The sequence below is a fragment of the Sciurus vulgaris genome, assembly GCF_902686455.1.
Source record: "Sciurus vulgaris genome assembly, chromosome: 2".
NCBI classification, from domain to species: domain Eukaryota; kingdom Metazoa; phylum Chordata; class Mammalia; order Rodentia; family Sciuridae; genus Sciurus; species Sciurus vulgaris.
Genome location: NC_136462.1, coordinates 178,007,219 through 178,151,397, shown reverse-complemented (window position 1 = coordinate 178,151,397; position 144,179 = coordinate 178,007,219). Strand labels below are relative to the sequence as shown.

The 144,179-nt window shown below is 44.5% G+C and overlaps 3 protein-coding genes, 1 long non-coding RNA gene and 1 pseudogene across 9 annotated transcripts; 3 read left to right on the top strand and 2 right to left on the bottom strand.

Annotated features, from left to right (window-relative positions):
- Positions 1–15,434: 15,434 nt before the first annotated feature.
- On the bottom strand, positions 15,435–19,502 carry LOC306654864. The gene is made up of 3 exons (XR_013762108.1): positions 18,762–19,502; positions 17,136–17,216; positions 15,435–16,473 (listed from the first exon to the last, which is right to left on the bottom strand). It is a non-coding gene; the product is annotated as an uncharacterized lncRNA (long non-coding RNA).
- A 16,277-nt stretch (positions 19,503–35,779) lies between these two features.
- DEFB129 (defensin beta 129) lies at positions 35,780–38,854 on the top strand. Its single transcript, XM_079128818.1, has 2 exons — positions 35,780–35,928; positions 38,309–38,854. The coding sequence occupies exons 1-2, from the start codon at positions 35,871–35,873 to the stop codon at positions 38,722–38,724; spliced, it is 474 nt and encodes a 157-aa protein (XP_078984944.1). The 5' UTR covers positions 35,780–35,870; the 3' UTR covers positions 38,725–38,854.
- A 25,414-nt stretch (positions 38,855–64,268) lies between these two features.
- LOC306655265 (large ribosomal subunit protein uL30-like 1) lies at positions 64,269–65,261 on the top strand (annotated as a pseudogene). The gene has a single exon. The product of its transcript is annotated as a large ribosomal subunit protein uL30-like 1 (transcript).
- Positions 65,262–84,953: 19,692 nt separating this feature from the next.
- LOC306654554 (uncharacterized protein C20orf96) lies at positions 84,954–137,439 on the bottom strand. Of its 5 annotated transcripts, none has more exons than XM_079128319.1 (11): positions 137,289–137,439; positions 103,863–104,237; positions 103,526–103,571; positions 102,840–102,939; positions 97,753–97,868; positions 93,705–93,863; positions 91,101–91,200; positions 89,888–90,045; positions 89,707–89,808; positions 89,474–89,560; positions 84,954–85,225 (listed from the first exon to the last, which is right to left on the bottom strand). In XM_079128319.1, the coding sequence occupies exons 2-11, from the start codon at positions 103,880–103,882 to the stop codon at positions 84,977–84,979; spliced, it is 1,137 nt and encodes a 378-aa protein (XP_078984445.1). In that variant the 5' UTR covers positions 103,883–104,237; positions 137,289–137,439; the 3' UTR covers positions 84,954–84,976. The 5 variants fall into 5 exon arrangements, with proteins under 5 accessions (XP_078984445.1, XP_078984444.1, XP_078984447.1 ...); XM_079128321.1 differs by lacking the exon at positions 137,289–137,439 and adding an exon at positions 88,674–88,792 and having other exon boundaries at positions 85,043–85,225; positions 103,863–104,540; XM_079128320.1 differs by lacking the exons at positions 84,954–85,225; positions 137,289–137,439 and adding exons at positions 87,119–88,160; positions 88,674–88,792 and having other exon boundaries at positions 103,863–104,555.
- Positions 137,440–137,619: 180 nt separating this feature from the next.
- SOX12 (SRY-box transcription factor 12) lies at positions 137,620–140,911 on the top strand. Its single transcript, XM_079128341.1, has one exon. The coding sequence runs from the start codon at positions 138,076–138,078 to the stop codon at positions 139,018–139,020; it is 945 nt and encodes a 314-aa protein (XP_078984467.1). The 5' UTR covers positions 137,620–138,075; the 3' UTR covers positions 139,021–140,911.
- The last annotated feature ends 3,268 nt before the right edge of the window (positions 140,912–144,179 follow it).

Sequence of the window (144,179 nt, the reverse complement as noted above, 5' to 3'; positions counted from 1 at the left end):
CATACCGGAAGGAGAAAAGCCACATGCTGAGGGCACAGAAAACATATTCAACCAGGCTCTGCAACAAAAGCAGTACTGAGGGGAAATGAACAGCAGCGAGTGTGCACATCAAAACAAACAACAACAACAAAAGGAAACAGAGCAAGCTGAAACACAGAACCCGACCATGCACCCCAGGGTCTTAGAAACACAAGAACAAACCAAACCCAAAGTCAGTCAAGGGGAAGAAATAAAGAAATAATAAAGATCTGAACAGAAATAAATAGAGACCAAAAGAACAATACCAAGGAACAGTTTTTTTAAAAGAGAAGATTCTTAGAAAAGAAGCAAATTGAGAAAATCTTCCCTAAACTAACCCAAAGGGAGAAAGGCTCAAATAAATAAAATAAAGGTTGACAAAAGAAGCATTGTATCACATAGCACTGAAATTCAAAGAATCAGTAGGGACTATGTTGAAAAATGACCTGCAAATAAATTGGAAAATCTAGAAAAACTGGACACAATTCTGGAAATATGTGACTTACCAAAAATGAACCAAGAGTTCATTAAAAAAAAAAAAAAAAAAAAACTAGAGATCAATACCAAGCAACGAGGTTGAAGCAGAAATAAAGTCTCCCAATAAAGACAAGATAAGAACCAGATGAATTCACTGCTTAACGTTATTAGACTTTTAAAGAACTAACACCAATGCTCCTTGAACTATTCCACAAAATAGGCAGGGGAGGAGCTTTTCCAAGTTCATTCCATAGAGCCAGTCTCACCTCGCTACCAAAACCTGAAAAGGGCACAAGCAAAAAAGAAAATTACATCCCAATATCCTTGATGAACATAGATGGAAAATCCTCAACAAAGCACAAATAAAAATTAAAATTTAGCAAAAAGAAAAGAAAGATGGAAAAATACTTTCAATGAATTAAACATCATATACCACTGGGAAAAGTGGCACATGCCTGTAATAACAGCTACTCAGGAGGCTGAGGCAGGAGGATCACAAGTTTGAGGCCAGCCTGGGCAACCTTAGCAAGAAATAGGCAGGAGATGTAGCTCAGTCTGTTTATAATCAAATTGCTTTCATTCCAAAGAGGCAATGATGATACAACATATACAAATCATTACATGTAGTATAGCACATGAATAGAATCAAGGATAAAAATCACATGAGCAACTCAATAGATGCAGAAAAAAAAATCCTTTGATACATTTCAACATTGCTTTATGATAAAAGTCCTGAATAAATTAGGCATAGAAGGATCATGCCTCAACATAATAAAAGCTATCTATGACAGACTCACAGGTAACATCACACTGAGTGGGAAGGGATGAAAACATTTTCTCCAAGATCAGAACGACACAAAGGCATCCACTTTCACCACTCTTATTCAATACAGTACTGGAAATTTTAGCAAGAATAATTAGGCAAGAGAGAGAAACAAAAGGATACAAATAGGAAATTAAAAGGATACAAATAGGAAAGGAGGAAGTCAAATTATTCCTGTTTGCTAATGATGTGATTCTACACTTAGAAAAACCTAAAGACTACACCAGAAGACTCTTATAGCTGCTAAGCAAATTTAGCAAAGTAGCAGGATACAAAAATCAACATACAAAAATCAATAACTCATCTATATGCCAATAATTGTTGAGGGCCGTCTTGGACAAGATGGCGCCTGGTTGTGAGCCAAAGGGCACTGGCTACCAAAATAAGGAAGTACCCAAAAAGGTTGCTTGCTTACTAGTTCCTTGAAGACTTATGACATGTTAACGCCAGGCTCTAGGATTGGCTGTCTAATATCATGCTGCGCGTGGACAGCTCGTGATTCATATAGTGCTATGCTGACATTCCTCTGCATGCTCTCCTGCGTGAGAGAAAGCTTTGCTATAATTGGCTGATAAGCTAGGAGCCTGGGGGAGGAGAGAGGGAGAGGGAAGAAGAAGAGAGATAGTGAGAGAACAAAGGAGGCAGAAAAACAGGGAGGACGCAATAAATCTTGTCAACTAAAGATTGGTGGTGTCTCCTTTCTCCGCACTGGTTCCGCTGGACGGAACAAATAATGAACTTGCTGAGAAAGAAATCAGGAAAGCAATCCCATTTGCAATAGCTTCAAAGAAAAACAAAACAAAATATCTCAGAATAAACCTAACCAAGAAGGTAAAATACCTATAAAATAAAAATTACAAAATATCAAAGAAAGTAATTGAAGAACACAATAATAGATGGAAAGACTTCCCATGTTCATGGATTGGGAGAATTAATATTGTTAACATGGCCATACTACCAAAACCAAGCTACAGATTCAATGCAATCCCCATCAAAATACCAATGACATTCTTCACAAAACAAGGAAAAAAATCTAAAAATCCACACAGAAGCACAAAAGACCCTGAATAACCAAAACAATTCATGTAGGCATAAAAACAGGCATGTAGTCCAATGGAAGAAAAGATTCAAAAATAAACCCATACATCTACAGTCAAGTGATTCTCCACAAAGGTGTCAACAAGAAACGTTGGAGAAAAGATGACCTCTTCAACAAATGGTGCTGAGAGGACTGGATATCCACGTGAAGAATTTTAAACTCCACCCCATCACTCACGCTGTTCAATGATCGACTCAAAATGGGTCATAGATCTTAACGTAAGACCCGAAGCTCTGAAACTACAAGGGGAAAACACTCCCAAGACATTGACACAGGCCATGATTTTCTGAATAGAACTCAAATAGCTCAGGAAACAAAAGCGAGAATTGACAAATGGGATTTCACCAAATTAAAAAGAAGCTGTGCAGCAAAGGAAATAACCAAGAGAATGAAGAGAAAAACCTACAGAATGAGAGAAAATCATTGCCAGATGTTCATCTGACAGATGATTAATACCCGGAACACAAAGAACCTTAAAATGCACCAACAAAAGAACAAGTAGTCCAATCCAATAAATGGGCAAATGATACACACAGATATCCTACAATATGTACAATCAGAAAAATGAGAAATTACACCCCATTCCTGTATGATTTATCAAAACGTATAAATGCATTCTACTGTCATGTACAACTAATTAGAACAAATGAAAAAATTTCAAAAAATATGATGTCCAAATGGCCAATGCATATATGAAACAAGGTTCAACATTATCAACCCTCAAAGAAATGCAAATCAAAACCTCGCTGAGATTATATCTCACCCCAATCAGAATGGCTATCCTCAGAAAGACAAAGGAACAGGTGTTAAGTAGGATGTAAAGAAAAGGGAACTCGAACCCTGGGCAGTGGCGCATGCCTATCATGCCAGCAGATTGGGAGGCTGAGGCAGAAGGATGGCAAATTGAAAGCCAGCCTCAGCAATGACGAGGCGCTTAGCAACCCAGTGAGACCCTGTCTCTAAATAAAAGGAGGGCTGGGGATGTGGCTCAGTGGTTGTGTGCCCCTGAATTCAATCCCTGGTACCCCCCCCCCAAAAAAAAGAAAGTAAAGGGAACTCTTTACACTGTTAGTAGGAATGTAAATTAATGTAGTCATTATGGAAAATAGTACAGAGGTTCCTCAAACAACTAAAAATAGAACTACCATATGATCCAGCTAGACCACTCCTGGGTCTATGCTCAAAAGAAATGAAGTCAGCATGCAAAAGAGTTACCTGCACCACTCTGGAAAGCAGTGTGGAGATTCCTTAGAAAACTTGGAATGGACCCACCATTTGACCCAGCTATCCCACTCCTCAGCCTATACCCAAAGGACTTAAAATCAGCACACTACAGAGATACAGCCACATCAATGTTCATAGCTGCTCAATTCACAATAGCCAGACTGTGGAACCAACCTAGATGTCCTTCAATTGATGAATGGATAAAGAAACTGTGGTATATACAATGGAATATTACTCAGTTATAAAGAATAATAAAATTATGGCATTTGCAGGCAAATGGATGAGAATTGGAGAATATCATGCTAAGTGAGAAAAGCCAATCTCAAAAATCCAAAAGACGAATGATCTCGCTGATAAGCGGATGATGACACATAATGGGGTGTGGGAGGGGGGCAAGAATGGAGGAAGAAGGGAGGGACTGTATAGAGGGAAAAGAGGGGTGGGAAGGGTTGGGGGAAAGAAAAAATAATGGAACGAATCAAACATCATTACCCTATGTAAATGTATGATTACACAAATGGTATGCTGTTACTCCATGTACAAACAGAAACAACATGTATCCCATTTGTTTACAATAAAAATAAATTAAAAAAAAAAGAGCTACCTGCAAACTCATGTTGATTGAGGCACTATTTAACATAGTTGGGATATGGCATCTGTCTAGGTGCCATCAACAGTAGAATGAAAATACAGTATACACACACAGGGAGTATTATCCAGCCATCAAGAAGAATAAAATCCTGACATTTGTAGGAAAATGGATGAAACTGAAAGACATCACATTACGTGAAATAACAGGGTCATGTGTTTTCTCATATGTGGGGAAAAAAAGTGACATGAAAGTAGAAGAGGGATTTTCAGGAAAGGGGAAGAGGCCTGTGGGGAAAGGGGGATGTGAGGGGGAAAAGGGGGCAGAACGGAGCTGGACCCAGTCAAGGAGCAAGATACGCATGAGTGTAAATGTTACAGTGAAACCCATTTATTTATGCCATTAATGTGTGTTGACAATTATAATAAGAAAGAATACTTTTTTATTTTCCTCCTTCAGATTGGTTAACTTTATTTTAATATAGCTGTGTACCATGAGTCAATTTCATTCTTATAAGTTGTAATAATTGCTCCCTCCCCCCGATTCTTACCATGTTGAATTCTTACACAGCAAGAATGCCAAAGGATCACAATCATGTCACTTTCCTGTTTCCACTTTGACATAGTATAGGGATATCAGATGTGCCTATGTGATTTGATTCCTGGACTGAGAAGACAATATTTAATAGGACCTGAGCTGTTGATATTTGTCTGACAATGTGCTATTTGGTTAGGGAATAACAGTTACATTTGAATTTCTATTGCTTTTCATTATTTTTTACTAATTTAGCCATGTTTGTCTGACATTACGCATTGAGTTTTGGGGGGAAAATTTGAAAAGTACCAAACTGGGCTAATGAATATTTACATATTCCCAATGACTGCTGATTCACTAAAGTTAAATTAGAATCTATTCATGAAAGCACATCATCATCATATAATGGCTTTCCATGTGGCTTGTCTTCAGTATTTTATTATCTCTAAAACCAATCATTTAAATGGACCTCACCTGTAGACACTCATTATTCTGGCCTTTGCTAATTAAGTCTCACTAAGAGCAAACCCATTATTTCTACCCCTGTGACTATGAACTTTCCCTGTACACAATTTGTCATGTCTAAGAATATTTGAGCTCCGACTGGCAGCTTGATGAGCAACACAAAATGAGGAGGGATATGACAGCTTGCAGCCACAAACCTGGTGCACAGTCCCTCCTCAGGAAGAAACAGACAGGCAGGCAACAAACATACATTCTCCTTGACAATTTTGACCACCACGATGGAAACAATTCCTTAATTTTTCATCAAGAACTTTTTTTCTTTTCCTTTTTCTTTTTATGATTGTTTATGTGCTCAGTGGTTCATGGACTTTTGTACATATACATATTTGCCTCTTCTCATTTCTAACATTTTTTTGAAGGTAGTTACTCTTCATGACTGTCTTTTGAAATTTTTGATTAGAATATTTTGGTTCTGTTTATTGGTTTTCATTTATCTGTTCTCTAGATCCTCTTTCTCTCTCTTCTTTTGCATTCTCTTTCACTCTTCCTTTAATTTTTTACTTCTATTTTTCTCTCCTCCTCCCTCATAATCATAACATTCTACGTCTCTTCTGAATTCTGTTCACCTTTTGAGATTGCAAACCCTTTTGCAAACTTACAGTTTTTACTTGTGCCAATCTTATATGATTTCTGTTCATTGTGCTAGTTAACACTGTAGCTGTCAAAATAGAAACTAAGTATTAATGCTGTATATTGTTTGCACTGATGGTTGTTATTATTTGTCTCCCCCTAAACTATGAGGTTCTGGAAACTTCCAGGGACACTATAAGTTCATAGGGTAGAAACTCTGCTGCCCCAGATTCATATAGATGGGTAGACCCACAAACAATATGAAAAGGCAAAGAAACGAACCATTCCAATCAAACCAAAATACCTCAATAACAGAATTCATTAACAACACAGTGGAGGAAATGTCAGAGAAGGAATTTAGAAAGTTGATAGTTAAATTGATAAACGAGATAAAAGACAATGTCAGGAGTGAAATCAAAGAGAAAATACAAGAAGTGAAAGATCACTTCTTGTATAGAGAAGGAAATAGAGATTCTGAAGAAGAATCAATCAGAAATCCTCAAAACGAGGTAATCAATAAACCAAATTGAAAATTCAGTGGAAAGTATCCCTAACAGACTTGACCACCTGCAAGATAGTTTCAGACAATGAAGACAAAACAAATAATCTTGAAAATAAAGTTGGGCATGGAGAAAAGATGTTGAGAGACCATGAACAGAATTTTCAAGAAATATGGGATAGCATGAAAAGAGAAAATTTGAGATTCATTGGGATGAGGGATCTGAAATACAAACTAAAGGAATGTACAATGTTTTAAATGAAATAATATCATAAAATCTCCCAAACCTTAAGAATAAAGTGGAAAATTAAATACAGGACTCCAAATATACAAAATTACAATAGACCCACACCAAAGCACATTATTATGAAAATTCCTGGAGAATAAGGATAGAATTTTAAAAGATGATAGAGAAAAAGGACAGGTCACATGTAGAGGTAAACTAATCTGGATTTTAACTGATTTCTCAACCCAAATCATAAAAGCTAGGAGGTCTTGGAATGACATATACCACACTGACAGAAAATGGATGTGAACCAAGAATTCTATACTCAGCAAAATTAAGTTTCATAATTGAAGATTAAATAAACACCATCCATAATAAACAAAAGTTAAAAGAATTAACATCTAGAAAGCCTTAACTACAAAACATGCTCAATAAAAATATTTCACAGAAAAAAATCAATGTAATTCCAGCAGCTTGGGAGGCTGAGGCAGGAGGATTGCTAGTTCAAAGCCAGCCTCAGCAAAAGCAAGGCTCTAAGCAACTCAGTGAGACCCTGTCTCAAAATAAAAAACAAAATAGGGCTGGGGATGTGGCTTAGGGTAGAGAACCCCAGATTCAATCCCCTAGTACCAAAAAAAAAAAAAAAGAAAAAGAAAAAATTAAATCCAGCAGAGGGAACAACTACACTAAAATAATAGTCAATTAAAGAAGAAACTAATTCAAATTAAAGACTAGACATAAATCAAAATGGGAGGGAATAAAAATCATCACTCAATAATAACATTGAGTGTAAATGGCCTAAACTCATCAATCAAAAGACATAGATTAGAAGATTGGATTAAAATCAAGACCGAGAAATATGCTTTCTCCATGAGACTAACCTCATAGGCAGGCACATTCACACACTGGAAGGTGAAAGGATGGGGAACAACTTATTAATCATATGGATCTTGTAAACAAGCAGGGATTTCTATTCTCATATCAGATAAAGTAGACTTCAAACCAAAGTTAATCAAAAGGAACAAAGAAGGTCATTGCATACAGCTTAAGAGAATCATAGAACAAGAAATAACAATAGTAAATTTTTATGCTCCAAACAATGGAGCGTCTATGTACATCCAACAAATACTTTTCAATATCAAGAATCAAATAGACCACAACATCATAATATTTGTGACTTTAACACACTTCTCTTATCACTAGATAGATCTTTCAGATAAAAACTAAATACAGAAATTATAGAACTAAAAAATACAACTAATGATTTAGACTTAACAGACATAGACTATTTCATCCATCAATGACTGAAGATGCTTTCTTCTCAGCAGCACATGGATCATTTTCTAATAGAGACCATAACCTAGGTCAAAAGACAACTCTTAGCAAATACAAAAAAAAAAAAAGGATGATACCTTGCATTCTATCAGATCATAATGGAAAGAAATCATAAATCCTCTATAAGATAAAAATGAAGCTATTGGACTGGGGTTGTAGCTCAGTACTGCACATTAAAAAAAAAAGCTTGGGGATATAGCTCAAGTGGCAGAGTGCTTGCCTCACATATGTAAGGCACTTGGTTCGAGTCTAAGCACTGCATATTAAAATAAGGTCAGACTGGGGATATAGCTCGATTGGCAGAGTGCTTGCCTTGCATGCACAGGTCCTGGGTTCAATTCCCAGCACCATAAAAACAAAAAACAAATAAAAAGTTCTATTGACAACTAAAAAAAGATTTTTTTAAATGAAGCTTCTCTTATACCTGAAGACTAAATAATATGCTATTGAATGATAAATGGATAGCAGAAAAAATCAAGAATGAAATTTTAAAAATAGAAGTAAATGAGAATAGTGATACAACATATCAAAATCTCTAGGACACTATGAAGACAATTCAAAAGAGGAAAACTCATAATTAAGCTATGGAACCAACCTAGGTGTCCTTCAACAGATGAATGTATAAACAAAATGTGATATGTACACACACACACACACACACACACACACACACACACACAATGGAATATTACTCAGCCAGAAAGAAGAATGAAATTATGGCATTTGCTGGTAAATGGATGAAAATGGAGACTATCATGCTAAGTGAAATAAACCAATCCCAAAAAAACAAAGGCTGAATGTTCTCTCTGATATGCAGATGCTGACTCACAATAGGCTGGGGGGAGTGAGGGGGGAGGTTCACCAGGTTGGATGGGGGAGAGGAAGGAAGTGGGTATGGGAAAGAGTAGAATGAATCATACATAACCTTCCTATATTCATATATGAATACACGACCAGTGTAACTCCATTTCATGTATGACCACAAAAATGGGAAGTTATACTCATGTATATATGATGTGTCAAAATGCATTCTACTGAGAGGAGACCCAAGATGGTGGACTAGAGGGAGGCTGTGTTCCTTGTTGCTCCATAACTCAGATTTCAAGCAGAGGATGTTTCTCAGTGAGGCAGTTTTTGCTGCTTATCAATCCCCTACTTTTTACCCCATTTGTCTACTGGGTCACCTGCAGTCTGCCAGCATATTGACTAATTTTTGAGTGCAAATTGCTCACTGACTGGCATCTATCATCCACCATTTGCCTGCCTCTTGCCTGCCCATTGCCTGCCTTTCATCTACCCATCACCCACCACCCGAGGTCCACCTGCCAATTGTCCACTGGTAGCCATCAGACCGCCAGTGGATTGCCAGCTGCCTGCTGTTGCCTGGAAGTCCATTGTCACAGTACCTGCAGGCTTGGTAACACGTGGCTGACACCATTTTGAGACAACAACCAGAACCTGTAGGACCTCTGACCAGACTGATGGAGCCCCATCTCCAGGACCCCTCAGCTCAACCAACAATTCCCTGCCTCCAGGACCCCCAGACCAATTGACCTCCAGGACCCCTGGCTGACCACACCCACACTCCAGCTGCAGCTCCCCATTTGCCAACACATTTAGAAGCCAGAGCAGCCATCTTGGATTATCCTGGAGGCAGTAGCTCCCATCTTTAGGTGGGGCAAATCCCATTCTGAGATGCCTGCTGGAGACTGGAAGTTCACTGTTAGGTACCTCTCATACATCAGGCTGCTGAAGACTGGGAGGTTTGAATACTATATGACTGTTATAGTGTAGTTTTTTTTTTTCTTTTTTCTTTTTTCTCCTTTTTGAAAATTTTTAAGTTTATATTTCTTTACTTTTCTTGCTCTATTTTCCTTTTGTTTCCCTGTTTCCTCAGAGTCTCTTTCTCCCTTTTCTCATGCTAACAACCAACTTCTTTTGATTACACTTTCACTCTTTCTACAATCTAGAACTTCTATGTACTCTTTTCTTTTCCCACTAACAGCTACATCCTACACCCCTCCCCATCCTCTTTGTCCTTCATTAGAAACTGCAGATCTTATTGCAAATCTATTTGTTATACTGTAGATAATAATTGAACTCATTCTGTTTATTATGACAATATTGTTAACATCTTCATAGGGACTATTTGGTTTAGGGCTGCATATTGTCTGTACTGGGGACTGCTACCATTGATCTCCCCCTTAAAGAAAAGATTTTGGAAACGTATAGACTAACTATAAGCCTATAGGGGGAAACTGCAATACTCCAGATCTGCACTTCTAGGGGTAAGATACATGAACAACATGAAAAAACAAGGGAAGAAAATGAACCAAACAAACCTAGATTCTATATTAATAGAATCCAGTGACAGCATGTAGAAAAAATTTCAGAAAAGGAGTTCAGAAAATGCATAATTAAAATGATTCATGAAGCAAAGAATGAGATAAGAGAGCAAATGCAGGCAATGAATGATAACTCCAATAAGCAGCTGAAAGAGCAACTGCAGGAAGTAAAAGATCATTTCAACAAAGAGATAGAGTTCAAATCCCCAGACCCTCAGGCTGGGCGGGGACAAAAAAACTCTCTTGAATATGTCAACAAAGAGATAGAGATTCTAAAAACAAAAACAAAAACAGAAATCCTTGAAATGAAAGGAAACAATAAACAAAATTAAAAAACTCAATGGAAAGCATCACCAACAGACTAGACCACTTGGAAGACAGAACCTCAGACAATGAAGACAAAATATTTAATCTTGAAAATAAAGTTGCCCAAACAGAAAATATGGTAAGAAATCATGAACAAAAACTCCAAGAACTATGGGACATCATGAAAAGATCAAATTTAAGAATTATCAGGATTGAAGAAGGCGCAGAGATACAAACCAAAGAAAAGAACAACCTATTCAATGAAATAATATCAGAAAAATTTCCAAACCTGAAGAATGAAATGGGAAATCAAATACAAGAGGCTTACAGAACATCAAATGCACAAAATCACAATAGATCCACACCAAGGCACAGTATAATGAATATGACTAACATACAAAATAAAGATAGGATTTTGAAGACTGAGAGAAAATCATCAGATTACATATAGGGGGAAACCAATACAGATATCAGCAGATTTCTCAGCCCAGACCCTAAAAGTTAGAAGGACCTAGAATGACATATTTCAAGCTCTGAAAGAACATTGTTGCCAACCAAGAATCCTATACCCAGCAAAACTAACCTTCAGATTTGAAGATGAAATAAAATCCTTCCATGATAAACAAAAGTTAAAAGAATTTACAAATAGAAAACCTGCGCTACAGAATGTTCTCAACAAAACATTCCATGAGGAGGAAATGAAAAACAACAATGGAGGTCAGCAAAGAAAGGAACTACCTTAAAGGAAAAACCAATTAAAGGAGAAACCAAAAATAAGCCCAAATTACTGGAAATACAAATCATACCTTAATAATAACCTTGAATGTTAATGACCTGAACTCATCAATCAAAAGACATAGACTGGCAGATTGGATTAAAAAGAAAGACCCAACAATATGCTGCCTTCAAAAGACTCATCTCATAGATAAGGACATCCACACACACTTCAGACAGAGCACTCATCTCCAAAGTTTATAAAGATAAAAAACTTTACACCCAAAATACAAAGAACCCAATCAATAAATGGGCTAAGGAACTGGAAAGACTCTTCACAGAAGAAGATATAGAGGTGAACAACAAATATATGAAAGAGTGCTCATCATCCCTAGTAATCAGAGAAATGCAAATTAAAACTACCCTAAGATTTCATCTAATTCCAATTAGAATGGCTATTACCAAGAACACAAGCAATAATAAGTGTTGGCATGGATGTGGGGAAAAAACACACTCATACATTGGTGGTGGAGTTGCAAATTGGTGCAGCCACTCTGGAAAGCAATGTGGAGATTACTAAGAAAGCTTGGAATGGACCCACCATTTGACCCAGCTATCCCACTCCTCAGTTTATACCCAAAGGACTTAAAATCAGCACACTACAGAGATACAGCCACATCAATGTTCATAGCAGCTCAATTCACAACAGCTAGATTGTGGAACCAACCTAGATGCCCTTCAAGTGATGAATGGATAAAGAAACTATGGTATATATACACAATGGAATATTACTCAACCATAAAGAAGAATAAAATTATGGCATTTGCTGGTAAATGGATGAAGCTGGAAAATATTATGCTAAGTGAAATAGGCCAAGCCCCAAAAAACAAAGGCCAAATGTTTTCTTTGATAAGTGGATGGTGGTGTATAACCAGGTGGGGTGGCAGGGGGAAAAGAATGATGATGTATATAAAAATGGATGATGTAGAGGAAAATGGGGTGGGAGAGGGTGGGGGATGGAAAGATAGTAGAATGAAACAGTATTACCCTATGTATCTGTATGATTACATGAATGCTGTGAATCTACATTGTGTACAACTATAGAAATGAAAAGTTGTACCCCATTTGTGTACAATGAATCAAAATGCAGTCTGTAAAAATAAAAAAAGAACAAATAAAAAACAAAAAAATGTATTATTAAAAAATGTATTCTACTGTCATGTATAACTAATTAGAACAAATAAAAATATACATTTTATTGTCACATATAACTAAAAAAAATAAATAAATAAAATTTAGCAGTGAAAAAAAAAAAGTCATGAAATTCACTTGGAAAAATAAGAAGCCCAGATTGTCAAAGTAATCGTTATTAAGAAAAGGAAACCAGGAGGCATCACAATACTAGATCTTAAATTATACTACAGAGATATAGTAACAAAAACAGCATGGTATTGGCACCAAAACAGGCATGAAGACCAATGGAATAGAACAGAAGACACAGAAACAAACCCACACAAATATAGTTATCTTATACTAGACAAAGGCACCAAAAACATACACTGAAGAAAAGACAGCCTCTTCAACAAATGGTGCTGGAAAAACTGGAAATCCATATGCAGCAAAATGAAATTTAACCTCTATCTCTCACCCTGCACAAAACTCAACTCAAAGTGGACTGTAGACCTAAGTGTTAGACCAGAAACCCTGCAGCTACTAGAAGAAAATGTAGGCCCATACTACAACATGTCAACCCAGGAGTCAACTTCCTTAACAAGACTCTTAAAACACAAGCGGTAGAATCAAAAATCAATAAGTGGGATGGTATCACACTAAAAGCTTCTCAGGCTGGGGATATAGCTTGTTGGTAGAGTGCTTGCCTCACAAGCACAAGGCCCTGGGTTCAATCCCCAGCACTGCAAAAAACAAAACAAACAAAAAAACCTAAAATCTTCTTCACAGCAAAGGAAACAATCAAGAGCGTGAAGAGAGAACCTATAGAATGGGAGAAAATCTTTGCCACCTGCACCTGGGATAAAGTGTTAACGTCCAAGACAGATAAAGAACCACAAAGCTTAACACCAAAAAAATCCCAAATAACCCAATTAATAAATGGGCAAAGGAACTAAACAGATTTCTCAAAAGAAGAAAAATGAACAGTTAACAAATATATGAAAAAATGTTCAACATCTCTAGCAGTTAGAGAAATGCAAATTAAAACTACACTTGAGATTTCACCTCACTCCAACCCGAATGAAAATGATCAAGAATACAAGCCACAATAATTGTTGGTGAGGATGTAGGGGAAAAAGTATTCTCATCCATTGTTGGTGGGACTATAAATTAGTGCAACAACTCTGAAAAGCAGTGTGAAGATTCCTCAAAAAAATTAGGAATGGAACCACCATTTGACCCAGCTATCCCACTCCGGGGTGTGTACCCCAAAATTAAAATCAGCATACTACAGAGATGCAGCCACATTGATCTTTACAGCAGCACAATTCACAATAGCTAAGCTACGGAGCCAACCAAGATGCCCATCAATAGATGAATGGATAAAGAAACTGTGGTATACATACACAATGGAATATTACTCTGCCATTAAAAAAGAACAACTTTATGACATTCACTGGTAAATGAATGGCTCTGGAAATTGTCATGAAATAAGCCAAGTCCCCAAAACCAACATCAAAAGTTCTCTCTGATACGTGGATGCCAACCACAGCAAGGGGAGAGGGGAAGAATAGAAGTTCACTGGATTAGACAAAGGGAAATGAAGGGAAGGCAGGGCGTGGGAATGGGAAAGGAAGTGGACTGAATCTGACGTAACTTTCCCACACACACCTGTAAGTATAGCGCAGCGAATCTCACCATCACGTTCGTCCAATAAGGTACAAAATACTACCTGCTCCTAAAGGGTGAATGGGAAAATATAGGCTTTCGATTTAATTTTGCATGTAAACATAAGGGAAGCAAATAAACCTGCACCTAACAATACTGACCACACCCACTTCTATGAGTGCGGAGGAGACAGAGGACATAGGGGGAAAGCCACAGCAAAGATCGATGCGCCCAGTCACAGTCAGAATTCAAGGCTTAGTTTTTCTGTTTGGTTAGAGGCACTTCCCTGGTTGATCTGACACTGACTCAGCCAATGGATTCTTGTATCTAATTTATTGGTGGCTCACACAGAGAAGAAGACACACGCAGATTGAAGACAACAGACCAGCTCCCTCTGTGTCGTGGTGATGGAGTGGAAGTCCCCCTAAAAAGCAATGGTCCCGTGACACTGTGGTGAAACACTGAAGAAAGAAAATGCTACCATACAGGATATCCTGTGAACCTTATTTTTAAAACCTTCTCCAAATTAGGTTGAACATAGGCATCTGTTAGCTTCCATGCTGCTGAAATTGCAAAAAAAAAAAAAAAAAAAAAAAAAAAAAAAAAAAAAAAAAAAAAAATCAAAAATTCTGCCATCAAGTTCAGTCATTGTTTCTTGTGCACTTCTCCAGAATTCTCAAAAACCACAGCTACCAGAAGGAAAGTCCGCCTGCTCCTGAAACTTTGACATCTCCATCTAAATATTTGTCTGTCTATCCTCTCATTGAAACCAGATGGTGAGCTACTCGAGGAGGAATAAGGCCTGTTGATTTCTTTATCCGAGATGAGTAATTGTTAGCTCATCAGTTATGTATGATGAATGCTTTAAACGAAGAAATATCCATCGATGTCACCACAGATGTTTCTAGTTTTTCATCTGGAGAGAGTACATCACCATGACTTAATGCAATCTTACCTAATTCATGAGGTGTGGGGAGCCATCCATGACTAGCAGGATCAGACTTGGCTAACCCATGGGATACAGAGGTCTGACTCCCAAGACCTAGATGTCACACGAGATGGTTCCGCTGCCTGTGGCTCACCAGCTGAGGATAGTGCTAATTCCCTAAGCAAATGGCTTTCCTGACTCCACCCCATCCTGTTCTTCACAGAAGAAGTCCTTTCTGGTCCGGGCCCTTTACCTGTGTGACTATAAATAAAGGTGAAGGTAGGGTTCTCCATCTTATTGGAGGCCAGATCTGGTATGGCCCGATCTGCCACACTCTCTTCCATTTGAAAAGAGTACTGACTCTTGTGTGTTTATTGATTAGATACATTTATTAGTAATTAATTGATTGCCATTGTGTCCTCCAACAGAAACTCTTCCCCTCATCCATGTGGGACGTGAACCCCCCCACACACAATGAGGTGCTTCTTAGGTTTTGCTCCCTCCTGTACAAAACTTTCAATTTCACCCTATTGCAACAAACAGAATATGCAAGGCTTGCAAAGTCTTAAGAGTAACATTTGTCTAAAACTCAGGTCAACCAGATGTTCAAATTGCTACTGAAAAAGGGGATAGAGGATGCATAGTAAATGAAGTCCAAATGATATATTGAAATTATCACTAGCTGTTTTTACTGACTGTCAAATCTCTCCCAATAAATGTTACAGAAATGTTCAAATATTATTCTTCCCTTTAATGAATTTTTGGTTGTTAGCAAAATCCATTGTATTCATCCATATATCACCACCACCACCACCACACACACACTTGGGGGAATCCAGATCTCAAATATATGTAGGAAATTTAATTTTTTAGAAAAGAGGAGAAATGCCTGAAATTCTGTGAACTGTTCCAACAGTCTTGCATAGAAAGTGGAGCTCATCCTTATACCCCCCACTTCACGAGTGTGCCACCTTGACCATGGCAGTGATCTGTGCCTGGAGTGTCCGGAATCTGAGAGTGGGCAGCAGTAAATAAAACCAAGCCGAAGCACAGGACTTTATTAGGTGGAGAAGCAAGTTCACAGAAGGAAACAGGTCTCCTGCTGGAGCCTGCTGGGTTAGACAGCACTTGGGACTCAGGACCAGTGGAGACGGAGAAGACCAGCGTTGGGCCTACAGGTCGAAGGTGGCGACAGTGATGGTGGGCATGACCACATAGTCCTTCAGATGCTCCTCCTCGGTCTGCTTAACAGGAGGCTTGACTGGCTCATGGGCTTGCTGATATTTCTTATTTTCCTCTACGTTAACACAGCAGTGTTTCCCACGCAGACACCCAACATCAGATGTCTCCCCTAATTTGCATCTCTTCCTGCAGAAGCCTGTTACGTTATTAAAGCATTTTTTGGGCTGGATCGCGTCTGTGCCTAGGAAGCAACATTGAACCAAGGTTAGTTTCTGAGGGAAGGCAGAAAACGCATATGGTTCCTCACAAGTCACGGCCTCCTGCGATCCCAAAGTGAACCTAAGGTTGATAAGAGAAAACTCAAGAGCCCCCTCCTTGGAAAAAAGCGTTCCAAGTCAAGGACGTTCAAACCCCAGCCTCCTGGCCAATGCCCAGGAGTCCATTAGCCCATGTGTGACGGCAGAGCAGAGCTTGAGTCCTGGTTATGACTTGGAGCTGCATCCCACCTGTAGGACCCTGGCAAAGCTGCTCCATGCTCCAAGTCAGCACTCCCTCAGCCTTACCACCGTCCCCTGTCCCCAGAGAGCACTAACTTGTCATCGCAGGCACAATTCAGAGCCTAATTAACTTTCAAAAGAACATCACAGGCAACAGTTTTAAAGTACCTGCGTGGTTGTGTTTCACACTCACTGATGTGGACAGAAGAAATCCCCCTTCGCCAAGAGCTCATGGGCCTCACGCTGGTGAGAACCCCTTCACCTTTCCAGAATGTAGGGCTTCTCCAGAACCTGACTCCTCCTCCCTCTCCCTCTCCACACTCCTCTTGATCTCAGGTGAATGTGCTGTCCAGGGGTTAAGCTCAACTTCATAAATATCAGGCCCCTTAGAGGTCCAAAGCTTCACCTGTTCAGAGTAATGTGTTGACGGTCCTCAGTCTCTTGCTTCCAATCTTTATTTGTCCCTCAACATGAAATATGGGCAAGGCTGTGGAATAAAGGTGGAGAAGGGACATGTGTTCTCTGCATCCTAAGCTTCAGGATCAGGGAACTTCCTTGAGGATTAGAGAGATGTTTTGAGGGCCACAAAGAGACAACCTGTCTTCTTTCTGGCACTGGAGAAGGGAGCTCTCACTGTCGGGGCTGCTGGTGTCAACCCCATGCTTCACATCTGTAAACTCATGTAATCCCCACATGAAACAGAGTCGCCAGCCAGGGGCAATGACATCCGCCTATAATCCCAGCATCTTGGGAGGCTAAGGCAGGAGGATGGCAAGTTCAAAGCCAGCCTCTGCAACTTAGCAAGACCCTGTCTCAAGATAAAAAATAAATAGAATTGTCAGTGGTTAAGCGCCCCTGGGTTCAATTCCTGCTACAAAAAAAGGAAAAAGGAAAAGAAAAGAAAATAGAAATAGAGTCACTACACTCACTTGACAAATGAGAAAACTGAGATCCAAAGGGAATGATTTACCCAATATGTAGACTAGTCAATGCGAAAGACATATCTTAGCCTCATGTTGACATGACTTGAACTGTGTCCTGTTCCTATTAAGGTTGTGGCTGAAGCTGAAAATGAATTTGAGTGGAAAAGTGGATGTCCAGGGGAAAAGGTACACTCATACATTGCTGGTGGGGCTGCAAATTAGTGCAGCCACTCTGGAAAGCAGTGTGGAGATTCCTCAGAAAGCTTGGAATGGAACCACCATTTGACCCAGCTATCCCACTCCTCGGCCTATACCCAAAGGACTTAAAATCAGCATACTACAGAGATACAGCCACATCAATGTTCATAGCTGCTCAATTCACAATAGCCAGACTGTGGAACCAACCTAGATGCCCTTCAAATGATGAACGTATAAAGAAACTGTGGAATATTACTCTGCCATAAAGAATGATAAAATTATGGCATTTGCAGGCAAATGGATGAAATTGGAGAATATCATGCTAAGTGAGATAAGCCAATCTCAAAAAACCAAAGGACGAATGATCTCGCTGATAAGTGGATGATGACACATAATGGGGTGTGTGAGGGGTTAGTGGTAGTGTTAGGGTTAAGGTTAGGGAGTGGGGCAAGACTGGAGGAAGGAAAGACTGTATAGAGGACATAGAGGGGTGGGATGGGTTGGGGGAAGGGAAAAATAACAGAAAGAATCAAACAACATTGCCCTATGTAAATTTATGATTACACTAATGGTATGCCTTAACTCCATGTGCAAACAGAGAAACAACATGTATCCCATGTGTTTAATAAAAAAAAAAAAAAGTGGATGTCCAGATTCTTGGGTGAAAACTGTGCTCAACATTATAAAGATGATTCTAGATGATGGGCTCACTGCTACCTTTGGAAAAGCTCCTGAGAGTTATAGTTCTGACCTCTGACCTCCCTGGTTGCTCTCTCCTGACTTGAGTCAGGCACCCAGGAGAATGGGAGCTGCCGATGATAGCGATCAGAGATCAACCGTCTCAAAGGTCCTGTCCCCACGCTTATGACAGTAACGGCTCCTACCACTTATGGTATGTCTGGACAAGTTACCTTTGAGTGACTCACATAGCAGAATAATGAGAACCAGAAACAGCTTCATGTTTACAGATATCCCAGAAGGAAGACGAAGCACATGCGTGGTCCAGTGGTCGGTGTTGCACCTCTTTCCGGAGGAGACAGAGCTCTGGGTGTTATCAGCAGCCTGAGCTCTGATTTTAATCCACAAGGACAGACAGGAAATCCAAGTCCACCCCCACCTACGTCTCCAAATATGGAGCTCACGGGCACAGAATGTACTGTCCTCGCAAGCCTACTCTTCCTTCCTCCATACGTGAACTCCTAGACGGCAGGAACTGATTTCTCCACCCTGGTCAGCAGAAGTCTTCAGGAATCTCCAGGTAGAAACCTTAGCCACTGTGCTAAGCCGCCACTCCAGCTGCCTCCTGCAGGGCCGTCTTGGGGAGACCAAAGACAAAATGCTCAAATACAAGGTGTTGCCTTGATTGCAAAATGAACTGGCACTTCACTGGGCCCTCAGCCAGTCCTTTATAGTCCCATCTCTTAGGAAGCAACCTGTACTGAGATCATTCATATTCCTAATTTTCTAAAGATGACCTGACTACCTCTTGGAAGTCAAATGGACTGCCTGCTTCAACTTATTCCTCTATTTTCAATACCAACGTCAGAGAAGCTCTGTGCGATCTTGCATGACAAACATGCAGGCTCATTTTCAAAATTCTCCGTGGCTAAGCAATAGAGTTCCTCTTTAGTCAGCTGGCAAAGATGGTGAAATGTTGCTTTTTAGATGTGGTCAGTTAAAAAAGAATTGCCTATCACCATTTATTACTTTACCTCCCACTGGGATTCGTAGTAATACTAATTGCTTTTAATACTTTACTTATAAAAAGAATTTAGGAGTGTTCCACTTCTGAGAAATATTCTCTGATTTCTACTTAAGATACTATCTTTCCAAAGTGAGTCCAAGTAAGAAATTAGATTACTAATTTCCTTGTACAAAGACAAGGTAAGTCATGGCAAGATTCTTTTGGTGTTCTTTTTTTGTAAGGGGAATTACCATTTCGTGCTGGAAAAATCAGACACACATTTATTAAAAAAAGGAGAAAATAGAAACCACCCACAATCTCTTCTCTCTGTGTTGATGTTTCAGCCTTTAGACTTCTAAATACACTGCCCCAGACTGATTCATCTTGGTAACTGAATAACAGAGAAACTAAAACAAAGTGATTTTGCTTGCTTTTCAGCCATATGGTTTAAAGTGAAGTGTGTCTCTTGACACTCTCTGAATGCATACACATTCATGCACAAACTCTATACTCATTCCTCCAGCTAAAAAAAACTACCTGTCGACAAAAGCAAATGTATACGAATGCAGAAGAAGCCATATCAGCTGTCCCTGTTAATTCACCTTCATGTCTAACTAACCACATGTCAACTGAAGTTTCCAGGAAAATAAACATTAAAAAGAAGAACTTCAGTGAACAATAAGAATAAAGGCCCTTAAAGGAAATAACGTTAATAGTAAGGATAGAAGAGAATTATTTTAAATAATAAAGTAACAGATTTGACTACATAAAATGCATAACATCTTCATAATAAAAGGCATTAAGGAAAAGGTATAAGCTAATATAAGATTAACAAACAATCAGATAAGTCAGGTGCAGTGGTGCACACCTTTCATCTCAGGTACTTGGGAGCTGAGGCAGAAGGATCACACATTCAAGGCCATCCTGGACAACTTCACAAGATCCTGTTCCGAAATAAAAAATTTTTTAAAGGACTGGGAATATAACACAGTGCTTGTCTAGTACATACAAGGCCCTGGGTTCAATTTTTAATACCAAAATTGTATTGACAATCAGAGTAGAATAAAATTTGTATGTGCGTTATCTACCATAAAAGGATTAATAACCATAATACATAAAGAACATCTACAAATCAATAAATGACAAATGACCTAGCACAAAACAGGCAAACAATATTATACTAATGGGAACACGTAAGCACCTCTTTCACAAGATTAATATAAATTCAGAAATCTGATATTCCCTTTAAGAGAAGTGCTTTTAGAGGAAAGTGATTTTTATATTTTTAAGCCACAAATTGTCTTGCAAACTGGGTTTAAGGACCCAACTGGAGTTGCAATTTTCAATGCATTGCTGTTCCTTCTCTGCACATGTGAGCCCCTATTTTTGCATTTGGTCAACAATTGCAAAATGCAACAGCTAGGGTGAGAATTAATATTGAGTCATAAAATTGTATGTGGCCAAATACTAAAGACTTAAGTGAATTAGCTTTAAGTGTGCCATTTGACTATTCCCCTTCCCTTTTATCCAGAACCATTAAAAGTTTAAAGTATTTGAGTCAGACATGGTGACACACACCTATAATCCCTGCAACTGGCTGAGGCAGGAGGACTCTGTCTCAAAATGAAGAATACCATAAGGGCTGAGCTCAGTGGTAGAGCATCCCTGGGTTCGATTCCCAGTACTCCCTCAAAATTGAAGTATTTGAAACAAACAGTGTTGTGGGTTTATCCATCTGCTTCAGTGAGTTTCCAGTCATCTCCTAAAATAAAACTGAATCCCAGTTTTGTTTGTTTTTGTTAGGCAAATCATACTATGATAGTATCTAAATTAAAGGGGGCAATTACTATGACCTCTATGCAGAATGCAATCGCATATAAAATGCAATAACATGTCCAAAGTGTGTGTGTGCGTGTGCATGTGTATGTGTGTAGTGCTGCCTGGTCTGCCTGGTACTTCCAGTCTTTCATTTATGAAAATTGCAAGAGATCACTATTACATAAAGTAAAGAAGAAAGATCTTATGTTAGTCATAAGAACTAAACAGTCAATTTATTACAGTGAATATGGTTTCAGCAGATTGAACCTAGAGGTGATTAAAGCAGGTCTCTAGTAGAAAGCAAGCATTGGAAAGACTTAGAAAATTATTTCTTAACCAACATTAAGCTCAAAGACTCTTGAGTAAATCAGATTGAATCTGTTCTGGCATAACTTGAATAGAAAATTACATCGAGGTCTTCGATGAGTGGGCTGTGTCCAGGACTAATTAGTCTAAATGTCCTTCTGTTTTGGACCAGAGTTAAAACCATCTTTGTCTCTATAGATAGACCAGACCTGTCAACCAACAAATGATATGCCAGATATTTCTGTATATCTAAACCCAAGTTGATTCCAGCAAATTATTTCCTTCTTCTCTCAACTATAAAAATTTTTTTGTATGTATTATAGCTATACATAATATAATAGTGAAAACAAATATGTGTAAATTTTGAGCCAGTTTTAAAATAGAAAAAAACAACCTACATCAGTAAAATTTGCCATATACAGCAAGAATATTGGTCCCCCAAGGATGTCCACAGGGTTACCACCTAGGTATGTTTTACATTCCATGACAAGAGATTCAAAGTTATGAATGGAAATTAAGTTGCTAATTAACAGACCATAAAATGAGATAATCTCAGATTATCTGAGCGGGCCTAATGTAGTACCAAGGATCATTTAAAGGTGGGAGGGGGAGGCAGGAGAGTCAGCATCAGAGAAAGATGGGATGATACTATGTGCTCAGCTTTCAAGATGGAGGAAGAGACCACGAGGCAAAGAACTCAATCCTCTAAAATTTGAAAAAGACAAGGAATTCTCCACTGGAGCCTGCAGAAGGAACATGGACCTATCAACACTTTGATTTTAGCCCAGTGAGACCCATTGTGAACTTCAGATCTATAAATCCAAATCACCTGCGGAATTCCAGGGTGGTAAATTGGTGTGGTTTTAAGACATCAAGTGTGTGGTAATGTGCGGCAGCAATATGACACTAATGAAACATTCAGTCTCATGTCAAGAAGCCAGCTTCCTTACAGTGATCTAGAATAAGTCCATGGATCCTGTGATCATAACGAACTTCAGAAAGGACATACTGGGTCAACTCGCTTCCACTTCGGCCCTGAGACTTCATTCACACAAGACAACTGGTATCTCAAGTCCAGAAAGTAAACCCTATGAAATTTAGTTGCAGAGATTTTTCTCTGAAAAGTCCTCAAATTTTTAAAATCTAAACCATAGACACATTCCGTTCTTGGATAGGATGCCCCACACAGATCAGAGGTATTTCTCGACCAATTCACAGCCAGTTAGTTACCAACTGGCAGAAGCTGATGCTTTTGGACGAAGGTCTCCAGATGTTCTGGAAAATGAAGAAAAGTATTTGTTTCTGTCAAAACTACTTGAGTTTTAAAATAGTATTTTGAAAACTCGTTGATCAAGGTAAAACTGCACATGGTGGCCAAAACAATAGTTACAATAAGCTGTGGATTATCTAGAGCAATAAATCAAATAGTTCAGAAAATATGAATAAACTTTCAAGTTAGCCAAAATTGTGCTCTTAATCCATTCCCTTTACAGCAAACCCAGAGGCAACAGAAAATATAAGGCTTATTTTTCCTAGTTGAAATACTCCATTCCAGGATCCTGCAAACCTTACAAAACCTGCTGCTCACTGGTGTCATGCAGCATTGGCTATTTTTCGATCATAAACCCCTTGCATGGCTAACCCCAGTTCTGTCTCCTATTCAAAAGCCAAATTCAGGGGCTGGGAAGATAGCTCAGTCGGTAGAGTGCTTGCCTTGTAAGCACAAGGCCCTGGGTTCGATCCCCAGCACCCAAAAAAGAAAAAAAAAAAAAAAAAGAAATTGCATTTAAAAAAAAAAAAAAAACTAAAAAAAAAAGCCAAATTCAGGTATTCTGGATTTCAAGTGCCACCTACCGGCTGAAGCAAATCTTCCTTCCTAGGTGTCCCAGAATTCCAAATTTCAAGACTTCAAGATAACTCCTCGGAAATGGTAAGGAAGCTTCTTTAATTCATTCCACGGACATCTGAAGACCTCGGTGTTCACAAGAGAATGTGTAACAGAAGGGGAGTCGTTAACATTTCAAAAATGTCTGGTGACTGTCATTGTTTTGACCCTATGTTAGCAAATTGGTGTACACGATGATTCCATCTGAAATTTAAAATAATTTCATGAAGAAGCAGGGGTTCCCAACCACACCCCGAGCACACCCTCGCCCTGATGATGTTGTGTCAAGACAAAGATCTCAGTTTGCTCCTCCTCCAGTGAATCTTAGTTTGAACAAAGCAAGTCGTCAACCACACTTGGGGACAACTGGGGACATCTGAAAATAAACCAGGTAGTAAATGCTGTTAAGATATTTTTATTAATTTCACCAGATGTAATGATATTATCTTGGCTATGTTAACAAAATATTCTTATTCATCTAAGATGATTGCTGGGATTTGTAGAAATATAAGGTCACCATTTACAATTTACCATAAAAAAGTCTGGGGAAAATATGATATACTTTCAAAAAAGAAGGGGAACATAAAGAAAATGTTCCAAACAGCTGAACCTTTTTTGAAATTTGGGTCATTTATTTTTATATCAGTGTTATATATTTAATATTGGAATTTATTAGACATCATGTATGTACTGCAAGCTATTTTAGAGACTTTTTTTTTTTATGTTGTCACTGGGGATTGAACCCAAGCAGTGGTGCTTTACCTCTGAGCCACATCCCAACCTTTCTGATTTTTTTTTTTTTTTTTAATTTTGAGACACGGTCTCAGTAAATTACTGAGGTCTTTGCTAAGTTGCTGACGCTGGCCTTGAACTTGCAATCCTCCTGCCTCAGCCTCCAGAGTCACTGGGATTACAGGTGTGCTTCACCACGTCCAGCTGGAGACATCTTACTTGAATATAAGAAATACATATCTGAGGTCAAATAATGTTACCTAGAATTAACAATAACAACCAAAAAAGAACAGGCACTAACAGGACCAGTTAGGAAAAATCAATAAATGAAAACAAAATACAGGAGAAACGGGAGTTGAGTGCAACGTACAATAATGTCGTCTAGAAAAATCCTAATGCAGTAAGTTTTATCTTCTTGTTGCCAGCAAGATCTATCTTAAGTATCATGTATCATGATATCATATATGTATTTCTATGTATATTTATTATATAGATTATGTCTTACCTGTTGTAAATAGTGCAGCAATAAACATGGGTGTGCATATGTCTCTTCAACATACTGCTTTTATTTCCTTTGGAATATACACTCAAGAGTAGGGTTGCTGAGGCCCATGGTAGTTCCATTTTAAACTTGTTGAGGTACCTCCATGCTATTTGCCACAGAGGCTGTTTAAATTTATGTGCCCACCAACGTGTGGCAGGGTTCTGGATTCTCCCATCCTAGCCAACACCTGTTTTTTGTTTTTTGTTTTTTTTGTTTGTTTGTTTGTTTTTTGTCTTTGTAGTAATAGCCACTCTAACAGGTATGAAGTGATAGCTCATGAGGTTTTGATTTGCACTCCTCTGATGGTGATTAGTAACATCGAGAGTGTTTTGTTTTGTCGGTACTGAAGATCGAACGCAGGGGTGCTTTATTTTGAGGCAGGGTCTCATGAAGTTACCCAGGCGAACCATGAATTTGTGATCCTCCTGCCTCAGCAGCCCGAGTACTGGGATCACAGGTGTGGGTCACCACGTCCTGCTGGACATCTTTGTATACACCTGTCGATCATCTGTATATCATCTTTTGAGAAATGTCTGCCATGTCCTTTGTCCGTTTTTTAATCAGTTATTTGATGTTTTGCTATTGAGTTGTGCGTGCTCCCTTACATAGTCAATATATCAGCCCTTTTTCTGAGAGTTTGTATTTCTCCCATTCCATACTTCGTATCTTCACTATATTGATTGTTTCCTTTGCCGTGCGAAGCTCTTTAGTTTGATGGGATCCCATTTGTCTGTGTCTGCTTTTTGCCTGTGCTTTGGGTGTTATATGCAAAAAACCCTTACCAAGACCAATGACGGGAAACTCGTCCTCCATGTTTTCTTCTAGTAGTTTCATGATTTCAGGTCTTATGTTTAAGTCTTTTTTTTATTTTAAGTTTTTAGTCCATTTTGAGTAGATTTCTATTTATCATGCAAAACAAGGATCCAGTTTCATCCTTCTGCATATTTTCTCAACACTGTTTACTGAGGCAGTCTTGGCGCCCTTTTGAAAGATCTACTAACACTTCTCTGACAGGGGATTAATATCCAGAATACAGTAAAGAAATAAAGCTTAACACAAAAAAATCCAATCAATAAACAGGCAAAAGAACTAAAAAGACATGTCTCAAGAGAAGAAATACAGATAGCCAACAACTATATTAAAAAAAAAAAAAAAAAGTGTTCAGCTGGGTATGGTGGCCCAGGGTAATCCCAGAGGCTCAGGAGGCTGAAGCAGGAGGATCGAGAGTTCAAAGCCAGCCTCAGCCACTTAGTGAGGCCCTAAGCAATTCAGCGAGACCCTGTCTCTAAATAAAATATAAAAAAGAGTTGGGGATGTGGCTCAGTGGTTAAGTGCCCCTGGATTTAATCCCTGGTACCAATAAATAAATTAATAAATTAAATAAAATTCAACTCACTAGCAGTCAGGAGAATGCCAATCAAAACTACATTGACATTTCCTCTCACTGCAGTCCAAATGGCAAAGATCAAGAATACAAATTAATCATAAGTGCTGGTGAGGATGTGGGGGGAAAGTGCACTCATACATTGTTAGTGGGATTGCAAATTAGTACAACCTTTCCATTCTGGAAAGAAGTGTGGGGATTTCTCAAAAAATTAGTAATGGAACCACCATATGACCCAACTATCCCACTCCAGGGTATCTAACCAAAGAACAGCCACCGCAGTGCACACAGCCATGCGACTCACAAGAGCCAAGATGTGGAACCCAGCCATGTGCCTGTCTACAGAGGAAGGGGTAGAGAAGATGTGGTGTATGTACACGGTGGAGTTTTACTCAGCTGTAAACATGGATGAATCTCAAAACTTCATTCTAAGTTTAAAAGTCAAGCAGAAAAGACTAGAAACCATAAGCTTCCTCTCACATGATACAAAAAAGGCAAAACTACTGAGAACAATCAGTGACTGGCTGGGGCTGGGACAACTTTTTAGGGAGAAAAATTGTTCCATATCTTAATTGTGGTGGCATTCACAGCGTTGTATGCATTTACCACATTGTTCAAACTATATGCCTAGAAACTGGCAATTCTATTGTACATAAATGGTATTGTAACAATTGCTAAATGTACTGTTTGGTTGGGTTTGGGGGTTTTTTGTTTGCTTTGTGCTACTGGGGATTGAACCCAGATGTAATCTACCACTGAGCCACATCCCCAGCCTTTTTTATTTCTTGTTTTGAGACAGGGTCTTGCTAAGTGGCTGAGGCTGGTCGCAAACTTGCAATCCTCCCGCCTCAGCCTCTCAAGTAACGAGGATTACAGGCATGTGTCACCAAGCCCAGCTGTACTATAATTTTTCTAAAGGCTTCCAAGGATGTACAGAAGTCTAGTCAACAAACTCATGACCCAGTTCCTCCTGGAGAGGGGACCCAGGTTCCGTGAGTCAATGAGGATTCAAATTCACTGCCTTGCTAGGTGACCCTTTGATAAGTTCTTTTCCTTTCTTCGGCTTCAATTTTCCCATCTGTGGCATTTAAGTGCTGGGTTAGATGTCCACCAACATCCCTGCGTTCAGACCTACGAGTTCATCTCACCCCCAGGGATGCACATTCCCCCGTTGTCCTTCAAGAGAAGCCCACCCCATAATGTTGGGTACAAGAGATGATTGTGGAGTGTGCCGCGTCTCCTCCCGGCCCCTGGAGTTTCACCCTCAGTGCCTTCCCCTCCTGGGGACCCCACGCTGTTCTCCATCTCTACTGTCTCCTGGGGGTCACCTTCCATCACCTCCTACCTGGGCCTCCTTGCCACCAGGATTGTACTCGGACCACCAGAGGGCTTCTTTTTTTTTTTTTTTAACAGTGTAATACATAATTTATTTTGTTTTAAATGTAGTACACAATTTTATATAAAAAATCAAACTTAACTAAGGAGCAACCAGGTATTCAACTAGAAATATGAAGGCCAAGCACACTGTCCATAACACTTGGGAAAATGAGATCTTTGGTAGGTAGGAGATGGAGACTCAAGAGCTGGGCCCTGTGACACACACCTGTAATGCCACTACTCGGGAGGCTGAGGCAGGAGGAGCTCAAGTTCGAGGCCAGCCTCAGCAACTTAGAAAGACCCTGTCTCGAATTTTTAAATTAAAGGGCTGGGGATGAGCTCAATCCCCAGTACCTAAAAATTTTTTTAAAAAAAAACTTTAAAAAGGCCTTTATGATGTTGGGGTAAATTCCTTCAATACGTAGCTTCTCCAGCATTTTTAACACGAACGGGTGCTGGATTTTATCAAAGTCCTCTTCTGCCTCTGTGAGACAATCATGTGATTTTTGTCCAATAAAGGCATTTTCAGATGAAAGAAAATTAGCAGAACTGTTCTAAATGAAATGCTAAAGAAATTTCTTCAGACAAAAAAGAAATGCACCAGAGGTAAATAGAACTTCAAGAATAAAGAAATGTCTGAGTGCAGTGGTTCACACCTGTAATCCCAGCAATTTAGAAGGCTGAGGCAGTAGGATCACAAGTTTGAGGCCAGCCTCACCAATAAAGGCTGGGCCGGGGATATGGCTTGTGGTTAAGTGCCTCTGGGTAAAATTCCTGGTACCAAAAAATAAAATAAAATGAAATAAAAAATAAAGAAATGATAAATATCTGAATAAATCTAACAGACTAGTTGTTCCTCTCATGTACTTTAAAATATGTATTATGATGATTATAAATCACACTGATGAGGTTTTACTGTATGTAGATAAATACAGCATAAAGAGTAAGATAAAGGGACTCCTACAGTGGTAAGGCTTCTACATTCCACTTGAAGTGATAAAATACTAATTCTATGTTAGCTCTGAAGAGGTGATACATATACTGTAATCACTAGAGCAATCACCAAAAAACTATGTACAGAGGTAATAGAGTCAAAATGTGGTAAAAATGCCTTCAAATGATGCTAAAAAAAAAGAAAAGAAAAGAATCCAAAAGAAGACAGAAAAGGCGAAATGGAGATTAAAAACAGAGAAATCAAATTTTAAAAATTGTAGACCAAAACCCAAATACATCAGCTATCACAGTAAATGTAAATGAACTAAACACACAAATTAAAAGATAATGATTAGGCTAGGATTGTAGCTCAGTGCTAAAGTACTTGCCTAGCACATGTGAGGCCCTGGATTTGATCCTTGGCACCACATAAAAAGTAAATAAATAAAATAAAGGTATTGTGTTTTTATGAAACTAAAAAAATTTTAAAAATAAAATGAAAAACATAATGACTATATGAATGCCCCCACACAGGACAATGGTTCACAAAACAGTTATGGCTTATTTTAATAATTTCAGTTGTGGTAATATACACATGAAATTCATCATCTTAACAATTTTAAGGGTATAATTTAATAGTAAGCATGTTCACATTATTGGGCAAACCAATCTCCAGGGCTCTTTTCACCTTGAAATTCTGAAGCTCTATCCATCAAAAACAGTTCTGCACTCTCTCCTTACCCTATTCCATGGCAAATATCCTTCAACTTTCTGTCTCTATCAATTTGATTACTCTGAGTGCCTCGTATAAGTAGAATCATACAGTATTTGTCTTTTTTTGACTGACTTATTTCACTTAGCATAACGTCCTTAATGTTCATCCATGTTGCGTGTCAGAATTTACCCCTTTTGGAGGCTGAATAAATATTATTTTTTATGTATATATCACATTTTGTTTCTCCTTTCATCTGTTAATAACACTTGGGTTCCTTCCACTTTTAACAATTTTCATACTGCTAAGTAACGGATGTACACATAGTTCATCGAGACCCTGCTTTCATTCTTTTGGGTGTATATTCAGAATTGTTAGATCATATGATAATTCTACTTTTAATTTTTTGAGGAATCTGCATACTGTTCTTCACCATTGTACACTAAAGCTGCACCATTTTACATTCCCACCGACACTAAAGGTTTCAATTTCTCCATATCCATACCAACATTTGTTATTTTCTTTCTTTCTTTTTTTGGATAGTAACCATTCTAATAGGTATGAAGTAGTATCTCATTGCAGTTTTGATTTGTTTTGCATTTTTCCTAATGAATAGGATTTGTTTTTCATTTTTCCCAATGATTAGGGATGTTGGGAATGAATGAACTCTTTAAAGTCCCAACTATACACTATACATACTATTTATAACTATGTGTGTGTGTGTGTGTGTATGCACCTATATATACTTTATATGGTAATATAAATAGACTTAAAATAAAGGGATAGTAAAAGATATACCATGCAAACATCAATCAAAAGAAAGCTGGAGTGGCTCTGTAAATATCAGATAAAGTTGACCTTAAATCATGGAACTCAGAAAGAAAGACTAACTTATAAAGCAATAATAATATTAATAGTTTTATCTATAAATGATACAGCCATAATACAAAAATAATTATGAATAAGCCAGGAGAGGTGGCTTGTTCTAAGTCTTTGTAAGGAACATAAAGATACTAATAAGCTTTAGATTTTGATAGGTGCATATTATGATAAAATTTCTAGGTTAATGACTAAATGAAAAGAAATGGAGTGAATAACTTCCAAATCACTTATGGGGGAAAATCTTTTTATTGTGTTTTTTGTTTGTTTTGCTTTCTTTTGTTTGTTTTTTTGTCTTTGCTTATTAGAGCTCTATAGTTATACATATGAGTTGGGTTCATCCTGACAAACTCATACATGTGTGGAATTTTATTTCAGTTCATGATCCTCCCCTTTCCCTCCCTAGAGGGGAAATTTTGAAGAAAGAACATTCAACCAATCAAAAAGAAGTCAAGAGAAGAGAAAAAAGTAAATATTAAAAATGGAATAAATGGAAAAAACAAAGTAAATGAGTAATTAATGGAGATAACTTCATGTATGGAAGTTATAAATACAAAGAGACTCATACAATTAAAATATTAAAACTGTTGAAATATTATATTCTAAAACCTGGCTATGTACTTTTTAACATAGACATATTGAAAACAAGGATACAGAAGATTGAAAGTAAAGAAATGAAAATGTATTTTAAGGCAGGTAATAACTAAAAGTTCTTCCAGTTATATTGATATTTTGGTCAAAAAAACAGATATAAAGAAAATTTTTATACATTGTAAACACTTCAATTGACAAGAAAAATGTAATAATTCTAAAATGCATAATTGAATTACACTACTTTAAACTATATAGAACAAAAAATGACAGAACTATAAGGAAAAATGGACCAGATCACAGTTACATAGGAAGTTCTAACACAATTGGCTCCATTACTGATATATCAGGCAGGCGAACGTTAATAAGGTAGAAAATATTTGAACAACTTCATGCTAACAGTCCAGTTGAAACAATGCTCCTCACGACATCAGAACACACATTCAAGTAATGTGGAATATTTGTAAAAACATATCAATACAAGGTAGACGAACCCAGAAAATATCACATTGAGTGACGTGAGTCAGACACAGAAAAAGAAGTGCCAAATTATCTCACATATATGTGGAATCTAAAAATGTTGAAATTCACAGAAGCAGAGAGGAGAGCAGTGATTACCAGGGGCTGGGGTAACAGCAAGGGAAGATGTTGATGAAGGTTTCAAAATTTCAGCTATTTGGGAGGAATAAGTTCAAAAGACCTATTGTACAACATGGTGACATAGTTGATAACAACATAATATATTCTTTAAAATCACTTTTTTTGTGTTCTCACCACAAAAACTGATAAATATGTGAGGGAATGCATGTTAATTTGCTCAATTTAGCCATTTCATAATGCAGACTTTTTAGAGTTTTGGTACTGGTAATTGAAATTGGAAAACTATCCCATTCACAATAGTCACACAAAAAAAAAAAAAAAAAAAAAAAAAAAAAAAAAAAAACCAATACCTAGGAATAAATCTAACCAAGGAGGTGAAAGACCTCTACAATGAAAACTATAGAACATTGAAGAATTCAGAAGATGAAACAACCTCCCACGTTCATGAATAGGTAGAACTGATATTGTTAATGTCCATGCTACCAAAAGTAACATACAGATTCAATGCAATCCCCATCCAAATACCAATGACATTCTTCACAGAACTAGAAAATGCAGTCCTAAAATTCATTTGTAATAATAAAAGACCCATAATAGCCAAAGCCTTTTTTTTTTTTTTTTTTTTTTTGTAGTGCTGGGGATCAAACCCAGGGCCTTGTGCTTGCAAGGCAAGCACTCTACCGACTGAGCTATCTCCTCAGCCCTGGCTAAAGCAATTCTAAGCCCAAAAAGCAATGTTGGAGGCATCACAATACCTGACTTCAAGTTATACTACAGAGCTATCATAACAAAAACTGCATGGTAGTACATAAAAACAGACACGCCGACCAATGGTACAGAATAGAAGACACGAAGATAAACCCACACATCTACAGCCATCTGATCCTTGACAAAGGGGCCAAAAATATATACATCGGAGAAAAGACAGCCTTTTTAATAATGGTGCCAGGAAAATCACATATAGAAGACTGAAACTAGACCCTTATCTCTCACCCTGCACAAAAAGAAACTCAAAATGGATCAAAAACCTAAGAATTAGACCAGAAACTATGCAACTCCTACAAAAGAACGTAGGGTCAACACTCCAGCATATAAGTACAAGGAACAACTTTCTCAATAGGACCCCTAATGCTCAGGAAATAATGCCAAGAGTTTATAAATGGGATGCCTTCAAATGAAAAAAGCTTCTGCCCAGCAAAGGAAGCAATCAGGAATGTGAAGACAGAACCCACAATCGGAGATCATGGCTAGCTGCTTCTCAGACAGAGGATTAATATTTGGAATGTATAAAGAATTCAAAGAACTTTACACCAAAAAATCAAATAACCCAATTAATAAATGGGAAAATGAATTACACAGATACTTCTCAAAAGAAGGAACACAAATGGCCAACAAATATACGGAAAAAATGTTCAACTGCATTAGCAATTAGGGAAATGCAAATCAAAAACCCCCTGGGACTTCATCTCACACTAGTCCGAATGGCAGCCATCAAGAACACAAATAATAAGAAATGCTAGAGAAGATGTGGAGAAAAAGCAACACTTTCACACTATGGTGGGATCATGAATTAGTACAACCACTACAGAAATCGGAATGGAGTTTCCTCCCACAATCATACCCCAGTGACACGTGCATACCATGTTTACAGCAGTACCACTGCCAAATGATGGAACCAGCCTAGGTGTCCATCAGTGGATGAATGGATAAAGAAAACATGGTCTATAAACACAAAGGAGTTTTATCCAGCCATAAAGAAAAACGGAAGTATGTAAGTTGCAGAAAAATAGGTGGAACTAGAGACCATTATGCTAAGTGAAATAAGTCAAGCTTAAGGTCAAGGGTGGTAGATTTTCTCTCATATGTGAAAACTAGAGAGGAAAAGAAGAAGATGGAAGCATTTCTCATGAAAATCAGAGGGAGATCAGCAGAGGAAGGGACCAAGGGGCAGGAGGCGGGGAGGAGGGAGGAGTGCTGGGGAGGGACATTGGCTAAATTATATTGTTATATTGTGTGCATATGTAATAACAAATTCCACTAGTGTGTACAATTATAATGCACCAATTAAAAAAAGAGTATTACCTGCAAAAGAAAAGCATTAATTTCTTTAAAGAAAGGAAGATAAAAACTGACAGCAGAAAATGATTACATAAAAATCAAATATATAATAAAGAGAGCCAACAAAACCCAAAGTTGGTTCTTAGAAAGAACCACTTCATCAATAAAATGACCAAGAAAATAATAGAAAACACATTATCCAAATGAGGTATAAAACAGGCGGGTCATCTCTCCAACTCTGCAAATCTCAAAAAAGATCAAAGAAAATGTCGTGAGTAACTTTATGGCAAAAAATAGATGCAGAAGAAATAAACAATTTCTTAAACAATCCACAAAGAACTTGAAAAACCAAGAAATTAAATCCTTAAGTTGAATGGAGGTTTTCTGTTACAACATTCCAATAACTGATTACTAGCTCTATGGGTTTCAAGACACAGTTATAGTAGGGACAGCAAAATGCTCTTAGCTTTGTGTGTGTTGAGGCGGGGGTACAGGGGACTGAACCTATCACTAAGTTGCTGAGACTGGCATTAAACTTGCTGTCCTCCTGCCTCAGCCTCCTGAATAGCTAGGATTACAGCCATGCACCACGTGTCCAGCATATTATTCTTATATTATAACTACAGTGGTGTGTTCTTGAAGTTAATAGGACAGCGCATGGTAAATCCCCTTCCTTCCTGATTTTGGAAAGAAGTAGCAGATTCTACTTTGGGCCAGCGTGTTGAAATTGTTTGGGGGAAATCATCCTGGCACACCAATCCTTGAGTCAGCTTCTTGGAGTATTCTAAGCACCTAATTCTGGGTATTAAAAATGTGTCCAAAGCCAGGTACAATGGAGCATGCCTATAATCCTAGCAGCTTGGGAGGCTGAGGCAGGAGGATCACAAATTCAAAGCCAGCCTCAGCAACTTATCAAGGCCCTAAGCAACTTAGTGAGACCCTGTCTCTAAGTAAAATATAAAAAGGGCTGGGATGTGGCTCAGTGGTTCAGAATCCCAGTACCAAAAAAATTTTTTAAATTTCTGTTTAAAATAGCTAGTGTTTTTGGTTTCCTGCAATTACATCCCATTACATACAGGAACACCTTGCACATGTGCATAATTTATCTGTTTATGGAATTATTCTATACGGTTGATAAAATCATCCCACATACATATGAAACATATCTAATTTTTCATAATTTCACAATTTGATGGGGGGCTACCAGGGATTGAACTCAGGGGCACTCAACCACTGAGCCACATCCCCAGCCCTAGTTTGTATTTTATTTAGAGACAGGGTCTCGCTGAGTTGCTGAGGGCCTCGCTAAGTTGCTGAGGCTGGCTTTGAACTCGCAATCCTCCTGCCTCAGCCTCCTGAGCCACTGGGATTATAGGTGTGCGCAGCCGGGCTTGGCCACATTTTTATTAATTCGATCTTCTGTTCCACGACTGAGCTTCTTTTCTTGCTGGCAATCTCAATAGTCGTATTTCTTGTGGACTGGCAAGACATGCTGGGGTAATTAATGTCACGTTGATGTGTCTTAAGACACCAGGGACCAATGAAAATGTGACATTCAGGACTGATCCCACAGGACTGCTGATTCCATCTATTGGTGCCAAGGTAAGAACATATGTCATAGCTCAATTGTTTTGTTTCATTCACAGGAAAAAAATAGAGATTTCATAATTTGAAAGTTCATCAGAGGAACTGTTTTTAACTTGTATAAAAAAAAAAACAGCATAGCTTAAACAAAAGGAAAAGAATTTTTGGAAAGATGACGAAAGAAATCCTAGGGAGATAAGAACTCTAGAAAGGTGAAGAACCAACTTAGGACTTGGGACTGGAACTCTTGGGACTTGAGCAATTAATGGCGTTCAGAGTTAATCTTCGTTAACTGAATTTCACAGGGAAAAAAAAAGTTAAAAATTAACAGAGAAGGCATCTGATTGGTAGGCTTGATTCTACTGTTACCCTTAGATCATTCGACCCATGAATCAGGGCAGCACCCTATAAAATTGCTGCTTCCTGAGGATGTGGAAATCAGTGTATTCTCAAAGGCTGACATTATGCCCAGGGCTGCCTCCCCAAAACTTATTCAACAAACTTGCACTGACTTTGTGTGTTGACCCGGCACCCATACTGGCCACTGCAGATAACAGAGCCAACGGGTCTCTGGCCTCTTCCGGCTCTTAGGATCTCCATCCCCGACATGCCTTAGCCATAACTGGGTTGAATCAAACAGATCTCTTGTCCAGTTCCAACATTAAGAAGGAGAAGGACGAAGAACTTGTTCTTTTTTTCCTTTCTTAGATATCTTGTGTTTCCTCCCCGCACCCAGGATGATGCACAGGGATGCAGAGAGATGTTCAGGAACAATTTATCAGAGTCCAGACAAAACACAGCTGCCACCAGCAGCACGCACGCCTGCTTTGGCCACGCGTCAGTGCTCATGGCCCAAGGCCACGCAGAGGCCCATAAAGGCTGGAGCTCGGGAACACCAACCCAGATCTGAGGCTTCCTCTCTGGCATCCAGCCATGAAGCTCCTTTTTCCTATCTTTGCCAGCCTCATGCTACAGTACCAGGTGAATACAGGTAATGTGGGCCCCTAGGTTTAAGACAAGTGGGTGAGCAGAAGCCGGGACTTGGCTGCTTCCGAAGGCAGAACCCAGAGATGCTGAACGTCGCGATGCCCAAAGAGGTGGCTGAAGAGCTGACCTGCTGCCTCTGCCGTGCCCCAACCCCCAACCCTTAGGTTGGGTCTGATGGGGACACCAGGGAGCTACAGGGTGTTCTCCGTTTGTTTGGAAACTGCAATACATAATGCTGCCTTCTTGCCCTCCCCAGACCCATCGCCCACAGACTCAGTCCAGTCTACCTCGTTTTAGCTCCATTTCTAATTTAAACCCTCTCAAAGCAAAGTTTCCAATCAGTTTGTACCTTGGTGCCGGAAGGAAGAAGACCTTACCTTTGTGCTCCAAGATATCTCCTTCAGATTTAGAAAAGGGTCTATGTTCTCCATCACAACTCGTCCAGATTTTTAGAGTCTTGTCCCTTCTCTCAGTCTTTGGAAGCACCCCAAGTATCACCAGGACATCTAGACTGAAGCAGAAGATTGAACATTGTTTTTGAAAAAGCAGAGCGACTTGTTTCAGAAGACAGCTCACAGAGAGTCAGGGAAGGAGAGTGTTGGAGCCAAAGATGTTCCCAGTGTTTGTATTTGGGGACCAGCAGGGAAGGACAGCACCATAGACAAATATGGCTGAGTCATCCTGGGTGAAGTTACTTAGCCACTTTGAGCTTCAAAATCCCTGTGAGTATAATGGGTTCATCGATGCACTGGTTTCCAATCCAAGAACTGTTTTGGTTTTACACTTGGTGAGAGAACAGGAGGAAATGGGTGAGAACAGCCTTTGAACTTATTTGATGCTCCGGGAACTGTTTCCAATTTCTGTTGGAAATTAGTTGGATTGGCAAGGTGAGTGAAGGAAGAAAGGAAAGTTTTCTTGATGAGAAATTGGGATGCGACAATCATCCATCAGACGAAGATGCATTAGTAAGCTTAGTGGGGACTTTAAACTATAGATAGCAATACAGGAGTCTCCTTGATGGAGATGAGGGCAAGGCTGTCGTAATGAGCAAGACCTCTGAGGGACAGTGTTCAGAGAGGCTCAAAGTGAGAGAACACCATGCCCCAAGAACCGCAGATCTAGTGATTGACAGAGGGGTCAAGAACCCCTGAGTTTGGCAAGAAGACAGCATTTCTTGAGCCACATTCCCAGGCCTTTTTATTTTTTTGTGTTGCCACAGGGTTTCACTAAGTTGGTTAGGACCTCATTAATTTGGTTAGGGCCTCCTTAAGTTGCTGAGGCTGGCCTTGAACTTTCCATCCTCCTGTCTCAGTCTCCCCTGAACCTCTGGGATTACACGTGTGTACCACCTCGCTAGAAGACAGCATTTCTGAAAATCCTACGGATTGTCTTTTTAAATTCTTTTCTTGGTTCAGTTCATCTGACCTAACATCTTCCAGTTTCCATCCATTTTACTGCAAATGACAGGATTTCATTCTTATGGATGGCCACACAGAAAGACAGGTACCACATGTTCTCTCTTGCATGTGGAATTAAAAAATAAAAAGTCCACCTGAATATTGAACAGCGATGACCAGAGACTGGGAATAAAGGGAGGCTGGACTTGACCCGAGCACACTGCATATACGCAAATATCACACGGAATCCTTTCATATGTACAATTAATGCATGTTAATCAAAACTAATATTTTTAAACTTTAAAAATCCTTTCTTGGATTAGTTTTATGACAGATTTTACTCTCATTGATATTTCCGAGGGTCATAGGGATGGGACAGAGCTGCCATACAGTGTTGAAGACGCTAAGCTGTACGTCAAAACTGCTGTTGTAAAAGCAAATACTCAGGCCCGTCTTCTTCTCTTTTTTAAAGTTACTCAAGGGCTAGGGTGCAGTGGCGCATGCCTGTAATCCCAGCAGTTCAGGAGGCTGAGGCAGGAGGAGCGCAAGTTCAAAGCCAGCCTCAGCAACTTAGCGAGGTGTTAAGGAGCTTAGCAAGACCCTGTCTCAAAATAAAAACTAAAAAGGCAGGAGGAGGGGGCCATGTGGCTGAGTGGTTAGGCGCCCTTCCATTTAATCCCTGGTACAGAAAAAATAAAATAAAAAATAAAAATAAAGTTACTCAAGGAAGAGAGACTAAACCAGGGATTTATTTTGGATTCCAGAGGTATCCAGAGAGTCTCTTGGCCTGCCCCAGTGACCCCACCAACATCCCCGAACACTACACTTAAAGCTACCAAACTCCCTCTTCCTCCATTCTCTCCTTTAGCAGCCTGAATACCTGGGCAGGAGAAGGATGCCCAGGAAAAAACCAGTCCTTCAGTGGTTACTTACAGAGCCGGGTCTGGCCTATGACTCTCAGCTTATGCTTTTCTCTTCCTTGTGCAGAACTTTGGAACTTGCCAAAATGCTTAATGGGTTTTGGAAAATGCAAGAACTCCTGCAGCGGAGATGAAAAAGAAATTCAGAAATGCAAGAAGAGAAAATGTTGTATCGGACCCAAAGTGATCAAACTGATAACCATGTACCTGCGACACGAAATCCCCCACATACCGGAGCTAGAAAACGAAACCATGCTGATCGGCTACGTAGATTCCAATGTCAAACAGAGGAAATACATCTTATCCGACCCCTTCAATATGGAAAGCACCAGCCTTCCCCCCAGTAACAACTCTGTCGTCCTCTCCAGTGCCACCCCTGTGAACGCCACAGGACACATCACACACGCCGCTTCTGCTACCGAGAGAGACACTAAGCAAAGCCGAGAGCCTGCCCACGTCTCTGCACCGCCCGCGCCTCCGTAGACCCTGCCAGCACCGCGGAGCTGGAGGAAGCAGATCCCTTCACACGTCAAGCCCCGTCTCCCTCCACGATCTACAAAACAACACATGTAACTGTTTCCTGTCATCAGTCACTCAATAAATACTGTATAAGCACCAATCGCTTAAGGAGTGGTGTCAGTCTCATCTCGGAGGGGAGGGAGAGCAGGAAACGGATGCCCAGGACCAACCCAGTCCTGCAGGGGTTTCTTACAGAACCGGGTTTGGCCCCCCAATGACCCAGGTCAGACCTGCTGTAACTATGACTGACTCTCAGATTATGTTTTTCCTCCGGGGACAGGAGGGAAAATATCAGAAGACACATTTTCCTTTATCACAGATTTTGGGGGAAGGAGCCATCCACAAAATAGAATGTGGACAAAACAAACAACGAAATTAATTTTAATAATCTTTCATGTAAAGCAACATATCCAAAACACTCTCATACCACCATGAAATACGATACCACACAAAACTTCTTTGTCATATTTTGCATTTTTTCGTGTACAATATCTTTGGAATCTCGTGCTTATCTGACTGTGACGGCTCACTTCAATTTGTCCCAGCCACATTTCAAGTGCTCAGTAGCCACATGCGGCTACAGGAATCTATTCTGTTGCCCAGCAGAGGATAAAGAGCTGTGAGCCCGTCGCTGTGACACATGCCTGTCATCCCAGCGGCTTGGAACGCTGAGGCAGGAGGGTCGTGAGTTCAAAGCCAGCCTCAGCAAAAGTGAGGTGCTCAGCAACTCAGTGAGACCCCGTCTCTAAATAAAATACAAAATAGGGCTGGGGATGTGGCTCAGTGGTCAAGCACCCCTGAGTTCAATCCCTGGTACAAAAAAAAAAAAAAAAAAAAAAAGAAAAAAGATAAAAAGAAAAAAAGTGCTGAAGGACCACTAGGCAAAGGAGAGGATTCTAAGCTAGAGAAAACGGCCATATTTATGAGGTCGTATAGAATTTGAGTGTAAAAATCCAGGTCTGACCCTCCTTGGCTGGCATCTTGATTTTGATATGTTTTAATTGTGTTACCTTGAGCCAGTCATTTATCCACACAGCACCATCGATTTATTCATTCATAAAAGGGAGATGTCGACATCACATTGTATTCCAGAGTACAGCTATCTCAGATCACACTGCCTTTAACTGCCAAAGTCACAGTGGCATGGACCCCTTTTTCAGTTTTTTAAACAGCTTTATTGAGGTATAACTGATGTACTAAGAACTGCACATATTTCTTTAAATATTTTTTAATCGTAGATGGCCACTGTGCCTTTATTGTATTTATTTGTGTTTATGAGGAGCTGAGGATCAAACCCAGTGCCTCACACATGCTAGGCAAGCGCTCTGCCACTGAGCCCCAGCCCCAGCCCACCTTGTATGGGATTTACTGGGGGGTTTGCTTGTGTGTTTGTTTTTGTCATTGCCACAGCTGCCAGTGCCCCAGTGTGCTGTAATGACCCAAAGAAAGACCTAGACAGAGTCGACAGAGGCTCTAGACATTTAATTCCTCACTCACTCCTTGGCAGCAGCTGTCCAGCCACAGAGGGCCACCCACACTGACGGCAGGACCATTACGCAGCAGGTTTGCGTGTCCTGCACAGATGGAGCTCCTCAGATGTCTTGTGAGCACGTTCCCTTACTTTACAACCAGAGTGGCTTGTTTAGTTCCTCTCCAAAGACTGGAGATAAGCATCTGGGTGTGTTGGTGCACACCAGTAATCTCACAGCTTGAGAGGCTCAGGCAAGAGGATCACAAGTTCAAAGCCAGCCTCGGCAGCTTAGTGAGACCCTGTCTCAAAACAAAAAATAAAAAATGGGCTGGGGATGAGGCTCAGTGATTGAGCGCCCCTGGACTCACCTCTGGTACCAAAAAAAGAAAGAAAGAAAACAACTGAATATAGAGGAAGCCACCAGCTCCCCTTCTCTGATATTTTTCATTCTTTTTATATTTTTCAGTACCAGGGATTAGGGCACTTAACCACTGGGTCACATCCCCAGTCCTCGTTAGTATTTTATTTAGAGACAGGGTCTCACTGAGTTGCTTAGGGCCTTGCTAAGTTGCTGAGGCTGGCTTTGAACTCGCGATCCTCCTACCTCAGCCCCCCAAACCACTGGGATGATAGGTGTGTGCCACCGCGCCCAGCTTCATTATCACATTCTTTAGAGTCCTCTTCTCTCACTGGCTTTCCTAGGAACTGGTCAGTGTTTTAACCCAAGAGTAGTAATCGTTCAACCTGAGATCTACCCTCTTCACAAATATGGAATCACACAATACCCTATTGTTAACTACAGGCTCTCTGTTGTACTAAATACAATAAAATAACTTTTAGATCACTAGAGGTTATTCATCGGACATACTGAAACCTTAGAGCCATTGAAAAAACCCCTCATTTCCTCTACTCCCCAACCCAGGCAATCATGAATGTACTCTGTTTCTGAGTTTTGACTAGGTAGCCCATGTAGGCAGAACCATGCACTATTTACCCTTCTGTGACTGGCCTATTTCACTTACAAAATGTCCTCAAGGTTCTTTTATGTTTTTACAACTAGCAAGATTTTCCTCTTTTTTTTAAGGCAGAACATTGGCCATGGTATGTATATGCCACATTTCCTTTATCCATTCATCTGTCAATGACTATTCGGGTTATCTCCATATTTTGACTAGTATGAACAATGCTGTAATAAACAGGGGACACAAATGTTTCTTTGAGATTCTGGCTTAACTTCCTTTGTATGTATACCCAGAAGTGAAATTGCTGGATAATATCATATAATAATAATCTTTTTAACTCTAGTACTGTTTTATATTCTCACTAGGAAGGTATTAGAGTCTCAGTTATTTCACATCCTCACCAATATTTGAGGGTTTTTTTTAAACAGGGTTTTTTTTTTTCTCTTTCCATATTTTTATTGGTGCATTAGAGTTATACATAATGATGGGATTTATTGTTACATATTCATACATACAATGGAGATTCCTTAGAAAACTTGGAATGGAACCATCATTTAACCCAGCTATCCCACTCCTCAGCATATACTCAAAGGACTTGAATTCAGCATACTACAGTGATGCAGCCACATCCCTGTTTATAGCAGTTTAACTCACAATAGCCAAGCTATGGAAACAACCTAGGTGTCCTTCAAAGGATGAATGGATAAAGAAAATGTGGTACACATACACAATGGAATATTACTCAGCCATAAAGAAGAATTAAATTATGGCATTTGGCAGTAAATGGATGGAACTGGAGAATATCATGCTAAGTGAAATAAGTCAATCCCCAAAAACCAAAGACCTAATGTTCTCTCTGATGTGTGTATGCTAACTCAAAACAAGGGAGGTCGGGAAGGGGAATAATAGCAATCCATTGGATTAGACAAAGGGAAATGAAGGGAAGGGGAGAGGGAAAGGAAGAGAAAAGACAGTAGAATTAATCAGTCCTGACTTTCCAGCCTTGTATTTGCATACAAAACCAAGGCAACTTCACATCATGTGCAACCACAAGAGTGGGATCCTAAGTAGAATAAGTTATACTCTATGTATGTATAATCTGCCAAAATACATTCTACTGTCATTATAACTAAAAAGGACAAATAAAAAAACATATTCATACGTGCATACAATATCTATTTTGAATTTTTTGAGCCAACGCCATACTGTTTTCTGTCTCGGATACACCATTTTGCCATCCCACACCAACGGTACTCAGGAGTTCTGATTTCTTGGTACCCTCTCCAATACTTGCTGTCTTTTAGGGGCTTGGGGGACTTGGGGGGATTACTAATTTATTTTTAAGTTTTCAAATGGAATTTATGTATTACTGTGTACAACAGGATACTCCGAGGTACCCATCCATTGGAGAATGACTAGCTCTGGATACTTAACGTGTGCATTCGCACACTCACTTATCATTTCTGTAGTGAGAACACTTTGCATCCACCCTCAGCATTTTTCAAGAATACATTATTAACAGCAGGGCACAGTGGCTCATGCCTGTAGTCCCAGCAACTCAGGAGGCTAAGGTAGGAGGATCATGAGTTCAAGGCCAGCCTCAGCAACTTAGCGAGACCCTAAGCCACCTAACAAGACCCTGTCTCTAAAATATATATATATAAAAGGGCTGGGGGCATGGCTCAGGGGTTAAGGGTCCCTGAGTTCAATCGCAGGCATCAAAACATAAATGAATAAATAAATAAAAGGACTCCATTGTTATCTATAGTTACCAAGTCATACAATACACCTTTTGAACTTATTCCTCCTAACCAAAAATTTTTCACCTTTGACTATCATGTCCTTCAAACTCCCCTGAGCCATGGCAGCTTACAGTATCACTACTTCTGTGAGATCCAATTTTTAGATTTCATATGAGAGTGAGATCATGCAACTCTTAGTTTCATTAATCTTTTCTACTGTTCTTATATTGTTTCATTTCTTTCTGCTCCGATCTTCATTACTTCTTTCCTTCTACAAATTTGGGGATTTTGTTGTTGTTGTTGTTGTTGTCTTTGCTTCTCTAGTCCTGAAGGCACAATTTTAGTTTCTTTTTTGAGATCTTTATTCTTTTCTGTGTGTGTGTGCCAGGGATGGAACCCAGGGGCACTTTACCACTGAACCATGTCCCCAGCTCCTCCTATTTTGAGTCAGCATCTCACTAAGTTCCTGAGGCTGGCTTTGAACTTGGATCCTCCTGCCTCAGCCTCCTGGGGTTACAGGTCTGAGCCACTTCTCCCAGCTATTCTTTTTCAATGTAGGCATTGATTGCTATAAACCTCCCTCTTACTTTTGCTATATCCTATAGGCTTTGGTATATTCTGTTTTATTTTCATTTGTCTCCAGAAATTTTTATTTGCCTTCTAATTTCTTCACTGACCCATTGGTTGTTCAGGAACATGTTGTTTAACTTCCACCCATTTGTGAATTTTCCAAAGTGTCTACCGTGTTTACTGTGATGTCTAATTTATAACATCAGAAACAATAACAGAATATGATTTCAATCTTCTTAAATTTGTTAATACTTAGTCTGTAGCCTAACCTACAATCAATCCTGGAGAACGTTCCACAGGGTGATAAGAAGAATATGTATTTCTGCAGCTATTGGGGTCATTATTAAGTAAAATAAGGGTTACTTGAACAAACTTTAAGATACTGCATTAGTTGGGCATGGTGGCACAGGCCTGTAATCCCAGAGGCACAGGAGGCTGAGGCAGGAGGATGGCGAGTTCAAAGCCAGCCTCCACAACTTAGTGAGAACTGAAGAAACTCAGTAGGATTCTGTCTCTAAATAAAAATACAAAAAAGGGTTGGGGAAGTGGCTTAGTGGTTAAGTGCCCATGAGTTCAATCCTGGGTACAAAAAAAAAAAAAAAGAAAAGAAAATCCTTCATCAGTTTATCCGTTAATGGAGACAGCTAAGTTAATGGGAGAGTAATGTATACTGTGTGGACACGCTGGACAGAGGGATGATTCATCTCTTAGATGGAAAACACAGGGCAGCAAGAGATCTCATCATGCTACTCAGAACGGCATGTGATACGGTTATGAATGGCTTATTTCTGGAATTGTACATTTACTATTTCAGGCCACAGTTGACTGCAGGTAACTGCAATTGTAGAAAGCAAAACCACAGATAAGGAAGGACAACTATAGCAATCACTTTGGTTTCACAATAGCATGTGGTAGACCTGCGTGACCGTCTGTGGATCCAAATGATGGCAAAAATTAAAACAGGTTTTTTCATTGATGACAGTGGACTGTAGTCTCCACTGAGTAAAAAATAAGTCGCTTAAGAGCCACGCGACGAGTTGTCATTGATACTGCTGCCTTCACTTCCTCTCTCGGGTGGGCCTGAGCACAGAGGCAACAGGATCCGCTGTGTTTCGTGGCGTGTCCTCCCCCCAGATCCCCGCACCTGAGCCAGGTCCAGGAGTTTACACATGATCGTGAGATCACCGGGGCCCTAGAGACGCCATGACTCTATGACAAAGGACCGCTGATGATTCTGAGTTCCACCTATCCACATCTTACCACGGGTGCACTTTAGCTCTCAGGGAACTTAGGAATTGAAAATTGATTCTGGCGAACAAGTTCAGATGTAATCAGGTGCATTCAGGGTGGTATGGCCGTAGACTGTGACCAAGTTCAACAATTAGAGATTCAATTCAAAGACAACCCAATGAATCAATTAATGCTCTATGACCAAGAAGAATAAGTATGCTTATTCCAAAGGACTGCCTAACCTAGAGGAATGATAAATTGTGGTGTATCATAAATCAGCAAATGTTCCATGGAGAAAGATATCTAGAAAAGGCAATAGGAATAATGACAATATTTAAGAGTTATAAGACTTTTTTCTAATTTTTTAATTTATTTTTTATTGCTTTTCATACATGTATATGAGGTAATAATGTCTGTCTCCTTTTACTATCCTTCCCATCCCCACTGCCCCACCCCTCCCCTCAATCCCCTCTGCATAATCCAAAGTTCCTTTATTTTTCCCTACCCACCCCCCACTATGGATCAGCATCCGCTTATCAGAGAACACACCCAGCCTTTGGGGTTTGGGGATTGGCTTATCTCACTTAGCATGATACTCTCCAATTCCATCCAATTTCCCTGCAAATGCCATAATTTCATTCTTCTTTATGGCTGAGTAATATTCCATTGTGTGTATGAACTACATTTTCTTTATCCATTTATCTGTTGAAAGGAATCTAGATTGATTCCACAGTTTAGCTATTGTGAATTGAGCTGCTATAAACATTGAGGTGACTGCATCACTATAGCATGCTGATTTTAAGTCCTTAGGTATAAACCAAGGAGTGGGATAGCTGGGTTAAATGGTGATTCCATTCCAAGTTTTCCAAGGGATCTCCATACTGCTTTCCAAAGTAGTTGCACCAATTTTCAGCCCCACCAGCAATGTATGAGTGTACCTTTTCCCCACATCCTTGCCAACGCTTATTGTTGCTTGTATTCTTGATAATTGCCATTCTGACTGGTGTGAGAAGAAACCTTAGAGTAGTTTTGATTTGCATTTCTCTAATTGCAAGAGATGATGAACATTTTTTCATGCTGTTGATTGATTGTATTTCTTCTGTGAAGTGTCTGTTCAGGTCCTTAGCCAGTTATCGATTGGGTTATTTGGTTTTTTTGGTGTTAATTTTTTTAGTTCTTTATATATCCTGAAGATTAGTGCTCTATCTGAGATGTGCGTGGTAAAGACTTTTTTCCCATTCTGTAGCCTCTCTCTTCACACTACTTTTTCCTTTGCTGAGAAGAGGCTTTTTAGTTTGAATCCATCCCATTTATTGATTCTTAATTTTACTTCACGCGCTGTTATAAAGCATTTTTAAGAACCAGGTATAGTACTGAGGACTTCAATATATTTTCTCATCTAGTCCTTAAAACAATGCTGTACATGCATAAATAATACAACAAATACAAATAATACAAATAAATAATACAATAATTGCTGAAGCTCCTGGTAGTGGAAGCAGGATTTGAATCCATGTCTTCTGACCAGTCTCAGAGCCCCTACACTGAACTTCTGTGCCTCCTTGATCCAATGGCAACAAAACTGGTACTGCATGTACTTAGTGGAAGTTGTATAACAGAGGACATACATGAATAACTTGATTTCATAGTTTTAGCAACAGTTTGGAAGAAGCAACAGAAGGCTTGATTTATATTTGCTGGTGACCCGGAGTAAGAAAGAAGGAATATGCTTATCTTAAAGGACTTCCTAACCCTAGAGGAATAATAATAAACTGTGATGTATCATAAATTAGCAAATGTTCTCTGGATAGCCATTTAGCTCTTCAAGTCTTATTATGAGTAATGCTAAGACAGAAGGACCACATCTACACCTTCATGAACTTACTCTTTTATTTCATGTTTGTTATGTTGGGTCAACAGGCATGGTTTTGCTTCATAGGTATTATTTATGGAATAGATATTGGCAATTGCCCTCCAAATGCATGACAGCAGGGACAGGATATGGTTGTCCTGTTTGGCTTGTCCTTGCTGACGGCAGCGAGAAAGTACATTTTCAAAGACTGGGTGCCCGTCTTGGAGGTATTCTATTCTGGGAGTGCTCCATTTATTCATAGCCAACTAGAAAGTCTATCCAAAGCTTTCACCCTGATGGCAAAGACCTGGCTCCCTGCCCAGCTTTTTATCCCATTTGAAGTCCAATAAAGGTTGGGGCTCCAGGCAAGTAACAGGTAGCTCCCTCCCCATCCTCCCCCCAATCCTCACAGATCTGTCTCATCCTTCATGCAGAAAGTTCTTGCCTCTGGCTGTGCTGCTCTCTGGTTCCTGTTTTCCACGGCCCATCAGGCCCCACCTCTTAAAGGTCCCACGGAAACAGAGAGCTGCCAACTTTCTCGTGCTAAGAACTGGCCCCAACTCCCAGGAGGGCCCCCAGAGAGCCAAAAAGACCTGTTCGCTGTTTCTACAGATTGTAACCACTTCCACAATCTAGCAGCTTCTCCCCAGTTTAATCAAAGTGCCTTAAATTATTATTATCATGATGATTATTTTAACATCCTTTGCTTGTTTCTTGCAGGTGGCTAGATCCAGCCAGTCTGGATCCAGGCAGGTTCCCTGGCTTGGTGGCCATAAGCACCATAAGCTTGGTGCTTTTCACATCTCCACACTGGGACCCCAGCACAAGAACCAACTCTGGGAGGACAAACCATACCCAAGTAATAACAACCAAGAGTCTTGCAAACTCATGGAAACAGAGTGGAACGGTGGCCGCCAGGGCTGGGAGTCGGGGGAAATAAGTATTGTCAAAGGATGCCAAGTTTCCCCCCGGGGCGCAGTGGCGCATGCCTGTAATCCCAGCGGCTCAGAAGGCTGAGGCAGGAGGATGGCAAGTTCAAAGCCAGCCTCAGCACCTTAGCAAGGCCCTAAGCAACTCAGTGAGACCCTGTCTCTAAATAAAATACAAACTAGGGCTGGGGATGTGGCTCAGTGGTTGAGTGCCCCTGAGTTCAATCCCCGGTATCAAAAAAAAAAAAAAAAAAAAAAAAAAAAAAAAAAAAAAAAAAAACCAAGTTGTAGTTATACTAGATGAATAAATTCAGATTGAATGCACAGTATAGTTGATAGTACTGTACTATATTTGAAATCTGCTGAAAGAGTATATATTAATAAATGGGATAGATTCAAACTAAAAAGTTTTTTCTCAGCACAGGAAACAATCAACGATGTGAAAAGAGAGCCTACAGAGTGGGAGAAAATCTTTGCCACACACACTTCAGACAGAGCACTCATCTCCAAAGTTTATAAAGAACTTAAAAAACTTTACACCCAAATCAATAAATGAGCTAAGGAAATGGGCAGACACTTCACAGAACAAGATATACAGGTGATCAACAAATATACGAAAAAGGGCTCATCATCTCTAGTAATTAGAGAAATGCAAATTAAAACCACCCTAAGATTTCATCTAACTCCAATTAGAATGTCTGTTATCAAGAACACAAGCAAAAATAATGTTGGCATGGATGTGGAGAAAAAGGCATACTCATACATTGCTGGTGGGGTTGCAAATTAGTGCAGCCACTATGGAAAGCAGTATGGAGATTCCTTAGAAAGCTTGGAATGGACCCACCATTTGACCCAGCTATCCCACTCCTTGGCCTATACCCAAAGGACTTAAAATCAGCACACTACAGTGATGCAGCCACATCAATGTTCATAGCTGCTCAATTCACAATAGCCAGACTGTGGAACCAACCTAGATGCCCTTCAGTTGACGAATGGATAAAGACACTATGGTATATATACAAAATGGAATATTAGTCATAAAGAAGAATAAAATTATGGCATTTGCTGGTAAATGGATAATGTTGGAAAATATCATGCTAAGTGAAATAGGCCAAGCCCAAAAACCAAAGGTCAAATGTTTTCTCTGGTAAGTGGCTGACAATATATAACGAGGGGAGGTGGTGGGGGAAAGAGAAGAATGAAGGAACTTTGGGTGGTGTAGAGGAAAATGGGGTGGGAGGGGGTGGGGGATGGAAAGACAGTGTAATGAAACAGTGTCACCCTATGTATCTGTATGATTACATGAATGCTGTGAATCTACATTGTGTAAACCATAGAAATGAAAAGTTGTACCCCATTTGTGTACAATGAATCAAAATGCAGTCTGTAAAAATAAAAAAAGATTTTAATACAAAAAAAAGAGTAGGTATTAATGGTCTCATCACAAAAAAGTGACTGAGAAATTGTTAAAATGTTAATTAGCTTGACAGTGATAATCATTTCACAATGTATGAAAACATCACTTTGTACACCTTAGACATATGCAATTTTTATTTGTCAACTATACCTCAATAGAGCTAGAAAAAAAACAAAATAATGGCAATTAATCAAAATATATTAAATAGATTTAAAACTGGTAAAGAAAGGATTTCTCCTTTCTTACAAAACCAGTCTCTAAGAGGAACCAAATTATTAAAGAGTGGTTTTGCTCTTCAGAAAAATTTCCAACTAATAAGTGGAGAAGGAACAATAGAATTGAAAACTCGCCATTTCTTAACCTTTGATGAATGTAATGGAGTTAGACAGGGCTCATTAATGGCTGGCTTTGAACTCGCAATCCTCCTGCCTCAGCCTCCCAAGCCTCTGGAATTCCAGGTGTGCACCACTATGCCCGTCCCACTTTACTTTCTTTAGGAACCTCCCTGCTGTTTCCCTCAGTGACTCCACCAATCTACAACCCCACCAACCCCATACGAGGGCTCCTTCAGGGTGTATTTATTTTAAAGAGACATAGCCCCTTGAGATACCTAGTAAAATATACAGGAGAAATCTGATCCTATCTGGAATTCAAATAAGGGAAAATCCAACAAGGGGAAAGTAAATGGAGTTATAAGAGGAAAAGAAAGTTTGCCCGTTGTGTTTTTCTTTTTAATTTTCATAACATCCAATAGAATGTACCCGATCACAATCGCCATCTCAACAGAAAAGGAAACAGCCATTCCGTAATTTGCTCATTGTCACACTGTTAACTGGTTAAAAAAGCCAGATGTGAACTCTCCAGCATCACTCCCAGTCTCAGTGTTGGCAGGTGTGCTGTTCTCGTACAGCTTATTATTATTATGGTAAGAAGACTTATCAATGGACATCAAGTTTCAGTTACGGGAGTAGAATCAGTCCTAAAGATCTGTACACAACATCTTACCTAGAGTCAGCAATATGGACCTGTATACTTAAAATGTGTTAATCCGGTGGATCTCATGTTAAATGTTCTTACCTGGAGAATTTTTAGAAATATAAATTCTCATGCCCACCCTGAATCCCCTGAATTAGTAACTCAGGGAATGGAGGTGCAGTGTTGTATATTTTAACAAGCCTTCTGGGTAATTCTGACATAGACTAGGGTTGGGGAACCACCGGGTTAGGCATTTAGACCTGAAAAACAGCAGTAAGGTCTGGAGGTCCTCACAGGCTAGTTCAGATGGAGCTGCTGTGTGGACGTGGTCACTCGAGGCTCTAAAATATCACACTGAAGCCCTGCAAAGAGGCAGACTTCCAGAATGGCTGTGTGAGGAGGTCCGAGGACCCTCCCAGCTGCGCCCTCCAACTGGTGGAAATCTTAAAAATAACTCTTTTTAGGTGCGTGGTGTGTGTCTATATAGACTTTTTTTTTTTTTTTTTTTTTTTTCAGTGCTGGGGATTGAACCCAGGGCCCTAGAGCTTACAAGGCAAGCACTCTACAAACTGAGCTCGATCTCCAGCCCTACATATACTTTTATTTGCAGTGCTGGGGATCAAATCCAGGGCCTCACGCGTGCTAGGCAAGTGCTCTACCACCCAGCTACAGTGCAGTTCTTTCTATTTTTAGTTGACATTTAATAGTTGTTCATATTTATGGGACACAGTGTGACATGTCAATACATAAATACAACGTGTTGTGATCAGATCAGAGAATCTGGCATGTCTCTCACCTCAGATAAAAATCTTTGGTGTGGTGGAAGGTTAGCATTCTGGGAACGACCCAAATCCTCTCTTCTAGATGTTTTTACTCCGCAGGGCAACCAGGAAAGTGAACTCCTCTATTCTGCCATCTTCCTCCATCTCCTCTAGATATTTTTAAATAGCCAATTAATTCAAAACAACACTTTAATATTCTGGAGTTTCTCAAAAGTATGTGGCAAATAGAGAAACATTTTATTCAAAAACATCTATTAAATCTCAGTTTAAAAAAAAAAAGAAACTTGGAGCAATGGGCCCGGAGCTTGCTCTAGACGCAGGCGCACATGTGCGCGCGCGCGCGCGCGCGCACACACACACACACACACACACACACACACACACACCCATGTGTGCACACACACCTGGTCTGTTATGGACGTTCTCCTAGGCACAGACAACGGTGTCGCCCCAACCCTCTCGGCTCCAGTCATATGGCGAGTTCCACTCTACATTTTTACATTTGATGTTGGTAACTGTAGTGTCACCGCACACCGGAATATCTCCAGTGTTCGAAAGTACACACTGAACTATTTAGGAACAGAAGATCATTTAACTTACACTCAATTGGTCCAGAGAAAAAAAAGGTTTATAAAGACTCAGAAAGAGGCCAGGCATGGTGGTGCACACCTGTAATCCCAGCTACGTGGGAGACTGAGGCAGGAGGATCACAAGTTCAAGGCCAGCCTGGGGGCAACTTAATGAAGCCCTTTCTCAAAAGAAAAAAGAAAAAGAGGGCTGGGGTCATAGCTCAGTGGTAGAGTGCTTGCCTAGCATGGGTGACACACTGGATGTGATTCTCAGCACCGCCTATAAATAAAATAAAGGTCTACTGACAACTAAAAATATATTTTAAAATAATGATAATAAAATAAAAAATAAAAAGAATTGGAGATGTAGCTCAGAGGTAGAGCACCCCCGGGTTCAACCCCCAACACTGGAAAAAAATCTAGAAAGATAAATAGAGATATAAAGGGGAGCAAATAATGAAGCAAAAAGAGGTAAAATGTTAACAACAGGCCGATCTGGGGAAAGCTGGTAAAAGGCTGTTGTATGATATGCATTGTGCAATTTATTCTAAATTTTAATTTCCAAATAGAAAGATCTTTTTCAAGGGGTTGGAAAAAACATTGTGGCTCAGATTAGTGATGAAGTCTGTGCTGAATGAAAATGAGAAAAAGTGAAGAGCTGCTGTTACTTAGCAAGAGAGGGACAGGAAGGCAACTCGTGGAGGAAAATGCACCGGAACGCTGAAGTTTTCGGTTCCACAGTTACGAGTCCACCATGGCCTGAAGGGGACGCAGGTGTCATAGGCCTGTCACTTCCAATATTTAACTGAAGAGAATCTAAGCGATAGTTACAGATTTCAGCAACCCCTCTAGTCTTGGAACAAGGTCTCACCAAGTCCTGTCCTCTGAGCTCAAAAAGAGGCAGATGCTAAAATCACTGTGCCAGGGCCCCGGGGACCATTCCCTGCCACCACAGGCCCCATGCGGGAAGGAAGATCCAGGGAAACCAGAACCCAGATGGGAAACAAGCTCAAAGACATGCCATGTAGGAAAAGATGCAAAATATTTCTTGAGAGGAATGAGAAGGCAAACTGTCCCAGGAAACTTGAACTCTAGAGGAAGAGGCAAAAATCAGAAAGCAAGAGTATTCACATTAAAACTCAAAAAGTTTGCTATAGAAATACCTTCTTTTTTTTCTAATCATGAAAGTCCTTACAATCTTTTCCCAAAAAATCCAGATTTTATTTTCCAAAATTTTTATTGGTGCATTAGAGTCATATGTGATGTTAGGATTCCCCATTACATAGCCATTCATGCACATGATACAACAAGGTAATTTGACTAATGTAGCTCCCAGTATTTCCTCTTTCCCTCCTCTGCTCTCTCCCCCGGTCCCTTTCCTCTACTCTGCTGATCTCCATTCCGTTTTCATGAGATCCCTCCTCTACCTTTCTTTTCCTTTTTCTTCTCTAGCTTCCACATATGACCCTCAACCTTCAGAAAACTCAGACATTTCATATAGAGAGATAGAAATATGCATACATACATACATTTGTAAGCACATAAACAAATATTTCTTTTTTCAAAGATTAATTCATACTAGGTGTCATTTTGTAGCCCACATTTTCGTTATTTTTAATGACTGCATAGTGTTCTTTTTTTCTTACGTTTTCTATATTCAATATCATCATTTAGGTTGCCTTTAGTTTTCTGCTATTGTAAATAATGTTGAAATAAACCTCTTTAGGTACTTCTCTAATTATTTTCATTAGACAAGAATCCAAGAAGTAATTTCTGAGTGCAAAGGAAAGTGCATGTTAAGACTTCTGATATATATTACTGAATCGCTCTACAAAAGAAAAGCAGAACCAATTAACACCTCCAGCCACAGCCCAGGAGAGCACCAGCTCCCAAGGCCTCACCAGCACCATCTGCCAAGCAGAGCGTCCCAGAGGAGCGCTGAGAACTGAGGCACTCTGTTCTACATCTCCGCCCTCAGAACAGCCTAGAACACAGGTGCTCAGAAAAATCAGTCCAGCCTCCCATCCAGTTGGACTGCCGCAGGTGACAGAGAACGCTCCCTCTGGTCTTCTGCCCAGTACCCTGGCATCAGGTGGCTCTTATAAAGGCCTTAGCTCCAGGCACATTGCACAGAGGGCCCTGGCTCTGTTACACTGCCACCTACTCCCAGAGCTACTCTCTCAGCCATGAAGTGCCCACTCCTGGTCTTTGCAGCCCTTGGATTCCTGGCCCAGGTGACCCCAGGTAAACTGGGTGCAGTGGGGAAAAGAGGGTGGGGGTGGTCAGGACCACTAGCAGATCCGGTTGCTCTGGCAACAGATGGCCAGGTCAGGGCGCACCAACTGAGTCCCAGTGTAGGGCAGGGGGACCCTGCATCCTCCACTGGTCTCATGCGCCACCCCCCTACACACCCTATACAACCTCCTACAAAAACTTTCCTGTTCTACAGTGAGAGAGCCTCAGCCTGGCCCAAAATATCTTTATTTCACCTTAGTGAGCTTTTAAATTAACACAAAACAAAACAAAATCTCCTAAGACTCCTTTTCAGGCTTCCTTTTTCTTTATTTTTCCATCTTAGAAATCAGCCCGGGTTGAGAAGCTGAGACTGGAAGAGATCTAGAGTCCTATCCCCACCTGCGCCCCACAGGGGCTGGCAGGGAGGGCAGGAAGGAGCCTCCTAGAGGGTCAGTTTACGTGGGATGGTGCTCAGTGTGAACCCCGGGGCAGGAGAGAATGGGGGCCAGGGATCAGGCAAGGGCAGTGAAGGAGGAGAGTTCTCAGAAAGGGTGCCCTGAGCTGATGGCAGATGCAAAACACTCAGCTAAAGCCCGCACATTGTACCAGAAGGTGGACCCTGGTGGCTCCCCATTGTGGGAATACAAACCATTCTTTTCCTCTAATGCTTTTAGAGAATGGCTTGACTTCCTTCGTCCCAGGGGTAGACTGACATTTACTATTTTAGATCCCCTGACAACAAGGCAAAAACCCATACAAGGGGAGCAGCGGGGTCAGAATAGACCCCACACCACCTTTTGAGTGTGCAAGCTCCCACCCTGATTGTGTCCTATTCTGTGTATCAAGTGTACCAACATGGGAGGCCTTAGTTGGCTTCAAGGGTGTGACACAGACCGAGCGCAAGACCACCCCTCCCCGCCATGCTGCGGTCTCCAGAGGCCATCAATCAACGGAGGCTCCCTCTCCTCCCTGTCTTTCCCAAGTCTGGAAAAACACAGTCATTCTTACATTTTATCATCATTTACCTGGACGGCATCACGTCCTATCTGCCCGTCGTCCTAAGCACACATCTTCAAGTAAAAAGCCCAGCACATGCCCGAGCCCAGACCCCTCCCACCCCGCTGCGGCTCCTGACCTTGACTTCTTGTCTCCCCCACGCCCCAACAGCACACGGGGGCGGGACAAGATGTGGGCGGACTCTCCCGGGACACTGCAGGCTGTATTGCCACCAGAAGGAGCGAACGATGTTCATGTGTGACCGGTACAAGCAATGCTGTATCCTAAGCGACTTCCTGCCAGTGCCCGTGGTGTCACCATTTGTGACTAAATCTAAGGCCTCGGGCATCAAGAACCACAGAAAACCAGCTCAAGAATCAACCACCAACTCCAACACCGCCACCACGACAGCTCCGGACTCCGAGGACTAGGAGAAAGGCCACGGCTCACGTCTCCCGGTCTGGCGTGGAGAAGTAGCCACGGCCGTCGCCTCCTGGACCTTGGATGTGTGACCAAAGCCAAAGCTCGCGTCTTGTACGTCACCCTGTCGTTCATCTAATAGCAAAGGTGGAGTTTGTGTCTATTAGAACAACCATCCAGAGGACTCAGGGCAGGGGACCTGTCAGTTTGGAGTCTCTAAAAGCCAATGCCAAAGCAGAATTAGACTTGCAAAAATTTAATTGGGGGAGGGGAGTCACAGAGTGGGGACAGCCTGTGACGGACAAAGACCAGAGGGAGAAGGAGAAAGCCCAGAGAGCCTTCTGACTGCTGTGCGGGCCTGATAGCTATAAAAGAAAGAGAGGGACGGTAGGAGGACCGGATAGGAGGAGCCTGACACTGCAGGTCTAAGGAAGTCTCCAGTCGGGGTCAGCAGATCCCAGCCACTCCAGAGGCTGCAGAGTGGGATTGCAGGTTCCAAGGCAGCCTGGCAACTTAGCAAGACCTTATCTCAAAATGAAAAGTACTGGGGATGTGGCTCAGTGGTTAAGTGCCCTTGGGTCAATCCCTGGCACAAAAAAAAAAAAAAGAAAAAAAATTGAGCTTGTGCTATAGTTGACATTATGTCAAAATCGTCTCTTCAATATGATGCAATAAACTCATAAAAATTATGACTTTTTATTTGGTCGGAAAGAGGGTCCTGTATAAATGTCTTCTTATGAATCAATGCTCATTAATTGTGTATAATATTTTGTGTTCCACACAAGAACAAACCAGAACACTTGGGCCTAAGTAATTTAAAGCAGTTATGGAAACTAGCTAACCATAACCAAAAAAAAAAAAAAAAAAAAATTAACGTTGCTTCCCTACCTCATATCATCAACCAAAATTAATTCCCAGATTGGAGTTAATTTGGGAGCAAGAACATTCTTACTAAACATGGCAATAAAGGCAGAATTCATATAAGAATAGACTGATTAGATTGTGTAAAATTAAACTTCTATATGTTAAAACTTGTCATTTTGAAAGTCATCCATCTTGCGGCGCATTTCAGTAGTTTGTCCCTTTTTATTTATGAGCACTGTCCTGTTGTATGGCTTACTACAATTTATTTATCCATTGATGTATTGATGGACATTTAGGTTGCTTCTAGTTTTTGCTGTTACAAATAAATCTTGACCAATGCTCATGCACAAGTCTTTATATGGACCAACGCTTTCATTTCCTTGAGGTAAATACCTAGAGTCAAATAACTGGATCATGTGTAAGTGAATATTTAACTCTAAGAAAATACCAAACTGTTTTCCAAAATGGTTGTGCCATAGAACATGCCCACCAGCAGAAAGTTCCAATTGTTCCTACTCCTTACCAGCATTTGATTTCGTCAGTCATTTTCCTTTCAATCATTCTAATAGGTGTGGTAGTGTTTGATTTTAATTTTAATTTGCATTTTAATAATTGGTTACCAAACACACACACACACACACACACACACACACACACACACATATGTATAGACTGTATGTTTCCATTTATATAAGATTCTAGAAAATTCAAAGCAAGGTCTAATGCCAGAAAGCAGATCAGTAGTTGCCTTGAGATGTGAGGGGTGGGTAGAGAGGGTGGGAGAGATGACTTACAAAGGGACATGAAGACACTTTGATGAGCAATGGACATGTTCATGAACTCCCTTGTCCACTTTAAACATAAACACTTTACTGTGTGTCAATTATACCTCCCCAAAAGCTATCAAAATAAAGTAAGATAAATCTCAAAGGGAGGGAAAGATATAAGTGTCATAAATAGTTAAAAAAAAAATCACAGTGATACGTGGTGACACACACCTGTAATCCCAGCAACTCTGGAGGCTGAAGCAGGAAGATTGCAAGTTCAAGGCCAGCCTCAACAATTTAGTGAGACTGTCTCAAAATAGAAAAGGGAAAAGGTGGGTACATACCTCAATGGCAGAGCACCCCGGGGGTCCTCATTACTGCTCTTTTCACTCATGTCCTTCTTGAAGAAAAAAATACAGTGCATCCCAAAATAGATTCAAAGCCACGGGGCGGGGCATGGGTGAGAGACGTTTTACTCACTCATTTACACCAAGAGCTTTGGGGGAGTTATGGAAGACACATGCCCCCCCCCCCCCCCCCCCCCCCCAGAGATCTCCACAGTGATTCCTTCTAAACACTCTTGGCTTTCCTGAGTCCCTTTCCAGCCAGGGATACAGGCTCCAGGTCTCCCCGTCACTCTGCTCTTGCACCCTGCCCCCTCTCCCAGGCCTCCTCTCTCTCCCTCCACCCTCCACAGCTTCCTCCTCCTCATTAGAATATCACTGTGCCCTCTCTTCACTTCTTCCGTCCATAATCAGGTCCCCAGTAGCCTTTCTTAGTATTCACTCTCCTTAGATTTCTTTATTGCCATAAATATATTTCTGATAACAAGAGACCCTAAATAAAGCTGGGCACAGGGATGCATGCCTGTAATCCCAGTGACTTCGGAGGCTGAGCCAGGAGGATCTTAAGTTCAAGCCAGCCTGGGCAACTTAGCCAAGCTCTAAGCTATTTAGCAAGACCCTGCCTCAAAATTTTAAAAAATTTAAAGGGCTCGGGATGTAGTTCAGTGGTAAAGTGCCTCGGGGTTCAATCCCCAGTACCACAAAAGATAAAGAGAGAGAGAGACCATAAATGGATATGCAAAGACTGGGGTTTGTAGATAATGATAATGACTTTTATTCATTAAGTATATTTCCTTTTTTTTTTACTCTCTTCTTGTTCTACAGTAAATATATACAGAAAAATAAAGTAGTATTCAAACTGTGGCATGATAATTATAAATCATATCACAACTTAAACTAGCAAAACATTTTCTGATTTTCTACTCAATCCTAAAGGACACTAATCCCATTGCATTGGGGCCCACTCTCCTGAATCATGTAACCCTAATTACTTCCTTGGGAGCCCAGTTTCCAAATACAGTCACATGGAGATCTAGGGCTTCCACATGTGAATTTGGGAAGGACACAAAGATTTAGTACATAGCATTCAATTTTAGAATTATATTACTTAATCAATTAGTGAAAAGAAAATTTATTGGCAAATAGTTGTGATTCCCTTGAGAAAATGAATAAAGACATGCATCCATTCTTTCATAATCATGCCTTGATGACATAACTTAAAATTTTTTTGAAATAGCAGGCATGGCATATTTTATTCTGTTTTTTAATGAGCTTTTTACACTACAGCAAAATGGATAACTACCCATATACATCTAAAGATTTAAAGTCGGCTTTCTACAAGACATTAAATTTTCCATTACTTAAAATGATACTTGAGAATATATAATGTGATGGAAACAAGGGTTTTGTGGTAGGCAAAATTCTAAAGATGGTCGCCAAGATTCCTGTCAATCAAACAAGGGTATAGGGACTGCTATGAAGGGATTTTTGCAGATATGAGTAAAGTCTCAGGTCATTGGCCTTAATCACAGTGATTATCCCCAGGACACAGTGAGCCCTTTAAAAGCAGAGTCTTCTTTGATGCGGAGCAGGGGTCAGAGCCCTCCTGAGCTTGGGAAGGATCTAATGCACCTGAGCTGACTTGATCACAGAGACGCACCAGCAGTTGAAAGTCATCCCGAGTGGCACCCAGCAAGGAAGTGGGGACCCCAGTCGTACCACCACAAGGGACTGAATTCTGTCACACTGAATGAGCTTAGAAACTAATTCTTCCCCAGAGGCCCAGGAAGAACCCAGCCCAGCCCACACTTTCAGATGTGTGGGACCCTGAACTCAGCCTAGCCTTCCTGGACTTCGGAGATAATAAGAGGCAAAGTTTTAAGCTGTTAAGTTTGGGGTAATTTGTTATGCAGCTGTGGCAAACTAATACAGATTTCCAACTAAAATGTGTTTTGATTTCATGAACTTACAAATCGGTTCACATTAAAAAAAAAAAAAAGATAATACCATAAAATTATGTGAACTGAAATTTCCTGAACATTTAAGAGAATAAAATCTCTCTACTTATTGAATATTTTAAGTATTTTCAGGGCTTGGGGGTGCGGCTCAGTGGCATAGCACTTGCCTAGCATCATCCAAGGTCCTGGAGTCCATCCCCAGTACTACAAAAAGAAAAAAGAAAAGAAGGAGTTTGTAAATATTATTTTTATTGTGATGTAATGTTTTGATATTTTGAAATGCCTTTTGAGATTTTAATATGATACAATGATAACTACCTATATACATCTAAAGACTTTTTAATTGAAATTTAATTCTAAAGCTATGAAATTATAAAAAGTTAAAAGGATATATTGTCACCCCTTAGTCTCTGTTTAAGTTTTATCAATACATATGGTCTAAATTTTAACACCCTGACTTTTCTAAAGTCTGAGATCAAATAGTACATTGTAGGTATAACTTAAAAATGTACTCAAATTAGGTTTAATTAAAACAGCTTCAAGTTTTAAGTAATGTTGCAGTTTAAACCTGTTGCTTGATATAATATAGATAAGATTAAAATGGTAATAGGACAGTGATTAGTATTTAAGACAAGCTGGGTTCAGTGACACACACCCATCATCTCAAGACTCGGGAGGCTGAGGCAGGAGGCCTGCAAAGTCAAGGCCAACCTCAACATTTATATATATATATATATATAGATGTTATAAGTGAAAGGGAGAATGAGAAAAGGAGAAAATAATAATTGAAAGTTTTAACACTTGGACAATATTTTTTAATTATGACTAATAGTTAGGTACCATTTTCTTTTCTTTCTTTTTTTTTCTTTTCTTTTTTTTCTTTTTCAAAGGACTAAATGAAAAGCTCTTCAGCCTCCTGCAGTTTCTGACCCCCTGAGATATCACTACCACCCCTCAGTTTCTCCAATTTGCCCCTGGGCACAGGCAGCCGGGTGTGAGGCTGCAGGTCACCGAGCAGGGAGAACAGGACAAACCTTTGTCTACCAAAGAAATGACCATTCTGTTTTTCGGTAGGAAAATGAGACAGAACAGGGCTAGCTGTTCATGAAAAGTAATTTCTTTCCCTTCTGGTACACCTCTAGACACATCTCACAGACTTCTTTGCAATTAAAGGGGTCGTGTGACCGAGCTCCGAATGACGGAATGCAGGTGGTACTGATTTCCACCGGTTATCAAGGACCTATAAAACTCTGCAGTGTAAGGCAGGCTGGGGGTGTGCACCTGCCGTTCGGAGACCGAGGCGGGAAGATCTCTTGAGCCCTGGAGTTCAGGACCAGCTGGGCAACACAGCAAGTTTCTGTCTCAAAAAAAGAAAAGAAATCTTCCAATGAAATCTTTCTCTGTCTTTCATCAAATATCCTTCGGAAGGATGGTGATATCCAGGGTCACCTTGGAAGCTCCAAGTTAGAGATAATAGAACCTCTACCAGCTTGGGTTCCTGAGTTACTGCCTGAATGACCAACCAGTCACACCAAGGACTGAGGTGAGAAACGAACTATTTGGCCAAGCACAGTGGCATGAATCTGTAATCCCAGCTACCAGGGAGGCTGAGGCAGGAGGATCCCAAATTCAAGGCCAGCAAGTTTGAGGCCAACCTTGGCAACTTAGTGAGACCCTAACCCACTTAGAGAGACTGTCTCTCAAAATAAAAACAAAAAAGGGATGGGGGCGTTCCCTTAGGTTCAATGCCCAGTAACAATATAGTGTTTTCTTTAAAAGAGAGGGAGGGGCTTAGGGATGAAGCTCAGTGGTAGAGCATCCCTGGGTTCAATCCCCAGTAACATACACAAACACACACACAGAAGCCTTTGCCACAAAATATAAGGGGGAAAAATGTAGCCACTACATTGATAAAGGCCTTGTACTTAATTATGTACCTTTTTTAAAACTTATTTTTAGTTGTCAGTGGACCTTTGCTTTATTTCTTTATAAGCAGTGCTGAGAATCGAACCCAGTGCCTCACCCGGTGCTAGGCAAGTGCTCTACCACTGAGCCACAACCCCAGCCCCTTAATTATATACCCTTGTGTTAAGATTTCAAAGACTTCAGTCAGAACCCCTTATCATAAATACCCCATAGCATTTATCACCTTTTAATACAAAGCATACAATTTACTCACTTGTTTATTGTTTTTTTTCTCTAACACCCATTACTTAATAAACAAGCTTCCCAAAGCAGGAATCTTGGTCTGTTTTGTTCACAGATACAGCTCAAGAGCCCAGAGCAGGGCCTTGCATATGGCAAATTATTGAATGAATGGGTGAAGGAATGAAGGAACACCTTTTTATATCCATACCATTCGTACACAAAAGATGTCGATGCTCCTCAGACTTGGATCTCTCATTTGCCTCTCAAAACTGAGGGATGCAACTTCAGGATGACACTCTCTGCTGAGACCATGAGTCATAATTAAACAACTAGAGCAAACATCCTATGTCACATTCTGCAGATGAGGTCCATCAAAATTCTTCAACAAAATAACGTACATTTGCCAAGTTACACCAGAGAAAAAGTGAGGAGACAAATCTGGAACCAGTAGATTATTGGAAAGACTAGGATATGTACAAACAGTATATTATTATTACTTGTAATATCCTTTAATTCAAATTACAACACACCAAACCAGCCACACTGACCTCCTGTATACTCCTTTTTTTATTTTAAAGCTTTTCTCTTTTATTATAATTAGTAGTGCATGTTAATTGCACAAATAATGAGTTCCTGTGTGACATTTTCATATATGAAACTCGTTTTGACTTTACCCACCCTCCCTATCACCTTTCTTACCCCTCCCCCGCCCACCCCCTCCATCTTCCTCCTTTTCCCTGGTGATCCTCCTTCTACCTTCATGTCACCTTTTTTTCTAGATTTCCTCATATGAGTGAAAATATGCTACTTTAGTCAGCTCTGCATCACTGTGACCAAAATACCCAACAAGAACAACTCAGAAGAGGAGAAAAGTCTATCGGAGGCTCACAAGTTCAGAGGCCTCAGTCCACAGACTGCCAACTCCATTGCTCTGGGCCCAAGCCGAGGCCCAGGAGGGAAAGTTGCTCAGCTCCTGGGAGGGAGCAGGGAAGGGGCCACCGGGAAGATGCACACTTCCAGGGCGGGCCCCCAGGGACCCACCTCCTCCAGCCCTGCCCCACCTGCCTATAGTCACCACCCAATGAATCCATTCAAACTAAGATGGACTGATGAGGTCACAGTTCTTGCCGTCTAATCATTTCGTCTCCGAGTGCCCCTCAGGAGCTTTGGGGTGACACCTCATCTCCACACCATAACACCTGCCCTACTTGTCCTTCTGAGTCTGGCTATGTTGCTCCACGTGCTGATTTCCAGTTGCATCCATGTTCCTGTGATTGGCATGAGTCCCCTCTTCTTCATGATAAGCCAGACTCTGCTGTGCGTAAATCCCATTCTCTTATCCATTTATCTGCTGATGGGCATCTGGGCTGGATTTCATGACTTGGTATGGTAGCTAGGTGTGTGGGTATCCCTATGGCAGGCTGGCTGAGGTTCCTTCCAAAGGGTGCCCGGAGTGAGCAGCTGGATCACATGGTAGCTCTGGTTTTGGTTTTGTGAGGACCCATCATAGAGATTCCCATAGTAATTGTACTGGTTTACGTTCCCACCGACAGCGTGTGAGTGTTCCTTCCCCTCACCCCCTGCATCTTCGCCAGCATTTGTTATTTTTATTTTGTTTTGTTTTCTTGATAACAGTTATTCTGACTGAGGTGAGAAGGACATTCGATGTAGTTTTTTTTTTTTAAATACATATATATATTTTTTAGTTGTAGGTGGACATAATACATTTATTTTATTTCTATGTGGTGCTGAGGATCGAACCCAGGGCCTCAGGGGTGCCAGGCAAGCGCTCTACCATTGAGCCACAGCCCCAGCCTTCCGTGTAGTTTTGATTTGCATTTCCCTGATGACTAATGACAGCTGAAATCTTTCCACAAGTTTACTCCTATACTTCTTTTGAGAAATGTCTGTTCAGCTCATTTGTCCACTTACGGACTAGAATACTTGTTTTAATGGTAAATTTTTTTAACTCTTCATTGTAATGAGACAAGGAGATAATAGGAATTGCTATAGCTGTGTGTTATGTAGTGATAATAAGCTGCATTTGGTATTTGCCTGGACTTGTAAAGCTAAAATCATAAAAGGCGCCTGGTGACAAACTTGCTGTGTGGCAGGATGACACTCCTGAACAATGCCAATATGAACCTTTATCTGTAACTTGAGTGGTGGCTCCTGGTCTAGTCGTGTTCTGCCCTTTGTCAATGAAGACCAGAGCGTGACTGGGCTGAACATCACCACTTAAACCCCTGGACTTTTGGAGCAAACTGTCAGCAGCACCGTGACGTCGCTCTGTCTCTTGACTGCCCCGGCTGCTGTCCACTCCATCACTGATTGCTGATCGACCCTTGTCACCGAGGCCAGACGACTGACCACCTCTCCCGTGGTGACGACTGCCACCCAGTCTCCGGCTTATGGACACCCAAGGACATTGGAAGACATCCGGGGAGCTGAGAGAGGCTGCGGCCCCGCGGTCTTGCTGACTGACTTCTTGGCTAAGAGACGCTGCACTGAGTGAGTCCATGGGGATTCGACTCCAGGTGAACGAGGGAGTGACTCTTCAGTGTATTTGTGACTTGCTTTATTAGGAGTGTTGAGTGTGCATGGCATGAATAAAATCCACTCGTTGGAACCAAGCTCGATTCCTCTCTCACTCACTGCTCATGACAGTCGTGTATTCTGGATATCAGCCTCTGTGAGACGAGTAGCTGGCAGAGATTTCCTCCCATCCTGTGGGCTCTCTCTTCGCTGCGTTCCCTCCGCTGTGCAGATCTTTAACTCCACACCATGCCATTTGTCAATTCTCACTGTCATTTCCTGAGCTATGAGAGTCTTGGGGGAACCAGGCCTGTGCCGTTATCCTGAAGGTTTCCCTTCTCTTTTCCTCCAGTAGTTTACAAGTTCCAGCAGTTACATGAAGCTCCTCGACCCGTTATAAGCGGATGGTTGTACAGGATGAAAGACAGGGACCCAGTTTCAACCTTCCCCAGGAGGATCTGGATATTGCTTCTTGTTTATTTTTTGGGGGGTGCTAGGGATGGAACTCAGAGCCTCAAGCACGCTAGGCAAGCGCTCTTCACCGTGTGCCACCTGAGCACACACAGATGTACCCCTGTCCTGGCCTTTTCTTGCTATTGAACTGATCCTTCCGTGAACATGCCAAGGCTCACTTCCTCACTTGGCTGAGATCTTTGATCAGATGTGTTTTTGATCAGATGTGAAGATTTCCCTGACCACGCATTTAAAATCAAAAGTCCTAGGCTGAAACAGTAATCGCAGCTCCGAGAAGATGGTGGAGGGAGAGCAAAGAAAAAAAGATCCCTCTGGTTCCAGAAAATCTCCTGAAAAAGAGGAAGGCTTATCAGGCCCTCAAAGCTACCCAGGCAAAGCAAGCGCTTTTGGCAAAGAAGGAGAGAAAAGGAAAACAGTTCAGATTTAAGCGACTGGAATCATTCCTACATGATTCCTGGCGGAAGAAATGTGACCAGGTGCGTGTCAGACGACTAGAAGTGAAACCTCATGCTTTGGAAATGCCTGATAAACATTCCTTGGCCTTTGTTGTACGCTTCCAAAGGATTAGTGGGGTGAGTTTGCTGGTGCAGAGCACCATTGCAAGACTTCGTCTGAAGAAAATATTTAGTGGTGTCTTTGTTAAAGTCACCCCGCAAAGCCTAAAAATGCTACGGATAGTAGAACCTTATGTGACTTGGGGATTTCCAAATCTGAAGTCTGTCTGGGAACTCATCTTGAAACGTGGACAAGCAAAGATCAAGAATAAGACCATCCATCCCCTGACGACCACACAGTGATTGAGGAGCACCTGGGGAGGTTTGATGTCATTTGTCTGGAAGATCTCATTCATGAAATTGCTTTCCCTGGGAAGTATTTCTGGGAGATCTCTAAGTTCTTGTGCCCTTTCCATCACTCTATGGCCCGTCATGCTACCAAAAATAGAGTGGGCTTCCTCAAGGAGATGGGCCTACCTGGTTATTGGGGTGAACGCATCAATCAGCTCATCCGCCAGCTGAACTAAACCCAGAATATCTAAAAGCAGTGCGTTGGAAGCACATGTTTTTGTTTGATGGAATTGCTATTAAGTATCTTCAGAGAAGATTATTTTCTGCCTTAAGAAAATGGAAGGAAGGGTTTGGGGAAGAGACTGTTGTTATGATCATGGCAGGCACCTGTCATCACAGACAAGTTCCAAGGAAAAATTCCATTGTTTCCTACATTGACCCACCTCTGCCTCTGAAATCAACACATGCCATGGAGAAAGGAGTCCTGCTTTGTCAGAGGCTTAATGTTGTGAATGAGTAACCCAAGCATGTGTACCAGGCTCCCTAAAACTTGTAGCAGTTGACCAAGTCTAGGAGCATACTTGAACAAGAGGTCCCAAGAGTCTTGTTTTGAAAAGACTTCAAATACTTAGGAAGAAAAGCACAAAAACTGTGAAAAAAAAAAAAAAAAAGAAGTCCTGGGCTGCAGCTGTAGAGGGCTTGTCAAGCATGCCCAAGACCCTGAGTTTGACCCACATGACAGCCCCCAACCCCCAAAAATTAAATTTTAATTTAAAAAGTTTTAATTAAAAAATAAATAAAATTGAAAACTCTTACCCAAGAAGCCCTGATCTTTTTCCTATTATATTCTTCTCCAAAGATTTACTGCCATCTAACACGTTAAATATGCCACATATTTATTTTATTTTTTGCTTCCCCTCTACACACTAGAATATAAAATTCCATCTTTTATTCACTGTTCAAACCCCACGGCCCAGGAATAATTACTCTAAAGTAGTGCTCAGTGAACAATAGATGAATGAACACCTACTTGAATATTTAAATGGAAGAATATTTAAATGAGAAAGTTAAAAATTACTCTTCTGCCAGCCAGAATAAGTCAGGGTAGTGCAGATCAATTTTTTTTTCATTTTTATTTTTTTGTCTCTGTACTTAACTATCTTAAAAATTATTGAGGACCTAATGAGCTTTTGTGTATCATATCAATAATTACCACATTTGAGGCTAAAACTAAGACATCTTTAATATTTCTATTTTAAAATAGCAGTAATAATATATTTATTATTAAAAAATAAGCATATTTTGAAAAAAATGGGATGATAAATATGTTTTATATTTCTACAAATTTCTTTAGTGGATTAACAGAGGAGAGTGGGATTCTCGAGTTCATGTGTTCCATCGGCTGTCATGTGCTATCTGGCAGAAGTATGTGTGGTTGGAAGAGGAGGGTGGTAGAAGTCTCTTCAGATAGTTAGGGATTATTTTCTTTGATATTACACCAAACCCAAACAAGTGGCTGCTTGCTGAAGGTTGGTTATAACATGGAATCTGAAATCACGCTGATGAAATTTCCAGTCCTCTGTCACAATAAAAATCCACAGGGCCTCCCACATCCATGTATGTCAAACAAATCCTTCTTGATTCCAGGACCCAAATAGACCACAACACAATAATTCAGGGTGACTTCAACACACCGCTGTCAGAATGTACGACAAAATGCTTTCCCCTCCAGAGCCCTATCGGTAGAACATGTTAGCTAACTTTGAATTTTTGCCAATGGAGAGAGAGAAAACGGTCTTTCCTCCGCAGTTTTAATTTACATTTCTCTTTTTTAACGAGTGAAGTTAACTATCTTGTTGTTTACTAATAGCAAATTTCATTTCCTTTTTCTGCGTTTCAAAAGGGTTATGATTTTGTCCATTTACATTTCAGGAGGGATAGTTCTTCGTGATATGAGTTGTAAATATCTCCCTTAGTTGTCTTTTTTAAAAGTTTGTTTATGATGCTTCTTTCCATAAAAAAATGATTTTTATATAACAAAAAATACCAGTGAAATAATTTATGACTTGGTGATTTTGAGTCATGAAGTCTTGCTACCTCCAGATTTGTAAAGAAAATATTTTCAAGTTTTCTTTTTATTATTTAATGGTTGTATTATTTAAAAAATATCTTTGGTACATATGGAATTTATCATGGTATATGAGGGAAGGCAGGGATATTACTTTACTTATCCTATAACATTTATTGACTACTTTTTCCCAGTGATATAAGATGATGTCCTCTTTATAGATTCAATTTCTATATGTATCTGAGTGTACTTACATCTGGGCATTCTATTTTGCTAATAGGCCAGTATGATATGCTTAAATTATTTAGGCTTTTAAAAAAGATTTAATGGGTTTTAGTGTTGTTCCCACTTCTATGTTTATTTGTTTCACTAAATTTAGCATCAGATGCTATAGCTTAATACTCTGAAGTTTTCATTGAGATTTTGTTAAATTTACAAATTAATTTACACAATAGGGGGCTGGGGAGATAGCTCAGTTGGTAGAGTGCTTGCCTTGTAAGCACAAGGCCCTGGGTTCAATCCCCAGCACCGCAAAAAAAAAAAAAAAAAGGAAAAAAATTTACACAATAATCTGGTCCTCCTATCTGTAAAATGGCTATTTTTTGCCTTCAGTGGTATCTTAATTTTATTTTTAATAGATCTCACATTTTTATTGACAAACATATTAATATACTTTTGTTACTGTTATATATGAAATCTTTTCTTCCATTAAATGTTCCAAAAGATCTTTTAAAAATCCATTGGGCTGACTTGGTGATGCATACCTGTAATCCCAGCAGCTCAGGAGGCTGAGGAAGGAGGATCGTGAGTTCAAAGCCAGCCTCAGCAACTCAGAGAGACCCCAAGCAACTCAGAGAGACCCTGTCTCTAAATAAAATACTAACGAGTGCTGGGAATGTGGCTCAGTGGTTAAGTGCCCCTGGGTTCAATCCCTGCTACCAAAAACATGAATAAATAAATAAAATCCATTGATATATCCTGTTCTTTAAATGATCTATTAGCCACGTATGATTTGGTCACCTCATCCTTTGGTCATTCAGAAAATATTTGCTCACTGAGTGATGCAGATCTTCCACTTTTTGGTAAGCTTCATAATACTATGTTAAAATATCGTATGTGTTCACACCACCACTACCTCAGTGGAAGTCTTTAAGACCTCACAGTCTTCACACTTATACAGTATATACTTTGCATTTTATCGGTGTCCCAAGTACTGACATTCTCCTTGAATTGACTGGCTCATAAGGGTCATTTGTGAGAAATTGTCTAAACAAATGTCAAAGTCTAAATAGCCATGGTTTGTTCAAAAGTCACTCATTCAAGTAAAAATGCAGTTTCATGAAGGGTGACTGTCAGCTCACAACTTAACAATATCCAAGTGTGCTTCCCTGAAGACCGTTACACTCCAAGCTGTTCTCCGTGAATGACCCGTCTCAATGTGGGGCATATTGAAAAGATATGGCTGGGCATGGTGTCACATGCTGTAATCCCAGCAACTCAGGAAGCCAAGGAGGATGGCAAGTTCAGGCTAGTCTGGGCAACTTAGTGAGACCCTGTCTTAAAATTTTAAAAAAAATAAAAAGGAGTGGGGATGTGGCTCAGTAGTAGAGCTGCCCTGGGTTGAATCCCCAGTGCCTAAATAAAAACAAAAGACTTGAAGTGCAGATTGGTCACTGTCAGGTGCCATCATCCACCATTTGCCTGCCTCTCACCTGTCCATCGCCTGCCTTACACCTATCCATCACCCACCGCACAAGGTTTACCTCCCGATTGTCCGACAACAGTCAGCAAACTGATCGCTGACCACCAGTGGAGCACCAGCTGCCTGCTGTTGCCTGGAAGTTCACTGTGACAGTACCTGAAGGTTTGATTACATGTGGCTGGTGCCATTTTGAGACAACAGCCAGGCCCCGTAGGACCCCTGGCTAGACTGACTGAGCCCCGTCTCCAGGATTCCCCATCGCGACCAATCACTCCCTGCCTCTGGGGCCCTCATATCCACTGACTGCTCCCTGCTGCCAGGACCCCCAGACAAAGTGACTGCACCCTATCACTGGGACCCCAGACCGACTGATCGCACCCGGCCTGCAAGATCCTGCAACCACACAAAAAACACCCGACCTCCAGGACCCCTGCCTGACCAACCACACCCCGCCTCCAGGACTTCCAACTGACCACGGCCACACCCTGAGCTGCAACTCCCCATTTGCCAACATATTTCAAAGCCACAGCAGCCATCTTGGATAATCCTGGAAGCCATAGCTCCGATCTTTAGGTGGGGCAAATCCCATCCTGAGACGCCTGCTGGAGGCTTGAAGCTCATTGTCAGTACCTCTCATGCATCAGGCTACTGAAGACTGGGAGGTTTCATTACTATATGACTGTTATACTGTAGATTTTCTTTTTTCTCCTTATTGAAAAAATTTTGTTTTTATTTCTTTACTTTTCTTGCTCTCTTTTCCTTTTGTTTACCGGTTCCCTCAGAGTCTCTTTCTCCCTTTTTTGCATGCTAACATCCAATTCCTTTTGATTACACTCTCACCCTTTCTATTATCTAGAACTTCTGTATATTCTTTTCTTATTCCATTAACAGCCACATTCTACATCCCTCTGCATCCTCTTTGTCCTCCATTTGAAACTGCAGACCTAATTGCAAATCTGTTTGTTTTACTGAAGATAATAATTGAACTCATTCTGTTTATTATGACAATTTTGTTAATTTGGGCACTGCTAATATTGATCTCCCCTTAAAAAAAGGGTTTTGGAAACCTATAGGGCCACTATAAACCTATAGGGGGAAATCTGTAATACCCCAGATCTGCACTGCTAGAGGGGAAGATACATGAACAACATGAAAAAACAAGGGCAGAAAATGATCCAAACAAATCTAGATTCTATATTAATAAGAATCCAATGACAGTATGTTAGAAGAAATGTCAGAAAAGGACTTCAGATTAAACATGATTAAGATGATTCACGAAGCAAAGGATGAGATAAGAGAGCAAATGCAGGCAATGAGTGATAATACCAATAAGCTGAAAGAGCAACTGCAAGAAGCAAAAGATCATTTAACAAAGAGATATTCTCAAAAAAAAAAAAAAAAAAAAAAAAAAAAAACAGAAATCGTTGAAATGAAGGAAACAATGAACCAAATAAAAACCTCAATGGAAAGCATCACTGCAAGACTAGACCACTTGGAAGACAGGACCTCAGACAATGAAGACAAAATATTTAATCTTGAAAATAAAGTTGCCCAAACAGAGAAGATGGTAAGAAATCATGAACAGAATCTCCAAGAACTATGGGACATCATGAAAAGACCAAATTTAAGAATTATTGGGATTGAGGAAGGCACAGAGATACAAACCAAAGGAATGAACAACCTATTCAATGAAATAATAGCAGAAAATTTCCCAAACCTGAAGAACGAAATGGAAATCAAATACAAAACACCAAATGCACAGAATCACAACAGATCCTCACCAAGGCACATTATAATGAAAATGCCTAACATTCAAAATAAAGATAGGATTTTGAAGGCCGCAAGAGAAAAGCACGAGATTACATATAGGGGGAGACCAATACGGATAGCAGCAGACTTCTCAACCCAGACTCTAAAAGCTTGAAGGGCCTGGAACAACATATTTCAAGCTCTGAAAGAACATGATTGCCAACCAAGAATCCTATACCCAGCAAAACTAACCTTCAGATTTGAGGATGAAATAAAATCCTTCCATGATGAACAAAAGTTAAAAGAATTTACAAATAGAAAGCCTGCACTAAAGAATGTTCTCAACAAAATATTCCATGAGGAGGAAATGAAAAACAACAATGGAGGTCAGCAAAGGGAGGAACTACCTTAGAGAAAAATCACTCAAAGGAGAAACCAAGCCAACTTAAAAACCAAAAATAAGCCAAATGACTGGGAATACAAATCATATCTCAATAATAACCCTTAACGTTAATGGCCTGAACTCATCAATCAAAAGACATAGACTGGCAGAATGGATTAAAAAGAAAGACCCAACAATATGCTGCCTGCAGGAGACTCATCTCATAGAAAAAGACATCCACAGACCAAAGGGGAAAGGATGGGAAAAAACCTACCACGCACATGCACTCAGTAAAAAAGCGGGGGTTTCCATCCTTATATCAGATAAGCCAAAGTTAATCAGAAGGGATAAAGAAGAACATTTCATACTGCTTAAGGGAACCATAAATCAGGAAGACATAATGATAGTAAATATTTATGCCCCAAACAATGGTGCATCCCTGTACATCAAACAAATCCTTCTCAATTTCAGGAATCACATAGACCACAACACAATAATTCTGGGTGACTTTAATGCACTGCTGTCACCACTAGATAGATCTTCCAAACAAAAACCAACCAAAGAATCCATAGAACTCAATAACACAATCAATAACCTAGACTTAATAGACATATATAGAATATTCCATCCATCAACGAGCGGATTCACTTTCTTCTCAGCAGCACGTGGAACCTTCTCGAAAATAGACCATATGTTATGCCACAAAGCAGCCCTTAGGAAATGCAAAAAAATAGAGATACTGCCTTGTGTTCTATCAGATCATAATGGACTGAGAGTAGAAATCAATGACAAAATAAAGAACAGAAATTATTCCAACACATGGAGATTAAATAATATGCTATTGAACAAAACATGGGTAACAAAAACATCAGGGAGGAGATAAAAAAATTCTTAGAGGTCAATGAGAACGACAGTACAACATATCAAAATCTCCGGGACACTATGAAAGCGGTACTAAGAGGAAAATTCATTGCATGGAGCGCATTCCAGAAAGAATGAAAAGTCAACAACTAAATGACCTAACATTACAGCTCAAAGCCCTAGAAAAAGAAGAACAGAATAACAACAAAAGTAGTAGAAGACAGGAAATAATTAAAATCAGAGCTGAAATCAATGAAATTGAAACAAAAGAAACTATTCAAAAAATTTACAAAACAAAAAGTTGGTTCTTTGAGAAAGAAAACAAAATAGACAAACCCTTAGCCACACTAACAAAGAGAAGGAGAGAGAAGACTCAAATTACTAAAATTTGTGATGAAAAAGGAAATATCACGACAGACACCACTGAGATACAGAACATAATGAGAAGCTACTTTGAAAATCTGTATTCCAACAAAATAGAAACTATCGAAGACATTGACAAATTTCTAGAGACATATGCTCCTCCCAGACTGAACCAGGAGGACATACACGATTTAAACCAATCAATAACAAGCAATGAAACAGCTGAAAAGGAAATGAGGAAAACAACTCCACTTGCAATAGCCTCAAAAAAAATAAAATACTTGGGTATCAATCTAACCAAAGAGGTAAAAGATCTCTACAATGAAAACTTCAAAACATTGAAAAAAGAAATTAAGGAAGACCTTAGAAGATGGAAAGATCTCCCATGTTCTTGGATAGGCAGAATTAATATTGTCAAAATGGCCATACTACCAAAAGTGCTATACAGATTCAATGCAATTCCAATTAAAATCCCAATGATGTACCTCACAGAAATAGAGCGAGCAATCATGAAATTCATCTGGAAGAATAAGAAACCCAGAATAGCTAAAGCAATCCTTAGCAGGAAGAATGAAACAGGGGGTATCGCAATACCAGAACTTCAACTCTACTACAAAGCAATAGTAACAAAAACGGCATGGTATTGGCACCAAAATAGACAGGTAGATCAATGGTACAGAATAGAGGACACAGACACAAACCCAAATAAATACAATTTTCTCATACTAGACAAAGGTGCCAAAAATATGCAATGGAGAAAAGATAGCCTCTTCAACAAATGCTGCTGGGAAAACTGGAAATCCATATGCAACAGAATGAAACTAAACCCCTCTCTCTCACCCTGCACAAAAATCAACTCAAAATGGATCAAGGACCTTGAAATCAGACCAGAGACCCTGAAGATTATAGAAGAAAAAGTAGGTCCAAATCTTCACCTTGTTGGCTTAGGATCAGACTTCCTTAACAGGACTCCCATAGCACAAGAAATAAAAGCAAAGAATCAATAACTGGGATAGATTCAAACTAAAAAGCTTTCTCTCAGCAAAGGAAACTATCAGCAATGCAAAGAGAGAGCCTACAGAGTGGGAGAATATCTTTGCCACTCATACTTCAGATAGAGCACTAATTTCCAGAATATATAAAGAACTCAAAAAACTCTACACCAAGAATACAAATAACCCAATCAACAAATGGCCTAAGGATATGAACAGACACTTCACAGAAGAAGATCTACAAGCAACCAACAAACATATGGAAAAATGTTCACCATCTTTAGTAACAAGAGAAATGCAAATCAAAACTACACTAAGATTCCATCTCACCCCAATTAGAATGGCAATTAGAATCAAGAACACAAGCAACAATAGGTGTTGGAGAGGATGTGGGGAAAAAGGTACACTCATACATTGCTGGTGGGGATGCAAATTAGTGCAGCCACTATGGAAAGCAGTATGGAGATTCCTTAGAAAGCTTGGAATGGACCCACCATTTGACCCAGCTATCCCACTCCTTGGCCTATACCCAAAGGACTTAAAATCAGCATACTACAGAGATACAGCCACATCAATGTTCATAGCTGCTCAATTCACAATAGCCAGACTGTGGAACCAACCTAAACGTCCTTCAATTGATGAATGGATAAAGAAACTGTGGTGTATATATATATATATATATATATATATATATATATATATATATAATGGAATATTACTCAGCTATAAAGAATAATAAAATTATGGCATTTGCAGGCAAATGGATAAAATTGGAGAATATCATGCTAAGTGAGACAAGCCAATCACAAAAAAACAAAGGAAGAATGATATCGCTGATAAGCGGATGATGACACATAATGGGGGCTGGGAGGGGGGCAAGAATGGAGGAAGGAGGGACTGTATAGAGGGAAAAGAGAGGTGGGAGGGGTGGGGTGGGAGGAAAAAATAACAGAATGAATCAAGCATCATTACCCTATGTAAATGTATGATTATGCAAATGGTATGCTGTTACTCCATGTACAAACAGAAACAACATGTATCCCATCTGTTTACAATAAAAATAAAAATAAAATAAAATGTCACTTTCATCAAAAACATGCTTAAGTAAAACTAAGTGGCTTTCCGGCTTGCTTGAGTTCTGACCTTGTTTGTGTCTTTTCACCCAACGTCTTTCAGCTGCCTGATTCTTGCCATGGAGACACCGATGACTCAGCCCCATGAGCACAGACATCATCACAGCAAAAAAAGGCCACTAAAGTCTTTGATTAGGAACAAGTCCACCTCTGACGGCCGCTTTAAGCAGTTTGGGAGAATGCCCAGGAGTCTAAAGACTGTACCTGAGAACATCCGGGCAAGCACACCGTGGTGACAGCCTCAGAATCTCAGTGGCTTTGGAGGCACCTGTGATCACACATGATCAACAGCAGGAAGGTGACGCATCACAGGACAGTCAGGCTCCAGACCTACTCAGATGTCAGCAGCTTACATGTGGACTCGTTCGTGCACTCTGTGTTCAGCTTCATATTTGAACACATGTGGATTCAAGTACCCAATGTCACCATCTCTGTGACCACAAAGGAATGCCCAAGTTACCTTTTTAAAGTCACACTTTAGCCTGGGGTGCCACTCAGTGGTAGAGCGCCTGCCTAGCATGCAAGAGCCCTGGGTTCTATCCACCGCACCATAAAATAAACTCACACCTCCACCCTTCCAGAACCCCTAGCAGCCATTGACCTACTCTCTTTCTTTAAGTCATTTGAGGAATGCTGTATAAATGGAAGAATATGGTAGGTAACTTTTATTTTTTTCTTCACTCCTTTTTCTTTACAGTGCTGGGGATTGAACCCAGGACCTTGTGCTTATAAGGCAGGCACTCTACCAACTGAGCCATCTCCCCAGCCTGGTAGGTAACCTTTTGTGATGGGCCCTTTCTTCACTCAGCACAAGGTGTCTGAGAGCCAGGTTGCTGCATATGTCAACAGTTAGTTCTTTCCTATTTGAGTAATGTTCCATTTTGTGAAGGTATCACAGTTTGTGTAACCATCAAGGCTATTTCCGGATTTGGGCTACTGCAAATAAAGCTGCTATAAACATTGCATACAGGTTCTTCTGTAAACATAAGTTTTCATTTCTCTAGGATAAGTGCCCAGGAGCGTGATGGCTAGGTCCTACGGCAAAGGTATGTTTAACTTTTTAAAAAACTACCAAACTCAATGACAGAGTGGCTGAACAGTTTAAAATTTTCTCCAGCAATGTATAAGAGATTCCGTTTCTTCACATTCTCATCAAAATTTAGTAGTGTCAGTAATTTTTTTTTCTTTTCTTTTCTTTTTTTTGGCAGTACTGGGGATTGAACCAGTGAGCTACAACCCCAGTTCCTTTTATTTTTTATTTTGAGATACAGTCTCACTAAGTTGCCCAGGTTGATCTTGATCCTGCTCCAGCCTCTGGGGTCACTGGAATTACAGGAGTGCACCACCAAGCCCAGAGAGTACCAGTATTTTTTATTTCAGCCATTCTAATAGGTGCATAACAGTATCTCGTCATGGTATTAATTGCATTTCCCTAGTGACTAATGTTGGACTTCTTTTCAGGTGCTTAGCTGCCATTTGTATGTTTTCTCTGATGACGTGTTTGATAGAGGTTTGGTACTGGTGTATGCATTTGTCAAAACCAAGTGAGCATACATTTGGATGTGTACATTTCAGTGTATGTAAATTCACCTTAAAAGAAAAAGACAACAAAATTTTGACCAATAGCAAATAACAATTTGTTAAGTATTTAGCAGGGAGAGTACTGATTACACAGTTTACTTTGAAATGTATCAAGAAAATGGATGGATGGATGGATAAAGTGTGGACAGAGAGAAAGACAGGTATTAAAACATACACAAGTACACAGTTGTAATCCCAGCAGCTCTGGAGACTGAAGCAAGGAGGATGGCAAGTTCAAAGCCAGCCTCAGCAACTTAGCAAGGCCCTAAGTAACTCACAAGACCCTGTCTCTAAATAAAATATTAAAAATGACTGGGGCTGTAGCTCTGTGGTTAAGTGCCCCTGGGTTCAAGCCCCCGGTCCCCAGAGCAAAACAAAACAGAACAACAACAACAAAAAAACACAGTATTGTTCAGAATAAAATCTCAGAGGTGGAGGAAAGGGTATTCACATTAAAATTCTTTCAACTCAATTGTATATTTGAAGTTTTTCATAAAAATGTTGGAGAAAACAAATCTGGTATGGAACGTTACCAGATTACAGTAAATAGAATTACTTCATTAATTCAGTGATTTAATATCATGGGAACCAGCTACGGCCAGGAACGGCTCCAGCAGTAAACAAGACTGACAATCGCCTCCCCTCATGCAAATTATACTATGTTTGAGGGAATCAAATAAAGAAAATAAGGCAGATTGACGGGTGTAGCGTGACCGGGAAGGAGAACTGGGTTAGAAACGGTCGGTCGAGACCTCTGGGAGAGCAAACTTGAGTGAGGTCTGCGTGATGGGCCCTGCTGGAAGCAGAGGCCCCCCAGAGCAAAGGCTGAGCAGGAAATGAACTTGGACGAAGGAGAAAGGAAGGATCCAAGCGAGTAGAAACAGGGGTGAGCTGGAGCCCAGAAACGGGAGAGGAGGCTGGAGACCCGCTCAGGGAGGGGCACCCGGCAGCCCTAAAGGGCGCAAGACAAAGGTCTTTCTCTCACCACACTAATGACCAGAATGGTCAGCTCCAGTTGTGAAATTTGAAATAAAACGCCCCCTTGGTTTACAAACGAAATGCATTTCCCCCTGGAGCGCGCCCTTTAAAGTCGCTGCAGGGTGGTTTTTGCCGGCCTTTACCGCCATCTGCCGGCCGGCCTGGGCATGCCCGCGCCCTGGTGCCCGCCAGCGGCACGGCGCCCCCAAACCCCACCGGCTTTGTTGGAAGCTGTGGTTCAGAGCCACGCAGAACCTTCCCGATTCGCATTGGTGTCCCAGACGTAGCACACTCAGATCAAGGTTCACGCTTCACTGCACAAAATCCACAGAGATGGACTTTCGAATGGGGACATCGTGGAACTTCATTGGAACGCTCCTACTAAACCTAGAAACGAATGCTTGGCCATCTAGCGCCTGGGGCGTGCCCGCCGCAATCCAGATTGCGCTAAATCCTCCACTTTGGGGCGCTCTACGTCTTATCAAATGACCTTACCCAACTGCCTCTTCTTTCCATTAAAGTTCCCCATACATCACTTCTTTCTCACGCCTTGTTTTGGTTAGATTTTTCATGGCTGTGACCAAAATACTCAACAAGAACAACTTAAAGAAGGCGAAGTTTATTTGGGCCTCACGGTTCCAGAGGTCTCAGTTCGTAGATGGTTGACTCCGTTGCTCTAGGTCCGAGATGAGGCAGCACATCATGGGGGAAGGGCCGGGTGGAGGAAAGTTGCTCAGCCCAAAGCAGGATCACGAAGCAGAGAGAGAGGGAGCAGGGAAAGGGACACAGGGAAGATGCACCCTTCCAGGGAAGGCCCCCAGGGACCCACCTCCTCCCACCCTGCCCCACCTGCCTACAGTTACCACCCAATCAGTCCATTCAAACTAGGATGCACTGTTTAGATTGCAGCTCTCACAATCCAATGGTTTGGCCTCCTAATATTCCTTTATTAATAGAGGAGCTTTCCAGGGACACCACATATCCAAACCATAACAATTCTGCTGCCCCCCAGACTCCAATAAAGAGGACAGCATTCTGGAAGTGTCTCTCATTGATAGAGCTTGCCTAGCATGCATTAGGTCCTAAATTCAATCCCCAGCATCATTTTTAAAATTTGTTCTAATTAGTTTATAGGATAGCAGAATGTATTTTGATTCATTTTAGATGAATGGATCACAACTTTTCATTTCTCTGGTTGTACATGATGTAGAATCACACCATTCATGCGATCATACCTGTACCTAGGGTAATGATGTCCATCTCATTCCACCATCTGTCCCACCCCCACAACCCTCCCTTCCCTTCCCTCCCCTCTGCCCAATCAAAAGTTCCTCCATTCTTCCCTTGACCGCCACCCCCCATTATGAATCAGCATCCACATATCAGAGAAAACATTTGGCCTTTGGTTTTTGAGGACTGGCTTACTTCTCTTAGCATGATATTCTCCAGCTCCATCCATTTACCAGCAAATGCCATAATTTCATTCTCCTTTAAGGCTGAGTAATATTCTTTGTGTATATATACCAGTTTCTTTATCCATTCATCTATTGAAGGGCATCTCGGTTGGTTTCATAGTTTAACTATTGTGAATTGAGCTGCTATAAATATTGATGTGGCTGCATCATTGCAGTATGCTGATGTTAAGTCCTTTGGGTATAAACCAAGGAATGGGATAACTGGGTCAAATGGTGGTTCCATTCCAGGTTTTCTGAGGAATCTCCATACTGTTTTCCAGAGTGGCTGCACCAATTTGCAGTCCCACCAGCAAAGTATGAGGGTACCTTTCCCCCCACATCCTCACCAACATATATTGTTGCTTGTATTCTTGATAATTGCCATTCTGACTGGAGTGAAATGGAATCTTAGAGTAGTTTTAATTTGCATTTCTCTGATTGCTACAGATGCTGAACATTTTTTCACATATTTGTTGATCGATTGTCTATCTTCTTCTGTGAAGTGTCTGCTCAGTTCCTTAACCAATTTATTGATTGAGTTACTTAGGGATTTTTTTGGTGTTAAGTTTTTTGAGTTCTGTATATATCATGAAGATTAATGCTCTATCTGAGGTGTATGTGGTAAAGATTTTTCTCCCATTCTGTAGACTCTCTGTTCACATTATTGTTTCCTTTGCAGGAAAGAAGCTTTTCCCATTTATTGATTCTTAATTTTATTTCTTGCGTTTTAGGAGTCTTGTCAAGGAAGTCTGGTCCTAAGCCTACCTGATGAAGATTTGGGCCTACTTTTTCTTCTATTAGGCACAGGGTCTCTGGTCTAATTCCTTGATTTGCTTTGAGTTGAGTTTTATGCCGGGCGAGAGATAGGGGTTTAATTTCATTTTGCTGCATATGGATTTCCGGTTTTCCCAGCACCTTTGTTGAAGAAGGTATCTTTTCTCCAATATATGTTTTTGGCACCTTTGTCTAGTATGAGATAACAATATTTGTGTGGGTTTGTCTCTGTCTTCTATTCTGTCCCATTGATATACCTGTCTATTTTGGTGCTAATACCATGCCATTTTTGTTACAATAGCTTTGTAGTATAGTTTAAGTTCTGGTATTGTGATGCCTCCTGCTTCACTCTTCTTGCTAATGATTGCTTTAGCTATTCTGGGTCTCATATTGCTTTCTCCATTTCTATGAGAAAAGACATTGGAGTTTTAATAGAAATTGCACTGAGTCTGTATAACACCTTTGATAGTATGGTCATTTTGACAATATTAATTCATGGGAAATCTTTCCATCTTCTAAGGTCTTTTTTAATTTCTTTCTTTAGTGTTCTATAGTTTTCATTGTAGAGGTCCTTCACCTCTTTTGTTAGATTGATTCTTGAGTTTTTTTTTTTTTTATTGTTGTTGGTTGTTTGTTTGTTTTTAAGGCTATTGCAAATGGGGTAGTTTTCCTAATTTCTCTTTCAGAGGATTTGTCATTGATGCATAGAAATGCATTTGATTTATGGGAGTTGATTTTATATCCTGCTACTTTGCTGAATTCATTTATTAGTTCTAGAAGTTTTCTGGTGGAGTTTTTTGGATCCTCTAAATATAGAATCATATCATCAACAAATAGCGATAGTTTGAGTTTTTCTTTTCCTGTTCATATCCCATTAATTTCTTTCATCTGTCTAATAGCTCTGGCTAGACCCAGCACCATTTTTAAAAATGGAAGAAAGGTGGACAGATAACAAGGCAGGAGCCTTTAATTAGGGAGCACCCCCCCCCCCAACAGCCCCAAGTATACTGCCTGAGCCCAAAGATTTGCATGGATTCCATGAGCACAAGGGTCGACTCATAGCTACTAACAGTGATGAACTTTCACAAAAACCGGAAGTAATTGTACCCTACCAAGCTGACAAGATGGAATAGTGATCAGAGGCACGGAAACTTAAAAATTTTCTTAGAAATCTTCTCAAACACTACCACCCTGCACTCTCCCCACAAAGTGATGTCACCCCAATCCACATTCCAGCTGAACCAGGGACAACTCCCCAAGCCCCTTTTTCCCTTCCTCCTTACCCAAAAATGGTGAAAAGGGGAGGAATTCCACCGTAATGGCCAAGACCATGAAAATCTCATTGCATAACCGTTGGGTCATGTTCAACTCTCTTGGGATTCATTTGGTTTCAGACTTGGGCATGGGACACTCTGGATCCAAACCCCAAGGCCACTGGGCCATCTTTCACCCTCACTGATAACAGGTTTTATGGGGCTGGCCACCCTCTGGAACCATGTAGATGGGGTTTTCCTAACACACTAGAAACCACACATCATCTGGCAGTTTGAATGCAGTGCCTAAAAGGTCCCCCAAAACAGGAGCTCCTTAAGAGAGTGTTACAGTTTGGATATGAGGTGTCCCCCAAAAGCTCACGTGTGAGACAATGCAAGAAGGTTCAGAGGAGAAATGATTGGGTTATAAGGGTCTTAACCCAACCAGTGAATTAATCCCTGAAGGGGATTAACTGAGTGGAAATTTTAGTGGTAGGGGGTGGCTGGATGAGGTGGGAATGGGACATGGCATTGAGGTTTATATTTGGAGAACTTTCCTGATCATCATATGAGCTGCTTCCCTTGGCCACACTCTTCCGCCATGATGTCCTGCCTCACCTTTAGCCCCAAGGAATGGAGCCAACCTTCTGTGGACTGAGACCTCTGAAACCAGGAACCTCTAAATAAACTTCCTCTTCTACCATTGTGCTAGTCGAGTCTTCTAGTCACAGCAGCAGAAAGGCTGACTTAAATGGAGTGACCTCCCAACAATGCAAACTCATTAATATGCTGAGTGAATGTGCCCTGCACTGTGTCTTTCTAGCTACCAGACTCTGCTCAAGACCTTTGAGGAGGCCACCTCTCTTTGCATCTCTGCTCCTGGGTGCCACTAGGTCCTAATGCCTTAGACTCTGGATCCTCGTGCCTAAGATGACAACACCTATATATCCGTGGGATTTCCCCTAGATAACATCACTCTCCGGAAGACTGTGCATCAAACAGCCTCTCTTGGGACCCCCACCATGAGCTGGGATCCTAATTTGAAATTTAGACTCAAAAGACCCTTCCTGACAAGCCCCCTGTGCAAGCCACCTCCCCTCGCAGAATCTTCCACCTGTTGGGCTTTCCTTCCAAGGTGACAATCAGAGACAAATGTAGCTATCCAGTTGCTTGGGGGTTTTCCCCAACCAATCTCCATTTATTTCATGTTGCTTGCGATGGTCAGGGCAGATATAGTCAGTGAAAACAAGTAGTCTCCAGGAACAACCGTTTTGCAATGCTGCTGCTTCATACAGTGACACTGATGGGCTGGACTGTCACATGGCTAATCTTTGGCCTCTGCATTCAGCCTTCGACCATGTGCCTGACTGCCCACCAAACGTGCCTTCCCGTTCAGCATTTCTGTGCAGCTGAAAACAGAATTCCCACATGGATTTCCCCAGTGGATGCAGGGAAGGGAAAACAAAAATGGCGGACCAACCCAAGCTAATGATTCCCCGTCAGAGGGCTATACACAATCATATTTTTGGAGGCTGGGGTATAACTCATTGGTAGAGAGCCTGCCTCACATGTGCAAGGCCCTGGGTTCAATCCTCAGCACTGCCACCGCCAATAAAAAAATAAGTAAGAAGGATCCCTGATGTCCATGAGAGGTGTATGGGACTGGCCCTTCTGGAAGACAAGCTCCATTTGACGGACCTGTCTAGATACGATTTATCTGGGGCAGAGTACTGTCTCTGTGATGCTGGGAACTTGGGTTGCTGCAGAGCAAGAGAAGAAGGAAGGGTTTGTCCCAGACATGGTCTAAGGTCTGAGGCCCCCCAAAGGTTTCCAGAGCCCTGGAAGGGCCCTGGGGACAAGAGTCTCCTGGTGTGGAGAAGAGGGGACTTCTTTTGTGGTGAGATATAGCCAGAGGGCTTGTGATAGGCAGATTAACCCCTCCCCTCAAAATGTTCCCATTTGAATCCCTGGACCGTTGAGTAACTTACATCACATGGTAAAGAGGGATTGAGGTTGCAGATGAAATTAAGTTTGTTTGTGCGATGACTTTAAGAAAGAGACTGGATAAGCCCCTGGACAATCTGGGGACCCAATGCTAGTATGCATGGTCTTAAAAAGTGGAGGAGGGGAGGAAGCAGAGAAGACCTCCATCACTTTAGAGGATATCTAGACTGTTGTGAGTAGACTGTAAAAATATGATGTTAAAGATGCTGCTGGTGAGGATTCAGGGGGAAAAAAGGTGGAACATTTTATTGGAAACCAGAGAAAAGCAGATTGTTATTATATAGTGGCTGAAAGCTTACGGGGACTTGTGTCTTGCTATGTGGTACTTATAGTGATGACCTTGGATATTTCAGCTGAGCAGATTTTCAAAAAATGGGCTGCAGGCAAAGGCTGGCGTTTTTCTACTTCTAGTAAAATGTGGAAGGAGAGAGAAATTGAGGGAAAAACTGTGAACCCCAAACCAGGACTTCATGATTTTATAAACACTCAGATTACCTGTCTTGGTCCATTTGGGTTGATTTTTTTAAATTAGATTGAGTAATTTATAAACAACAGACATTTACTTCCCAGTTCTGGGAAGCCCTGGGAGGCTGGGAAGTTGAAGGTGAAGGGGCCAGAGATTCAGCAGCCATAAAAGCTTGCTCTCCAATATGGTGCCTTCCTGCTGCATCCTCTCATGGATGGGGCAAACAGAATCTTCATGAGAGGGACAAACTTGTTCCCCTCAAGTCCATTTTTTTTTTCCAATACTGGGGATTGAACCCAAGGATGCTCTACCACTGAGCTGCATCCCCAGCCCTTTTTATTTTTTATAGAGACTGGCCTCACTAAGTTGCTGAGGTTGGCCTCAAACTTGCAATCCTCCCGCCTCAGCCTCCTGAGTCACTGGGATTACAGGTGCACACCACCCCACTCAGCTCCCTCAAGCCCTTTTCTAAGAGCTAATTACATTCATTAAGAGCAGAGCCTTCACAGCTTAATCACTCCCCAAAATGCCTTTACACTGGGGATTAAGTTTCAGCATGAATTTGGGAGAGACAAACATTCAAACCATAGCATTATCCAAATGGTCAAGGATGGTCATGTTAAGAGATTCTCTCCAGCTCAGCTGAGCTCCTGATAGTATAGTGTTTGAAGAAAACTGCCTCTACCACTTACTAGCTTGATGATGGGGGGACGGGGTCACTTCATCTCTTCAGGTTTCTTCGTTTGAAAAACAGAAGTGGGCTGGGCAAGGTAGTGCAAGTGATCCCAGTGACTCAGGAGCCTCAGGCAGGAGGATCCTGAGTTCAAAGCCAGCCTCAGCAACTTAGCGAGGCCCCTAGTGACTCAGTGAGACTCTGTCTCTAAATAAAATACAAAAAAGGTGGGGGCAGGGCCTTGAGGAATGTGGCTCAGTGGTTAAGCACACCTGGGTTCAACTTCCAGTACCAAAAAAAAGAAAAAAAGAAAAAAAAAGACAAGACAAACAGAAAATCGACCAATGCCTACCTCAGGGTTGTTCTTGGGAGAATTTAACGAGTTGATACATACAAAGCTCAGACCAAGTTCCATTTAAGTATTTGCTATTATGTTCAACCCTGTCAATGTGTTTGGAGATGGAATGGTTCTGGAGACCGCCTACTGGCTTCCAGAGCGTGGGACCTGGACTAGCCAGAAGGCCCTCTCCGCCTGTTCTGGGTGGGCACGCAATATGCGCAATCCCAGTGAATCTGAAGACTTCGGCTGGCGTCTGGGACCGAGCACTCTCCCTTCCTGCAGGGCTGTGCGTACAGCATGGCTCCAGGAGAGGCTGGCGTATTAGGACCACCAGCAGCGCCAACCTTGGGACGAGGGCAGCTCAGAAGGCAAAGCAGAGAAACAAAGACTGGGTCCTTGGTGCCATCACCTGACTTTGGATGAATCCTGAGGCTGTTCACCTGATTATTTTATTATTTAGGTCAAGTGAGTTGTTCTGTTATCTCTAACCAAGTCTAATGCACAAGATGGACCAGAGAGTGGCCAGAGGCTCCTGGCTGCTCAGTCTGGGTTTCCAGGGAAGCCGACTCTGAGAGGGAGTGTGGGGTGCAGGTGGTCGATCAGTGAGCAGCTGAGGAAGACACAGACTGAGCTGCAGCACAGACCCCAGGACAGCTTCTGCCAATCCTCCGGGGAGCTCTGGAGCCAGGACTTTTAGGTATCTGGATGAAGGTCAAGAGGGAGCAGGAGCTCAACTCAGATGCACTGAGTTCCTCTGTCACCCTGAGCAAGCCATTTCTCCCCGTGAGTTGTTCCAAGGTGGACCAAAACATCTGGGCCTTGGATTCTTGCACATTGTACATCACTGGATGTGGGAAGGGCTGACCTTGGGCAAATGGCTCTCTGCAGCTCAGACAGTCCCAGAAAGGTCTGGTGGCCTGCCAACAGCAGCTTCAGGTGCTTGCTCGAAGGGGGACCCAGAAAGTACGTCTCCAAGCCCGCCACCAGGGCCTGCGGGACACAGCTGCACAGAGCTCGGCCCTTGAGTGTGTGGGTTCATGTCCCTTTGCAGTTGGGGCAGAGGCAGGGGACAGTCAGCTGGCTGGACCAGGCAGCCACCAGCCTCGTTGACAAGTTCCCAGGTGTTGAACTTAAGGAGTCGCCCCTCTGCCATGGCACCGTCCTCAGCAGCTCTAGGCACAAACTACATGGGAAGCCGGGTTCCCACTGCAGCGAGGGGCATGGGGACGCAGAGCTGGGGCATCACTTTGGCACATACCGTAGAGACGTTCTGAGCCCCAGATAGAGTCACCGCAGCTGGCCACCCTTTACCTTAAGGCAAAACCCATCCCTATCACATCTTCTGCAAAGCTGAGGGCCCCAGACTCAGCACAAAGCAAAGGCAAATCCAGCTTTATTGGTACAGAGGAATGAAGATTTTAACTGGGAATCCCCACCTGGCCCAAGGGGCAGCACGCCTGCAAAGGAAGGAAGAGAAAGAATTGTAGACAGGAAGGAGGGGAGAGGGTGAGGAGGGACTCGATCGCAGCTGAATGGAGACTCAGCAACCAATCAAGGCTCCAGGTGCTGGGAAGAGGGCGGAAGAGGCGGGTGGCCGTGGAACTGTCTAGAAGGGGAGTAGCTCCTCTTCTGGGAGGTTGAGGATGACGTCCATGTCTGGGGTGCATCTGGAGGGAAGCAGCAAAGAGGAGTGTGGAGGGGCAATAGTGGGCCAGAGTTAGGGGATGGGACAGCAAACCCTGGGGACGGTCCTGCTCTTCAAAACGGGGGGGGGGCACCCCAAAACACCACCCGCGACCAACCGCACACAGCCGCACAGGTATGCGTACACACATATACACACACCTATACACACAAAAATGTCAAGAATGGAGAAGAAATGAGGCAGGGCTCACGTTCCACTAAAGAGGACGAAGGTCCAGAGGGAGCAGGGGCTCACCTAGGATGCGCCGAGGCCCCAGGACAGTCACTCCCTTTGGAATCAGGAGGACTTGGTCCGAGACTGTGAGCAAGTCACGTCTCCCCTCTGAGTCTCGCTCTCCGGTGGACACCAAGGTGACAGCACCTACTGTGTGCCAGACCACCAGCGAGCCTGAGTTTCCTCATCTGTCAAATGGGGCTAATAATTCCAAGCCGAGTGATTGGCAGGACTGAATGAAAGGCGCCCGCCGAGCGGGGCTCCCATCGGCAACAAACTCCCCCTCATGGTTACCAGCATGGACACGGGGGGCTGCAGGATGGCATCCTCTCTCCACGCCTCCCAGGGCCGTCACCACTCAGTTTCAATAACCCACTGGATGCGCACAAAGCATTTAGGTATGAAATGTCAGGACGTCTGCAATTTACCACACTTTCCGCCAAAACTTGGCTTAAATGAAGGAAGATGAAGCTAGCAGGCAAAAGGTAACGATCTCTAACCCTAGATGGGCAGCTGGGTATTCAGTATCACATTCCCTCGGCCTTTCCATATATTGGACGATTTGTCCTGATCGTTTTAAAAGGTGCATCTCTACACGGGCAGCATCCAAATTTCTATCACTTGCCAACATCTGTCCTGAGGTCTGCACTCATCTACTCAGTCACTGCCTGAGGTCCCCGCATCAATCACACTTACCATCCAGCTCAGTGCACGGCTGCCCTGGTGCTTCCATCCCCTGCCCACCCCCGTCTGCCCTAGCTCTGGATTCAGCACCACCAGCCACTTGCAGAAAAGCCAGGAACCTAGGGGTTAGTCCTGATGTCTCCCTGTCCTGTACCTCCCACTCCCAAATATCCCCAGTCCTACAGGTTTTCCCCTCTTAAACATCTCTCTGGGCTGGGGATGTGGCTCAGTTGGTAGAGTGCTTGCCTTGCAAGCAGGAGGCCCGGGGTTCAATCCCCAGCACTGGGAAAAAAAAAAAAAAAAAAATTTCTCCAATCCATCCAGTCCTCCTTCTCCTCTGCTAACCCACTTGTCCAGGCCACTCCCAATGCTCCCCTGGACCACTGCCACCACACCCAGTGGGACTTCCGGCTCCCACTCTTGGGTCCTCTCCAACCTCCACACTGTTTTCAGAATGACATTTTTTGGAATACGAATCTGAGCGTGGCACCTCTGCTTGTAGGATCAAGTACAAAACCGTGACCTGCTGGGCCCTGCCTGGAGGCCCCAGGGGCTGAGCTGCTGGCTCTGTCCCAAATTCTCCCCATCGCTCCATATTCCAGCCACACGCCTGGTGGAAATACGAAGGTCTTTCCTACCATGATCCTTCTGGCCTTGCATGTGGCCCACTGGCTGGAGGAAACAGCAGCATCACCCAAGAACTTCTTGGTGATATCGAACCCAGAGCCCCACCACAGCCCTCCGCCTTAGGATCTGCTTTTTAACAAGATCTCTGGGTAACAGGAGCACAGGCGCTTGCCTGCGATCCCAGCTACTCAGGAGGCCGAGGCAGGAGGACTGCGAGGTCAGGAGGCCAGACTGGGCAACTTAACAAGACCCTGTCTCAAAATGGAAAACAAAAGGCTGGGGATGTAGCTCCATGGTAGAGCAGCCCTGGGTTCAACGCCCAGTATACCCCCTCCCCCCCCAAAAAAAAGATCTCCAGGTGTCCAGGGGATAGGTACGCATCTTGAAGTTCACGAACCTCTGCTTAGCAGCCCGCCGGTCCCACCCTGGGAAGGGAACACTGCTTTGCACTCCGATGGTCCCTTCCATGTGGGTGAGGGCACTGCTCTGGGCCCCTCTGCGCCTTTGCTCCTCTGCTCCTCACCTGGACAGTGAGCCTGGCAGGGAGGGCCCATGGGAAGCCCAGTTCCTTCCCTCTCAGCAACAAGCTGCCCACAAGGACAAGTTCCCCTCCAGTCCAGCTTCGCCAAGGCCAGCTGGCTCCATCTGCCTAATTCCGGTTCAGTATTCAGAAGCCACCAGAGCTGGAGACATAAGCCACATTCTCTAAATCAGCTTCCGCAGAAAACCCTGGTACCCTGGCCCACACCACCCCAACCCTCTCAGGCCCATTTCAGTGCGTTCAAATCCCAGGTCAAGGCGCGGGCGCCAACTCAGGCCACCCCAGAGACCCTGGCACCACCACCCAGAATGGCTTCTTCTCAGGCCCTTCGCCTAGTGAGCTTCTACACCAACTTCAGACAGTTCAAGGAATGTCACAGTCTCAGGGAAACCTTCCTTGACTGCCCCAGACCCACTGCCTGGGACATGCGCTCCCAGGACCATGGACTCCTCCCTTAGCACTTCTTTACGTCTGCGGCTTTTGGTTGCTGGTGGTGTTGCTGGTGGTGTCTGGTCCTGGGGCTTGAACCCAGGAGTGCTCTACCACTGAGCCATATCCCCAGTCCTATTTATTTATTTATTTGTTTATTCATTTAAATTCTGAGACAGGGTCTAACTAAGTTGCTGAGGGTCTTGCTAAATTGCTGAGGATGGCCTCAAAATTGCAATCCGTCTGCCTCAGCCTCCTGAGTCGCTGGGATCACAGGTGTGCACCACCATCCCTGGCTACATTCCTATCTTATTGTCCACTAATATCTGGTTCCCTCCTCGATGCCATGGTGGCAGGACCAAGGGTGACTTTCATTTGCACAGTGCCTGGTTCTTCATAGGCACTTAATTCAGGAGGAAGAGGAGACAGACGTAGAGATGAAGAAGGAAAATTAAATAATTCTCAAAGGGTCCTGTAGGGCCATCATGGAGAAGCCTGGTCTGGGGGACCCCCAGCCCAACCAGAGAGGGCCTGAACCAAGGAAGAGCAGGCAGAGAACTGGTTCTGGAAGGGAAGGAGCCTGCCAAGCACAAGGGGCATCCCAGGCCTTCCTTTGGAACCAACCACCCGGCTCAACTCTGCCTCCTTCAACAACCCACCAGGGGGACACTTGAAATCTGGGAACCAGATGGTCCTTACAGATCACCTCGCCCAGCCTTCTTTCCATCTCCACGTGGGAAAATGAGACCCAGAGATGGGAAAGGTCTCATCGGCTTGTGGCGAGTGGCAGAGTTGGGGGACCCCCAGGCCTCCCCTCTCCCTGGGCGGGCTTCTGCCATCTACACGAGGCTGCATTTCCTGAAAACAGAGCATCTCCTCAGCCCCGAGCATGGCTAGTTGCAGAAACATCACATACTTGGGTCTCCGAAGCAGAACATCCTTGAAAACGACCTCGCGGGGTTCCTGCATCTGAGCCCGGAGCTCCTCTGCCTCCGTCCTCAGCACGGGCAACCTCTCCTTCAATCCTTCTATGAACTGAGGGGTGAGGCACAGCGGGCGGGGGTGGGGGGGGAGGCCCAGTGGCCCCCAATTAAAGGGAGAGAAGGGCAAATGCCAGGAGTTGGGACATCTGGGAACAGGGTGTGGGCTTTGTCCCCAGGACGTGGTGGACCAAGACAGAAGACCTCCCGTTCAGGGCAGGGCTGGCTCACAGCTGGTGACAGTGTGCTGCGGTGACAAAAAGGTGAGGGGCTGGTGAGGACAGGGACCTGCTGCGGGGGAGGCCCTGCAGGACCGTGAGAATTAAGGGAGGCTGGCCCAGCTGGTGACGGGTGCTCATGGTCAGTGAAAACCGAGGAAGGTGCCAGATGATGAGAGTCAATTCAAGAGGTGGTGATGGTGACGTTCGTGATGCCCTAACAGGTGGTGGCCAATGATAGGTTCTGAGGGGTGAAGAGGGTAGAAGCTGACGGTTGAGCAGCGATGGGGGACACACTGCTCACGTGTCACCGCCAGTGATGGTGGTTGGCGAGGGGTGGCCTAGGCCAGCCTCAGCTCCTTCTCGATGAATAACAAGCGGCAGTAATGGCACTGGCCAGGAGGAAGGCCAACACCAGAGCCAGGGACCTCCAGAGCAGCAGTCAGGGTAAGCCAGGCCCGGAGAGGCACTGGGGACCCCGCCCCTGAGAGGGACCCTGGGCTTCTTTGTCCACTCACCTCTGTGACCGTGCTTCTGCCCCTCTGCCTGAGCTGGCTGTCCTGGACCTTATGCAGAAGAGCCTTCTCGTGGGGGTGCAGAGTTCTCTGTGGGAGCAGGAGAGGTCCGTGCCTTGGGCACCTCTTCTGGGGCAGCAGCACATGGCTGGGGGGTGGAGGTGCAGGGGCAGAGGACTGGGAAGAGGGCAGATGGCGCAGGACCCGGAGACCCGCCATGGCAGCTGACCTCTCACCTTCGCCAGGGACCTCAGAATTTTTTTCTTCTTCTCCCAAATCTTGTTGGATAGCGACTCCAGGACCATTCTGCGCATCTCGCTGAGGTTATCCAGCTCATCCTGGGGGCCAGCAGAAGCGGGTTGGCCACCCGCCCTGCCTCCCATGGTCCAGTGCAGCCAGGCCAGGGGCTCTCCCTACCTGCTGGTCGTCCTTGGCCTGCTGAAGCTGGCGTGCAAGGTTGGCGATGTGGACCGACCGGACAGGATATTCATGGTCCATGTACGTGCTCAGGAAGTTCACCTCCTCTTGGGTCTTTTTGACTTTGGCATTCAGCTGCTCCACCTGCAGCTCCAGGCCTAGGAAGGACGGAGAGGAGAGGTCGGAGGGACAGGAGGCAGGGCCTCCCCTTCTCAGGAGACCCAGGCTCTCCATGGTCAATGGACAGGGGTCTGCACCGAGATGAGCTCACACAAGTCCGGGCAGAGGTGAAGAGTCAAGTCCCTAGAGAGTGACCTGGGCCTGCAAGGGAAGAGGAAACGCTGAGAGAGAAGCTAAACGGCTGCAAGATCCCTAAACCAGCAGGGCGCAGGGGTGCGCCTGTCATCCCAACGGCTCGGGAGGCTGAGGCAGGAGGATCATGAGTTCAAAGCCAACCTCAGCAATTTAGCGAGGCCCTAAGCAACTCAGTGAGACCCTGTCTCTTAACAAAATACAAAAAAGAGCTGCAGACATGGCTCAGTAATTGAATGTCCCTGAGTGCGATCCCCGGTACCAAAAAATTAAAAAATTCAAAAAAATCTCTAGACCAGTCCAGCTCTGCGGGCTGCTACATGATTCTCCTCAAGCTCATCCCTCCTGAACCTCAGCCTCCTCAGACATGCACCCAGAGAACTGAGACCAGGGAGATAGGGACACAATCTCCAGTGGTCTACGCTGCTTCCTCTGGGGACGGGTTCCCAGCGTCTAAGGCTAGCTGGTCAGTGCTCCCTGCCCCCTCTAGGCTGCTCAAGGCCCTGCAGGCTGGAAGCCAGGAGACCTGGGTCCTTGCCTGGTCACTGGCTCCCAGAGGAACCTTATAAACAAAGCGAGGCTAGGACTGGGTTCTGGCTCCGAGCTGTGTGATCTTCAGCAGGCTCCTCTGCCTCCCTGAGCTACAGTTTCCTCATCTGTAAAATGGGAAAGCAGCCCATTTCACAGGTGGTTGTAGTGGCTGAGGAGGAAAAAAATGCAGACACACGAGGCCTAGAAAGTGCCAGCAGCTGGGTAAGCAAGCCACCAGCTCTGCATCTGGGGAGCTCCCTCTGCCGAGGAGGGAGGGGCCGGCGGCTTCTGAAGGCAAGGTGGGCGAATGCCCCAGCCGTCCTCCCAGAGGGAACAGGGTGGGCCAGGGGTTTGTCCCAAGGCTCCTTACAGCTGATCTTGCTTTCCTCCTTATGTTCCCAGTCCTGGAGCTCAGACTTCAGCTGCTGCAGCCTCTTCCTGTTGGAGCACTCCAAGATGTCGATGATGCTCTGCGGGAATGCTGGGGTCAGCACACCCTGGCCTCTGCGGCTCAGCCTCATGGCAGGCTGCGGCCACCTGGCACCTCCTCGGAGGAGTTCCCCGTGGCACCCCACTCCCAGGCCCAGCAACCCGACCAGAGGCTGGAGAACCACCTCCTACCCGCCCCCCACAAACTCCTTACCTTGACTGACAAGGCCCCCTTGATCTGGCCTGGACCTACCTCACCTCCTGTGACTCCTTCTCACACCTACAGTCAACCACGCTGAGTAAAATGTGGCCCTGGGCCAGCTAGGGTCCCTCTCACCCAACTCTGTTTCCCCTGCCTGCAACACGTACCTGGTCTCCACCAGTTAACTTTTTTTCCAGATTTCACCCCAGGAATCACTTTCTGCAAGAAGCTGTCTTAGAGTTCCCATGTGTCAGTAAGTGGTCCCCTGAGTTCCCCAGTTCCCTACCTCCTACGTGCCAGAATTTCTGACTGCCTGTGACCCCAATGGAAGGAAGAGCTTGATGTAGGCAGGGCGTCTCTAATGGCTGTTCCCAAGGAGCCAGGGGAGCATCCAGGATGTACAAAAGATGTATAAATGGACCAACTGAGAAAGGTTTCAAGAAGGTTCTACTAAGCTTCCTTAGGCTGAATTACTATATGTCCTAGGCCTTAGTCCCTGTTATAAGCTGAACTGTTTGCCCCAAAATTCATAGATTGAAGCCCCAGCCCCCACCAGGACTGTATTTGGAGACAGGGACTTTCGGGAGGTAATTAAAGTTCAACAAGGTCACAAAGGTGTGGGCCTCGACCGATAGGTCTGGTGTCCTCATAAACAGAGAAAGCAGCCGGGCGTGGTGGCGCATGCCTGTAATCCCAGCAGCTCGGGAGGCTGAGGCAGGAGGATCATGAGTTCAAAGCCAGCCTCAGCAAAAGCAAGGCGCTAAGCAACTCAGTGAGACCCTGCCTCTAAATACAATACAAAATAGGGCTGGGGATGGGGCTCAGTGGACGAGTGCCCCTGAGTTCAATCCCCAGTACCAAAAAAAAAAAAAAAAAGAAAAGAGAGAGAAACCAGGGCTCTCTTTCCTTGTACACAGAGGAAAGGCCCTGGGAGAACACGGAAAGAAGACCGCCATCTGCAAGCCAGGAGGAGCGGTCGCACCAGAAGCCAACCCTGCCAGCTGGGTATAGGGACGCACACCTGGGATCCCAGCTACTTGGGGGGCTGAGTCAGGAGGATGTCAAATTCTGCCAGTCTAGCCAACTTAGCAAGACTGTGCTCACAATAAAAAATAAAAAGGGTTGGGACTGGGGTTGTGGCTCAGTGGCAGAGCGCTTGCCTAGCATGCCTGAGGCCCTGGGATTGATCCTCAGCACCACACAAAAATAAATAAAGGTACTGTGTCCATCTACAACCAAAAAAAGTTTTTTTAAAAAAGGCGGGGGAATGGGCTGGGGGTGTAGCTCAGTGGCAGAGCGCTTGCCTGGCATGTTTGAGGCCCTGGGTTCCATTCTCAGCATCGCATATAAAGAAAGAAAATAAAGGTCCATCAACAACTAAAAAAATGTATTTAGTTTTTACTAAATACATTTGCAGGGGCGGGGGAGGACACGACACAGTTCAGTGACAGAGCACCCCTGGGTTCAAGCTCTGGTCCAGATGAAGCAGGGGACCAAGCCCGCTGGTCCCTTGATTCTGAACTCCCAGCCTCCAGAAGTGAGAAAATCGCCTGCGCCTGCGTGTGGAAGCCAGGTGGTCTAGAGCATTCCACCAGGGCAGCCCCAGCAACTAACAACGAGTCTGGATTTTCTTCCTCTCATAGACTCCGTGTGCTCAGTCCCCTCCTCCCCAGGGAGACAGATTCCAGAGGAGGGACAGCAGTTCATTCCACCGTTTTCTCTAACTCTTCCCCTGCCCATACTCCTGGGTCCCCCTGAGCTTCCTGCCCTCTCACCAGTGTCACCAAGCTCCCCTAGAGGAGGCGGAGGAAGCTTCCAGGCTTCTCCCCAAGGTCATTCTCCACAAGGTCATTCTCCACCCACAGACCCTACCTGCCACCACTGGGCTGAGGGTTCTCCTAGGAGCAGGATGGAAAGAGCCCAGATCCTGGTGCCAGTGCCTGGGTTCCAACTGCAGCTCTGACCCTGGGTGGCTGGGTGGCCCGCAGCAAGCTACTCAGCCTTCCCATTTGGTCACTTGTAAAATGCGATAATAACAGCGCCCGCCTAACAGGGCTGCCGCGTGCAAGGGCTGCTGGCGTCCGTATTGGTGAGGCAGCCACCTCTCACGGGTGCCGCGTGTGCCAGCCGCCACCCCTCCCGGGGCTGTGCCCTACTTGACAGAGCGCAGGGGACAGGCCGGCTAGTGAGCTCTGGCTGCCTGGGGATGGGCGGCTCCTGGATCCCAAAGCCCCCAAAGCCCCCAAAGCCCAGGCGGGTGGGGCGAAGCGTGCTCGAGAAGCTGGTCGGAGGGAGGCGGCGCCTGCGCGGGGCCCAGAGGGGCCAGGCGGGGCTGGCGCTCACCGTCAGGGTGTCCTGCTGCTGCAGCATGGCGCGCACGCTCAGGGCCGTGCTCTGCTCGGTGTCCTGGATGGCTCTCAACAGCTCGTCGCCGAGCGTGCTGAGGAAGTGCTTGTGGTGGCACAGCTCCTGGAGCAAGCTCCGCTGGTTCCTGAGCATCGCCTGCGGGGAGCGGAGCGGACAGCGAAGGGAGGCCACACTGCGGGAACCTGGGCACCGCTCCCTGCCGCCATCGCCCGCCCCCTGCTGCCTCCCGGGGTAAAGGCGGCCCGAGCCGGGCCGCGGCGGTTCACATTGTCTGCGGTCTGCGCCTGGAAGGGGGCGCCGCGGGTGTCCCCTGCACCCGATCCGAAATGCACACTTTCCCATCATCACACCTCTGAAGTGGGCACGCATCTTACAGGTGGTGACATGTTACCACTAATTGGCAAACAGTTCATTAGCGACTAAATAAAATAAAGGTGCACTTATTATCAACGGCTTTTAACATTGCAGGCCTACTTCGTGCCAGGAAAACCACGGAGGCCTGCTCTGCAGGTGGCACGTGGGATCAGTTCAACCTACAGCAGCCCTGTTCACTGACTATTTTGCTGGTAAGCGAAGGTTCACTAAGCTCAGAGAGGTTAAGTGATTTGCTCAATGTCACACAGCCAAGAAATGCTAGTACTGGCATTAGCAAGGGTGACTTCTGAGTCCCAGTGTCTTTCCACTACACTAAGGTAAGAACTGCGTGGGCTTAATACTTCAAGAAGTGGCCGAAACACTTCTTGTAGTGACTATGACTTAGATGTTAGGTTGAGACATACCTTGGTTCAAGTCCCATCTCTGCCACTTACCTTCTCGGGGAATCTAGACATGTTAATTAACCTTCTAAAACTTGGTTATGCTCATTCTAAAGCTGCTAGTAACTAATACCTGCTTCAGAGAACTGCTGTCAAACATAAAGGAAGCCAGGTGTGGTGGTGCACACCTGTAATCCCAGCAACACACGGGAGGCTGAGGCTGAAGGATCCCAAGTCTGAGTTCAGCCTCAGCAACTTAGTGAGGCCCTAAACAATTTAGTGAGACCCTGTCTCAAAAAAATAAATAAATAAAAACAAAAAGGATTGGTGATGCAGCAGCTCAGTGACAAATCACCTCTGAATTCAATCCCCAATATCCCCCCCGCCAAGAAAAGAAAGAAGATAAATTCGCAGTCAAGTCACTCAGTGGCAGCGCCCAGGTGCACTCATGATCAATACTGGTAACAGCTTTGGCTCGGGGCCTCCAGCCCTGGCACAACTATTTCTCTCTTATAGCCCTCCTCTTCCTCCTGCTTTCCCTGTCCTTTGCCAGAAATGACCCCTTCCTGGCCCTCGGCGCCTGTACTCCTGGCATGACAAAGTAACAATGCTATCGTCTGTACTTCACACCAGTCACCTCACAGCAGTCCTGAAGGGGACTATTATTAGCCCCACTTTCTAAAGTGGAACCCAAGGACCAGATTCAGTAGCACACCCAAGGTCACACATAGCACAGCAGAACTGTTGTCCTCAAAGTCTGGGCTGCTAGCCACTCCGCCATCTTGCCCCCGCATCTCCAGACCAAAGCGCCACAAAGGTCTTGTGAGGAACATCCATCTTCAAGCCCCAGGGCCACTGAGCCTGCGCCCCGGGGGCTGGCATCAGGTATCTGCATAATTAACACACATCCCACTCCTGAGTGAGTCTGATAAAGAGAATTTAATGATCTCTGCTCTACAAAGCAGCTGTCTGATCACCAGAGCTAATGCAGAACCCGGTTTGTTTGTTTTCCTTTCTGATCCTTATCTCAACTTGCAATTCTGCCTTTCCCAGCTTATTTTTCTCCTAGGACTTATCACCTAACATCATCTTTTTCTTTTTATCTTCTTGCTGGCCTCCTTCTCCCAGCATACCACAGCCAGGTATGTCTTGCCACGGCTCTGTCACCAGCACATGAGACAGTGCCTGGAGTAGGGTAAATTAATGGGTAACCATTCCATGGGGCCTTTAGTTCATTTATGATGTCTCCCAACAAAGGCTCAGCCCCGTGACTACACACGCTCTCAGCTCCTCGTTAGTGGTTGTATGCCCTGTCACACAGTCCATACTACGCACTCTCTAAAGAACTGGAGATGGAATAACCAGTCGCCCTAAGGACGCTGAGGGACAGAGCTGAAAACCTCTCTCTCCAACAACAAGCCACCTGGGCAACTTCTGCTCCCTTCCCTTGTTTCCTTCTCGCCCTGAGTCCATACTCCATAAGGCAGCAGTGGCCCAAGAACTCCTGTGAAAACCTAAATCAGGTCCCATCCTCACTCAACTCAAAATCCCCCAGAGTCTTGCATAAAAACTCAAGGGCTAATCATGCCTATAGGGCCCTACATCCCTCTCCCCCAACACACCATCTGGCCTTACCATCCCTTACTCCAGCCATGCCAACCCCAGGGCCTTTGCACTTGAGGTTCCTCGGCCTGAAACATTCTTCCCTCAAATGTCCACATGGCTCCCTCCTTACTTCCTTCAGGTCTCGACCTGAGGTCGAGCACCTCAGGAGCCTTCCCGGAGAACCCCATCTAACACAGTCACTGCCACCCCCTCCTGGGCCTCACCAGCCCCCTACTCTTATTCTTAGGCTTCCCTAGAGCTTTCATGGTCACCACACATCACATTCTGCCTTGGTTATTACCATCTGTGTCCCCCCCAGAGCTTGTCAGCTCCCTAAGGTCAGGGGCCACATCACCGGTGGTCTCCACAATCCAAACAGGGCCTGGCACATAGTAAGTGCTCAATAAATATTTTTGGACTAAGTGAACGAGGAGAAAGTATTGAGAGACTGTGTTACCAGCTGGTTAGGAGCACCAGTTTCACAGCCAAATTGTCTAAATTCGTGTTCTGTGTCAGACAAAAACATATAAACCTTTATAAAGTCAGGATAAAAGTAACATCAGAAACTGAGAATCTCCTTTTTGAGAATGCTGAGCCCCCTCTAAACCATTTTGCAAAACTGAAGGCTGAAGTGGGAAAGTGGTTTCAAAGCAAGTACATTTTCCTTCTTCTTTTATGGTCATCTTTCATTGAACTTTAAAAACAACACCACCAACAACAACAAAAAACCCTTCTCGAGGAAGTATGAATTCTTCTATCCAGATGTAGTAGCCACGCCTGTAATCCCAGCAGCTTAGGAGGCTGAGGCAGGAGGATCACAAGTGCAAGCCAGCCTCAGCAACTCAGCAAGGCTCTAAGCAACTTAACAAGACCTTGTCTCTAAATAAAATATAAAAAGGGCTGGGGAGGTGGCTCAGTGGTTAAGCACCCCTGGGTTCAATCTCTGGTACAAAAAATATATATATATATTTTCTGCAGTATTTTGTACTATTTATAGTACTTAGTGTTTTACTTTCTGCTGTGAATACTACAGACTCCTCTTTCTTCAATCATTTTCACATACTTTGAAATATTGTCCAGATCATAAAAGAAGTCACAAAACAATCCATGATGGGAAAACTGATTAATTATGATGCTATCAGTTGATTGGACATTTTGGTTTTTTTTTTTTTTTTTTTTTTTTTTTTTTTTGGGTGCTGGGGATTGAACCCAGGGCCTTGTGCTTACAAGGCAAGCACTCTACCAACTGAGCTATCTCCCCAGCCCCTTGATTGGACATTTTAATAGTAAGCTCCTATGCCTTGCTTCAGGGTTCACTGTCCATGAGCGGTTAACATACTGGAAATTTCTTCAAAAGCCACTAGACTGTATTCCTAATGCACCAAAACAAAGTTGATTCTGATTGTTTTCCTGAATCTAATCACAAGGGCAAGTGTTTTAACTGGCTTTAACCCCTAGCATGCCCACTTCTTGCTGGGTGACTTCATACAAGTCATTTATCGTCCCGTGTCTCAGTTTCCCCACCTGTAAAACCAGAGTAATAAGCGTGCCCAGGGGGCTGCTGTGGGGCAGGAGTGAGCCCCCCAAGGTGCTCAGAGCTTGTTGCTGTAGCCTGCTGGTACCCCTCCCTGGGCCAGGGGTTGGTGGAAAGCCTCTCCTCATACCCTCATGAACCGGACTTTGGCCTGCATCTTCCGAGGGTTGAACTTCTCCCTTTGGTGCAGGTCCTCTGGCTCCTTCGGCTGGTTTGTCATCAACACAGCAGGCTTGTGGTACATTGCTGGAGACAGATGGGAAAGAAAGAGGGTCCATCCTCCCAGAGAATGCAGCCCCAGGCCCACACCCCTTCGCAGCCTTATAAGGTGATGCTAGACAGAAGAGGAAGTCACACCCTCCGAGAAGTCCCCAGGCCCCGCTCTGAGCCTTGGTGTAAAGGAGAGACAAGCCCAGTGGAAGCAGTGACCACAGGATGCACAGAGGGGAGGACAAGGGTAGCAAGAGCAAGTGGCCAGGGCCAGAATCCCTTTCATAGCGAGCTCCTATAGAGCATCTGCCCTTTTAATAGAGAGCTAGAGATGCACTGTATTCCATGAAAGGTAAACTCTCAGCCTTCCAGGTAGAAAGAGAATGGGAAACGCCCATTTTTTGTATTCTGCCAGTTGCTGATGCAGCAGGGGACAGCACGAAGACCAGAGTGTGGCAGGCCCAGCTCTAAATCCCTGGTCTCATACCAATTTAAAGCTGATGGGAATAGTCAGGTGAAGTTGGGGTGAAGAAAAACTAATGAAGAGAGAGCCTTCCAAGAGCAAAATGACCCGGCAGGTCACATGACTTCCATCCCTGGGTGCCTCCATGGGTAAGATGGGAATCATCATGCCTGCCTCTTAGAGTTGTCTGGAACACTAAATAAGTGATTATGCCGTAAGGTGTTTGGAACAGTGCCTGCCACATCTTCCATGCTGGGTACACTATTATTTCTAGTGTGGTGACCACGGCTTTGGACAAAGGTATTATTAAGCTGCAGTTCTGCCCATCCAAGGAATAAAGGCATTTGGAGGGCAGGCCCTTAGAGTCCCTGCTTCCTCACGGCCTGTCCTGAACTAACACTCAACAAATCACCCAGGCAGCTACAGCTCCTTTCTCAGTCTCCACCAAAATCTCTGTTCCAGGTACAACCCAGTTCGTTTGGGGAAAGAATTATTTCTTTTAAAAACTCAAGATCCTGGGCTGGGGATGTGGCTCAGTGGTAAAGTGCTTGCCTGGCATGCATGAGGCCCTGGGTTCAAATCCCCAGCACCAAAAAAAAAAAAAAATTTAAAAGCCCAGAAAAGATCAAGATCCTTAATCCTGGAATATTTTAGCATTAAGAACTGAGATGGTGAAGTAAATTAACTTTTTGTCAAATGTATGAATTATCTGTACATATCTGGAATTTAATTGTATTGTTTAAGAGACAAAATGATTAATAGATTAATCTCATGATTCCAATTTTTAAAGATATAAATGAGATTTTGCTTTAAAGTTGAAAAGATTTAAGACACTAATTAAAAGTGTATAAGTTACAGAAACTTTCAGAACATAAGATTACCCATATTTAGAAATTTGTTTATTAGAGAATTATTTAAATACCCAATGGTTTTTGTTAATCACACACATGACCTATTTGAAAATGAAAATATTAAATTTTTTAATGTGGCTTAAAAGGTTTAGGGAAATTTAATTAACCAAGTTCCAAAATCCCTCTTACAAGTGTTTATAAAAATTGCAAGATTCTAAATCTTCCTACATGCTTAAGGAAGATTTGCAGCTTTTTTTTTTTTTTTTTTGTGGTGTTGGGGATCAAACCCAGGGCCTTAGTGCTTGCAAGGCAAGTACTCTACCAACTGAGCTATATCCCCAGCCCGATTTGTAGCTTTAATAATACTTACTTTCTTATTTTCATCATCACTAAGTGGCCATGATTTATCTTTTTTTTTATTAATTTTTTTATTTTGAGATAAATTCAGATTCATATGCAGATTTGAGTTTTTGTTGTTGTTTATTCTGGGGGGTGTTTTACTCCTAAGGACTGAACCCAGGGGTGCTTTCCCATTAAGCCAATCCCCAGTTCTTTTTATTTTATTTTATTTTTTATTTTGAGATAGGGTCTAAGTTGCTTAGGGCCTCGCTAAATTGCTGAAGCTGGCCTCTAACTTGTGATCCTCCTGCCTCAACCTCCTGAGTCACTGGGATTACATGTGTGCCACACTACACTGTGCTCACATGCAGTTTTAAGAAATATTACAGAGAGATCTTTCATGCATTCTACCCAGTTTCTCCCACTGGCAACAAACATCTTCAACAAGTACAGTACAATATCCCAAACAGGATACGGACATGAAGATGGGCAAGGTACCGACAGAACACTTCCATACCCACGAGGATCCCATCTTCTGTTTTTTATAACCACACCCATTTCCCTCCCATTACCACTCCCCCCATTTCTGTCCCTAACCCCTGGCAATCACTAATCTGTTCTCCATTTCTTTAACTGTGTCAGTCCCAGAGTGTTACATAAGGGGAATCATACAGTATGTAAGGTTTGGTTGGCTTTTTCATTCAAAAGAACTCTCTGGAGAGTCATCCGAGTTGCTGAATGCATCAACCTTCTTCCTGGTGATGGCTAAACAGCACTCCATGGTACAGGTGTCCCACTGTTTGTCTAAACATTCACCTGTGGAAGGATATCTGGGTTTGGAGATGCCCAACCCAGACTGGAGTATTATTAAAAAGGCTGCTAAGCCATGAACATTCAAAGACAGGTTTTCAGTTTTCTGGAATAAATGCCCAAGAGTGCAATTGCTGGGTCATAAGGGAATTGCATGTTGAATTTAGCTGGAAACTACCAGACCCATTTCCTGAGCCACTGTATATCCCCACCAACAATTTATGCCCGATCTAGTTTCTCCTCTCTTATATGCATTTGATGTTATCACTATTTTATTTTAGCCATTCTGATAGGTGCACAGTGATATCTCATGGTGGTTCATCTGCATTTCCTTAATGGCTCTGATGTTGAACATCTTTTCATGTGTTTGTTTACTATCTGCAAATCCTCTTTGGTAAAATGTGTTTCATGTCTTTTGCCCACTAATTGAATGGTCTATTTTACTGTTTTGAGAGTTCATGGTTTGCAAATATCTTCTCCAAAATTTGTAGCTTGTCTTTTCATTTACTTAGAAGGGTTTTTCATGCCCAGCACAGTGGTGCATGCCTGTAATTCCACTGACTCAGGAGGACTGCAAATTAGAGGCCAGCCTGGACAACTCAGTGAGACCCTGTCTCAAAATTAAAAATAGGGGCTGGGGAGATAGCTCAGTCGGTAGAGTGCTTGCCTTGCAAGCACAAGGCCCTGGGTTCGATCCCCAGCACCCAAAAAAACAAAGAAAATTAAAAATAAAAACTAAAATAAGGGGTTGGAGATATAGCTCAGTGGTAGAGCACCCCTGGGTTCAATCCCCAGTACCACAAAAAAAAAAAAAAAAAAAAAAAAAGACAGGTTGGCTGGAATTGTGGCTCAGTGGTAAAGCACTTGCCTAGCACATGTGAGGCCTTGGGTTAATCCTCAGCACCATATAAAAATAAAAATAAATGAAATAAAGGTTAAATTTTTTTTTTTTTTTTCACAGAACCAAAGTTGTTAATTTTGATGAAGCCTGGTTTGTCCATTTTTCTGTGAACTGAGCTGCTGGTGTGATCTCTAAGAACTCTTCACTCAGCCACAGGATCCAAAGATTGTGTTCTCCTGCTTTTTTCTAAGTTTAACATTTTATGTTTTACATTTAATTTTTATGTCACTTCTACATTCATATTTTGAGTTAATTTTTTATTAAGTAGTGAGACTTAAGTCTGGGACTGGGACTATGAGGTCTGGAAAACATGAGGTTCATTCTTTCTGTCTACAGAAGTCCAATTGCTCCACATCATCTGAATTATTTCCTCTACTGAATTGTTTTTGCACCTTTTTCAAAAATCAGTGGGGCATATTTGTATGGATGCCTTCCCTTCCTCTCGCTGGGTAGAGGTGGCTGCATACAGCAGGGAGCGGATCCTTCACCCCTGTCTGGTGATGCTCTGTTCCTCAACTGGGATAGCGCTGACGGAGCTGGTTGGGCAACTGAGCTTCTAGCCGCAGCATGGCAGAAGCAGGAGGTACTCTGACTCCCCCTGAGGGTAGCATCACAGGGTCCAGCAGGAAGTCTAGCCACTACTCCCATCTAGCACTAAGGACACTGAAAAAAGTGCTGCAAGGTGAGACTTGTCACCTCTGAGCTTCACTCCCTCCCTCTTCCCACAGGTCAGCAGAGCCCAGTGGGAACCTAGCCTCCGCCTGCACCCATCATCAGTAGATATCAGTGTTGCCCCAGGGAACTGAGCTTCTGTTCCTCACTCAGAGGCAGTGAGGAAGTGTGAGCAGAGTATAGAGGCAGGTTATAAGATCATTCAGGATACTCAAAAGAAATTATTTCAAAACATCTGTTATTAAAAGGAACCCTGGGTATGATAAGGCTGAGCAATAATGTTTTACATGGATATTCTCATTTAATTCTCAAAATAAACCTTTTGGTATCCCCATTTCACAAATGAGAAGCCTGAGGCTCAGTGAGATGAATGACTTTCCCAAGTGAGTAAATATCAAAGCCAAGATCTGAACCCACATCTGCCTGATCCCAAGCCTCAGAACTTTCCTGGAAAGCATGTCAATGACGTGGCAGAGATGATCCCATGAGTTCACAAACCCTGTCTTTTTCCCCCTCCTGGACACACAGCTGGACTACATTTCCCATTTTTTTCTTATGGTTAGGGAGTCATGTGACTGAGTTATGGCCCCTGAAACATGTGTGGAAATTATATGGGTCCCCTCAAGTCTGGGCCCCCAGACCCACCAAACCATTCATGTTCTTGACCTCTCTCTTCCCTTTCTGCCAGCTAGACACAGAAATATCCAACAGAGACTTAAAAGCCTTATAAAATATATCAGAGCTACAAGGTCAAAGGAGAATGGATGACCACATGGAATAGATTATCCTCAGATCTTCAAATGCACTTTGACATTAATAAGAAATAAGCTTCTATATTAATATTTGAAACCTGGAGGCTGTTTGTTACATCAGTTAACCTATCTTACTATGAATAGTGTGACCAAGGGCCAGGAGCAGTCACGCTAATTTGTCCCCATCACCCACATCAGCCCCCAAATGCCTTTACCTACCTGACTGGACTTTAGTCAAGGTCTTCGTTTTGCTTTTAGTGTGGATGCTGGCTTGTCCAAGTGGAGGTAGAGTAGATGACTTGATGTTCTGCTTGGACCACTGCCATGGAACACAATCCAAGCAGATATAGCACAGTTAGTCACACAGCAAGGTGAATTCAAGTCTCACTCCACCCCTGACACGTATCTATGACCACAAGCAAGTGACTTTAGCTCTCTAAGCCTCGAGAGCTCTCTAAGTTCTCATCTGTAAAATGGATCTAATGACACAACCCAACTCTATGGGTTGATGCAAGAATTCCAAAAGATGGTATTTTTAAAGGACGCAGTGCAGTGCGTGCTCCATAAATTTTATCGGTCTGCCTGAATTTACTAAGCACATCCAGGCTGTTAGGTGCTAAGAAATGTAAGCAACGGGAGGCAAGGAAAAGACCCCACTACCCACCTCTCAGGGAACCAGACTAGCAGACATGAATATACCCTTACATTCTGATAAAGTAGCGACGGGAGAAAAATGAGTTTCAGAGCCTTGCTCGGGTCCCACAGCAGAAGTGTGACACCAGTGGGACTGGAATTCAAGTCTCCAGACTCAACTACGCGGAGCAGTCACGACCGTGGGAGGTGAAGGCAGGCGGACCACAGGATCAGCGAAACCCCGGTTCCCGCCCTAGCCCTCCGGGACTCACCAGAACGTGGAACTTGGGTGTGGACTGACCCCCAGAGCGGCTGCGTCTGGAAAGAGTTGAGACGGGAAAGAACTTCCATCATCCCCAGGCCAAGAAGCTGTAAGCAACGCGCCTGAAACTGGCGTGAAGTCTCAACCCCACTACCGCAGTTGACCAGGTACCACAGCCGAGGGGAGCGGGGGAGACCGCCAGAGTGAGCGGGGCGGGGCTAGGGAGGTGTGGGCGGGGAGAGGGCGGGACCAAGGGTCAGAGGGGCGGGGCCAGTGTGGCGGGCGGGGCTGGCAAAGGGGTACGCGTGCGCACTCCACCCCCGCTACCCCCGCGCCCTTCTCCTTACCGGCGAAAGTCGTTAGCCATTGGGAAGAGAAGAGTCGTGAGTCCGTGGGGCCTTGATCTCTGAGGTGCCTGTTCGGCTTCTCCAGCTTTTTTGCCTCAGCGCGGATCGCGGCAACCCAGGCCAATCAAATTTCCCAGAGACTGGGTGCCTTCTCCTGCGTCTCGGTCTCCAAGGAAATGCGACGCCGACTACGGAGTGCCTAGGGGGACTAATCTCGCCTGGTAATGGGTAGTACGCCCCGCGTTCATGCCAGCTGGGTTTCAAATATCTCTCAGTTCGCCCCACCCGCAATCCTAAAGAATTATATTTCTCCACTCTTATCGAACTTCCATCACTTTCTTCCTCATTCTCATTCCAGGTTAATGACCTTGCTTCCTATTTCAACAAGAAAATCGAAAATCGTGGAGATTAGTAAACACAAATTCACATTTCATTTATCCTTCCACTTGCCTCCCTTCTCCTAACTGTGATTGTGTGTGTGTTGCTGGGAATCAAACCCAGGGCTTCACAGATGCTAGGCAAGCCTCGCACCACTAAGCCATACCTGCCGCCCCCTTCTCTTAACTATGTAAACTGCCTGCTAAGACCTGATCTACACTTTTGCTCCTAATCTTACACGCTGTCATTTTCTCAAAGACATAAGCCCAGCATTTGTCCCCTTTTTCTCCTGCATCAGCATTTTTCCCTGTCCTTTTTATCATCCCATTGGTATACCAAAATATTTTCATTTCTTCTATTAGAAAAGAGTGAGAGGTGGGACTGTAGCTCTGATAGAGCGATTGCCCAGCACGCACAGACCCTGGGTTCATCCATGGATCGGAAGGGGGGAAAAAAGGACCACTTCTCCAGCTGTCCCCCTTTTCTGCTTCAATTTACAGCAAAACTCCTAAGAGGTTTGCCTGATTCCCTTTCCTTTCTCCCAAATTCAGGATTTTCACTCCCTACCTCACCACTGAAACTACCCTTGTCAGCTTCACTTTCCCCAGTCCCCTGATCACTTCCCAGACCTCACCTCAGTTGGCCTATCTACAGCATTGGACATGGCAGATTATTCCCTCCCTTGAACTATTTTCTTAGTATGGTGTCCAGGAAGTCACTCTCTTTTCAGTCTCCTTTGCTGGCTCCTCCTCTTCTTCTATTAAAGCATCCCAGGGTTCAGTCTCAGCCCTCTCCTCTTTTTCTCTGCCCACTCTTAACTTCATTCATACTCCCTTCCAGGGTTATGGCTGTGGATGTCATCTGTATTCAGATGCCTCCCAAACTCACATCTCCAGCCCAAACCTCTCCCCTAAATTCCATTCATATCCTTCCAACCACCTACTTGACATCTCCACTTGGGGATCTAATAGACATCTCTAACCGGCACTGGGAATTGAACACAGGGGTACTTTGTCACTGAGCTACATCCCCAGCCAGTTTGTTCGTTTGTTTGTTTGTGACAAGGTCTGAGTTGCTTAGGACCTCCCCAAGTTGCTGGACTGGCCTTGAACTTGTGATCCTCCTTCCTCTCCCTCCCAAGTCACTAGGATTACAGGCATGTGCCACCAGCTTCTCACCTCTTAAAAATCATGGGAGAAAGTGCTGGGCAGTGGTGCATGCCTGTAATCCCCGAGGCTGGGGAGGCTGAGGCAGGAGGATTGCAAGTTTAAAGCCAGCCTCAGCAACTTAGTGAGGCCTTAGGTAACCTCGCAAGACCCTGTCTCTAAATAAAAGGGGTTGGGGATGTGGCTTAGTGATTAAGCACCCCTGGGTTCAATCCCCTGTACCAAAAAAAAAAAAAAAAAAAAAAAAAGTCAAAGTCGTGGGAGAATGTTTACACCATGTAAACAAAAGGCTGCGATGGCAAAGCAATGAGCTGAGGCATTCTGCCTACCCAGGCCCCTCGTGGTTGCCCCGAAGGTGAGGGAGTCACTGTTCAGGGTACTGCTATTTGCAGAGCCACTGTACCACAACACTGCCTGGGAAGCTCTCTGTGCCGGGAAAGCATTTAAAAATAGCAGGTAGCAATATGTGGTAGAGCCGGGTGGTAGCCTACCCAACAACTGTCCTCTACCTCATCCCCACTAATGAGCCCTGACCTTATCCATATGCATCTGCCTTAGAGAAGGTGGCCGCAGCCCCAGTCCCAGCTCCAGTAGTTAAAACTGGTCTGAGACAGGCTTTGTGAGCCCATTTCCCTTACCAATTATAGATCTAGTCACAGGCAATCAAAGTCTGACCAAGGACCCAGGGTGAGAGGTCTACTTTTAAAAAGACAGGGCAGAAAACCATCCTTCATCTGCTAGTAAATATTGTCATGTCTTCCCAGGATTCCTGGATTGTGGAACTCTGAGAAGAGCTGGCCAAAGAGGACATTCTGAGAATGGGAGAGGGGGAAGTTGGAGAAACCTCTTCCTTAATAGCATTTCTGGGTCATTAAGTTAGCCAACCCTGTCACCTGTCTAGAAATTACTCATGATCAAATAGCAAATCATCTTGCTGGGTGAATCATTTTGAGTTTTCTGAGACTTGCAGGCCAAAAACATCCTACTGAAGTCTACATATGGAAGAACAAAATAGAAGGAACCTGGGCCACTGACAGTTCTGCAGTGTAGAATTACCTGCCTACCCTGCCTGCCAAATTCTGTGCTCTTTTGTCAAAGAGAAGTAAACTCCCAGCTGGCATGGTGGCACGTGCCTGAAATCCCAGCAATTCGGGAAACTGAGGCAGGATCATGAGTTTGGGACCCTCAGTAGCTTAGCAAGACCCTGTCTCAAAATAAAAATTTTCAATTTTTAGAAATACACTTAAACATTTGCAAAAATGCTGCCCTTATTATCAAGGCCAAAACACTTTTGAGGGGCCATTGATGATCACTTGTTGTAACATCAAAGCTGTTGTCAGTACTGAGATTGAAGATAGAGACTGTCTGCACTTAAACCTGTTTGAGTCGCATTTCTGTACTGTGAGCACCTGATGGACTCTCCTTCCTGACTGTAGCTGGGCAAGATGAGGTGGCCTTGCCTTCCAACATGTGTGAGGTGAAGTGTGAGAGAGAACCAATCAAGTCTGCCTGGCTCCAGCCTGTCCCCAAGACTGTGAAGCCACAATACCAGCTCTGAGCTGTGTACCTCCAGACTTATGACAGAAATAAATCTCATTCTTATGTTTCCATTACTCTAGAATTTTCTGCCATTCAGTTATTCCTAAATAGCATAGTGAGCTTCCTAACGATTCAGAAACTAGCTCTCACTTACTAAGTACTTACAGAGCACGTATGTCTTCACTGCACTCGTCTGTGAAGATAGCAAGACAGGGCCTAGCTCTCCAAGATCTCAGAGACAGTCCTGAGACAGTTCTCTTTACATCTCAGACTCTTGTGTAAAGTAGAAATAATGGTACTTTAGCCAAAGATGGCAAACTTATTAATCAGACCTAGACTGCACACATTTGTCTGTCCTGGGTTTTTTGGTTTGTTTTTGTTTTGTGGTATTAGAGATTGAACCCAGGGCCTTGCACATGATAAGGGGCTACCACCCAGTCCTTTATATTTTTTATTTTGAGACAGTGTCTCACTAAGCTGCCCAGACTGACCTCGAACTTGCAGTCATTCTCCTCAGCCTCCCAAGTCTCTCAGGTTACAGGCATGGGTTCAGCTCAGTACTGGAAAAAAAAATTAAAAGGATTGAGTGCACCCAATCCACAAGTCCGATCTTTTCAAAGATTTCAGAGATAATGTAAAAATGTCCAAAAATATGCTGAGTATGGGAGGTCCTGCTAATGCAGTAAGACAAGAAAAAGCATAAAATCTAAAAAGAAATACAAAACCTTCATTATTCACAGACAATAGGATTGTCAACATAGAAAAGCAGATTCCAAAACCACTGGAATTTTTTTTCCATTGAGACATTTTATTTGTATGTGTGCTTTACACCCCTGGAAAAAGAATCTCAGGATTGTCCCTCCTGTGTTTTCATCGTGCTTCTTCATGGTCCACGATGCCAGCTGAGGTTGTCAAGAGGATGAAACTGAACGGACAAAGTGGAGCAGGTGACTCTGCCGTCTTTCTAGGTCTTTGAGCTGCACACGGACTCCGGGGCTGATCACTCCTTGCGGCTTAACCTGCCTGTGAGGTTCACAACCACTTTCCCAGCTGTGATCATCAGTGGTTTCAAGTTTGCCAATGTAACCACGCTTCCTCCTCACAGTCAGAAACCAGCCGAGGACTTTGGAGCATGGGAGTAAGCACCTGGCATTCACCTCTCATTTTAGCACCGTGGCGGCTTTGAGAGCATCGGCCAGGATGTGCATGTGCATGGCAGCACGGAAAGGCAGCAGAGAGAGACCACTGAAAATTTTTCAGATTTCACCTTTGTTGCCAAATAAGGGGTTAGTACTCAAAATTCAATTGTGTTTCCTCTATCACCAACAAACAATATATTTACATTTATGACAATTTCACTTACAATAGCAAGCAATCCATATAACACCTTGCAATGAATCCCAAAATTATTAGAGATATTTATGAAAAAACTGTGCTATTGAAATTTGTTTAAAAAAAAAAAAAATCTATGGATGCTGGCGTTGTGGCTCAGTGGTAGGGCGCTTATTTAGCATGTGTGAGGCCTGGGGCTCGATTCTGAGCACCGCATAAAAATAAATGAATAAAACAAAGGTCTATCAAGATCTAAAAAATACATTAAAAAAAAAAAAAAGATCTAGGGCTGGGGTTGTGGTTCAGTGGTAAAATGCTTGCCTAGCATGTGTGAGGCACTGGGTTTAATTCTCAGCACCACATATAAATAAATAAATAAAATACAGGTCCATCAACAACTAAAAAAAATTTTTTTTAAATCTAAATAAATGAGAAGTAGGGTCATAGGTGGTGAGACTTGACATTATAAAATGCCAGTTCTATATAAATGCAATGTGATTCCAACTAAAATGCCATCGTTTCCTGGAAGTTAGTAGCCTAATAGCAAAACTTACAGGGACGATCCAGATAGAGCTGAAAGAATCATAAGGAGAAAAAAAGTTTCCCATAAAAGAAGAAACTAGATTTCAAGTTCTTTAGAAATGGACAATCTGGCCACAGTGGATCCTCACCTTGACTCTTGTGGATTTTCAGTGTGACTGTTACCCGGACAAAGGGGGAAAATATCATAAGGAATTATTTAAAATACACAGATTCCGCCTGGTGTGGAAATATCCTGCCCAAGGGAAGACTTGAGCAGGCAAGAAGAAAGAACAAGAGAGTGGGAGTGTGACCCGGGAGCCAGACGTCTCTGGTGATGCTGACGAGGGGGTACCTAGGGATGCAAAGCCAGGGAACTGGCAAGTGCAAGTGCACAAGGGTCGGGGATTATTGGCTTTTCTGAGACCAGTACCTGGAGTTGGGGGCAAAGGAAAAGATGATAAGCTAGTAATAAGGACTCAAAATACTAAAAACCACCTGGGTGTGGTGGTACACACCTGTAATCCCAGCAACATGGGAGGCTGAGGCAGGAGGATCTCAGGTTGGAGGCCAGCCTAAGCAACTTAGCAAGACCCTGTTTCAAAATATTTTTTTTAAAAAGGGCTTGGGGTGGGGGAAGCTGGGCACAGTGCAGCATGCCTGTAATCCCAGTAGCTCAGGAGGCTGAGGCAGGAGGATCAGGAGTTCAAAGCCAGCATTAGCAAAAGCAAGGCTCAAAGCAACACAGCAAGACCCTGTCTCTAAATAAAATACAAAATAGGGCTGAGAATGTACTCAATGGTCAAGTGCCCCTGAGTTCAGTCCCTGGTACCCACCCACACCCAGCAAAAACAATAAAGGAGAGGCTGAGGGGCCCAGTTCAGTGGCACATGCCTATAACCCCTCCCAGTGGCTCCAGAGGCTGAGGTAGGAGGATTGCAAGTTTGAGGCCAGCCTCAGCAATTCAGCAAGACACTATCTAAAATAAAAAAGACTGGGACTGTGACTCAGTCATTAAGCACCCTGTGTTCAATCCCTGCTACCAAAAAATAAAAAAGGCTGGGAGTATAGCTCAGTGATAAGAATGCCCCATAGGTTTAATCCATACTACCAAAAAAAAGGTAAGAATTTGGAAGATGTTGAAGAGAAACAGGAAAGACTCCAACACTGGAAGAAAGGAAGGTTACCCTTTCCTAGGAATCCACTCTGGACCAGGCTCTGAACCCTAGAGTAGATATTAATACATGAATATATAAATATATTAGGTTAGTAGTTATTAACATATTACTAGTCCTTTGGGAGTAGATATTAATATCCCTTTGTTAAGGATGAGCACATTGAGAGAGACTACACAAGCTGTGGTCATTGGTCCGGTATTTCAAGGCTGAGATTTGAAGCAGCCAGATTTAAACCTGGGTCTCCACAACCTACCTTTTCTTTCACTAAAAGTGAAAAGTGGGAGCTGGGGAGATAGCTCAATTGGTAGAGTGCTTGCCTTGCAAGGCCCTGGGTTCAATCCCCAACACCGCAAAAAATAAATAAATAAATAAAAATGATAAAAATGAAAAGTGGAAGGACACCAGAAGTCACAGATTTGCTAAAGAAACCAAAGGCTTCAAAAGGTGGTGTTAAATCCATCTCTCAACCACCAAAACTAATCAAACACCAGTTCAGACAGGCAAGGAGGGTATAGAGATGCTGATCTGTGTTAACTTGAGCCAGGGGCTCTGCCAGCTGACAAGATTTCCTGTACAGTCTAATGTAAACAGTTCTTGATCCACAGTGTCAGAAGGAAAGATTACAAGTTCCAAGAATACAAGTTAAAGAATACAAGTTACATACACATGGGACTGCCTAACTACCAAGTGATCAAACCCCTCTCCAAACTACTGCCTCCTTATCTGTAAAATGAGTATATTCATGGTATTATATTTCCAAAAGTCCGGGTGCTAAAGCCTGCAAGTAGTATGCTCAGCACAATATGGGGCACTTAAAAAGCACTCAACGAATTATAGGCCTAAGTACAAGAAAGGTTTTTTAAGAATAAAAATGCAATATGACTTACTTAAAAATAAAAATGCAATACGCAAAATATACCAAAAAATAAGGACTGAAGAATGGATAATGGGATTAAGCACAATAAAACTTAGTGAGTTTTGTCAGGTGCGGTGGCGCATGCCTGTAATCCCAGCGACTCCGGAGGCTGAGGCAGGAGGATTCCAAGTTGGAGGTCAGCCTCAGCAATTTTGCGAGATTCTGTCCTAAAATAAAGAATAAAAAGGACTGGGAGTGTAGCACCCCTTTGATCAATTCCCAGTAGCTAAAAATAAAGTTGTAAAAGTAGTAAAATGCCCGCTAAAATTCTTTTTGTGTGTGTTTCCAAATGCTCATAATCCAACGTTAAGAGGGGGAACATTATGCATCATGGTTCACTTTGGGGGAAGGGACGGCTAAGTGGGGCTTTGGTGTTTGCTTTTAAATTTAAAAGGCATCAAAAAACAAAATCAGCGAGCGCTCCCTCCACACTGTCCCGCCTTCGGCTGTGGGCCGTTAAACAACACGGCTTGAATGAAAGCATCGAGGACCGCTTGCGAAATGCCAAATCCTCGAGAGCGAGGCCAGAGGCTGCCAAGCGCGCCCGGGCCAAGGGCCGCGGCGAGCTCCCCGTCCCGCCGCGGGAGGAGGGGCCGGAGCCGGCGCTGCGGAAACCAGGCTCGGCCGCTGCGGGGCTCCGGCCGGCGCCGGCCAATATGCGCCGCACGTAAACACTCCTGCGGGGGGGCGGGGGAGAGAAGCATCGAATTTCAGAAAAGAAAAAAAAACCCTCCAAACCCCACGGCCCCTGGCGGGCGGGCGGGCGCGCGCGATGGGCGCCCCTTGGCTGCGGGAGCGAGTGGAGGATGCTGGGAAGGAGGTAAAATGGCCACCGGCGGCGGCGCGGAGGAGGAGAGGAAGCGGGGCCGGCCGCAGCTTCTGCCCCCCGCGCGGCCCGCGGCCCGCGGCGAGGAGGCCGAGGGCACCCGCGAGAAGATGGGCTGGGCCCAGGTGGTGAAGAACCTGGCCGAGAAGAAGGGCGAGTTCCGCGAATCGCGGACGCCGCGGCGCGAGGAAGAAGGCGGCGGCAGCGCGGGAGGCGGGCTCAGCGCCCCGGCGGGCCTGGCGGCGCCGGGCCTCAGCGACTTCCCCCCGGCCGGCCGCGGGGACCCGAAGGGCCGCCGGAGAGACCCGGCCGCCGAGGCGGCGGACCCCCGCAAGAAGAAGGGCGCAGCCGAGCCGGGCAGGAGGAAGAAGGCCGAGGCGGGGGCGGCCATGGCGGTCCCCCCCAGGCCCGGCGCGGCGGAGGACGCGGCCGAGCGGCCGCTCCAGGACGAGCCGGCGGCCGCCGCGGGCCCGGGCAAAGGTCGCTTCCTCGTGCGAATCTGTTTCCAGGGAGACGAGGGCGCCTGCCCGACCCGGGACTTCGTGGTGGGCGCGCTCATCCTGCGCTCCATCGGCATGGACCCGAGCGACATCTACGCCGTCATCCAGATTCCCGGCAGCCGCGAGTTCGACGTGAGCTTCCGCTCGGCCGAGAAGCTGGCCCTGTTCCTCCGCGTCTACGAGGAGAAGCGCGAGCAGGAGGACTGCTGGGAGAACTTCGTGGTGCTGGGGCGGAGCAAGTCCAGCCTGAAGACGCTCTTCATCCTCTTCCGGAACGAGACGGTGGACGTGGAGGACATCGTGACCTGGCTCAAGCGCCACTGCGACGTGCTGGCGGTGCCCGTGAAAGTGACCGACAGGTTTGGGATCTGGACCGGGGAGTACAAGTGCGAGATCGAGCTGCGCCAGGGGGAGGGCGGGGTCAGGCACCTGCCGGGGGCCTTCTTCCTGGGGGCCGAGAGGGGGTACAGCTGGTACAAGGGGCAGCCCAAGACGTGCTTCAAGTGTGGTTCCCGGACCCACATGAGCGGCAGCTGCACGCAGGACAGGTGCTTCAGGTGTGGGGAAGAGGGGCACCTGAGCCCGTACTGCCGGAAGGGCATCGTGTGCAACCTCTGTGGCAAGCGAGGACACGCCTTTGCCCAGTGTCCCAAAGCAGTTCACAATTCGGTGGCGGCTCAGCTAACCGGCGTGGCGGGGCACTGAACACCCGCCCGCCTGCCAGGGTGAACGCAAAGCCAGCTGACCCCTCTTAAGTGCCAAAACTTTTTTTTAAACCATTTTTTATCGTTTTTGAAGGAGATCTTTTTAAAACCTACCAGAGACATCTCTCTATGCCTTCTTAAACCGAGTTTACTCCATTTCAGGCTGTTCTGAATTGGTGGCTCTTACCAGAAATGTAGCGTGCAGATATGTCGCCCCTCCCCTTTTTTTAAAATTTATTTTCCTTTTTGTATTTGGAGTTTTTTTCTTTCTTTCTTTTTTTTTTTTTTTTTTTTTTTTTTGTTTTGGGGGATTTGTTTTATTTTGTTTTCTTGTGGTTTTTTTACTGCCCTCTCCCCCATACCTTTTCTTCTCCCGGGATTTTCACCCTTCGGGCTGCCTTTGCCCAACTTTATGGCCCAGCTTCCGGTGCGGGGCCGACACCGGCAGGCACTCCATCAGTGTTTGTTGAATTGAAAACATTGTTGACCGTGGCTTCTGTCAGAGTGTCTACCTTCTGCAGCTCTTCCCCGTCCCCTTTTTAATTTGCTGCTTCTAATCTCTGTGGTCTGAGAATTTGTGGAACCAGTGTTGTTAGAAGTGTATATAATCTGAATCAATAAGCTCTGAAAGGTGGCGGAGGGCCTCTCTTATGGCGTAAAAATGCATGGACTTTGTGACAGCTCTTCTGGTGGCTCAGAAGCCATTTTTCATAGAATCATGGAATCCAGAATTTTTCCTGCTGGAAAGGACCTAAGAGTTGGTTTATACCAATTCCTTGGGTTTTCAGCAGATGAAACATACCCAAGGAGATTAAATGACTGGGTCAAAGTCGCATAGCTGTCTGGTGCCAGAGCCAGCCCATAGTAGAGTCCCCTGACCCCAAGCCCGGTGCTCATCCCACTACCTCTCACACTTCACAACAATTTCCTCAACACTTGAGGGCCCAGAAAGTCTGATCTCTCCACGTGACCAACCCAGAGCAAAGCTGAGCTATCTGGGGAAGGGAACAGAAAGAGAAGGTTTGGCAGGGGTTTTTGAATACTTGGGAGATAGGGAAGGGACCACGGCACAAGCCCCATGGTGCCTTCATTGCTCCCTGGATATCATAGCTGAATGAAATGTGCCAGGCCCTTTGGAGGCCTCCTCCTTCCTTATTCATTGCCACCAGTGAGAAATGGGGGTGCCCCTGAGTAAAGACACCTACCAAAGGTTTACATTTGCACCTTAGCCTCAGTAGCTAGGAACCCTAGAGAAGGAGCTAGCTGGAGCTCATCTACAACCTCCTGACTCTCAGGGGAAGACGTTGGACCAGAGTTATGAGTGTTAACTGTAACGTGCTTGGGAAGGCCAAGCCAGGGGGCATGGGCCAGCTAAGTGTTATCAAGTTAAAGTAGAAAAGACAGTACACTGCTTTTAGTTGTCTTTCTTTTGCTATATGTTTTGCTATTTCCTTGTGGCTTAGAATGTAAAATCAATTGTTAAAAGTTTGTTCTAAATAAATATTTATCTTTTGTATTGCTATCACGGTGAGCTGTTTCCTTCTACAGTGTTAGGTGCACGGTTACCCAGACCCAGTTCAGTGCCTCTCCCTCCACACTCTTTATCCTGGAGTGTATTTCCTACCCCCAGCAGCACTGCGCACCTGCTGTGTTATGCCAGGCCCGCTGGAGCTCTCACTAAGCTCAGCGCATCCGCGGTCCCTCGGCATACTGTGAACACTCGAGTTTCAAGCCCTAACCCAGGTCCAAAGGCTGGATCACTGGAGCGAAATATTCCAAGCAAGCACCCCCAGGCGTTTCTGGCGGGCAGCCAGGTTGTATGTCACTGTCGTGAATGGCATGAGTGAGACTGGACTACCCTCAGGGGGATTAGAAACCAGTGGGGAAGATGGGGACGGGATGTGGCAGTTAGTTTAAGTGCCATTAATGGGATACAAAGCATTCCTGGCGTTCAGAAAAATGCCATCCCTTCCAGCTGTAAGGGAAAAGGGGTTGGGGTAGGAACTGGGACAATATCTCAAGAGAGCTGGCACTTTTTCCAAACTACTCTCCCAGACATTTGGGCCTGTGGGCAGAATAAGGTCCGGGTCTCTGGACTCCTGGGTTCAGTTCCCTGCAGGCCCTAGAAACAGCTCTCTAAAGGACTTTCCAGCTCTAATAGAGTTAAAAATTTTCCAGCGTGTGCAGTCTTTGGCTCAGTGATTTGAGCGGCTCTGGAGTTCAGGGCCTGCTAGGCTCTTGGGATTCCTGCCTCGCAGGGCCAGCTCAGCCCCTCTCCTTCCTGTGTCCCACAGCAACCAGGCCCGCCCTCCCGGCTCCCCCTTTTTCCCCTCCTCTGCCAGCGGCTTCCCTCCCTCCGACAGCCCTGGAGGCCGGAGGCCCGGAGAAAGCCAGCTTTCACCGTGCTCCCCACCCCCTCTAAAACTGGCTCGGTGCCAGGACGCCGCCACGGTGGAAGGACCCTCCCCGCTCCGCCCCCACTCTGCAGGAGTGGCCGAGGGGGAAACGGCCTCCCGCCCATCCCCCCAGGATCCGCTGAGGCCTGCTGCCGCGGCCGGGACCCAGCCGGGCTGCCGCGGAGCAACCTCCCTGGCTTCCTCTCCTGGTCACGCAGCCCCCAAGTGACAATCCCTCAGTGTTCGTGGGCTCGCCGGGAGCTCGGCTGAGCTGGCTGACTAGCCGGTCCGCGCCACGCCGACCGAGGGCCCTTAGAGCTGGGCCCCTGCAGCCGCTGCAGAGCTGCCTGAGCGAGAGGCGCTGCCCGGGAGGCGAGCCAGCGGGCGGTTCTCGCATCACGCACAGCACTTTAAGATACTGGGCTGAGCACCGCGGCACATGCTGTGACCGCAGCAGAGGCCAGCCTGGGCGACTTGGCAAGACACCCTCCACCTCACCCTGCCGTCTCAAAAAAAAAAAAAAAAAAATTGTCCTGGGGGAAAAGACCCACCAACCCGTATAGAAATGCTGCAGCAAGCTTTCCCTAGGAGGCAGCATCTGGACTGGAACCCACAGGCTGAGTGAGAGCAGGAAAAAGAGGGAAGAGGTGTCCACGCAGCAAGAGTCCGCAGAGCACACCGCATGTTCCCGGCTGCGGGCCACAGCTGTGGAGGGAAAAGACCAAGAAGAGGTGACTCTTAAGAATGGCGATTTTGTCGCGACCGCCTCCATTTCAATCCTCTTTCAGCCCGTGCGCGAGAAGCACCAACTCTGTCCCCTTTCTCAGCAATGGAATGCTGCAGGGAGCAAGTCCCTGGGGCTCGGAGCCCTTGTTCTAGAATCGAATGTATTCTCACCGACTGTTAATGTGTTAGGTGGCCAACCATGAGCAGGTGGGTAGGGGGGAATGATCAAGGGAGGTAACTCCAGGGAGGACATCACACATATAAGTCACAGCACTGGGAATTAACAAGGAACTTTATCAAAGCAGACAAACATCTGGAAAATAGGAACTGGTATGTTAGACAGCCTCCTCCAGCCATAGTTAATTATAACCCTTAGGGAAACTTATTTCAAAACCCAAAACCAAGCCAAAGCATCAGGACCCTCACAAAGAAATGTTGCTGAGGGCTACACAAAACAGGATAATAAAAAACCACTTATCAGTCAAAAGGAGATGGGGTATGAAAGAATGAGTCAAGAACAAAGGGACCCAAAGCCTGGAGGAGTTACACTTTCTGGGATGGCCCATTTGGCTTGCTGTAGCTTTCACCTTCTTTAATAAATTCCTGCCTGTTACTCTGTGTGACTCACTTGAAATCCTTCCTGCGGGTGGGCAAGGACCAGTTGCTTCAGACCCGCAAGGTGGCTTCAGCTCCAAGTGACCCCACTACTACAGATGCATTGAAAGAAACATACAGGGCAAAATCTCTGTTTTAATAGGGAAAGTTGGTCCAGGCTGAAGGGCCAGGGATAACTTCCCATGAAAAGTGTTTAAGGGCTGGGGAGATAGCTCACTAGGTAGAGTCCTTGCTTTGCAAGCACAAGGCCCTGGGTTCAATTCCCCAGCATTGCAAAAAGAAAAAGAAAAAAAAAAAAAAAAAGGTTTAAAGTGAGGTTAAAAAGGATATATAAAGAGTTAAATAAGAGAGGTGGTCGGGAATCAGGTTGTTCACACTACAGTGTCATCTAATGATACAATCCCAGAACAGTGCCCCATTGTTAAGCAATGTAAAGTTGAACTTACAAGTCAAACAGCCCAAGCTGTGACTGGCTCCGCCTACCCTCCTCCCACCTTCCAGATCTCATGCAAATACATGTAATGGCTGAAGCCCTAGCTGTGAAGGAGTTTTAGCTTTCTAGCACCTATTGCACAGGAAAGCACAGCGACAGGGTGGGAATGGATGCTGTCTGCCAAGGAACCACAGCCAGTGCAGGGGAGTGCAGAGAGCGGGAGAGATTGGTGGTAGGAGATGAGGCTAGAGCCCCCAGAGTGTCTGCTAAGCCATTAAGAATTTGGGCCTAAAGCTGGGCCTTTATGCCTGGAATCCCAGCCACTGTGGAGACTGAGCAGGAAGATCAATAATAGTTCAAGGCCAGCCTGGACAAGGTAGCAAGACCCTGTCTCAAAATCTAAAAATTAAAGAAGGATGGGGTGGCCAGGCCGGGTGGCGCACACCTGTAACACCAGCCGCTCAGGAGACTGAGGCAGGACGATGAGTTCAAAGCCAGCCTCAGCAATTTAGCAAAGCACTTAGCAACTCAGAGACTCTGTCTCTAGTAAAATATTTTAAAAGGGCCAGGGATGTGGCTCAGTGGTTAGGCACCCCAGGGTTCAATCCCAGTACAGAAAAAAAAAGAAGAAGAAGAAGAAGCAGGGGGAAGGGGAGGGGGAGATGTAGCTCGGTGGTAAAGCACTCACCTAGCATACATGAGGCCCTGGGCTCAGTCCCCAGTACAAAAAAAAAAAAACAAGAATTAGGATCTAAGAATGATGAGGAGGCACTGAAGAAGTTTTAAGAAAGGGAGTAATGGGATCTAGAGTGTATTTTTGTTTTGAATGGGTTTTTTTTTTTTTTTTTTTTTTTTTTTTTCGTTGTTTTGTTTCTTTGGTTTGGATTTGGGTTTTTTACTTTGCTTTGGTGTGTGTGTGTGTGTGTATGTACATCCCAGGGCCTCACACGTGCTAAGCACGCCCGCTCTACCACTGAGCTTCACCCCCAGCCCTAGGGGTGACATTTGGGCTACCTTGTGGAGAATGAATGGGTCAGAGGAGAGCCCAGCTGGAAATGGAGTACACTTTACCTGGTAAAAACGAGGGGATACCTTGGACCTGGAAGGTGGAGATGGACAGAGAAGCCACAAGAAAAGGAGATATTTAGGGATTCGTGTCAATTAGACTCGGAGCTCTGTGTGTCTTGGGCTGGGAGAATGTTCAAGACCAAGGCTGATCCCAGGTTTTCAGCCCGTGCAATTAGATAGATGATGGGGTCTTTGCCTGAGATGGTGGACAGAGGAGAAAACATAGGTTTGGGATGAAGTTCTTGAGTTTGATTTTGGACTTGAGTTTAAGGCCTCCATAGAGGATGTCTAAGAGGATGTGTGCAGTAAGCAGTTAAATACACACAGATCTCAAATTCCCAGAAGATTTCTGGGCTTAAGCAGTAAACAGGAATCACATAGCTATGGCTTTCAAACTGTTTCCCCACATCCCACAGTGAGAGCGACATTTCACATTGCAACCATCGTACATATGCAAGTGTGCATTTATATCTAAATCTGAAATCAACTTCTTCAAGCAATATTTATGCTGTTACCATCTCCTAACCGGTCATGAGAGAAAGCAGCAAGGAGAAAGCTTACACTAGCCAGGCTCCTACCCGGAGCAGCTCTGACATGTGAGAGATTTCCCTGAGGAAAAGGATATGATGACAACATAAGGGACAACCAGGAAGGGAGAAGGAAAACAAGAAAGTGTAAAGACAATACAGACCCAGGGAGGACAGCTACAAGAGGGAGGGGTTGACAACTGTGCTGAGGGTTGTGAAAGGTCAAGTAAAATTGACTTTGAGAAACGTCAAGATCAGTGCTAAGGAGTGCCTGCTGGGCTGAGTGATGTGAAGGGGCTATGAGAGGGCCTTTTAAAAGTAGAGTGATAGCGTGCCATCCCAGCGGCTTGGGAGACTGAGGCAGGAGGATCACAAGTTCAAAGCCAGCCTCAGCAATTTAGCAAGGCCCTGTCTCTAAATAAAATATTTTTTAAAAGACTAGGGATGTGGCTCAATGATTAAGTGCTCCTGGGTTCAATCCCTGGTACAAAAAAAAAAAAAAAAAAAAAAGGAGGCAGACTTAGGAGCACATGATCTTTCTTGTATGTTACTTTTCTGTTACTATAACAAAATGCCTGAGGCTGAAGACTATAGAGAAAAGAGGTTTATTTATCTCACAATTTTGAAGCCTAAAAGTCCAAGATCGGGTGGCCCCAGCTACTCAGCCTCTGGCAAGATCCTCATAACAGATGGCATCATGGTGGAAGTGCATGTGAGAGACAGAGAGGTCACATGGCAAGACAGGAAGCCAAAAAGACTCAGGGAACAGGCTCCCTCTTTCTATAACTGTTATCCCAAGAACCAACTGAGATTGCGGAAGAACTACATTAATCTCTTCCCACGGTGGTACCCACATGACCTAATCACTTTCTACTTGGCCCCATCTCTTAAAGCTTCTACCACTACCCTGGGGACCAAGCTTTCAGCACGTGAACCTTTAAGAGACAGACTTAAACCATATCCAGACCATAGCATTCCTAAAATATCGCTTTGATCATGTTGATCCTGTATCATGTTCTCTGGGTTCCTTACTGCTTTGAGGACTCGGACCCAGCACCCATTCTTTTCACAAGAGGCTGCCCACCTTTTTATTTATTTATCTATTTATTGTGTACTTTTTATTTTATTTTGAGACAGGGTCTTGCTGAGTTGCTGGGGCTGGCCTCAAACTTGTGATCCTCCACCTCAGCCTCCTGAGTCACTGGGATCGCAGGTGTGCATCACCGCACCTGGCTCCTTTCCAACCTTGTGCTCAGCCACTGTGCCCATTACATCCCTTCAACTCAATTCCAGGCATGGCTGACGGGGAACAACCAGGAGGTCAGCATGGTGGGAAAGTGCAGTGATACAAGACCCAGTCAAGCGGGAGCAGGGATTAGACCACACCACATTGAGGTTGGAGTTCAATCGAGGGCACCAGGCATACGCAAAGCCCTGGATTCCTACAATGCTTGCTGGCTTGTCAATGTAACTAAGAAGATTTGGAGGAGGATGTGAAAATAAACATAGATGGTTTATGGAGGAGATAGCAAACTTTGCAGAGTTTTAAAATAAAACAGGCGAACATCTTTGGAAACAAGTTTGGCACTCTCTTATCAAAATTTAAAATTCACAGAAACTTTAACACAGTAATATCATTGATATGAAATGAATCTATAGTTATACTTGGATGTGTACATACAGATGTACATACAATGAGACTGGGGGTGTAGCTCAGTGGTAGACCACTTACCTAGCACCCTAAGGCCCTGGGTTTGACCTCCAACACAGGAAAGAAAAAAGTGTGCGTACTAGAATGTTCACAGCAGTATTACTCAGAATGCAAAGATCTAGAAACAACATTGAAACAACAACCAGGAACTGTTGGATAGGCTAGGAGGCTAGGGCACATACAAACAGTGGAATGCTATGCTACTGTTAAAAAGAACAGTTCTTTGTGTATTAATATGAAACAATCTCTAAGTTACATTATAAAATGGAAGAAGCAAGATAAAGTATGCTACCACTTACATACTGAAATGATGAAATAAATTTATACATATGCTTATATATAGAATACTCTGGAAAAATATTAATACAATTGATAATTGTGTCTTCTAAGAACAGGATATTTGGGATTTAGGGTGAATGGTAATCTCACTTTCCACAGTGTATATCCTTTTTTCATTGTTTTTTTATGAGTTTTCATTGTCTTTAATGAGTTCTACCAACAACAAAAACTTAACTATAAAAGCAAATGCAAACTACAAGACTTCAGAGAACCTCCCGCAGACTTTTCAGGGATGGGAAGCCATTTCCTCTACCTTTAAAAAATAAGAACTCTGATGGAAAAGTTTCTGAAACTGTACAACAGCCAACTCATGGGTCTTCCTGCTTCCAGACTAGATCTCTTTCAATCCAGGGAAATCAATCCCAAAATGAAACTTGATTACATTACTGGATTACCTTCAAAAACTGTGTGTCCTCCCTGGGACCCGTGGCCTGCCCAGCCTCCTCTGGGCCTCCTCTCTGGTCAGACCTCGCCCCCTGGCCCCGATTTGCTTCCATCTGCTCCAGCCAGTCATTCCTGGAATTGGACCTCTCTCTCCCACACACATGGTTAACCTTGCCCATTCAGGGACTCAGCTCTATCTCCAGCTTCAAGTCTTCTCTAATCCTCTGGACCAGACCCTCTCGTGGTCTCCCCTAGCTCCCTGGCCCCTCTGTCCAGCAGTTATTGCAGGTGTGGTGACATTGCATTTATGCCATTTTTTGATATCTGCCTCTGCCTCTCAACTTTGAGCTTCTTGAGGGAGGGTCTGGGTCTCTTTAGCTCACGCATTTAGTACAGTGCCTGACACATAGTAAAAGCCCAATAAGTATCTATTTCATGAATGATCTAGAGATTCCTTGGCGGAGACTACAGATCAGAGGGCCAGGCCCAGTGGTGCATGCCTGGAATCTCAGCTACTCGGCAGACTGAGGCAGGAGGATTGCAGATTAGAGCCCAGCATAGGAACTTTAGCAAGAACTTGTTTCAAATAAATAAGTAAATGAAAAGGATTGGGGATGCGGCTCAGTGGTAGAGAGCCCCTGGGTTCAATCCCCAATAAACAGATGAGGACATGTGTCTAGTTTAAGGATCCTCAGCCTGGCCTTTACACACCCCTCATGGACTCTATAAACTGAAGGGCCTGTTCGTTCATCTTTAGAAAGCTAATCACTCACTTAGTCTTCCCACCTTTGATAAGGGCGTCCTTCAACCCAGGAGGTCAGGCCCTCAGCTAACCAGCCCATCCTCCTCTATTTCTCTGGGAGTATAAAATCACTGAAACTCAACCTGCATGTCCCCTGACACTCTGAGGCACAGGGGAGAAGCACAGGTCTCTGGGTTCTATTTGCCTAAGTTGGAAGCCAGGCTTCCAGACACCCTGAGGCAAGAGTGGCCCTTCCCTGAGTCACCCACCACCCATCCCCACAGGGTGAGAATTCTGCAGACACAGAACTGCCCACCCAGAGCCTGTGCCCACCCTGTCGGAGACCCCATAATTCCCTTCTAAAAGGCCTCCCTGGGCTTCCCTGGGGTCATCTCACCTGTGGGCAATCTATTTTCCAGATGCACACCTTATAGCTCTGAGCCTTAGGCCTCATGGCAGCTGTTTACAAGATATTACTTGAATGTGGCCACAGGGGTTCCACTCATAAATGCTGGCTCCCTCCCTGACAGAACAGGAGGTAGCTGGACAGGGGCTGGATGCAGGATCCAGAGCATAACTCTCCTTGGGCCAACACATTCTGGCACAGAAGGCCAAGGTCCCAGAATTCTAATTTGAACCTGACTTTCTACGATGTTATGACGGTATATCCATCAAGGAGAAGAATAGAATATATCTCATTGAACACCTGCTAATCCATTCACAGATTAAGGGGTTAAGGGGTTCTCTTGAGAGTGGTTTGTTATGAAAACCAGTTTGGCTCAATCTCTTGCATACCCCTCTGTGAGCCCTTAAGAGAGAATCCACCAACAAATGTCTTCACCATTTGCAGGAGAGAAGAGACCCAACCCTGCACCTTAGTCTGCAGACCGAGAATTGTATAAATCTTATTCTTTATAAATTATCCAGTCTGTGGTACTTAGATATAGCAACAGAAAAGGGGCCAGCTAAGTTTCCAACTATACTCTTGTCCTTAGAATCACAGTGCCTCTGTCTGGTTCTGTCACTCCTCTGCTCACACCATTTTACTTAGCAAGAATATGGGTCTTGTTAGGGGACAGACAGATAAAGATGGTGGGAAACAAGGTTAAGAGAATAATTCTATACAATGGGCCCCCTGTGCCGGCCCCCACGTTTTCTTGACCAAAAGCAATTTGCCTGCATCCCTGCCTGGCCTAAGTGGACAGGATATGTCACATTCCTCAGCAAACTACCTGTTATCTTCAAGGAAATTCAGGCAGGAAATAACGTTGATAAGAGGAATCCAGGTTACTTTGAAGGAAGAGATATTTATGACCCTTTTCACAGACCAGATTCTGGAAGATAAGAATAATTCTTCCTGACCATAAAATTTGTAAAAATGATTAAGAATCCAGTTAGAACTGCTCAGCACGGACTAAGGTAACAGAGTTGTCATGGCAGTGGGGACTTGAAAGCCTGGTGTCATCTTGCTGTCAGTCAAAACTCAAGAGGTGGACCTGGGCGTGACTCTCTGGAAACTTCTTTGGAATCCCCAATAAAACTGGAGAGAGACAAGTTGTCTTTCTCCTCTCTGAAAGGACTCACTTTCTTCCTTCAGAGGGTCCCCTTTCCTTTTCCAGTTCCTTCAATAAAACTGTTACTCTGAGCAACATCTTTCTGACTTGATTGCAAGAATCAGGGTTTGAAGTGGGGGGTCTTCATGCTGCTTCAGTTTCTCAGAACACTCCAGCTCTGGAACAGTCTGATCAGGACAAGTGAGAAAATGAAATAAAATAATTCATGTAAAGGACCTGGCGGAATGCCAGATCCTCTGCCTATAGTAGCTCCCATGGATATTTTATTATTTATGTCTCTGGCTATTACCTCCCATGATTTTCTCTGTGTCATCCAAACGGGTCTTTTTTGTAGGCTTTCCACATCAATTCGGCCTCCTAACAACAAAGACAACGCTTCAATTTTCTCCACCTCAACAAATCCTGCCCCTTCTTCGATTGTAATAGCTCCTGGAGATTGCACAATTACTGTTCCAGGTACTGTACTAAGAAACTTACATGCATTAGCTCAACTCAGTTCTGACACCAGCTCGGTGAAATGGGTACGGTTTGTTAGGGCCCAAACACAAAGACCTAGGGATCTAGAGAGTGGGAACACTGGAGGGCTAAGCCAGGGAGAAGCCTGATTGCAGTCAGGCCTCTCAAATACCAGGAGACACAAGAGCCATTGGTCGTCCCCACCGTCCTCCAAGGCACTACTACCCCTCCTCCTCCAAGCCCCTATATCCAAGGCTGTCACACCCCCTTAGTCCTAAGGGTCTACTGGACTTTCAACCCCAAAGGGTGGGCAATTGGTCTTGGCCCACGCCACGTCGCCCACTTCATCGATCTTCCCACTCCCTCCTCTTTCTTCCTCCCTTCATTTATTTCTCATTTCTTCACTTTAAGTACTGGACACCGACTCAGGGCCTGGCTTTGTGCTCAAAGTGTTACCAGTGGAGAGGTTCGGGGGAAATGGAATTATAGGTCATTATTCCCCTTCGGAGAAGCCCCTTTCTGTCCCGCTATTGTTTGTTTTTCGGGAGAGCAGCAGGCCGGCTCGGTTTAGTCCGAAGCAGGCCAAGTCCCCTTAACTCCCAGCCCCCACGCCGCCTCCACCGGCCGTCGGATCCAGGACGCCCTGCCCCCTCCGGAAGGGGGAGTTGGGGGCGAGCGCCGAAATCTGAGCGCTTCTTTCAAGCCTCGGTTGCCGTAGAAACCGGGCGCACAGGCCTTGGCGGTCCATTACACCGCCCTCCAGCGGCGCAGCCAATGGGCTTAAAGCTCCACCCCGGCGCTCGGGCAGCTCACCAATCAGCAGGCTTGGCTGAGAGCCCTGCCCTCGGCCCAGGGACACCACCAATGAGCTTCGACGCTGCCCGCCCTCTGTCTTCAATGGAGCGACAGGACGCGGCGCTCCCGCTCCCTCCCCCTCCCTCCCTCTCCTCGCCCCTCTCTTCTCTCCTCCCTCTCTCCTCTGTCTCCCCTTTCCTCTTTCTCTCCTCTCCCTTTTTAAGGAATTCTCCAAATTAGAAGGAACTACCAGTAACGCCTTTGTCAGTTGCAGCCTGCATAATCTTTGACAGGTAGTTTATGTAAGAAGAGCAAAATTGTCCCAATTATACAACAATATATGTATTCACTACTAGGGCAAGTTTAGGCAAGGCATTGAAAATGTAGGCAATGGGGTTGCTGAAATCTGCCCTGTGTGAATTTCTTTCATCATAGGTATTTTCATTTAGTTTAAAGGGATCGATGAATTAGCCATCTTTCCTTGTTTGTATTTCAAATACAAATTAAGAGACCCTGAATTTTTTGACACTGAGTTCAAAAGACATTAACCTAATTAATTGGTAGCCAACTTTTATTGAACAATCTAACTCCTGGATTCAGAACATATTAAACTGCTGAAATTTTTCTCTGAAACCATGGGAGGAATTGTTTTCCAGTCACAGTTTTCTGTTTCCCAGGCCGGCCTTGAACTCAAAATCCTCCTGCCTCAACCTTCCTGGGATTTTAGGCATGAAAAAACTCCAGTTTAAGAAATTCTATTTTTGAGGAAGGCTGCATTATAGTTTTGACACTCTGAAGTCTAAATAAACCAAATATGCTTTTGAAACCTTATTCCATTTAAAAAAAAATAAACAGAACAGTTGATTTACAGGAAAATTGCAAATTTTAAGTTCTCATATACCCCACCCTCCCTGTTTCCCCTATTACCAATAATATGCATTAATGCAGTACATTTCAATTAATAAACCAATAATGATACATTATTAAGAGTCCATAATTCACCTTTAATGTCCTGACGTCCTTTTTCTATTCCAGGATCCATCCAGCATGCCATGCACCTTGAATTTAGTTGTCTTCCTTGTTTCTCAGACATCGAAATGACCTATCTGTGTGTGTGTGTGTGTGTGTGTTACTGAGGACTGAACCCAAGGGAGCTTTACCTCTAAGATACCGCCTCTCCCTAAATTGCTGAGGCTGGCCTGGAACTTGTGACCCTCCTACCTCAGCCTCCCCAATAGCTGAGATTCCACAGGCGGGCAGGAATGCAGGCCTGGCTCATATTTATATTGACACTTCTGATCCATTATCACCTGGATCATTCTAAGCCTCTTCCCACTCGCATGTCTGTAAACTCCCATCCTGACAGTGGAAACCACGGCTCCCCTCACCCACCAGCCATCGAATCAATCGTTCATTTCCGATACACGTGCTGAGCAGTGTCAGAATCAGCACAGTCATGAACAGGCAGGGAACAGCCTTGAGTATACTCTCTTTGGCCTCTGGTGTTGCAGAGGCCACTCGTTTCTAAAGTCACTCAGGTCAGCACCTTCTCCCCCACACCCCTCAGTGAGATTGTTTCACACATTGGTAACACAGTTAGGTTTTGAAGGGTGGTGCTGGGGATCAAACCCAGGGCCTGGCGCATTCGATCACAGCCCCCTCCTGTTTTGTCACATTCTGCGTTCAGTCTTGGCATTCTCAGATGTACTAAACGAATTTTTTTTTTTTTAACTTTACATTTTTTTAAATGTTAAGATACACCTCTTTGTACTTTTAAGTTGAATGACTGATGCATAGTTTCATAGCCATAATTATAATATCTTACAGAAGTTTGACTACCCTAAAAAACAATCCCCTGTGCTTCACTTGTTCAAGCACTCTGGCAACAACATATTTTTTTATTATTCTCTATAGTTTTCTCTTCCAGTGTTTTTTTGTTTTGTTTTGTTTTTCTAGCCTCAAACTCCTGGACTCCAGCAATCCTCCTTCCTCAGCCTCTCAAGCTCTCAAGTAGTTGTGACTTTAGGCAGATGCCACTTTGCCTGGCTTCAGTTTCTTTGAAGAGAAGGCACATAGTAGAGTACTTCTGTCGTCGTCGTTCTTGGTACAGCTTCCACTTATACTACCATGCTGAAGGCCTCAGCTCTTTCATTTTGAAGATGAAGAAACAGGCGAATGAGTGAACTGACTCCCTAGAGACTCAACACTGAGCAGACCCGTTGGCAGGTGACTGCCCGGCCCTGTGCATCTCAGTCTCCAGCTACATCTTCTGGATGACAATCCAGCACTGGGTCAGGGTTTTTAAAATTTGGGGATTTCACAGAAAGGCTGTTTTTTTAAAAAATTCTTCTCCTAAAATAAACATTTAAAAATTTGGAGACATATAAAAGAGTACCACCTTTTTATTTTGCCACAAATGGAAGTTAAAAATTTCCAGTAGTGGGCTAGGGCTGGAGCATAGTGGTCAAGGATTTGTTCAGCTTGTGCAAAGGCCTGGGTTCAAACCCCAGTACCGCAGGAGAAACAAACACCCATTTCCAGGAGCCCCATTTTGAAAAGCAATAAAAAGAGAAAGAAAGAAATGAAATGAATTTTCACATATTTTATTTGCTTTATTAACCATTACTTGCTAGTGGCTACTATTAATTACATATAAATTCAACAAAAGGGATGAGTGGTTAATGTATCCACAATATATTCTCAACATGTAATCAACAGAAATACAGAAACAGCATCCCTGGCTTTCCTTCACTGTGTGCGGGGCGGCCCTGGGGCTTTGCACTGGAGCACCAACTCACACAGCTGCAAGGCAAGTGCTCTTGGCCCCAAAGAGGGCGAGGGGTGGGGCTCACAGGAGGCGGCCTTGGAGCACCTGAGGCCCTGGGTTCAGTCCCCAGAGCTGCATAGAAATACATACAGCTACAGTTCTATACCATTATTTAATAAAAAGAAAGGGTCTTATAACACACATTATCACTTACTCTGAATTTATTTAAATGAAGAATTTAGATGAATTAAAAAAAAAAAAAAAGACCTTGTCTTTTCATTCTGCATGTCTCTGAGGACAACACTGGTTCGCTTGTTTGAAGCTGGGTCTTTCTGGAGTTAGACAGTGTGTGTGTGTGTGTGTGTGTGTGTGTGTGTGTTGGAGTGGGGGGTTCTAGCTCACCTGAGCTGGTGTCTTCCTTCCTTCGCTGAACAGATTTTTTTTTTTTTTTTTTTTTTTGGTACCAGGGACTGAACCCAGGGGTGCTTAACCACTGAGCCACATCCCGAGCCCTTTTTATTTTTTATTTTGAGTCAGGGTCTCATGGAGTTACTCAGGACCTTGCTAAGTTGCTGGGGCTGGTTTTGAACCCACGATCCTGCTGTCTCAGCCTCCTGAACCTCTGGGATTAAAGGCATGCGCCATTGCGCCCAGATGCTGAACAGATACTGAGAGCCTACGTTGTGCCAAGCTCTGCCAGGTACTGGGGATACAATGGTGAGAGCAGAAGCCAGGTGAGTCCTCTGAACTCATGCACAACGGAAGGGTTAATGGCAGGAGTCGCTGAGTGCTCTGCAGTGGGTACCAGGTGGGGCCATGCAGGGCAAGACGGGGTACACTGTCTGCAAAGAATTAAAGAGAATAATAAAAGTGATTGAAAGCTAGTCTGCTTTTTATTATCACCATGCAACCACAATTCTAAACCATGTCGGTGAGAAAATACTCCTCCCCAAAGAAGATCAAGTTGTTGGTCTATCTTGAGTTTTAATGATATATTTGTAAGCTTTAAATCAGAACACTTTAATTACTTATGCAGTAATAAGCCTTCTACAAGGAAGTTAATTCAAAGCATTCCCAGTAATACAGTCAGCTCTCATACCCAGGGAGCCAGAATCAACTGTATGCGTTCATTTTGAGAGTAAGTCCCAACGGTTCAGAATTGTTCAAGCCTGCTTCCTGCACAGCCGTATCTCCACCGCCTTTGGTACCACACACGTCTGTGTTTAAACAACAGATCCAAAACAATGACAGCACAGCAACTTTGAAGCTGAAGGAGAGACCTCGAGTTGCCAATGCTGTCACTTCGTGTGACCACTTGGAAATTTTGTATTTAAAATTTTAAAACAGTAAGAGACTAACTGGAAAATGTTGGTAACTACAACAATCAAAACTCGTGATTTAGTAACATCATATTATACTATTACTGTTTAGTAAAGTTATATTCCACCAAATTTGAATATATTTAACACTGAAATCGGCTCTTATTACTTATTTTGCAGTGCTAGGGATTGAACCCAGGACCTTGGGCACTCTATACTGAGCTACACCCCAAGTCCAGCTCTTTATTTATTTACTGTGGTACTGGGGACTGAACCCAGGGGCACTCTACAATTGAGCTGCATCTCCAACCTTTTTTTTTTTGGTATCGGGGATTGAACCCAGATGTCTTTAACGACTGTCCAGTCCTTTTTTTATATTTTATTTAGAGACAAGGTCTCACTGAGTTGCTTAGGGCCTCGCTAAGTTGCTGAGGCTGGCTTTGAACTCATGATCCTCCTGCCTCAGCCTCCTGAGTCACGGGGATTACAGGTGCGCCCCACCATGCGCGGCTTCTCCAGTCTTTTTTAAGACAGGTACTCACTCAATTTCCCAGGCTGGCCTCGAACCTGCAATCCTCCTGCCTCAAGCTCCTGAGGAGCTGGGATTGCGGGGTTGTGCCACCATGCCCATCTAGTGCGGCTCTTATTGTCATTTTGTTTATGTGATTCTGGGAATTGAACCCAAGGCCTGGCACATGCTAGGTGAGCACTCCATCACTGGGCCATATCTAGGCCCTAACCTAACGTACGTGTGTGTGTGTGTGTGTGTGTGTGTGTGTGTGTGTGTGTGTGTGTGTTTTACTGGAGACTGAACTCAGGGCCTTGCACACACTAGGCAATGCACTGTCTCTAAACTGTATCCCTAACCTGCAGCTCTTGTTTTTTAATTGTTATTTTTCTCACTTGCTTTTAAAGTATAACATAATTAATGAATTATTATTGCAACAGGCCACCATGTGGGTATGTTTTATAATTTCTTCAAAGAAATACATTGAGATAATTGAAACATATTGATCTATTAGCTCTGTTCTGTTTTTTGTCCTGTAATATTTAATATTTATTATTACTGATATGATTATACATACCAAGTTCAATAAGAGAGTTTCATGTGTATTTCTCTTGTGGTCATTATCACTAGCATTATTCATTGTATTTCAAGACTGTTACTGAAAATAATATCACTTAGAGGAGGTGGATGTTAAAAAAAATTATCTGCCCCAGGTGTCAACTGAGCACCCTGTACTAAAGAAAAGAAACATGGAAAGCAGCACGGGAGCAGAAGCCAGCAATCCCAGCTACAGGGGAGGCTGAGGCAGGAGGATGGCTTGAGCCCTGGAGTTCAAGGTCAGACTAGGCAACATAGTGAAAGTATGGTGAAGGAGCCAGGCTACCTCAGCTACTCAGGAGGCTGAGACAGGAGAATCCCAAGTTCGAGGCCAGCCTGGGCAACTTAGCAAGACCCTGTCTCAAAAATAAAAGAAGGGTTGAGGATGTCCTCCGTGGCAGAAGGCCCTTGGGTTCAACACCCAGACCCACCACGCACACACAAATAAAAAAGTAAAAGGACAGAAGGGGAGGGGAGGAAGGAAGATGTAACTTGGAGAGCTTTAAGGAGGCAAACTGGGTTGGCAGTGCCTGTGGTTCAGTGGCAGAGCCCGGGCTTGGTATACAGCAGGCCCTGGGTTCAATCCCCAGCACCCCCCAAAAAAGGAGGCAAACAGCATAAAAATGGTAGGAAAGGGGAGAAAATGGACTGGGGCAATCCTGTGGGGAGGCAGGAGGCTCATTCCATAGCCTGCAGAAACCATGCAGCTGGAGACAGCGGGAGAGAACGTCAGGTCCGTGAACAGCGTCAGGCCACTCCAGGCCTGGTGACAGGGTGAGCTGCGGAGTTCATCCTGAGAGCAATGGGCAAACCACCGGAAGCACCGGGCAGGCAGGAGACACAGTCGGACCTGTGACTGGAGAGTACCACCACGTCACTTTCAGCGAGCTGAGCAGAGGGCAGGCAGCATGCGGGGTGCAGTGGGGCCCACCAGGAGGCCAGGCCGGAGCCAGATAAGAGATGGCGCCCTGGACAGGAAGGGGGCCAGGATCTGTCTTCAAGAACCTCACGCACTATCTACCGCAGTCTGGCTGGAACAGCTCAGTGGTGAGCCCCGTCTTGGAATCCTGCAACCTGCAAGGTTTCTACTTTGGGTACCAGTGTGAAAGGACCAGGGCAGTCTGCGTGCACGAACAACTACATCGTGGTGGCAAACAGACATTGATTCACTCAATAAATATTTACTGAGCACCTACTGTGTGCCAGACAGTGTCCTAGGGTTAGAGCAGTAAAGATACAGGCAAAACTCTCGCCCTCGTAGAGCTGACACTCGAGTGGAGATGAGACAGGCAGAAAACAGAACAAAGAAAATAATTTTAGAGTATGACAAGTATTATGAAGGAAACGAAGACATCCGATGATTTCAAAAGGGGGACAGAGCCGGGTGTGGTGGCGTGCGACTGTAATCCCAGCAGCTCGGGAGGCTGAGGCATGAGGATCTCAAGTTCAAAACCAGCCTCAGCTAAAGTGAGGTGCTAAGCAACTCAGTGAGACCTTGTCTCTAAATAAAATACAAAATAGGGCTGTGGATGTGGCCCAATGATTAAGTGCCCCTGAGTTCAATTCCCAGTACCCCCCAAAAAAGGGAGGAGACAGAGGTGGATGAACACAGAGTGAGAAAGCAAATAGTAGATAATGCATAAAGTATGATACCCTTTTGATAAAACTAAGGACAACACAACACATTTTAAAGAAAGTGTGTATTTTTAGAAAGAAGAGGAGGGGGGCCATGAATTGAAATCAATTTCCGTGCATATATGAGTCTGGCAAGATGAAACCAACTACTATAAATAACTATAAAGCTCTAATAATAATAAAATAAAAGTATATATTTTTAAAAATAAGGGAAAGGGGAAAACTGGTGACCAGAATTTAAGATGATGAAGTTGCAGGTCCTCAAAAGGCTAAACATGGAGTCACCATAGGACTCAGCAATTGTACTCCTGGGTATATACCCAAAACGTGTCGTGCAAAAACTAGAATATGAATAGTCACAGCAACATTATCCTTAATAGCTGAAAAGTGGAAACAATGCAAAGGTTCATTAACTGGCTAACTGGTAAAGAAACTGTGGTATATCCACACAATGGAACAGTATTTGGCAAGAAAAAGGGATTAAGTTCTGATACACACTTACAACACCGATGAATCTAGAAAACAGGATGTTAAATGAAAGCAGTCAGTCACAAAAGGCCACAACTTGCACGATTCTATTTACATGAAATGTTCAGAAGAAGCAAATCCACAGAGACACAAAGTAGATTAGGGGTGGCCTGGAGCTGGGATTAGAGGGCTGCAGAGCAGACGGGGGAGTGGCTGCTAATGATGAAAGATGAAAACATTCTGAATCTGCATCTACTGTGATGGCGGCGCAGCTCTGAGCAGGCGAAAAGCCCCTGAATGACCCGCGCTGAGTGGGCGAACAGTGCGGTGTACCTCAGTGAAGCTGTTATGCTCTTTAAAAATGTTGAAGATGCGGGACAGACATGCCTCAGTATGGGGAGGCAGATGAGGAGATGGAGTTGATGGGAGACGGAAGGTTACCATGCTGTTTCGGCTCTTGTGCTGAGTGGCTGATTTCACAGGCTTATGATGTCATGTATAAATACTTACGTACAAGCATAAAATGAGGCAGTCATGGACAACACAGAGAACAACTCTGTGCACCTGAGAGGAAGACGGGTGAACGAGAGCAGAGAGTGGTCAGGGCAGATCCTGGAGCCCACTGGAGCTGAGTCTAAAACGAGGCTGTGCGCCAGCCAGGTGGGACTGAGGGGGACAGTGTTCCAGGCAAGGGAGACAGCATGCTCCAAGGCCCCGGAGTAGGCCCAAGCCTGTTGTGCTGGGGATCATCCCATTTAAAGGGGTATATGTTGAGATTGCGGAGTCCCTTCACAATTTTTTCCCAAAAACGTGTATCAGGGTGCTGACCTATTGCTTGTAACAGCGCAAAAGGAGGAAAGCAATCTAGATCTCTTTCAAGAAGGGACTGATGGTGTGGATTACAGAGCATCCATAAAATAAACGCCAGGGGGGCCTGGCAAGAAACCTGCACGCGAGATGGAAAGAGAAAAGAGCTGTGTAAAGAGCAGGTTACCGTGCAGTACACAGCATCTTTCCACTGGTGTCAAAAAACTATGCATGTGTGCATAGGTTATGAGCGTTAAAACTTCTGGCAATTTATACTAAATTTTATTTAAAATAGTGCCCTTTTCCTCTAGTGCAGATATTTTCTCAGATGTTCACTCTTAGCTTCTATAAATCAGTGTAGTCTGGTTTTACTAAAACACAGTATTTGTGCAATAACAAAAAACAAAGATACTTCTACATAGATGAAATATGAATAAATCCTTCAGGCAAAGTTTTCATATTTGTCAAAGCACTTCAAAATGGCTTGGTGAACAGATTCATATATATATGAATTATAGGACAGCCTGTACCAGTGAGGACTTTGTAGCCCTATGGAAAAATGAACAAGGTATAATTTTAAATGGAAGTTATGGGAGACAAAATAAAGACACCTTAAAAAAAAAAAAAAAAAGTGTGTCAAAAGAAAAAAAATAACTGAGAAAAAAACCCAACAAATTAGGCAGGGCATGGTGGCACACACTGTAATCCCAGGCTGGGGCTGGAGGATTGTAAATTCAAGGCCAGTCTGGGCAACGTATAAGATGCTGTCTCAATATAAAAAAAGGTTGGGATTGTACATCAACATTAAGAGTGCTTGCCTTAAAAAAAAGAGTTCTTGCCTAGCATGTACAGTGACCTGGATTCAATCCCCAGTCCCCCTAAAAACCAAAAACCCCAAACTATTAAGAAGTGGGTGGTTTTTTTTGTTGTTTTTTTTTTTTTTTTTTTTTTTTTTGGTGTGGTGCTGGGGATGGAACCCAGGGCCTTGTGCTTGCAAGGCAAGCACTCTACCAACTGAGCTATCTCCCCAGCCCAAGAAGTGGGTGTTTCTTGGCATTAAGACATAGATCCCATTTCCCCCCAAATGCTTCCTATAAGTGAAAGTTCCTAAAGGTGAACATTCTGAACTTAATAAGGAAAAATAATTATTTGCTGAGTTTGCCAAGTTTTATGATAAGAACAAATCAGCTACCCACGAAATTGTGAAGGAAAAGAAATTCATGCTAGTGTTGCTTTTGCACCTCAAACTGCAAAAATTACACCCACAGTGCATAAGTGCTTATTGACAAGGGAGAAAGTATTAAATCTGCGTATGTAACAAATACATAGAAAAAAATATATGCAGGGTTTGGTACTAACCTGTTTCAAGCATGTGCTGGGGGTACTGAGGAGTATCCTCCTAGGATAAGTGGATTCCACCCGGTCTACTGCTACATACTATATGACTCTCAAACTTAGAGGCTTAACAAAGCAAACACCATCTCAGTTTCTGCAGATCACTAATCTGGAAAGAATTCAGTTGGGTGGCTCTGGCAAGGGTCTCCCTTGAGGCTGCAGTCCTCCTGAGGTCTGACTTCAGACGGGGCTAGAGGATGTCATCCCAGGATGGCACACTCACAAGGCTACTGGCAGAAGGCCTCAGTCCCTTGCCACCTGAGCCTTCCCACAGCGCTGCTTCAGTGTGTCCTTACAACATGGCAGCTGGCTTCTCCCAGAAAAAGTGATACAAGATAGAAAGCAAGAAGGAAAACATGAAGCCTGGGTCCTAACACACAGCAGCATGTCTGCCACATTCTGCTCATCAGAAGCAAGTCACTAGGTATAGTCACACTTAACCGGGGGAGGGGAGAAAGAATTGAAAGAAATATCAAAGAATCTGTAGACATATTTTTGAAATGAAAAATATCTAGCTGATCTTTCCCTTTCCAAACTTCCCTCCTCCAATCCACCCACAATGTATGAAACCTTAATCTACCTAAAGCACAGCTCTGATTATAATGCCCTGTAACTAAGAACCTTTCCCTAGCTCTGCATAGCCCAGGGAGTTTCTTAACTTTCTAAGGCCTAGCCACCATATGACCCTCCAGCTCCAGATCCTTCCAGGTCCTCCTGAACACTCCTGGTCTACACTGAGATCTCTGGTCTTGCAGTCTTTCCATGCCTTGAATATCTCTCAATACCTTACCCTGATTTCTTTCTCATCTCCCTCCTCTTGCACTTGGTGTTTCCTGTGCCTGGAATGTTCTTCCACCAGATCTCTGTGCGGATGACTCCTTATCGTTTTGGGGACCTAAACTCACCCCAAATCTCCATTTCCATCCCTGCAGTCCCAGTCATCCACTGTCCTAGTACCTTGCTTCATTTTCTTTATAGCACTCACAACAACGTGAAAGGATTTTATTTGTTCATCTGGTCTTTTCTGTTGTCCCCAACTATCCCTTAAGAAGGACCTATAGAGCCATGCGTGGTGGCACATGCCTGTAATGCCAGCAACTCAAGAGGTTGAGTCAGGATTCCAAGTTTGAGGTCAGCTTCAGCAATTTTGTGAGGCCCTAAGCAATTTTGTGAGACCTTGTCTCAAAAAAATAAATAAATAAATAAATAAAAATTTAAAAAAAATAAAGAGCCCCTGGGTTAAAACCCAGTACAAAACAAAACATACCTCTGTCTTGAACACTGCTGTAACCCAGTAGTCTGTTGGTCTGTTCAGGGACAATTAAAATAAAAAGTGAAGACAGATCTCCTTCACTGAACTCTCATGCCATCTCGTCTATGTGAATGTGTCCTGGTAGCCACACAGCATAAGGCAGGCAGCGATGTTTTAGGGGCACAGACTGACAGACTTTAACCATCTGTAGCTCCCCAGCATCCATCACTGGGCCTACAGAATAGTAAGTACTAATACATGTTTGCTCAACAGATGGACACATGCACAGAAAAGAAAGGGAGGGAAGAGTGGTGGAATAATGGATGTGTCATTTTTCCAGCTGAGAACAGTGAAACCCTGGACCAAATCAATCTAGCTGTGGGTACTACTCAGATACACTGGATTAATAATAGCGGCAGCTAAAGGGTCAGGAGAGCCTCCCAGAGGCTCTAAGCACTGAAGAGAGGGTTCTGCAGAACGTGTCATTTACTTAAAAAACAAAAATGAATATGAAGTGGAGAAAGCATAAAGGTTTCAGAAATTTCAATAAGATTTTTATTTTTTCCACCACTACCTTGATACCCTTTCCGAAATCTTAAATCCGTCCCCACCCCACCGCTTTTTCTCATGATGCTGGCAGCTCTGTGTTGCTGTTCTCGTGTAACTACTGTGAAATCTAGTCCCAGATAACTTTTACTGAACATTTAGTAGGTATCAGCAATGTATTTACATCCATTATCCTATTTAATCCGTAAGAACAACCTCAGGAGGGAAAAACTACATTATCTATATTTTAAGGATAAGCAAAAGGAAGCACTAAGACATGAACCAGCGAACAATGAACCGCCCAGGCTGCAATCGTGAAGATCCAAATACAGGCATTTCCAGCTCCTAATTCCAACAAGGTGCAGAAGGCATGAGGGCGGAAGCAGAGCCTTCTGGCCAAGGCCCTGCGCCTTTAAGAGTCGCCCCCTTCCGCTGGGGACACTCCGACTACCCACCCAAGCACCCGAAGCACCGCCCAGTCGCCCGCGCCGCGGAGCCGCACCTCGGCCCCGGCTCCTCCCGGCCCACACCCTCCGGCTCGGACGCGGTCTGGGCTCGCCCAGTGGGGTGAGCGCCACCGTTAGAGGCGCGTTCCGCGCCAGCCGTACCCCGGGAGAATGCCACCTTTGCGACCCTTATCCCGACCCCTGCAGCTCCTGCTTTCCAGGGTGGAGGCCTCAGTGCCCATTCCCACAACTCGGTGAAGGTGACCTCCCCCGGGGCGGCACACGCCGGGTGGGGCCAGAACCCGCTCACACGTGGTGGACTGGCCGCGCGCAGCCCCTCCCCGCCACGCGCTCGGGGCCTGCGTCTCGGCCACGCCCCCGGGCAGACTCCGCCCCGCGCCCCTGCACGCGGCTCCCGGCCTGGGAAGGGCGAGGTGCCCACAGCCCGCACCGAGCCGGCTGCACGGCGGGGCGTGACCCGGGGCTCGGGCACCCGCGCATCCTCGAAGCTCGCCCCAGGGTTGTAAAAGCTAAAGCCTGCTCGGCTCAAGAACGTTGATGGCCGGCCCTTGGTGTGCTAGAGCGCGGGCACCGGGGGCCTAGGATTCGAGTCCGAGTGTGCACGTCCACCGGGTTTCGTCTTTGGAAAGCGGGCGTCATAACTCCCTTTAAGATCCTGTAGCGCCTCAAAGGAGAATGGAGAGAAACTGGTTCATTGGCGGGGCCCTATGTGTAGTAGGTAGGGGCTACATCTATGACAGGGCAAACCTGTACCCCTAGGCTTGAGTCTTGGGCCCCCCAAATTCTCTTCTGGGCCGGTCCGAAAGCTGTCCCCCAAAGAGAAGGGGGACGGGAGTCCTACCTGGCGACAGGTGTCACTGAATAAGCTAAAACTGCAAAGGCCACGCGGAGCGAGGTCAGCCTTTGAGAGCCAGATGGAAAGCACGCTCGGCGTCCCCCCACCTTCGCTCCAGCCCCCAACCTAAGAAAAGAAACAGATCTCATCGGTCTCCCCCAATCCCAGGCGCGAGACCGCCCAGCCCCGCAGCCCCAGCCCCGCCCCGCTCCCGCGGCCAGCGATTGGGAGATGCAAATGCCGGGTTCTCTGCCCGGCAACGGGTGACGCGACGCTCGAGCGCGAGGCGTGGCCCGGCCGCAGCCCAAGCGGGCACCTCGGTGTTTACACGGGGCGGCCCCGCGCGCGCCGCAGCGGCCCGCAGACGGCGAGGGGGAGGGGTGGCGCGCGCGCCGGCGGGGCCGCGCGGGGAGAAAGACACTGGAAGGCGGCGGCGGGGCGGGGAGCGGCGCGCGCGGGCCGCGGCGGAGCCGGAGGCTGCAAGAAGAGCCCGTGGGGGGCTGGGGGGTGCAGTTCCTCCGCCCCCGCAAAACAATGTGTGGCGTGCGGCAGGGCGCAACTTGCCCGGGGCGGCGGGGGCGCGCCGAGCCCGCCTGAAACCGCGCCGCTGACCTTCTTCCCCCCGCCGTCCGTTGGGCCCAAGCGCCCAGCTCCTCGCTCCCCAGCTCGCGGGGGCCGGGCCGAGCCGCGGGGCGGGGCCGCCCCTCCGTCGCTGCTGCCTCCTCCCCCACCCCCAGCCGCGGAGGATGCGGACGGCCCCCGGCGGCGTCTAGCGGCCCGGGGCCCAGGCGCGATGGTGCAGCAGCGGGGCGCGCGGGCCAAGCGGGACGGCGGGCCGCCGACCCCGGGGCCCGGGCCCGCCGAGGAAGGGGCGCGCGAGCCTGGCTGGTGCAAGACCCCGAGCGGCCACATCAAGAGGCCGATGAACGCATTCATGGTGTGGTCGCAGCACGAACGGCGGAAGATCATGGACCAGTGGCCCGACATGCACAACGCCGAGATCTCCAAGCGCCTGGGCCGCCGCTGGCAGCTGCTGCAGGACTCGGAGAAGATCCCGTTCGTGCGGGAGGCGGAGCGGCTGCGCCTCAAGCACATGGCGGATTACCCGGACTACAAGTACCGGCCGCGCAAAAAGAGCAAGGGGGCGCCCGCCAAGGCGCGGCCCCGCCCCCCCGGCGGTGGTGGCGGCGGCAGCCGGCTCAAGTCCGGGCCGCAGCTGCCGGGCCGCGGGGGCCGCCGAGCGGCGGGAGGGCCTTTGGGGAGCGGCGCGGCGGCGCCAGAGGACGACGACGAGGACGACGACGAGGAGCTGCTGGAAGTGCGCCTGGTCGAGACCCCCGGGCGGGAGCTGTGGAGGATGGTCCCGGCGGGGCGGGCCGCCCGAGGACAAGCCGAACGCGCCCAAGGGCCGTCGGGCGAGGGGGCGGCCGCCACCACCACCTCCCCAACACCGTCGGAGGACGAGGAGCCAGAGGAAGAGGAGGAGGAGGCGGCAGCGGCGGAGGAAGGCGAAGAAGAGACGGTGGCGTCGGGGGAGGAGCCGCTAGGCTTTCTGTCCAGGTTGCCCCCGGGCCCCGCCGGCCTGGACTGCAGCGCCCTGGACCGCGACCCGGACCTGCCGCCCCCCTCGGGCACGTCACACTTCGAGTTCCCGGACTACTGCACCCCCGAGGTTACCGAGATGATCGCAGGGGACTGGCGCCCGTCTAGCATCGCCGACCTGGTTTTCACCTACTGAGCCCACCGTCAGCGGGGCGCGCACGCCCCCAAACCAGCTGTTTACATACAGGAATCAGGTATTGGGGCCCCTCGGAGGCCGAGGCTGGCACCCCATCTCCCGCGCAGCCTCCCCCCTCCTAGACGTGCCCATCCCCCCGATCCAGACATATCCCTCCCCGCAGACACTCCCCAAGGCGGCCCAACCCCCATCCTTCCCCTGACATCAAGCCCCTCCCCATCTGTCCCCTCCCGCACAGCCACCAGCAGCCAGCCCCCCTCCGATACACCTCCCATCCCTCTATCAGACCTGAGCCCCTCCCCCACTTTGCACACGCCCCTCCTCGTGGCCGGAGGACACGCCCCCTCCCTTGCTCGCGAATCCCTCCGCCCTTGGCCTGCCTTCTCGGTTAGGGGGCGATGCGACCCGGCCGCACCGCGCGTTCCTCTCGTGCCCCTCCCCTCTCGGGGGGAGGGGCGCGCTCCTGTTACTCGGGGAGCGCTGGGGCCCGCCCCCTCCGCTTGGACCACCCCCTTCTTGCGCATGCTTAATGCTTCTTGGGAGGAGGGGGCTGGTCCCAGCTGAGCCGCCAGCTTCTGTCTCCTCTCGGAGAAGGAGGGGATCGGGTGTAGAGCGATCCTAAAAAATCTCATCCTGGAGCCCGTGGCTTCCTCTCAACCGACCGGGCATCACTGCCTTAATGGGAGAAGCACTCGGAAGGGAGAGAAAGAATCTTAACTGGCCCGAAAGGGTTGGTTTGGGCTTGAAACTCTTAAGTGGCACAGCCCCTTTTCCCAATGTGGTCACCCTCGCCCACCACCTTCCCCAATTGCGCGAATGCCTTTACAACCGATCGTGGTCCCCAGAAACGTCCCTTTCTTGCCCCAACTGAAAATTAGGAATGGGGTCTTTCTCTGGAAATCCACCGAGAGAGGGACTGCTCAAGATAACTCAGAACCAAGATGCCTACTAGTCTGGGGACAGGGTTCTTGCTGCTCCCTTCCCCGTGGGGAAGCGCCCTATCATCTCAGGGCACCCTCTCAGCCTAGGGCTCCTCCCTAAGCCCACGGTCCCTTCCTAAGTCCCTCCAGATTCACCCTCCACAACCACAGCTGCAGTATTCAGTGGGAGAAACTAAAGCACGTTGGTGCTAGGGGGCTGGGACTGAGGCCTGATGACAGATGGAGTGGCAGGAGAGTCGCGCGTCCAAGCAACGACTTGAGAGAGATCATCGGTCGGCCAGAGACTGAGGATGGGCTCAGGGGAACGGAGGTGGGCGTTTGCGTCTGTTTTTCCGTGTGAGAAATGGGGTTGGCGCTGCTGTTAGGAGGAAATTAGGAAGTTGTGTCCGGTTCAGGGTGCCCTTGGGAGCCCTGCCCCCGTCCTGTTACCCTCTCACCGTCTCCCCACTCGAGCCCCGCCCCTCCGGCCTCTCCACACCCCCTCCGCCCTCACTACCTGTATCTCACCGGCGTGTGTTCACCCTCTGGGTGGCTCACACACTCTCATTCACACACACAAATCTCAGGAACAAACGGTCCCAGAGTCCTCCGGGACCCCTGCCCAGGGTCTCTGCAGGTCTCTGCCCCACGCGTTCCCTTCGCTGACAAAGCCACCAGCTGCCTCCTTTAAGCTTGGTGCTCCGGCTCTGGGCCTTTCTTGCGCTCTTTCTTTCTCTCTCTCTCTTTTCTTTTTTCTTTTTTTTTTTTTTTTTTTTTTTTTTAAGAAAATAACAACAAAAAAAGACAATGAAAAAAAAAAAAAAAACGTCATGTGAGTGAAGAGATGTCTCTGTCTGTGGTCTTGGAGAACTAGTCGTAGCTGAGGGAGGGTCCCTCCTCTGGGGCACTGGCACCCACAGCAGGACTTGCGCCAGTCTGATGCCAGGACTGAATAAAGTGTGTTTGCCCCGACCTCGCCCTGTGGTTCTGCATGTCTGTGCTTTCCTCAGCCTCCCGTAGGATTCATTCCCCACAGGAAGAGCTGGTTGTCTCAGGGCGAGCACCTGGCTTCTCTGGGCCACTGTCTCCATCTCAGGACTCCCTACCTTCATAAAGGACAGCAGACATGTCCCTGCAGTGGCCAGGCAGGTAACATCAATGAGTGGGTGAGTCTGGGTGGGCCTTGGCTGTGATGACCTAATTCAGGGGTGGCCGCTGCTGGTGGTGACGATGTGGGAGAGCAGTCTGTAACCAGATTTTTCAAGAGAAGCTGGAGCTGTTTCTGAGTCATATCAAAATGAAAGCTGGCTTGACTTTTGAAAAAATTGCTGTGGGCCAGATGCAATGTATGTGGACAGGTCACAACAAAATGGGTCAGCTTGACCTTGCCCTCAGAATTAAGAAGCAGGATTGGGCCCCTCTGCCTGTGCCCAAAGCCCCGCTCTACCACTGAACACCTTCATGACCTTGAGCAAATTAACTTCGTCCCCCCTCTTTGGATTTGTGGAATGTGAGACTAAGGATTTTACCGTCTTCTCAGGGTGAAGCCAGGTTTGAGGTGAGAAGCATTTGCCATTCTTTGGTCTTGAGGGTTGGGTGGCGAAGCAACCTGCAGGAGGCCCACAGCCAGCCCACGCCAGAGATCCTGCTTCTGCTTCCTGGCAAAGTGTCCAGGGGCACCGCCTCCCCCCTGTGGGAATCCCTGTGGCTGTTAGGCTGCTGGCTCGGCCTGGCTCACAGCCTGCAGTGTAGACTTACTGAATGACCAGAGAGCAGTAGAACTGCAGTTCCTCCCCTTGAGCTTCTGACTGGTGGTGTGGACACTGAGGCCAAGGCCTTTCCCTCCCTTGTCCTCCTGAGACCCCTGCCCCTAATTCTTTTTTCATCAGATCCAGTGAATTTCTAAGATCAGACAAAGATCCTTTTTTTCCCCTGAAAGAGCCAAGGCTGGGTGTGGGAATTATCAGTCCTTCCTTAGCCTTTCTGGTTGGAAGCAAGCTGGGAAAAAATCCAGTAAGAAGAGGTAGCTTGGGGAGATCCGGAAGGCAGGGAAATGTGCTCCATGGACGTGCCTTCAAGGAAGGCTTCCCCAGCTGTGGGAGGCAGGGTCAGTGGCTTCCCCATGTCAGGCTTTCAGGGTCAGCCTCCTGCGGAGAGGTCACACCCTTCCCAGGGCAACGGGCCCTGGGATCTGATCAGAGCATGGTATATATGCCTGGCCATTTGGGTCCAATGCGGGGCAGACTGACCAGTCCCCACCCCAGAAGGCCAGGGCTTTATCAGGCCCGCAGGACGGTTTGACTTCTCCCTATGCCCAATCCTCTTCTTTTCACAGGTGTTCATCCCTAATAAACATCTTGCACCCCAAACTCGGTCTCTGTGTGTTTCTGGAGGAACCCATCTGCAGCCGAGGGGTCAAGGACTGGACAAAGGGATTGGCAGCTGGGCGCCTTGGCCATCTCCCAGTCTCCAAAGGAGTTCCTTCCTTCACCCACACTTTCAGCACCAAACCCAGGCCTGCCCTCTTCCAAATTTGCCCACCCAGGAGTACCCAGTAGAAGCCTCAGCTCATAAAGCACTCTGGAGCCCTGAGCCTCAAAGTCCCTCCCCAGGGCAGGAGGGAAGGGTGATCCTCCATGTCTGTCCTTCGGAATTGCCGGAAGGAGGGCAAAATGCATGACCAAAGACGCTGCTGAAGCCGGGGGGCCTCTGCCAAGGCTCCTTCCCCTGGAGGGCCTTAGTGTCCCACGTATAAAGTGGGGAAGGGCGGAGTAGGACCATCTCTTATTCTGGTTCCTTCCATGCTGAAAGGCAGGGAAGACACCTGCTTACAGGGTCTGTGGGGACACCTAGCGGCAAGAGGAGCAGAAAGCAAGTTCTAGTGGGAGGGGGGTGTCGGGGTGTGTCCCACTATAAGGAGCTAAATCCATGCAGTTATTGAGTCACTGCTGGGTGGTGTCCCTTGCCTGGGCAGTTTCAGCCATTTTAGTTCCAAGGCCTTAAAAACATCCATATGCTAACATTGGTTATTGTGTGGCAAGTTGCCAGGAATTTAGCAGCTTAAAAACAGCCATGCATTTACTGTTTGTTGGTCTCTGGCCCTAGCTTAGCTGGGTCTCTGCTCAGGATCTCCAGGCAGCCACCCAGGTACTGGTTGATCTGAATTCCTTTCTGGTGTTCAGCATCCTTTTCCAAACTCAAGTGATTTTGGGCAAAATTCAGTTTTTTGTCTTAGGACAGAGTTCCTTGTTACTTTACTGGCTGTCAGCTGGTGCTGCCCTCAATCCCTGAAAGCTGCTCACAGTTTCTTACCACATGTCCCTCTCACCAAACCTCACAACATTGCCAGAGCTAGCAGGAGAATCTTTCTGCTGTGCGGAGTCACCTGCCTCCAGAAGATGTCAAGCTTGGTTTTTGTTTTGTTTTGTTTTTTGTTTTTTTGTTTCTTTGTTCTTTGGTACCAGGGATTGAATCTAGGGACACTTAAACACTGAGTTACATTCCAGCCCTTTTCATTTTTTATTTTGAGACAGGGTCTTGCTAAGTTGCTTAGGGCCTCCTTAGGTTGCTGTGGCTAGCCTCAAACTTGTGATCCTCCTGCCTCAGCCTCCTGAGTTGCTTGGATTACTGGCATGTGTCACCACATCCAGCTTAAGGTCATTTTTAGGAGCCTACTGGTGCTGGGCATGGTGGCATATGCTTGTAATTTTAGTGACTGAGGAAGCGGGGACAGGAGGATGGTAAATTCTACACCAAACTTAGTAACTTAAGGAGGAGTGAAGCAACTTAGTAAGACCCTGTCTCAAAATAAAAAGTTGGTGGGGTTGGGGACATAGCTCAGTTGGTAGAGTGCTTGCCTGTTAAGCACAAGGCCCTGGGTTCAATCCCCAGCACTGCGAAAAGGAAGGAAGGAACGGAAGGAAAGGAAGGCAGGCAGGCAGGCTTAACTCTAAAACCTAACTTTCCATCCATCTCAGGTCCAGAGAGTAATAAAGTAACCAGGACAGATGGGCATGGAGTGCCCAGAGATGCTGTTTTTCTAGCAAAACATACCTGTGAAAGTGTTTATGCTGGGCTGTGATCCTTGTATTGTTCAGGTAGCTGTGGAAAGGACAGAACCTTTGTCATCAGTAGCAGCAGGTTCCTAAAGGTATGGGTAGCCTCAGATTCTGGCACTGGTAAGACTCAGATGTGGCAGGTGTCAAGTAGATATCAGCATTTAACCTAGTCGCAGTGGGC

Excerpts from the sequence above, each read along its gene's own strand:
- DEFB129 (XM_079128818.1), top strand. The coding sequence starts at position 35,871 with ATGAAGCTCCTTTTTCCTATCTTTGCCAGCCTCATGCTACAGTACCAG. Across the intron at positions 35,929-38,308 it reads ACAGTACCAGGTGAATACAG|AACTTTGGAACTTGCCAAAA; the intron begins GTAATGTGGGCC and ends TTCCTTGTGCAG.
- LOC306654554 (XM_079128319.1), bottom strand. The coding sequence starts at position 103,882 with ATGGCTAACGACTTTCGCCG. Across the intron at positions 90,046-91,100 it reads GGAGGAAAGCAAGATCAGCT|GCCTGGAGCTGCAGGTGGAG; the intron begins GTAAGGAGCCTT and ends CGTCCTTCCTAG. Across the intron at positions 89,561-89,706 it reads TTCTGAGGTCCCTGGCGAAG|AGAACTCTGCACCCCCACGA; the intron begins GTGAGAGGTCAG and ends CTGCTCCCACAG.
- SOX12 (XM_079128341.1), top strand. The coding sequence starts at position 138,076 with ATGGTGCAGCAGCGGGGCGCGCGGGCCAAGCGGGACGGCGGGCCGCCG.